The sequence below is a fragment of the Magnolia sinica genome, chromosome 1 (genome assembly GCF_029962835.1).
Source record: "Magnolia sinica isolate HGM2019 chromosome 1, MsV1, whole genome shotgun sequence".
In the NCBI taxonomy this organism is placed as follows: Eukaryota; Viridiplantae; Streptophyta; class Magnoliopsida; order Magnoliales; family Magnoliaceae; genus Magnolia; species Magnolia sinica.
In genome coordinates, this window is record NC_080573.1 from 67,306,200 (window position 1) to 67,450,378 (window position 144,179).

Sequence of the window (144,179 nt, forward strand, 5' to 3'; positions counted from 1 at the left end):
CACGCGTGGCCCATCTCAGTTCTAATAAACTAATATTTGTATTTTCCTTTCATCCAAGTTACTAGATGGTGCTAGCAGCGCTGGACCATCCAACCACTTGTTGGGCATCGATAAGGTGGGCACCATGGGTAGCCAACATGGATATAAAATACATATTTCATTGTGGGGTTTATCAGTGTGGGCCACACACACATATCATCATCAATCGTAAGAAGAAAAAAGAGAGGGAGAGAGAGAGAGAGAGATCGGCGTAGATGAGGGACCCCGCTGTTATGGGCCCCTCTTTAGATCACAACATATACATCAAAGTAGGCCCTAAATCAAAATCAATGGTGGATCACCCACCGATTCTGCTTCTTTTAGGCTCCATGGACTTCTTAGCTCCTTGTCTTTAACTTTGATGGAAGTTGATGGAGGTTGGAAGGCTAGGATGGGAGATGAGAAGGGTAGGATGTGGGGCCACACCTAGCTTCTCCTTCTCCCTTGAAAATGCATTGGACGTTTGGATTACTTGGGATGGATTGAGAAATGAGAGAGAGAGAGAGAGGAATGATGTAGTAAATGGAGGGTATGGTGCTTGTTGACTTGTTGGTAAGAAAGCAATGGGATGAGTAAGGGTGTTGTTGACTTTGGGTGAGAGAGGGATGGGTAGGGTGTGGGTTGTACTTGACTTGATTGATTGATGGATTAATGTGATGGGTTGTAGAGATTCTCTCAGAATCTGCAACGTGCGACGTTTCTTCAAAAAATATGTGGGCCCACAACTCTTAGCCTAGGTATCGCATCGGCACACGAGGTGCGGCATTAAAACCGCGGCGACGGCGTGGTCTAGGGTACAAGTCCCGGGTTGAGTCAACTCAGTTATATGGGATGCAGCTTAGGGTCGCATGCAAGCACCAATTACACATCGCGGGTTGCTGAAATTGGACCGGGAGGACCGTAAGAGTCTGAGGAACAGTACGGTTTAGCATACGGGCCTTACATCTAATCACAAGACTATTCAATATCTAAATAGTATATAAATTTAGTCTATGATGGATGCACTAAGTGACTGTGTGTGAGATGTGATACTTATCAGTTATAAATAATCATGCATCATGTGATCCTTCAAAGTAAACATAATAAGAGAATATGCAAATAACAATCTCAAACACAATCATTTTATAGTGGTTTGGCTATATACCTACTCCACTCCCGGCGGATGCACTTAACCCCTGAGTGTACCAGATTTCACTAACGGAGGTTTCAAATTAGGTTTACCTCAAACCAGTACAACTTACATAAGGCTGACTCTAGGACCTATGCAAGGTACCTAACATGCTTACATAGAGGCACAAGTTTGTGCCCTATATAAGAGAAAATGTCAACATAAAGCACCTAGGTTTTATTCCCTACACAAGAGCAAAGGATCCATATACGGAGCCTACCTTTTAAACCACACAAGTCAAGGATCCACACAAGGAACCTAACTTTTAGACCACACAGGTTAAGGACCTACACAAGGACCTAAGTTTATGTCCTACACAAGAGCAAGGGTCAACACAAAGCACCCACACGTACTCTCCCGTCGGAGGCCTCCTATGAAGGCTTTAAAGGGGTGAGAATCACCTATGACCCAATCCTACAAAAAGAATGATCAACAGGGTCTCTGGACTCCAATGACTTATAAATAAGTAGATGAGCTCCATTAAGCACGTTGGTGAAGATCTCCTCCTTGATGATGAAGATTCTTCTGCTCCCTTGATTCGCAACACTTGATGATGTTTCAATAAAGGCGACAGGTTGGGTCAAGGTTATGTTGGAATCCTACTCTATTAAATGTTTTCCTATTCTAGAGAATGAGTGATTCCAAGCATTCAAGCATTCAAGGTATCCTAGCTCAATGATTTACCATTAAGGTAGTAGCTGGATGATCCTTGAATGAGGAAGTTCATTCCTCAATCCACTCTATTTAATATCAATGATGAGGGTGGATTGAAGGATGAACTTCCATGAGAAAAAAGAGCTTAGGGTAAATAGTATGCAAGACACTCTCAAGGCTCTCTCTATTTTTCTCACTAGCAACCAAGAGCAAGCTTCTTATATATAGGCAAAAAGTCCCAATGGTAATAAATATATCAAGTCTGATTGAGTTCAATCTCATCGATCCTGACTCTATGTCATCAAACATATACTTTCAATTCCATCGAGCCAGGGTTCGATGATGCGAACTCAGCTAAAGCACATACCTGAAACTTTTTTAATGAAGATCAATGGCATTAAACATGCTTCAATGATATCAAATTTTGAATTCCAATATCATCGACAGTGGTTTCGATTTATCGATCTTTTCAATGAATATTTTAAGAAAGCTCGCTGGACATTTTTTAACTCAATTCAATGATATCAAACCTATATTGATTTCATCAAATTTTGAATTACAATCATATTGACCCAGTATCGATTCCTCGATTATTCACATAGATTTTCCTTTTTAAGTTTGCTGGAACGGTGTTGTCCTGATTTGTTCTTATTGAGTATATATCTATATCATCGTGATTTGAATTTCGATAATATCGATGTGGGTTTCAATTCCTCGAACATTTAGATGATTTTCTTTCAAAAACTCGCTGGACACAACTTGTCCCATTTCGATGTCATCAATACTGTGTCGATATTATCGAGATTTGAATTTCGATGATATCGATTGTCCTTTGATTCCTTGAGCAATATCAAGAATATTTACCAAGCCTTTGCTGGATATATCTCTGAGACTTTTCGATATCATCGACTGTACTTCGATATCATTGATATTTGAAATTTGATGTTATCGATGGTACTTTCGATTTATCGAATATTTTGTCCAAAATACTTTGTGGTTGCTAGACATAAGGAGGACTCAATTTAATGTTATTGATACCAGTTCGATATATCGAGAATGAGTGTTCGATTGAATCGACTAAGAATCAATGATATCAAACTTAGTTAAAAACTTAAAGAATTTTCCATTTTGAAACCAGGTTTTTAAACTTTAAATACCTATGCTATTCTAAGTTTTTCTTAAAGCTTTTGTTTACCTGGGTGTTTTGGGATTTGGGATGTGAGGATAAGTTTACCTGTGATGAGCTCTAAACACATATCCAGTTGAGGCAATGTCTTGAACAATCTTCATATGGGGCCCACTTGATTCATTTACTCAACACTCATGCTAATTGACAAACCAAGGCACTTTCAGGATGGATTCGGTATGACCAAAAGAACACAAAAAGCTCCAGCAAAGAACGATGAATTTCAAAGTTAATTTGGTTCGACCGAGGATTAATTCGGTCTAATTGAAATTTAAGTTTGGTCCAATTGAATCCAAGCTCGGTGTGACAAAAATCAGGCAACTATTGAAACAAAATCTTATCATGATTCGAATTCGACTTCAGTCCTACTGATGCGTAATGCATCTGCGTAAATTTGAGGCGGTTTCAAGGTCGATTTGTGGAAATTCCAAGGCAGTGAAAAAGATAGTGTTTCACAAATATATATAAAAGTCCCTATGAGATTCCAAATCATCTTTTAGAGTTCAAGGAGTAGAGCCAAAGGGTGGATCAACCTCCTAAGAGTTTTTCTTCCTCTTCCTTAGTTTATTTTCATGTTTTGTTTAAGAGTTTTTAGTTCAATCATGTCATGGTTAACTAAACCTCTTGACTAGAGCTAAGAGGTGAAACTTATAGCATGTTGGGATGTTTATTTTTCTTTGATTCTTATTTATGTTGAACTTCTTTGATTTCTAGTTTGATTATTAACGAATATTTTTAGTTTTTTATGATTTATTGTGACTCAAATTACAATAGATGTTGCGATAGCTTTAAATATCTTCTTTTTCATTATGAGATTATGAGATCGGTATATCAATTTGTTCATCATTGTTTCCTGGGCATGGTATGATGATGGAATCCTTTCCAATCATCACAATACTCCTTCATGTGAGAACTACTTCAATGAGAAGTTTAGATTGTGCTTTAAATATTTTATCTTCCAATTGGATAGGATATGACTCCAATTCCAGTTGCGTTTATTGAATCAAGCAAGGTAACATCTTAATAACTACAAGTGGATCCTTGGCGTTCTAGTTTTCTTTTAATGTTTTAATAAATCCTTCAAAATTACTCTCTTTTATTTCAGATTTAGTTTTAGAATTTATTCTAGTTCTACTTCTAATTATTTTTAGAATACGTACAAGTTTAGTCCCTGTGGATTCAACCTCGGTCTCACTGAGTTATTACTACATTGCGACCCCGCACTTGGGGTTGTGAACAGCTGTAGCTAAAGACATGTGACTACGGATTATAACCTTAGCAAGGTTGTAGCCATAGCATCATTAGATTCATAGCCATTAGTTTTATGGCTACAGATCTAATCCATAGCCATTGCTTCTATTACGAAAAGTACATACAACTATGGATAATTGAGCAAGCCTAACAAAAAATTGAGTGAGCTTCATATGAAATTGAACAAGCCGAACGTGAAATTGAGCAAGCCTAACATGAAATTAAACATGCCTAACATGAAATTGAGCGAGCTTCACATGAAATTCAACGAGCTTCAAATGAAATTGAGCGAGCTTCATATGAAATTCAATGAGCATCACATTAAATTCAACGATCTTTACGTGAAATTCAATGAGCATCACATGAAATTGAGAGAGCCTAACATGAAATTCAACGATCCTCAAATGAAATTGAGTGAGCTTCACATGAAATTCAATGAGCTTCACAGGAAATTCAACGAGCCTCAAATAAAATTGAACGAGCATCACATGAAATTGAGTGAGCCTAACATGAAATTCAACGAACCTGCAATGAAACTAAATGAGCTTCACATAAAATTCAACGAGCCTCAAATGAAATTGAGCGAGCTTCACATGAAATTCAATGAGCATCACATGAAATTGAGTGAGCTTTAAATGAAATTGAATGAGCTACACATGAAATTCAACGAGCTTTAAATGAAATTGAGCGAGCCTAACATGAAATTGAGCAAGCTTCACATGAAAGAAGTAAGGTCTCTCTACAGTATGCATAAAAATCTCCATATTGACTAGTCTCGTTGAATTTCATGTGACGCTCACTCAATTTCTTTTGAGGATCATTGAATTTCATGTGAAACTCACTCAATTTCATGTTAGGGTCGTTTAATTTCATTTGAAGCTCGCTCAATTTCATGTTAGGCTCAATTAATTTCATTTGAAGCTCACTTACTTTCATGTTAGGCATGCTCAATTATCCATAGTTGTATGTACTTTTCGCTATAGAAGTAATGGCTATGGATTAGATTTGTAGACATAAAACTAATGGCTATGAATCTAATGAAGCAATGACTATGTTATCGATGGCTACGACCTTGCTATGGTTGTAATATGTAGTTATATGTCTTTAGCTACGGTCTTTCGCCCTTTTTCTGGTAGTGGACGGTGCCACCGTGAAAGCAAGGGCATTTTCGTATGCAAATAGTGTGTCTGCATAGAATGGTTTAGTCTTGGAAAGTAAAGTTCGAGAGCATCAAGAAAAGCGGGCAGATAAAAGGTGAGATTTATAGTGGTAAAAATCTTTTTTTTTAAAAAAAATCTTATGAAACATGTCATCTTGGTAAGAATAGCTTCCTCTTTTAAAATTAGTAAAAGTTGGAAATCTGCATGTCCCAGGGGTTAACCACTGGGCTCGAGCCAGAGCAAATGTCAGATTCTTCCCAGCCGATTTAAATTTTGGGCATCAACTATAGGCTAAACCCTCATGTGGTTGAAAATTAAGCCCACACCCAGCCAATACGGGTGGCAATGGCCTGGGCTGAGGTTATCTCTGGCACAGCCCTGGGGCCCTAAGTTTGAAGGTTCCATGCTGGCAAGAGTACCAACATATATCTTTTATATAATTAATTAATACAGATGCTACATTGAGGCTTCTTCTTTCAGCCCAAGTCGTTCTTCTAGAACCTAGACTTTTAAATGCAAGTTGAAAAAAAGGGTAATGTAACAAATACATCATGCTATGTCCATCAACCTAATTTTGAAAAAATCAAGGCCCACACATCTGTACAAGCCGTTTTCCTAAAAGCATTTTAGGAAAGGAGTCTGAACCACTTTTTTTCCCAGACTTTATTTAAAATATCTTTTTAGTTAATGTGCACACACATGCATATGAGCAGTTCTTAGTCTTCTTTCTCTGTCCGCAGGTATAAGGAAATGTGTTATAGTTGTGTTCTTCAATTTTATTTTATTTTTTATTATTAAGTCTCACGAAACATGTCATCGCATTAATGGTAGCTTCCTTCCTCTTTTAAAAGTGGTAGAAGCTGGATCATTATACGACATGAACCCAAAAATGAAGCAGATTTAAATCTCAGGTGGACCACACTATAAGAAACAATAGTGATTCAACACCTCACCATTATAAACTTCTAAGGGTCCACTGTAATGTTTATTTACCATACAACCTGTCGATAAGGTTACACAAAACCGTATGAAGGGGAAAAACAAATATTAGATAACTTTTGTAGCCCATAAGAAGATTTTAATGGTCAATCACTACTGTTTCCTCAATGGTATTGGTATGGTCCACCTGAGATTGGATCTGCTTCATTTTTGGGATCATGCCCTCAAATGATCTGGCTAAATGGATGGATAACATGGATGCAGAATACATACATTAAGGTGGGCCCCATGGTAAGGGCCACAGCGTCTTAGGTAAATCTGCTCCCCCACCCGTACGGCCAACCACTACACTCGGGCATGAGCAAATGTTAGCTCCTTCCCATCCCATTTAAATTTCTCAACTCAAATAGGCTTAAGCCCTCCTTTGGCTGAACGCTAAGCCCACACCTGGCCAATAGGGGTTGTAGTAGGCGGGGCTGAGATGTTGGTTCTGGCAAAGACTCGGAGCCCAAGATTTATTTATTTAATTTTTTTACACACGCACCTGACACACACCACCCATGCACGCTATAGTGGGATTTCACCACCTATGGGTCTTGAACCCAAGACCTTATGTTGAAACTCCTCAGAGTCTACCACTGAGGTAAGGACTCAAACCCAAGCTTGGCTGGCCTATATGAAGTAATTTATAATTTCCTTCTTATAAGCGATCACACTCAACTAAAGTATTAATACCAGTCTCTATACTATACTATATTCATTACACTACACCAAAATCGTCATTTAGGAACGGTTTTAAACCGTTCCTAAATGCTTCAGGAATAGTTTAATACTGTTCCTAAATGAGGCGTCGTAGAAAATCAGGAACAGTTCAGAACCGTTTTGGGTACTTTTTCAATTTTTAGAAATGGAATTTTAGGAACGGTTTTAAACCATTCTGGTGCCAACGGTCACATTTTAGGCACAATTTTAGAAATGGTTTCAAATGCTTATTAATGTTGCCAATGGTCAGATTTTAAGATGGAATCTTAAGAACAATTTTGAACCCCTTTGTTCATTGTATGAGAGAGAGAGTGGGGTATGTAATATACTTGTATTATATGCCAGATAATTACACAAATAGAAGAAAAAGACAATAGAATGATTCACACACATAATAATCTTTTCCTTCTTTTCTAGTACACATTTCAATTTCAATTATAATTTCCAATTTCAATACAACATTTCATTTTTAGGCTTCTATAATCCAACAATTCCTTACTCTTTTCTAGAATGATCACTGCCTTCAGATATGACATCCGCTACAAATCCTCCTCTTCAATGTCTTCTCATCCATCCCCCACAACCCGAAAGTCTCTTCCATATGAGAGGGACAAAAATCTCTTCCTTTGGCGCCACTTCCAAGGCAGTCTGGTACATGTCATGAGCTGTTAATTCTGTGCTGGAAGTATTGGTGGTGGTGGTGTTGCTGTTGTTGTTGTTGGGCTTGAATCATCTACCTGAAGGGCTGGAGAAGGCCTAGAGAATGCTGCTGCCTGCTGTTTTCAGCTTGTGGGTTATGCTGGTAATACATGTTGTCCAAGCTTAGAGACATAGCTTCCCTGTCAATGGATCCATACTGGTGAGCTCCCATTGTTGCACCACCTAGCCAGGAAATCTTCAAGCTTGGGAGAGGAAGCTGGCATCACTCTTCCATCAACAAAGAGATAGACATGACTTTATTTTTAGAATCTATTTAAAAGAAACTAAAAGGAAGAGATAGAAGAAGAGAAGCATACCTTCACCTTGCTGTGATCTTGTAAGAGCTTCCATGATACAAAGGGAGCCATCAGATTTTAGTGGCATTATAGACAACTAGGAGTAAAGGGCCCCACCTTGTGTTTCCATCTAAGAAGGAGCTAGAAAGAAGCTGGTTGGAACTGTAGGAGAAACAGCAGCTGTAGCTTGTGTTTGATGATAATGATGATGATGATGTTGCTGACGATGGTGGTAATGATGATGATGATGCTGATGTGGGTCTGTAGATGTATCCATGTTCATGTGAGGAGAGAGTGAGAAACCCAAACTAGTTATTATTATCATTATCATTATCATTCATGCCCTTCATCTCTCTCTCTCTCTCTCTCTCTCTCTCTCTCTCTCTCCAAAGAGAGTTAGATTCCTACCAAGATCTATTGTTGCAAGGAATCCCAATCATTGGAAAACACAAAGACAAACCACATATCTTAGCAGTCAAGCCAACAATTCAAAAAACTCTTAACCAAAAAACAAGAGGAGAGAAAGAGGGCTCTTACTAACCTTATAACAACTCTATACTATGATGTTCTCTGCCCAAATGTATCAATGGACTTCCTATGCACTGGCTGCTTCTATCCCACCTTCTCACCCCCTCTTCTTTGTGTCCATAGCTACAAAATCAGCCCCACCATGGGAAGATTATCCTACACCTGTTAGGAGAGAGTTGGTTGGGATCATCCACTCTATATCAATATGCTCTTGAGTGGAAGTTACAACATGAATAGAAAAATAGGTACAACATGCATGCTCTTTAAAGGAAATCCACAACCAAAGTAAATAGATGAGCCACGCCTAGATGTCTAAATGGATGCCTCGATCTCACACGATTGTATACCCTTTTCCAAGGTTGGTTGGTGATCTGAGAATAAAAGCATACACTGTCTTGGAAGCTCCTTTTCCAAGGATTTCATTGTATTGTGGCAAGAAAGAAATTCAACTCAATATTTAAAACTCCACCTCAAAAATAAATAAATAAACAAAATGAAAAATAGCAATAACAATGACCATCACAACAAGAAGAGGGAATGAGAAGATTGTATACCCTTCCATATCTACCAATGGGATCAACTTCAACAAAATTAATCGGAATCAAGTTCAGGAGATTTTAGATCCATCATTGTAATCTCTCACTGCACCAATGGCTCAGATGGCATGTTTGTTGCATCCTGTAAGGATGGATTGTGTTACTTTGAGAACAAAATGGAAAGCAATTCCTTGATGATCAATCCTTGTGCAATCTAGCTATAGAAACTGAAGCAATTTCTTTGCCTGTGGTTGTCTCTGCCAGCAAAGCTTGGATTACACTATAAAAGGTTTGGTACCATTCATCATGTCTTTAGAAAATCCATTTTCCTTGGATATCAATGGCAATGTGCTCTGTACAATAAGAACGGTTAAGAACTTCTTAAAAGAAGTCTAGGATTTTCAAGTTACTTTAAGAGCACCCTTGCATATGATTTGTTTCCAAATGAGAATGTGTTGCTACTTCTATTACAAAGTCTAAATCTTTTTGTTTTTTATGTTTTTCTTTGCTTTGTCCAGTTAGAAACAAGAGTGAAAACATACATGGTCAAAATGTCTATAGTCTGAATCTTCATATTCTGTTTGGAGGATTACAATATCCTCAAACCTGTAATCTTGAATTGACAGCTTCAAGTTTCATTAACAAAAACTACGAAATCCAATAATTTTATGCAACTCAAATTCAATGGTAGAGTGAAGAGAACCATAACATAGTCCAGCTACTCATAAAATGCAATTACTCTTACCTCAACCTGACACTGTAGTGATTGAATGTAATTTATTATCTCATCAAGCACCGATGCTTTGCCAATCACCTGAACAAAGCAATGTTTTCAAAGATTACTCTTCAGCAAAACTTAAAGCAAGGCTACTCAAATGGGCTGGTACTACTACCTACGTGACTACGTCAAATCAATTGGCAAAGAAAGCTAAGGAAGAAACAACTCTTCCCCAAGATTTATTCATATACATAAATAACCAATCCATATTCATTATATGCACTGCACCAAAATCCCTCTTTTGATTTTTGGGAATAGTATTTTTTTTTATAGTAATGGGTCACTCTTGGAAATACGATAGAAGAAAGCAAAAAATAAATTAGGTGCAAGGAAACCAACACGTCATGCACATGGTCCACATTCATTAGGCTCCCACATATCAGAACAATCAAATATATAGAGCATAAAATCAAGTGTATCTAACAAAAATAGTTGTTCTTACAATTTAAAAAAATAGACCAAAGGGCAAAAAAGCAAATAATTAAAGAATGTCAGTAAATGGTTAACCTTGGTCTTACAAGTTCTTTGAGAAATCTACCACTTCATTTTGGTGTTGCAGAGCTTCAACCAACAACTTTTTTATGAGATGGTTCAACCGTAACAAATTAAGAAAAAGGGATACATATAAGTTATACCATATTGAAAATTAAAAGAGTAATTCTAGCAGTAAAGAGTCGAGCCCTTGAAAATGGAAATTAAACTTTTCCTAATTGAGATAAAAAGGAGCTAAAGATTATCAAGTTCTGGATACTAGGGAAGTTAAGAAGAAGAAGAAGATAATGCAAGTTCTGGAAAATATATAATGAGATGCCCATCCATTCAGTTGTTGGAGGAGGTTCTGCAGTCATGGATCAACCTTCTGAAGTCATGGAATATCATGTCACAATATGGGGAAAAGAATGTAAACCAAATAGCAGGCGTCGAAAAATAAAAAGATGGCAAAGCAAATATTTCATAATTCCATTAATTTTTTGAAGTGCGATGAGGCATTGTGAGAAACAAGGAACTGCAACAAAATGAAAAAGAGGAAGGTATTGAAAAGATACATTTACAAGTGTAGACTACAAGCTTTGCAAACATGCTACTTGTCACCATCCACATAAGGACTGACAAAGACTGCTATCAGAAATATAAACTTAAATTATCAAGATTTATTTTTCATGAATTACAATGGTAAATAAATAAAAAAAACAAACATTCTTAATTCAAATGCACCAACGACCAAATTCAATGAATGCCCAATGCCTTTAGGGTAAGTGAACCATCTGATCTGCTTCTACATAGTCAGAAGATTGGAGGATGATATCCAAGGCCAAGGATTTTTATGGTTGTGGGAAGTGATTTGATACTCTTGGCTGAGTGTGATGGTTAATGCTTAAGGCACTGTAATTGTAGAGGTGGCATATAGCAACTCACCATAAACAGAACATCCTCCAAAATCTTGACTTATTTAACTATCCTACTATTTAATTAATAAAAATTCCTATGTTCAATTACACCATTGGCAATTGTCATCTTGACGGTTCATTAAATATTCACCAATTAGTCAATTAAAAATTCAAATCATAAAGGAAGCATGCATTAATTAATCAAAATGTCCATGGCGTGTGGTCCACTATAGATAGACCATCGCTGAAAATTCAAATTTATTTAACTATTTTAACCCTCCGTTATTAAGCATTTGTATGTTCAATTTAGACCATGGACGGTTTTCATTCTCACCGTTCATTGGTTAAAATGGATGGTTAAGAAATAAAATACAACAACAATCCACATTGAATGGAGAAAAAGGTGAAAGTTTGAAGTGTTAGGAGGCCAGATCTAATATAAAGCTTTCTACATTCATATTATTGTACAAAATGAATCTAATTGAATTTAAGTCATCTAAGAACATTTTAAGTGCATTTACATAGGGACTTAGGTTCACATCATGTATTTAGAAGCAGTAAAATGCACTTACATGAACATGAATGCATGTAGATATTTTAAAAAAATAATAATAAATTTAATGTTAATTTCAACATACAAAGCTTTGTATTGGATATAGGCTCTATACAAACATATGGATCAGTCCAACTGGACCTAGACTTTTGCAGACTTTGGATATAGGCTCTATATTCTCAGCTGCAATCCATTTATGCCTTTCAAGTAATTTATCTACCTTCAGGGAGCAATCTTTCCTCTAGGAACGCATGCTCTTGAATGTCTACATTAGCAAGTCAAGGAGTAATACCACTATCTTGCAGCTGCCTTGAAACTATGAAGGCAGCTCCAATTCCTACCAAAAATAAAAGAAAAAGCAAAAAAAAAAAAAAACCTTTAAAAATAAAAGCCAGATCTTTGAAAATTAATTCCTACAAAAAGAATGGAGTTTATGGAATCTGGTGAAACCTTGTTTTTTTAGCAACTTTCACGTTAATGACATGAACATCCCTTGTCAGGTTGTAATGTCTTCAAAATCCTAATGAAAATATCTTGAGCTTTTTTTTTTTTTTTTGAAAGAGAACTGATTTTTTTTTCAGGCTGCATTTTTGAAACACTGATTGCCACAAAGACACAAATCTCTTAAATTACTTATAGGTTTTATTGGTCTATTTGCTATAATTTCCAGATTAAAATTAATTGTATTTCAAAAAAAAAATTATAATCTATCTAAAAAATATCTAAATAAGAGATTCATAAGGCTGTTTGTTAAAATTTGGGCATAAAGCAACCTGTTTATAAACTCACCATGATTACCGTTAATGGTAAAGAAAGACCAAAAGTGGAATAATGAAATAAACCTACTAAACTTTAATCAAGAAGTGATTAGAATATCTAAATCGCTAATTTGGGAGTTTTATGACTGTCTTGCCGCCTTGAAACTGTAGGGGACCTAGAGGTAGCTCCAATCCCTGCAAAATCAAACACGCAATTTAAGAAATATAATAAACCACTGTCAGAAATAAAATCAAGTACTGAAACAAATAACCACTGTCAAAACCTACAAAAAAAAATTAAAAATTAAAAATTAAAATAAATAAATAAACATATTAAGTGGATTAATTGAATAAGGAACTCAAAAGAAAATCTTACACATTATAAAGAAAACCGAAATCATGCATTAGTAATTAAAGGGATAGAAAATGGAATAATCCTGACATGAAGAGGAACAAGGAAAAAAAACACAAAGAAAACGGATTAAAACAATCAGTTCATGACTATGTAAAATTAATGCCATTAGCAAATATCACACCATATACTTTTGCTGATTTCGTATGATCCTTAGAGAATTATGAATAAGAATAATTGTAGCAATATAAGCCTTACATTTTCTTGGAAGGCTTTGATCCTTTGGATCTTCTAGCTGTAATTTGTAGATATAAAAGAAAAGGCAAAAAGAAGAGAAAGCTTGTTTCAAGGTACAATGAGGTATTTTTTGCAAGTGACTGCACATATTAATCTTAGAAGAAACTCACAATTTAGTCAGCTTAGAACTTCTTTTCTCCTACCATCCAATTTCTTCTTCATATCAGAAAGAGACTCGAACTGAGGAGCATGCGAAACCTGCAGTTGATTCCTGAGATAAACAAACTCATCTAGTTTTCACTTTGCAAACCTGCAAAAATCAAGCCACATATTCTAATACACCTCTTTGAAACCCAATACTAGTATAACATCATAATGTAGCAAAATTCATATGCTTCATTACCTATAGAACAATGCAAGATATTGAATTTCTCTTTTCTTTCCACGACCAAAAAATCGAGCAATGGCTATAGAGGTTGAAAGCTTTTAGCTACGGATTTAATCCATAGCAATATAGCTATGGATTTAATCCATAGCTATAGCCTAAGTGCTCTGTAGCTAAAGCGTACCTCCCCACCAAAAATATATTAAATATAGATGGTGCTTAAGGGGATCCATGAGGTCCATTGGAATATATGTGTTTAATCTAAGCCGTCCAAAAATTCTGATATAGAATTTTAGTGTATGAGCCCAAAAATTATGTAGATTAAATGTCTAAGTGGACCACACCATAAGAAATAATATAAATTAAATTTCTACTGTTAATATGTTGTGTGGTCTCCTTACAGATTCGATCTAACTCATTTTTTTATCAGCACTTAAAATAATAATTTAAAATTAATGGACGGAGTGGACATATGAAATACATCACAGTGGCCCCACGGTCCTAAAACCATAAAATGTCCATGGAGCCGTCCGTCATGCGGCCCTCCAAAACCCCAAACCCCTCTAAAAACAAAAACCTCCGTCCGCCATTTTCTCCCGCTCGCTGACGAACCCATCTCTTCATCTCTCTCTCCATCTCTCTCCCTCACACTCAGTCTCTCTCTTTCCCTTGCCCTCTCTCGATCTCCCGATCTCCCTCACCCTCTTTCCCTGTCTCAAGGCTGCATTCCCCTCTCTGTTTTCAAAAACCCATTTCGCTACAAGAAGGAGAAGAAGACGGAGCACGTACGGTTAGTTTCTCTCTTTCTCCCTCTTTATCTCTTTCTCAAATCTTTCAATCCTTCAATCTGCATTCCCCTCTCTCTGTTTTTGAAATCTAGGGGCTGTTTGGCTGGTCGGATTGGAAGGGATTAGATGTTATTGGAAGGGATTGGAAGTTAAATCCTGGGATTGGCCGGGCATGCCAAACAGAATCAGTGATTTGATCCCAATCCCTGAGACGTCTTTAGCTTGAGGGATTGGAAGGGATGGGAAGGTTTAATCCCAGTATTGGCCAGGCATGCCAAACAGACTGGATATATCAATCCAGGGATATAGTAATCCCATGTATCTGAAGATAATCGATTGACAACACCATCAATAGCTAGAAATCCAGGCCATCCACCCTAATACCATTCAATCCCTTTCAATCCACCCGGCCAAATGGGCCCTAAAAATGCACTGTGGGCTCCACCATAATATGTGTATGCAGGCCATTCATTTTTTCAGCACATTTTAGGGCCAAATCTCAGGTGGACCACACCATAGGAAACTGTGGTGATTGAACGCCCACCATTAGGGCATGTTTGGCCAAGCAAATTGGATGGAATTGGATGGTATTAGAGTGGATTGCACAGATTTCAAGGTAATGATAGTTGTGTCAATGGATTGGTGCAAGATCTATGGGATTGTTATATCCCGAGATTGCTATTTCCGGTCTGTTTGGGACGCCCGGCCAATCCCGGGATTAAACCTTCCAATCCCTTTTAATCCCTTGAACCAAACACGTCCCAAGCAATTTTGAAGGGATTAGGGTGGATTGGATGGGATTTAAAGGTAATGATGGTGATGTCAGTGGATTGTCTTAAGATCCTGAAAAGAATTCCAAAAATATATATATTTTTGGGTTTGTTAGATTGTGACATCAATTTGAATTTCTATGTTTTTTTTTTCAATGTCTTTTATGTTACTGGCACAGGCATTCATATACATTGAAAAATATGATTGAAGTGCTAGACTAGCATGTGCATTTACACCATTTTTTAAATGTTGGTGACTCATCCACCACACGTGTCATAAAACATGTTAATCCACTGCATTTCATTCATCAGGAATCAAGCAGTGGTATGGAGCTACTGAGATACATCTGACTTTATTGCATACTGTTGCAATGGTTGGTCATAGTGTTTGCAAACATCAACTAACTTTCATTCAGCATATATATATATATATAATCTTGAAGGGAATTCCAAAAAATTTGTTGGTTTGTCAGTTTGTGAGATCAATTTGAATGTCTTTTAATTTAGTGTAATGTCTGTTATGTTACTCGAATAAGCATTCATATACATTCAGAAATGTGATTGAAGGGCTAGACTAAGTCACTAAGATGTGCATTTCCACCATTTCTTAAAAAGTTTACAAACTCCTTAATACATTGTATTTGGTATATAATATATGTTTGGGTCTAATCATCTAATAGCACTTCCTTCATTTCCAACTTTGAGGAGGATGGCGCATTAGGCTAATTTCTAACTTTAATTTTTGGTAAGGTGTAGGTTGAAAATGGACCCCTTGGTTAATCGAGATTCAAGCATCTGGTACGTCTCTTGTAAAGAATGCACATGTGTAGTTCATCAAACAATACATTATGTGATATCATATGCATGATATCTGTGTTGTAATTACAGTTATCTATAATACTAATAATTTGTTCATTATAGTGCATTCACAATAATTATCATTGTGGTTACAGTTATTCATTATGCGACAGGTTTTCAGGTGAGATGATCGAGTTTCAAAACAAAACAATCTGCGATTTTGAGAAGCGATTCCCAAGATGTATATGTGTTTCAGGGGCCATTTGCACCTTGGAAGCATATAATGGAAAGTAAGGAAAACCCTCGAGTTCCCTTCTTTGAATCATGAAAAGGTATGCGTTGAATCTCATGCATTGGCAATATTAGGCATGCTCATGAGTAGGACATGCATAATTCTGTAAAAATGGATGGAGTAGACTCGAATGTGTGTCGGAGCTATCCAGATGTTGAGTGGGGGTCCCTAGAAGTTGGGAACCGCTGTTATGACCATGATAAAGCTGTCCATTTCCTATAGATAACATTGGAGTGCCCTGGCCATTTGGACAGGCTGTGTTTATATATTTGGTTGACATTAATGGAGCAGACCCGGATGTGCGTTGGAGCTATCCGGATGAGCAGGGGTCCCTGGAAGGTGGGAACCGCTGTTATGACTATGATGAAGCTGTCAATTTCCTTTGGACATCATTAGAAGGGCCTGACAAATTGGACCAGGCCATGTTTATATCTGTATTTGTAGGGACCAAACCCTTATCTTATAACCTAAACCTATTCTCAAATCTCAAAACCTATAACTACAACCTAAATCTTAACCTAAACCTATAACCTATAACCTAAACTCAATTCCCTAAACTTTTACCAACAACCTAACCTAAACCTATACTTATAACCTAAACTGATTCTCAAATCCCAAAACCTATAACCTAAAGCTTAACCTAAACTTATAACCTATAAACTATAACCTATAACCTTAACCTATAACCTAAACTCAATTCCCTAAACCTTAACCTATAACCTAACCTAAACTTATACTTATAACCTAAACCTATAACCTACAACATTAACCTTAACATATAACCTAAACCTATATTAATAACCTAAACCTAAACTTCTAACCATAACCTAAACCTATTTTCAAATTTCAAAACCTATACTTATAACCTAAACCTAAACCTTAGCTTGTAATCTTAACATAAACTTACAACCTTAACCTATAACCTTAACCTAAACCTAAAACCTAAACTTTAACCTATAACCTAAAACCTAAACCTAAACCTAAAACCTAAATGTATTCTCAAATCCCTAAACCTAAACCTACACCTAATCCTAATATGAATTCCCTAACCGAAACCTAAACCTAAGCTTGAAAACCCAAACTTAAACCGGATCCCGAACCCGAACCCAAATTCCTAAACCTAAACCTTAATCTATTCTCAATTTTATAAACCTATACCTTATAACCTAAACCTAAACCTAAACCTAAACCTAAACCTTAACCTTAAACTAAACCTATAACCTAAACCTAAACAAAAACCTATGACCTAAAACCTTAACATATAACCTATAACCTAAACTTTAACCTATAACCTAACCTTAACCTAAACCAAAAACCTAAACCTTAACGTATAACCTAAAACCTAAACCTAAACCTAAAACTAAAATGTATTCTTAAATCCCTAAACCTTAACCAATACTCAATTCCCTAAACTATAGCATATAACATAAACCTAAACCTAAACCTTAACCTAAAACTAAACCTAAACCTAAACCTAAACCTAAAACCCAAAATGTATTCTCAAATCCCTAAACCTAAACCTACATCTAATCCTAATCTCAACTCCCTAACCTAAACCTAAACCTAAACTTGAAAACCCAAACCTAAACCCGATCCCGAACCCGAACCCGATTTCCTAAACCTAAACCTTAACCTATTCTCAATTCTTTAAACCTATAGCTTATAACCTAAACCTAAACCAATGACCTAAAACTTTAACTTATAACCTATAAACTTTATAACCTATAACCTAACCTTAGCCTAAACCTAAAACCTAAACCTTAACCTATAACCTATAACCTAAACCTTAACCTAAAACCTAAATGTATTCTCAAATCCCTAAACCTAAACCTACACCTAATCCTAATCTCAAGTCCCCAACCTAAACCTAAACCTAAACTTGAAAACCCAAACCCGAACCCGATTTCCTAAACCTAAACCTTAACCTATTCTCAATTCCCTAAACATATAGCTTATAATTTAAACCTAAACCTTAAGCTAAACCCAAACTTAAACCCTAACCTAAACCAATAACCCTAGCCTAAACCAAAACCTATGACCTAAAACCTTAACCTATAACCTATAAGCTAAACTTATAACCAATAACCTAACCTTAACCTAAACCTAAACTTTTACCTAAACCTAAACCCCAAACATAAACGTATTCTCAATTCCCTAAACCTAAACCTACACCTAATCCTAATCTCAACTCCTAAACCTAAACCTAAACCTAAACTTGAAAACCCAAACCTAAACCCGATCCTGAACCCGAACCCGGTTTCCTAAACCTAAACCTTAACCTATTCTCAATTCCCTAAACCTATAGTTTATAACCTAAACCTAAACCTAAACCTTAACCTAAACCTAAACCTAAACCTATAACCTAAACCTAAACCTAAACCTAAAACCTAAATGTATTCTCAATTCCCTAAATCTAAACCTACATCTAATACAAATCTCAACTGCCTAACCTAAACCTAAACCTAAACTTGAAAACCCAAACCTAAACCTAATCCGGAACCCGAACCCGATTTCCTAAACCTAAACCTTAACCTATTCTCAATTCCCTAAACCTATAGCTTATAACCTAAACCTAAACCTAAACCTAAACTAAAACCTTAGTCTAAAACTAAACCTAAAACCTATACCTCAACCTAAACCTAAACCTAAACCCAAAACCTAAATGTAGTCTCAAATCCCTAAACCTAAACCTACACCTAATCCTAATCTCAACTCCCTAACCTAAACCAAAACTTAAACTGGAAAACCCAAACCTAAACCCGATCCTGAACCCGAACATGATTTCCTAAACCTAAACCTTAACCTATCCTCAATTCCCTAAACCTATAGCTATTAACCTAAACCTAACCTTAACCTAAACCTAAACCAAAACCATAACCTAAACCTAAACCTAAACCTATGACCTAAAACCTTAACCTGTAACCTATAATCTAAACTTATAACCTCTAACCTAACCTTAGCCTAAACCAAAAACCTAAACCTTAACCTATAACCTAAAACTTAAACCTAAACCTAAACCTAAAGCTCAACCTAAACCTAAACCTAAACCTATAACCTAAACCTAAACTAAAACCTAAAACCGAAATGTATTCTGAAATCCCTAAACCTAAACCTACACCTAATCCTAATGTCAACTCCTTAAGCTAAACCTAAACCTAAACTTAAAAAGCCGAACCTAAACCCGATCCCGAACCCGAACCCGATTTCCTAAACCTAAACCGTAACCTATTCTCAATTAGCTGAACCTATTGCTTATAACCTAAACCTAAACCTAAACCTAAACCTAAACCTAAACCTTAACCGAAAACTAAACCTAAACCTATAACCTAAACCTAAACCTAGACACAAAACCTAAATGTATTCTCAAATCCCTAAACCTAAACCTACACCTAATCCTAATGTCAACTCCCTAACCTAAACCTAAACCTAAACTTGAAAACCCAAACCTAAACCCGATCACCAACCCGAACCCGATTTCCTAAACCTAAACCTTAACCTATTCTCAATTCCCTAAACCTATAGCTTATAACCTAAACCTTAACATAAACCTAAACCAAAACCTTAACCTAAACCTAAACCTAAACCTATGACTTAAAACCTTAACCTGTAACCTATAATTTAAACTTACAACCTCTAACCTAACCTTAGCCTAAACCTAAAACCTAAACATTAAACTATAACCTAAAATCTAAACCTAAACGTAAAACCTAAATGTTTTCTCAAATCGCTAAACCTAAACCTACACCTAATCCTAATCTCAACAACCTAACCTAAACCTAAACCTAAACTTGAAAACCCAAACCTAAACCTGATCCCGAACCCGAACCCGATTTCCTAAACCTAAACCTTAACCTATTCGTAATTCCCTAAACTTATTGCTTATAATCTAAACCTAAACCTAAACCTAAACCTTAACCTAAACCTATAACCTTAACCTAAATCAAAACCTATGACCTAAAACCTTAACCTATAACCTATAACCTAACCTTAACCTAAACCAAAAACCAAAACCATAACCTAAAACCTAAACCTAAACCATTAACCTAAACGTATTCTCAAATCCCTAATCCTAAACCTACACCTAATCCAAATCTCAACTCCCTAACCTAAACCTAAACCTAAACCCTATCCAGAACCCGAACCCGATTTCCTAAACCTAAACCTTAACCAATTCTCAATTCCCCTAACCTATAGCTTATAACCTAAACCTAAACCTAAACCTAAACCTAAACCTAAACCTTAAACAAAACCTAAACCTAAACCTAAAACCTAAAACTAAAACTAAACCTAAAACCTAAATGTATTCTCATATCCCAAAACCTAAACCTACACCTAATCTTAATCTCAACACCCTAACCTAAACCTAAACCTAAACTTGAAAACCCAAACCTAAACCCGATCCCGAACCCGTACCCGATTTCCTAAACCTAAACCTTAACCTATTCTCAATTCTCTAAACCTATAGCTTATAACCTAAACCTAACCTTAACCTAAACCTAAACCTAAACCTTAACCTAAACCTAAACCTAAACCTAAACCTATGACCTAAAACTTTAACCTATAACCTATAACCTAAACTTATAACCTATAACCTAACCTTAGCCTAAACCTAAAACCTGAACCTTAACCTATAACCTATAACCTAAACCTAAACCTAAACCTAAACCTAAACCTAAAACGTAAATGTATTCTCAAATCCCTAAACCTAAACCTACACCTAATCCAAATCTTAAGTCCCTAACCTAATCCTAAACCTAAACTTGAAAACCCGATCCTAAACCCGATCCTGAACCCGAACCTGATTTCCTAAACCTAAACCTTAACCTATTCTCAATTCCCTAAACCAATAACTTATAATTTAAACCTAAACCTTAACCTAAACCAAAACCTAAACCCCAACCTAAACTGATAAGCTTAACCAAAACCAAAACTTAAGACCTAAAACCTTTACCTATAACCTATAACCTAAACTCATAACCTATAACCTAACCTTCACCTAAACCTTACCTTATAACCTAAAACCTAAAGTTAAACCTAAAACCTAAACCTAAACCCAAAACCTAAATGTATTCTCAAATCCCTAAACCTAAACCTACACCTAATCTTAATCTCAACTCCCTAAAGTAAACCTAAACCTAAACTTGAAAACCCAAACCTAAACTCGAACCCGATTTCCTAAACCTAAACCTTAACCCATTCTCAATTCCCTAAACCTATAGCATATAACCTAAACCCAAACCTTAACCTAAACATAAACCATACCCTATGACATAAAACCTTAACCTATAACCTATAACCTATAGTTATAACTGATAACCTAACCTTAGCCTAAACCTAAAACCGAAACCTTAACCTATAACCGAAAACCTAAACCAAAACCAAAACCTAAATGTATTATCAAATCCCAAAACCTAAACCTACACCTAATCCTAATCTTAACTTCGTAACCTAAACCTAAACTTGAAAACCCAAACTTAAACCCGATCCCGAACCCGAACCCGATTTTCTAAACCTAAACCTTAACCTATTCTCAATTCCCTAAACCTATAGCTTATAACCTAAACCTAAACCTTAACCTAAACCTAAACCTAGACCTTTACCTAAACCAAAACCTAAACCTATGACCTAAAAACTTAATCTATTATCTATAACCTAAACTTATAACCAATAACCTAACCTTAGTCTAAACCTAAAACCAAAACCTTAACCTAAAACCTAAAACCTAAACCTAAACCTTAAACGAAAATGTATTCTCAAATCCCTAAACCTAAATCTACTCATAATCCTAATCACAACTCCCTAACCAAAACCTAAACCTAAACTTCAAAACCCAAACCTAAACACGATCCCGAACCCGAACCCGATTCCTATACTTAGACCTTAACCTATTCTCAATAACCTAAACCTATAGCTTATAACCTTAACCTAAACCTTAACCAAAACCTAAACCTAAACCTAAATCCAACACCTAAATATATTCTCAAATCCCTAAACCTAAACCTTCACCTAATCCTAATCTTAACTCCCTAACCTAAACCTAAACCTAAACTTGAAAACCCAAACCTAAACCCGATCCTAAACCCGAACCCGATTTCCTAAACCTAAACCTTAACCTATTCTCGATTCCCTTAACCTATAGCTCATAAACTAAACCTAAACCTTAACTTAAACCTAAACCTAAACCTATAACATAAACCTTAACCTAAACATAAAACCTAAATGTATTCTCAAATCCCTAAACCTAAACCTACACCTAATAATAATCTCAACTCCCTAACCAAAACCTAAACCTAAACTTGAAAACCCAAACTTAAACCCGATCCCGAACTCGAACCCGATTTCCTAAACCAAAACCTTAACCTATTCTCAATTTCCTAAACCTATAGGTTATAACCTATACCTAAACCTAAACCTTTACCTAAACCTAAACCTACATCTAATACTAATCTCAACTCCCTAACCTAAACCTAAACCTAAACTTGAAAACCCAAACTTAAACCCGATCCCGAACCCGAACCTGATTTCATAAACCTAAACCTTAACCTATTCTCAATTCCCTAAACCTATAGCTTAAAAACTAAACCTAAACCTAAACCTAAACCTAAACCTGAACCTAAACCTAAACCTAAACCTATAACCTAAACCGAAACCTAAACCCAAAACCTAAATGTATTCTCAAATCCCTAAACCTAAACCTACACCTAATCCTAATCTCAACTCCCTAACCTAAACCTAAACCTAAACTTGAAAACCAAAACCTAAACCTGATCCTAAACCCGAACCCGATTTCCTAAACCTAAACCTTAACCTATTCTCGATTCCCTTAACCTATAGCTCATAAACTAAATCTAAACCTTAACTTAAACCTAAACCTAAACCTAAAACATAAACCTAAACGTAAACATAAAACCTAAATGTATTCTCAAATCTCTAAACCTAAACCTACATCTAATAATAATCTCAACTCCCTAACCAAAACCTAAACCTAAACTTGAAAACCCAAACTTAAACCCGATCCTGAACCCGAACCCGATTTCCTAAACAAAAACCTTAACCTCTTCTCAATTTCCTAGACCTATAGTTTATAACCTATACCTAAACCTAAACCTTTACCTAAACCTAAACCTAAACCTAAAACCTAAATGTATTCTCAAATCTCTAAACCTAAACCTACATCTAATACTAATCTCAACACCCTAACCTAAACCTAAACCTAAACTTGAAAACCCAAACTTAAACCCAATCCCGAACCCGAACCCGATTTCATAAACCTACACCTTAACCTATTCTTAATTCCCTAAACCTATAGCTTAAAAACTAAACCTAAACCTAAACCTAAACCTGAACCTGAACCTAAACCTAAACCTAAACCTATAACCTAAACCGAAACCTAAACCCAAAACCTAAATGTATTCTCAAATCCCTAAACCTAAATCTACACCTAATCCTAATGTCAACTCCCTAAATAAACCTAAACCTAAACTTGAAAACCCAAACCTAAACCCGATCCCGAACCCGAACACGATTTCCAAAACCTAAACCTCAACCTATTCTTAATTCCCTAGACCTACACCTTATAACCTAAACCTAAGCCTAAACCTAAACCTAAACCTTAACCTAAAACTAAACCTAAACCTATAACCTAAACCTAAACCTAAACGCAAAACCTAAATGTATTCTCAAATCCCTAAACCTAAACCATCACCTAATCCTAATCTCAACTCTCTAACCTAAACCAAAACCTAAACTTGAAAACCCGAACCTAAACCTGTTCCCGAACCCGAACCCGATTTCCAAAACCTAAACCTTAACCTATTCTCAATTCCCTCAACCAATAGCATATAACCTAAACCTAAACCTGAACTTTAACCTAAACCTAACCCTAAACCTATTACCTAAACCTAAACCTAAACATAAAACCTAAATGTATTCTCAAATCCCTATACCAAAACCTACATTTAATACTAATCTCAACTCCCTAACCTAAACTTAAACCTAAATTTGAAAACTCAAACTTAAACCCAATCTCGAACCTGAACCCGATTTCCTAAACTAAACCTTAACCTATTCTCAATTCACTAAACCTATAGCTTATAACCTAAACCTAAACCTAAACCCAAAATCAAAATGTATTCTCAAATCCCTAAACCTAAACCTACACCTAAACCTAAACCCAAACTTGAAAACCCAAACCTAAACCCGATCTCGAACCCGAACCCGATTTTTCAAACCTAAACCTTAACCTATTCTCAATTCCCTAAACCTATAGCTTATAACCTAAACCTAAACCTAAACCTAAACCTAAACCTAAACCTAGACCTTAACCTAAACCTGTGACATAAAAACTTAACCTATCACCTATAACCTAAACTTATAACCTATAAGACCTGACCCGAGTTCATATGTGTGCATGTGTGTGTGTGAGTATGCATCTCATGTATTTTGGTCTCGCGGTCCTACCGGTCAAATTTCAACGACCCGCGACCTTCGGATAGTGATTGCAGTCACCCTTGAGTTTGATCATGTAGACCTGACTTGGATTGACCCAAGACCTATGCCATTGCGACCGCATCGTCTCCGCAGTTCCAGCGCCGCGTCTCATGCGTAAATCCGGCGTGTCCATCAAAATTTATGGGCCGTGCATTATTTGGACCGTTGATTGCATTTTTGGTGGGACCCACCTGATTGCACATTTCCCCATGTGCACTATTCCCCATGTAAGTTACCTTTAGCCTAGCAATGATGGCTTCTTTTCTCAAGAAAACCATGACGAGATTAGCTTCTCTAAGCAATGATGAGCTACCCTATCCCATGAGCAATGATTATTTTCTCTTTTCAAAACTCATCTTTTTCTAAGAAAGTAATCATTTCAACTTTAGAAACTCTCTCATCCTCTCTCTCTCTCTTTCTTCATTGCTCTCTTCTCCTCTTTGCAAATACCCTCTAATCTCCTCCATTACTGAACTTTTTTAGCCATCTTTCCTCTTCTTTCCCCCTAGATCTAACCATCAAAGATCCATCATCACCATTGAACATCCTTCCTTGAAGCTTAAGGAGTATGGTGGTTGAAGAATCTTGAAGATCCAACAAGTGAGTGAGCATGTAGGATAGATTGCATGGTTCTTATTTTCATAGATCTTTTGTTGCTTCATATGGAGAGTGTAGGACTCACCACATCAATGGTGAAGGTCCACCACTCCTTGGATAAGTTTTTTTTTAGCCATCACTTGCATGCATGTGATCTTGATGGGGCCATTCTCCATGGACCCCATCTTGATGAGATTTCCTTTCTTCTTCTCTTCTCCACTTTCTGTGGTTTGGACGTGATGATTATGTGGCCCACCTGACGTGCCATGCAACCAGAATTTTTAAATTTTTGGGACATCCAGGCCCAAGTTGTTGGACACCCAGGCCCAACTGTGCTGCCTAGTTTTGCTGCTTGATTTGGAAAGCCTTTGGGCCTGATTTTATCGATTTTCTTAGGGAAGGACTGGGCCTAGGAGTTGTGTGACACATCAGGGTGGAACCCACCTTGTAGAATCTATGATTTATTTCCCATTTATTAATTTTTTTGGGCTGATCTAGACAGCAACATGATGCTGTCCAGATTGCTGGAATTTTTTTTATGCTGTAATGTATGGGTTGTAGGCCTTGTTTGTGGTCTCTTTTTCATGATTTCTTAGACTTCTCTTTGAGGTGTGGACCCCACCTAAAATTATGCTAAACCTCACCTTCAAATGTCCCTATTTGATCACCCAAAAGGGTGGGCCAAGGAGGGTGGACGGTCCAGATTTTTCTGGACTATCTAACCACACTATTTGCTGGAAAATCATAAATATCAGCCTGATTTTGAAATGGTGGGCCACCTTTGTGGACCCCAACTTACTGTATTCTTGTATATGAAGGTTGGCCTTACATTTTTCCAAATTTACATAGACCTGGGCCCACTCAAATGGGGTACTAAAGTCAGGGACAGCAGCATTGCTGCAGCAGGAAAATAAAAATCTGGACCTTGCTGTCCATAAATTGCACGAGTTAAATAAAATATTTTTACTATCCCAAAAATCCTAAATTTTTGTAGGGAGGTGTCCCCCCCATGATAAGACCTATCCACACAATTTAAGAGCCAAGGAATCCTATTTGGGCATCCAAAAGGGTGGGCCAACATACTGGACTGCCAGAAATTTCTGCTGTACAGTCCAGCAGCATAGTCCCATAAAAATAATATTAAAAAAATAATTTCTAAGAAGGTGGGCCATATTTCTTGATCCCAACTTGTTTTAGGCTTGATGAGGGACCTTGGGTCCAAATTTTAGGAATTTTGGAGGCCCAGAACCCACCCATTGGATGGCCCAAATTCAGGACAGTTATATTCCAGCAATATTTCACCCTGGATAGATTGTATTCTTTAAATTAATTTAAATACTTATGAGTATCCTAAAATCATGAAAATTTACAAGGTGGTCCACCCATGGTGGGACTCACCTACAAAGTTTTGGGGCCAATAGAGCCTCATGTACACCGTGGAAAGTGCTGGACTAGTTCACCACGTTCAGGTGTCCCGATTCATCAGATTTTCTTGATGGTCTGTCTTATTTAAATTAATTAAAATACTTATGACCATCCAAAAATCACAAAATTTTGAGAATTCGTGGTCCAGCTATGGGAGGACCATCTTGTAAATTTTCATGGCCATCGGACCCCTGTACTGACCGTGGTGTGGCCTGCAAACATGGGTCAGATTTGGGCCAGATACTCAGGCCCGTAGGACTATCCACCACGGGACGCCCCAACCTTAGGCTGTTGCTGGGCCTGTATTCCAGCGGCATGGCCTACTTATAATGTGTGTTGTGCATTCCCCTCTCATCCGGTGGGACCCACTGTGATATGTGTGGGTCACCATGGGCTAGTAACCCATCTGAATTACATAAATTTCTAGATTCCAGCAGGCCCAGGAAGTGGGTGGGCTGGAATTCCAGTAAGGGGCCCAAATTTGCTCCATAGTTAATTGTTTTGGAGCTGTTGTGGCCCACCAGATTTAAGGGAGTATTGCACACACTCCTTGCCTTATTTCCTTGGGCATTTTTTGGGCATAATTAGTTCCTCTTAAGGCCCACCTTTATGGTGATGTTGGGGGTTAGCCTTAACCAGATTTTTAGTAGTTTATAGGCCCAATGGGCTGGAAACCTATTTCTTGAGCCCAAGATCGTGTAGGACCAGACCTTATTGTTTCACGGGCCCAACGGGCCGTTTACAGGCTGACCGTTGTATTTATTAGCCGTGATGCCCTCATGAAATGCTTAATTATGGGCTGACTTGCGGGGCCCACATAAATGTATAGTGTGGAGGGCCTTGCTAAGTCTTTGGGCTGATGTGGCAAGGCCCACACTATCAGTATAGGCCTTGCCTATGTGTATTCTTGCGTTTATGGGCTGCCCTCAAGCCCACCATAATGTATGAATTGGATGACTTTTGTTTTGGGCCATTTCTTTAGGGCCCATTATGTGATATAGCATATGCATGTTTGTGTTAGCAAATAGGCCTTGTGGACTCAGTTCTTTTGGATGGGCCCATTGATCTTGGGCCTATACTCTCCTATCTATTGTGATGGGCTTAGGAGCAATGATACACAAGAAGTCGGGCCCTTGGCTGCCCACTAAACTGACCCTGTACTTAGGCCAAAAGTGAGGCCCAACTCACTTGTGTTAAATGTGATACTTGCCCATGTAAATGAATTACTAGGCTGCCCATGAAGCCCACCACAATATGTGGAATTATGACCTTTGTGGTTGGGCCCAAACCTTATTTGAGGGCCCACTATATGGCCTATGAGTTGGGCTTGGTGTATGGCCTACTAGTCCACACATTGCTTTGGCCTTAGATCTTTCATTATATGGGTAGTGGTGAGCTACCTCTTGGAAAACAGTTGAGGTTGGATGTCCTCCTGGGTGATCCTAAGGTAAGCTCATAGGTTTCTCTATGGGTGCTTAAAGGCCCACCATAGACCTTAGGCTATTTATTTAAGGCTCAATGTGCATGTATGTGGAACCTACCTTAATGCATGTTTGGTCCAGGCCGTCCAAGCCTTAGATCGCCCGATTGTGGAAGCACTATCTGCCTTGGGTTGTTGCTGGACTCACAATCCAGTAGCAGGCCCACTTGATCTTTTCATGATATATACACACTCTCCATCTGGTGGGGTCCCCCAGTGAGTATAGTTGGCCTTCATGAGATTATTTCCACACACTCAACTAATTTCTGGACCTTAGCAGGCCCAGGAAGTCAAACGGGCCAAAAGTTTATCAAAGGGCCTTCGATGTACAATTTTATGGTTACATCTTTATTTGGCTGTGGGGCTCACCATATTGAGAATTTGTGTACATGATACATGCTTATGCTTTCTTATAATCCTTGGGCTTAATCAGTGCATTCTTTTGGGTCACTTTTAGTGATCTTATGAGGACCCCATCTTAAGATCAGAATTTTGGGACATCCAGTGAGCCCAGATTGGGCAGGGACATCCCAGCTTGGCCCAACCATACATTGGGCCGACTTCCACCATTTTGATGGACTTGTGGACTGAGGTAAGGATAGTATTGGGCCCTCGGTTGCCTACTTAAATTGCTAGTTATTGGGCTGATGTAGTGGGGCCCATTTCATCCAAACTTAAACCTATATTTTTGGGCCGTATATTGTGTACGCGGGCTGCCCACCAAGTCCAACTTAATGCATGGATTTTATGGCCATTGGGAATTGGGCCTTGGGCCTTAATTCCCCTCTTAGAGCCCATGTTGTTAAAAGTGGTATTATATCTTTTTATGGCCTATTATGAAGAATATATGTATGTGGTTACTTTTATTTTTATTTTAAATGTAGGCCTTGGGCCTTTTATCCATGTAGTTCATGGTTGATATGCCTTTTTGGGGAATGGTGGTTAAATGTCCCCATTATGGACCCCTCTAGGTCCGGTTGTATTTAAGAGTGATTGGATACTTATCTTAGACAGTTGCTAGGCTCATTTCTATATTACTTAGACCCGTTGTTGTATGCTTAGTCTCGTGGGCTACCCCAGGTAAATGGGCCCCCATTAGAGGTAGGATTTCTTATGGATATTGTCTAAGTACCTAATCTTGGTTCATTCTTGGATAGGAGGAATGTAATTTACTTTGTATATCACCGCATGATGCGCCTAGACCCATCTTCATGGCCCATGTGTATCATTGTATGCTTGGATGACACTTTGTGTGTGGTTATGATTGTGCCATTGGGCATTGCATGCTGTCTTCCCTAAGGATGTAATATTCCCTCTTGAGCATGTTGGGTGCTTGGAATTGATACATAGTTGATTGTGTGATTCATGCATCTGGCATTGCATAATATATGAGCATTATCACCCTTGCTTTATCAGGGTTGTAACCTCCACAGATACATTGTGGATGCTCATGTTTGGACACTGAAAATGTTACTTGAGCATACCGGGTGCATAGGATGCCCATGGGTGAAATTCTCAAAACTTCCATGTTACCAAGGATCTGCTCCAACGCCATGACCGGGTGGAATATATGAGCGCACGAGGACCTTATACCATTAGGCCGTGACTGCCACTGTCGTGTAGTCAGTTGGATAGGGGTGTGGCCTTACTCGCCTGATGTAAGAGGGCATTGCTAGGTTGAGTTTGACCAGCTCGTGAATGGGTCCGCTACCATCAGGCCTTGCTGGTAATTAGTAGTCCACAGGTGGGTAGTAAGGTCTCTTACGCTCGTTTGACTGTGCGGGGTCTGTAGAGCGGCAGTCATCCAGCAGTGTAATGGACCCCGGTGATTTCCTTATGATTGGAAATATACTTGACATACGGTTTGGTTATGAGCACTGGCATTACTTGCATTGCATTAGAATTGGTTATGTAAGCCCCTTCACGCATTGCCTTGGTATGGTGTCCAGTACTCATTGCATCATATTCATGATAAGCCTTGGTGAGGCTAGTGATATTCTCATTGAGCATGTCTCCATCCTGTATCTTCTATTATTCTTCTGTGCACTATTATCACACACTTACACTACCCTCTGAGCTTCTATAAGCTTATGCACGATTGATGCATGCAAGAGATCCTAGGCAGGTGTCGCAGTGGCAGAGTTTGGATTAGAGCTGAGCTTGAGGACCTAGTATTGCATCCTTCCTTTCTTTCTTCTATTATCTTATGTCCTTTTGGACCTTATGTAACTTGTAAAAGTTCAAATTCATAGTGGATTTTGTGATATGTGCCTTTTTTTTTTCTCAGTTTTACTTATTATGATCTTGGGTATGCTCGTATTGAAAATGGTTATATTGTTATGGAAATCCTCATTGTAGGATCCCAGGATCGGAACCTACTTCAGGAGCCGAGAATGGGGTACTACGGAGGCTGTTGCGGCCAGAACCGGCCATCGGGTTCCTTGTGAATCTGGTTACCGAGTCTGGGGCGTGACAGGAGTTGGTATCAGAGCATAGCAAGTAATTTTGGAATAACTAGGGATAACATCACATATCTGCTGCAATCTTAGGACAAGTAGTGTCCCAAGTGCATTTCCCTCATTTCGTTTGAACCTTCAAGGATTCTAATTCCTAGGTTTCCATTACCTTTTTTCTTTCTGTAAGCCATGTCGTCTAGTCGAGGTGCCCATGATTGTGACGCCCGTGGTCGTGGTGCCCATGGACATGGTTCTCATTCTACTCCGGCGGTCCGAGTGACTTTTGCTCCACCACCTGAGATTCCTGTTTCCCCTCTGGAGCCCATTGTACTTATTCCTGAGGCTCCCGCCATACCTATGCCTCCACCAGAGGCCAATGCTACCCCCACTTATCTGACAATTCCTGTAGGAGCTGAGCATCTCCAGCAGTTGATGCAGGTCATCACTGATGTTCTTCAGACTCGTCAACCCATTCCTAAGATGCCCGGCCAGGCGGAATAGGAGCATGTGAGTCCCCTTTTGCGAGATTCGACTCTGCAGCGATCTCCCTTAGTGATATTTTTACTTCAGGGCGAGGCCAAGTGGACCAGTTCGCAGAGGGATCGTGATCAGAGGAGAGGCCGGAAGAGGCAGGCCCCCTCCGGTAGCTCCCTGTAGCGTCGACAACAGTAGAGACCGTAGATGCAGAGGGGACAAACACCTCCCCAGCCACCTCAAGCTTGATTTTGCGCGACTTCGCAAGACCCTTAGTTATTAGGGGAGTCGTTATAGGTATTTTTCTTGTCTCCGTATTTATGTCTTGTGTTTTGGTGCATCGTACCCCTTTTGTATCAAAGGGCTTTTGTTCGATCAGATTGCTATCAGAGTCTGTCGTAGAGGATTCTCAGTATCGACATTTTTGGAAAGATCGTTGTGTTAGGCCGATGATATTATCGTGTTCCATTTTGGTTGGTGCAATGTTCTTACCCGCTGAATAGTTTTGTATTGCCGATGTTGAGCTTATTGGCTTGTTTTGTTGTCAAGCCAGTATTTTTCCTAGTCGCTAGTTTTGTGGCCGAGTGTAATGCTTGTCAGCGTGTTAATGCCGATCATCTAAGACCCCTAGTCCCTTGCAGCTATTGAGTGTTTCAGAATGGAAGTGGGAGCTCATATTGATGGATTTCATCGCAGGTTTGCCGATGACTTAGCACGGGCACGATACCATCTAGGTTATCATTGATCATCTGACGAAGTCGGCTCATTTCATTCCAGTGCGTGCTTCCTGGTCTATGGATCGTCTTGCAAGGTGTTTATTGAGGAGATAGTGAGACTGCATGGCTCCTTTTGAGGTACGTTATGGTAGACCGTACAGATCTCCTAGTTGTTGGGCCGAGATTAAAGAGCGTTATCCTTATTTGTTCGATGATTGATTGCTTGTATTTCTTGCATTTCCTTCTTTTGATTGATGATTGATATATATGAGGATGCTTATGCATTTTATTGTCTCAATTTTGTTAATTTCGAGGATGAAATTTCTTTGTTGGTGGGGATGATTGTGAGACCTGACCCGAGTTCGCATGTGTGCATGTGTGTGTGTGAGTATGCATCTCATGTATTTTGGTCCCGCGGTCCTACCGGTCAAATTTCGGTGACCCGCAACCTTCGGATAGTGATTGCAGTCACCCTTGAGTCTGGTTACGTAGACCCGACTTGGATTGACCTAAGACCTATGCCATTGCGACCGCATCGTCGCCGCGGTTCCAACGCCGCGTCTCATGCGTAAATCTGGCGTGTCCATCAAAAGTTATGGGTCGTGCATTATTTGGACGATTGATTGCATTTTTGGTGGGACCCAACTGATTGCACATTTTCCCATGTACACTATTCCCCATGTAAGCCACCTTTAGCCTAGCAATGATGGCTTCTTTTCTCAAGAAAACCATGATGAGATTAGCTTCTCTAGGCAATGATGAGCCACCCTATCCCATGAGCAATGATTATTTTCTCTTTTCAAAACTCATCTTTTTCTAAGAAAGTAATCATTTCAACTTTAGAAACTCTCTCATCTCCCTCTCTGTAACGCCCTGAAATTCGGGGGTCGAGCATAACTCAGCTCCCGAGTTCCAAAACATCACTTATGCAACATATTGAATGAAGGATGTATGTTGATGTATTAGTGCATAAAACATGGAATAGATTAAGTCAAAACACAGATATGATTCAGGGATAAGTGAATAAAGCAAGCGGAAGACTTATAGGAAAATATGTGTACAAGTGTAAATCCCTGAAGTACATATACAAGCCAGGTCGAATAGAATTGTTATTTAACAAAATTATAAGTATCAAATTACATCATTTAAGATCCCAAAAATAATCCCAGAAATCCCACGCAACAGACCAAGGCTCGCTAGAACCCATCTGAAAACTGCATATAGGAGAAGGCAGCCTTGTCGTCATCTAGCTCCCGCTCTGCCTCAGACGTTGCATCCACATCTGCAACATCAGGGCCTAAGACAGAGTCTGGTGGGTGTTTAACACCACCCCAGAAAGGTGGGAGTGAGTGATCAACTCAGTGGAACAATAAGGCACTGGTTAACATGTTATCAGTTCAATCAAACAGTAATGATAAAGCAGGACAATTAAATAAATCCTAAGTACTCTTATTAATGCAAGGATGTATGCAATATGATGCGTGCCCTCACGCGTACACCCTCAGCGTTTTCATCTTACGTTACGCATGACATCACCTCAAAGTGCGCCACATCTACAAAGCACATGCAAATGCGGTGCATGCATATGATTACCGAGTTGTTATTAGTCCATTTCACACAGCAGGATTGGGAAGCTAAGATACCTTCCTCATATCACCATCCAAACAGTGATCCATACTAGGGTCGTCAATCCTAGACATCTCATACGATCATATATTTGAGGTCGTAGCAAAGGGCTCGTCACCAATCAATGCACGCCTTTCATGCCCTTCCTACCACAGTTCGGCTCGTCACCTCATTGCGGTATCCAGGTATGCTCGAGGTCACTACAAAGGGCTCGTCACCAATTAATGTAGGCCGACAGCACGAATATAGTGTCCCATACCACCATAATCGGCTCACGAGGTTAGTTGCTCACTGGTCACTACGGGGAGGCTCGTCACCCCAGCGTAGGCCGACAGCTCGACCACGGTGTCCCATACCACCATGTCCGGCTCATGAGTCTTAGCGGATCAAGTACCATACTTAATAGGATGTCACTGGTAAGTTCGGTACCCTAGATTCAAGCAATAGCGTCCATACATGGTAAACATACATCAGACAATCGGGTTACTTGACGAACTCGACTAACACGAGCGCACGTTGAATTGAACGACATAGAGTGCGCAAACACTCCGCGTGGCCAAACCACTGCCGCCAACTCTAATACGGCTCGGGTTCGTCTAATACGTCCTACGTGGCGAAAGCAATCTCAACCACGAACATAGGGTCAATTACCGATTTCCTGGACTAAGGGATAGTCCCAAACACCTTACGCTACTACAGATACTCATATGGAATGTAAAACAGTAATGGAACAACAACTCAAATCATAGTACATACACATATGAAGAATATCAACTTAACATAAATGTAAGCATAGGAGATGCTTGAATTTAAATAACTTGGAATGTAACTGCATAAAGGAAATCATGCGGATCAATAGGAGTATTGAGAATCACTTCTCAACGCCCACAATTAGTGTAATCAGTTACACTTAGATCATCATGCATTTCTACAAACACTTAGCATACATGGGACAACATATATGACGTATGTTGAAATACATGCACTTAGACAATTCCTTTTACCAAGGAATCGTCATACATGCATCTAGCATACATACATGACAAATAATCATGGCAAACATGAGTGCATATTTTATACGTATACGGCACTTTATAAATACACATAGAATACACAAATCTCAATATAGCACATGCATATCAGGAAAGCAACGTAAACACAACATTTGGCATGTGAAATCTCATCCATAACAAGAATAAATCACTAACTGGGATTGAAAGCCTTGAAAACCATAACCTATACACTTAAAGTCCGCACCTTAAGCGAAGAAAGGAACACCGAACTGATTTAGACGAGTTGTCTTCGTCAACGGCGCTAGAATACCCTAAACAAGGATAAAAATGAGATACAACAACACCAAGACTAATCTAAGCTCTAGCACAGGTTAGGGTTAGGTTAACTTACCCCAAAAGAACTCAGAACCGTCAGAAGAACGATTCAAAGCGAAGATTCAAAGATGAAGAAGAACAAGGAAGAATCCAAGATGATTCACCGACTTATCTCTCTCACTTTCTCTCTCTTTTCCACTCTCTTTCCAAGCTAGGGTTAGAGAAAATCGTATGGAAAAGAGAGCTAGGGTTTAAGGACTATAAATAGGCCTTTACTTGATGAAAATAACCCCAGGGTCAAGGTATACTTAGGTTATAACCAAAGTAAGCCTTTCTTGATCCAACGAAGCACTTCTGGTGGGCCTATAACCACGAAAGGTCGGACTTAAGCTTCTTGACCATGGATCTAGGTCAAGCTGAGTTTTCATACCGACCGGCTCTTCAGATCAGCCGTGGCGGACCACACTCAATTCAACGGTCACGGAAACTCGATCAGGTCCACAAGCACTAGGATATGCCTAGGCCAACAATCCTGATCAGAGGGTGAAATTGGGTCAGAATCCAACGGTCAGATAGCTTAAAATCGTCGCGCAAGCGACACGACTCAGATTTCATAAAAAGCTTAATAAATTCCAACCGTTCTCACACTCTTCACTCCGAGCTCAAGCAAATCGACCCAGAACATCACATGGACTTGATTTTTGAGGAGATGACCAAGCCCAACTCGGTGACCACAACAGCCTAAGATCATCGCCATTGGACTTTCGACGCGCGGTCTTGGTCCGATCCAGATCTTCCAAAAATTCCCCAAAACAACTGGATTTAGCGATGGATCCCAGATTTCAGAGTAACATAGCGCTCACTAATCTACACATTTAGAGCCATGCAGATACAATTTAAAGTGATAGATGCGGATTTCACAAGCAATCGAGTAAAGTGCTAATTACCCCAAAACAACTACTTAAGGAAAGATTAGCACAGAAAATCCCAAGGTTGTTACAATCTACCCCCCTTAAAGAAAATTTCATCCTCGAAATTCATACCTTCATATAAGCCTCAAGGATCAGAGGGTAGGTCTTTCTGACCTCAGCTTCAGATTCCCAAGTGGCCTCTTCCACACCATGATGCGTCCATAGCACCTTCACAAGAGGGATAACCTTGCTACACGATACCTGCTCCTTCCTGTCGAGAATACACGTCGGTCGCAGTACATAAGTGGCATCCTCACTCAACTGCACTTGCTCCCAACTGATAATATGCGAAGGATCAAGAACGTACTTCTTCAGCATAGAAACATGAAATACGTTATGCACGCCTGCAAGAGGTGTGGGCAAAGCCAGGCGGTAAGCTACCACTCCCACTCGATCCAGAGCTTGAAATGGACCAATAAATCTCGGCGTCAGCTTCCCCTTCTTACCAAACCGCAGAACTCCCTTCATAGGAGAGACCTTCAGAAACACATGGTCTCCCACTACAAACTCAAGCGGTCAACGCCTCGTATCAGCATAACTCTTCTGCCTACTTTGCGCTGTTAGAAGTCGACGTCGAATGATGTCAACCTTCTCTGAAGTCACCGGCACCAACTCTGGGCCAAGCAAACTACGCTCACCAATTTCTGCCCAACAATGTGGTGCTCTGCACGGGCAACCATATAACGCCTCATAGGGAGCCATGCCGATACTCGCCTGGAAACTATTATTATATGTGAACTCTTCATACTGAAGACAATCATCCCAATTGTCCTTGAAATCCAAAACACAAGCTCGCAACATATCTTCCAGGACTTGATTCACGTGCTCCGTCTGCCCATCTGTTTGCGGATGAAACGCGGTGCTGAACTTCAGTTTCACACCCATTGCTTCCTGGATAAGAGTCCAGAAGATAGATGTAAAACGCGTGTCTCTATCAGACACAATCTCCAGGGGAACTCCATGCAGACGCACTATCTCCTTGATATACAACCTAGCCAACTCGTCTGCAGAGTAAGTGACTCTGATCGGTAAGAAATGCGCCGACTTCGTTAATTGATCGACAATCACCCAAATAGAGTCAAATCCCTTTCTCATCCTCGGCAACCCAGAAATAAAATCCATAGAGATGAAATCCCACTTCCATTCAGATATGGGCATGGGCTGCAACAACCCAGGAGGTCGGCGATGCTCTGCCTTGACCTGTTGGCACGTGAGACAACGAGAAACAAATTCAGCAATCTGGACCTTCATATTGTCCCACCAATAAGACCTCTTCATATCCTGATACATCTTCGTGCTACCTGAATGCATCGCAAGTTTAGAACTATGGGCTAACTCGAGAACCTCACGTCTCAAGTCAGGGATGTCAAGAACACATAACCGGCCACAAAAACGTAGGCCCCCATCAGAACTAATACTCCAGTCGAAGTTCTCATCTGTACCAACCCGCTGCCTCATCTTCACCAAAAGCTCATCATCTGCCTGAGCTGCAATGATCCTCTCGTCGATAACGGGCTGTACACGAGTGTGTGCGATAACCTCATACGGCTCAACCACCGTAAGCTTCTTCTCAAAATCGTGCACGAACTCCAACATATCCCACTCTGCTATCATTAGCGGAGCCGCAAACTCAATAGCCTTCCTGTGACTCAACGCATCTGCCATAAGGTTCGCCTTGCCAGTATGGTAAGAAACATCGAACTTGAAGTCCTTCAATGTTTCCATCCATCTGCGCTGCCTCATATTCAAATCACGCTACGTGAAAATATACTTAAGGCTCTTGTGGTCGCAAAAGAGCTTGAACTCCTCACCATAGAGATAATGTCTCCAAAGCTTTAATGCGAAGATGACAGCTGCTAATTTCAGGTCGTGCGTAGGGTAATTCTCTTCGTGTTTCCTCAACTGACGCGAAGCATAAGCAATCACCCTGTCCTTCTGCATAAGGACACAACCCAGACCAACGCGAGAGGCGTCAGTATATATAATATACTTAACCCCTTGCTCTGGCAATACTAGCACAGGGGCGGACATCAACTTGTCCTTCAGCTCCTGAAAAGCTAACTCCACCTGCTCACTCCAAGCAAACTTCAAATCCTTCCGTGTCAGCTGCAACAACGGTCTGGCAATCTTCGAGAAGTCCTGAATAAAGCGTCGATAATAGCCTGCAAGACCTAAAAAACTCCTCACCTCAGTAACTGAACCAGGCTGCTTCCAGTCCTGCACTGCAGCTACCTTGGCAAGGTCGACGGCTATTCCTTCCTTGGACACCACATGTACCAGGAACTTGATTTCCTCTCTCCACACTTCTTGAACTGTGCGAAGAGCTGATGCTCCCTAAGAGTATCCAAAACCGGTCTTAAGTGCTCCTCGTGCTTTGCCCGGCTCGCCGAATAAACTAATATGTCATCAATAAAGACAATGACGAATCGAAACAGGAATGGCCGAAACACCCTGTTCATCAGATCCATGAACAATGCCGGTGCGTTCGTCAGATCGAACGACATCACAAGGAACTCATAATGACCGAAGCTGGTCCTGAAAGCGGTCTTCTGCACGTCCCCATCCTTGACGCGCAACTAATGATACCCTGACTGCAGATCAACCTTCGAGAAGTACCATGCCCCCTTCAACTGATCAAACAGATCATCAATCCTGGGCAAAGGGTACTTATTCTTCACAGTTACCAGATTCAACCTGCGATAATCAATACACAATCGCAAGGAACCATCCTTCTTCTTTACAAACAAAACAGGTGCTCCCCAAGGAGACACACTGGGCCGAATAAAATCCAATTCCAGCAAACCATCTATCTGCTTCCTCAACTCCTTCATTTCACTCAGAGGCATACGATAGGTGGGTAAAGAAATGGGCACCGCACCAGGCATAAGATCGATAGCAAAATCAATCTCACGCTGAGGAGGTAATCCAGGAATCGACTCAAGCATATCTTCAAACTCCTGAACTACCGGCGTACTAACCAACGCTGATTCGGCCGAACTCTCCAACAGAGAAGAATAAAAATCAATACGAAGAGGGTAACTGACCTGAACTGGGAAAGTAACAATCTCGCCCTCAGGTCCATGGATCGTCACTGATCTAGCTTCACAATCAATCTCAGCTCGCATCCTCGTGAGCCAATCCATACCCATAATAACATCGTAGTGATAAAGCGGTGCGACTAGCAAATCAACACGGATCGATCCACTTCCATGATCAATCACAGCACAACTCCAAAGACAAACAACATGCATTCCATTAATCAAAATCATCGCAATACAAGTAGTGCAGCAATACATGAATCACGACTAGGAAAGCATGAAAACAACAACATCTAACACTTCAACAACCACAGCAACTACAACAACCACAAACAACAACCACAACTACAGCACTCCAACAAGCCAACAACGGCTACACACAGAAAGAAAACACAAACAAAGCAAAAGACGGCCACGACGATGCTACTCGTCGGAATCAGGAGATGGAGGCGGAGCACCCTTATCCTGCAAGCAACACAGGATAGACTTCAGTGTCCAAGACATCTTCTTAAACTTATGTTTAATAAGGCCTCGAAGATCCACCATATCCTGGCATAAAGCAGCTTGCCCTTCTTCAAGCCGTGTAAGACGGGCATCTCTGGCAGTCTGCTCTACGCCCTGCTCTGGCACTACAGGAGGAGAGCTATCACTCGAATCCTGTGCCTCATCTCCTTCCTCGTCTTGCTCTGTTCCTTCCTCAGACTCCGCACCACCTTTAGCATAACTCTCTTCATCACCGCTCTCAGACTCAGCCTCACCCTTTGAGGCAAGCCGACCAGAACCAACCTCCATCAGCTTGAGAGTCCTCAAATTGATATAACGAACAGGAACCGGCTTCTCAGCTCCAAGCCTATAGCTAAACTCATGTGCAATCCTGTAAATGAGGTGGCCAAAGGGAAGCGACTCGGTCCTTTTACTCGAACGAGCGATGAGAATAATCCGGCGCAGGACGTACGTTGGCACACACAACTTCGCTTCCTGCCCCACCTGATATAGGAAATCCACCATCAGGCGCGTACACTCGCTGCGGTTGTTCCACCTTGGATATACATTGAACGTAAAGATGTGGTGAAGCAAACGGAAGTCATCCGTCATGTGAGAAGCCAAAAAACTCCTATTCGGCTGCCATTCGACCAGACGACCACACAAGGATCGGGTGCGACGATCCCTCTTGCGCACACTGTCCACATTCTTCTCGCTAGCATGCACTTCACCAAGTGGCACTCTCAGGAGGCGGGATATCAAAGCAACATCAACGATACCCACACGACCACTACCACAAGGAATCTTGAACTGCAGAGGCTCCAGCGAAGGCTCCAGAATGTTGGCATAAAAGGCTCGAACAGTGCTAGCATTCGCGCGATACTCGCCTTCAAACAAGGGACCCCAACCAGCCCCTTCTAGGCGCTCCAACAAGAAGAACTCACCAAAGAGTCACGGGTCAACATGAGCCTCAAAAAGGACTCTATGCCCTTCATAGACTCCATGCGACAATTTCGCCAACAAGGTCCTACTAACGGGAGCTCGAGGATCGAGGTATCGCTTCGTCTGGAACTCACGTGTGGCGGACGTGCTAGCGGCGGCTCCTCTCGGCCTCCGTGCACAGGTTGGGCGGCTCGGCCCGGCTTCATCCACGGGCGCTCTCTTCTTCCCCATTAAGGAAAGAAGGGAAGAAATGGAAAAGATGGCCGTCACAATCTCAAAGAGGGCCATAAGAAATGAGAGAAAGAGAGAAATAGGAAGATGGTGAAGCTTCCACACAACTATTAGCCAAATAGGGAAAATAAGGGCTCAAATGAGAAGGAAAGAAGGAGAAATCAGCAATGGGAAGAAAGATTTGAAGATGGGGTGATGGGTTTGCATGAAAAATGGAGGAAGATGAAGAATGGGGAGAGATTTGAGAGGATTTGGAGAGGTTTTTGAAGAAAAGGAAAGCTTGGGAGTGGGTTTTGTGAAGGATATAGATAAAAGGAATGGGTTTTAAGGTAAAACCGTAGAGGGGTGGGCCACACTAGGCCTGAGATGCGTCGGCCCGCTGCGGCCCGGCCCGCTGAGCCCGCTGACCGGCGATCCCTCGCCGGTCTCTGGACATATCGGTGATGCCTCGCCGATTTGGCGAGGCCCTCCTGGTCCCCTATGGTCCAAAACATGTGGTCCCCCCTGGGCCCCACTGGAAATGCCCCGATTGGCCCCTTGCGTAGTTTGACGCCTATCGAGTCATTCTGACAGAAATCTGATTCAAATAGCGATTTCTGGAAGGTTTAAAGATGAAAAAAGGGAAGATAGACTGTCTACACTCATTAATAGAGGGTCTAAGAAAGGTTTCGGGTCGCTGTGTGTGATCAGGTAAGAGTATAGACTCGATCTCGGCGAGCGTTTCCAGAAAACCTTCGCCGATAGAAACTACGGAGCACAAACACAAAGCGATGATAGACCCGCACCCTAATACACTAAAGTGGCGACAACGTACGGTGTGTGACCATAACCCAGGTCCGGTTTAATCCAGATCATGCTCTGATACCAACTTGTAACGCCCTAAAATTCGGGGGTCGAGCATAACTCAGCTCCCGAGTTCCAAAACATCACATATGCAACAAATTTAATAATAGATGTATGTTGACTGTATTATTGCATAAAACATGGAATAGATTAAGCCAAAACACAGATATGATTCAGGGATAAGTGAATAAAGCAAGCGGAAGACTTATAGTAAAATGTGTACAAGTGTAAATCCCTGAATTACATATACAAGCCAGATCGTAGAAAAGTGTTATTTAACAAAATTATAAGTATCAAATTACATCATTTAAGATCCCAAAAATAATCCCAGAAATCCCGCGCAACAGACCAAGGCTCGCTAGAACCCATTTGAAAACTGCATATAGGAGAAGGCAGCCTCATCGTCATCTAGCTCTCGCTCTGCCTCAGACGTCGCATCCAAATCTGCAACATCAGGGCCTAAGACAGAGTCTGGTGGGTGTTTAACACCGCCCCAGAAAGGTGGGAGTGAGTGATCAACTCAGTGGAACAATAAGGCACTGGTTAACATGTTATCAGTTCAATCAAACAGTAATGATAAAGCAGGACAATTAAATAAATCCTAAGTACTCTTATTAATGCAAGGATGTATGCAATATGATGCGTGCCTTCACGCGTACACCCTCAGCGTTTTCATCTTATGTTACGCATGACATCACCTCAAAGTGCGTCACATCTACAAAGCACATGCAAATGCGGTGCATGCATATGATTACCGAGTTGTTATTAGTCCATTTCACACAGCAGGATTGGGAAGCTAAGATACCTTCCTCATATCACCATCCAAACAGTGATCCATACTAGGGTCGTCAATCCTAGACATCTCATACGATCATATATTTGAGGTCGTAGCAAAGGGCTCGTCACCAATCAATGCACGCCTTTCATGCCCTTCCTACCACAGTTCTTCTCGTCACCTCATTGCGGTATCCAGGTATGCTCGAGGTCACTACAAAGGGCTCGTCACCAATTAATGTAGGCCGACAGCACGAATATAGTGTCCCATACCACCATAATCGGCTCACGAGGTTAGTTGCTCACTGGTCACTACGGGGAGGCTCGTCACCCCAGCGTAGGCCGACAGCTCGACCACGATGTCCCATACCACCATGTCCGGCTCATGAGTCTTAGCGGATCAAGTACCATACTTAATAGGATGTCACTGGTAAGTTCGGTACCTTAGATTCAAGCAATAGCGTCCATACATGGTAAACATACATTGGACAATCGGGTTACTTGACGAACTTGACTAACACGAGCGCACGTTGAATTGAACGACATAGAGTGCGCAAACACTCCGCGTGGCCAAACCACTGCCGCCAACTCTAATATGGCTCGGGTTCGTCTAATACGTCCTACATGGCGAAAGCAATCTCAACCACGAACATAGGGTCAATTACCGATTTCCTGGACTAAGGCATAGTCCCAAACACCTTACACTACTACAGATACTCATATGGAATGTAAAACAGTAATGTAACAACAACTCAAATCATGGACATACACATATGAAGAATATCAACTTAACATAAATGTAAGCATAGGAGATGCTTGAATTTAAATAACTTGGAATGTAACTGCATAAAGGAAATCATGCGCATCAATAGGAGTATTGAGAATCACTTCTCAACGCCCACAATTAGTGTAATCAGTTACACTTAGATCATTCATGCATTTCTACAAACACTTAGCATACATGGGACAACATATATGACGTATGTTGAAATACATGCACTTAGACAATTCCTTTTACCAAGGAGTCGTTATACATGCATCTAGCATACATACATGACAAATAATCATGGCAAACATGAGTGCATATTTTATACGTATACGGTACTTTATAAATACACATAGAATACACAAATCTCAATATAGCACATGCATATCAGGAAAGCAACGTAAACACAACATTTGGCATGTGAAATCTCATCCATAACAAGAATAAATCACTAACTGGGATTGAAAGCCTTGAAAACCATAACCTATACACTTAAAGTCCGCACCTTAAGCGAAGAAAGGAACACCGAACTGATTTAGACGAGTTGTCTTCGTCAACGGCGCTAGAATACCCTAAAACAAGGATAGAAATGAGATACAACAACACCAAGACTAATCTAAGCTCTAGCACAGGTTAGGGTTAGGTTAACTTACCCCAAAAGAACTCAGAACCGTTAGAAGAATGATTCAAAGCGAAGACCCAAAGATGAAGAAGAACAAGGAAGAATCCAAGATGATTCACCGACTTATCTCTCTCACTTTCTCTCTCTTTTCCACTCTCTTTCCAAGCTAGGGTTAGAGAAAATCGTATGGAAAAGAGAGCTAGGGTTTAAGGACTATAAATAGGCTTTTACTTGATGAAAATAACCCCAGGGTCAAGGTATACTTAGGTTATAACCAAAGTAAGCCTTTCTCGATCCAACAAAGCACTTCTGGTGGGCCTATAACCACGAAAGGTCGGACTTAAGCTTCTTGACCATGGATCTAGGTCAAGCTGAGTTTTCGTACCGACCGGCTCTTCAGATCAGCCGTGGCGGACCACACTCAATTCAACGGTCACGGAAACTCGATCAAGTCCACAAGCACTAGGATATGCCTGGGCCAACTATCCTGATCAGAGGGTGAAATTGGGTCAGAATCCAATGGTCAGATAGCTTAAAATCGTCGCGCAAGCGACACGACTCAGATTTCATAAAAAGCTTAATAAATTCCAACTGTTCTCACACTCTTCACTCCGAGCTTAAGCAAATCGACCCAGAACATCACATGGACTTGATTTTTGAGGAGATGACCAAGCCCAACTCGGTGACCGCAACAGCCTAAGATCATCGCCATCGGACTTTCGACGCGCGGTCTAGGTCCGATCCAGATCTTCCAAAAATTCCCCAGAACAACTGGATTTAGCGATGGATCCCAGATTTCAGAGTAACGTAGCGCTCACTAATCTACACATTTAGAGACATGCAGATACAATTTAAAGTGATTGATGCGGATTTCACAAGCAATCGAGTAAAGCGCTAATTACCCCATAACAACTACTTAAGGAAAGATTAGCACAGAAAATCCCAAGGTCGTTACACTCTCTCTTTCTTCATTTCTCTCTTCTCCTCTTTACAAATACCCTCTAATCTCCTCCATTGTTGAACTTTTCCAGCCCTCTTTCCTCTTCTTTCCCCCTAGATCTAACCATCAAAGATCCATCATCACCATTGAACTTCCTTCCTTGAAGCTTAAGGAGCATGGTGGTTGAAGAATCTTGAAGATCCAACAAGTGGGTGAGCATGTAGGATAGATTGCATGGTTCTTATTTTCATAGATCTTTTGTTGCTTCATATGGAGAGTGTAGGACTCACCACATCAATGGTGAAGGTCCACCACTCCTTGGATAAGTTTTTTTTTAGCCATCACTTGCATGCATGTGATCTTGATGGGGCCATTCTCCATGGACCCCATCTTGATGAGATTTCCTTTCTTCTTCTCTTCTCCACTTTCTGTGGTTTAGACATGATGATTATGTGGCCCACCTGACGTGCCATGCAACCAGAATTTTTAAATTTTTGGGACATCCAGGCCCAAGTTGTTGGACATCCAGGCCCAACTGTGCTGCCTAGTTTGGCTGCTTGATTTAGAAAGCCTTTGGGCCTGATTTTGTGGATTTTCTTGGGGAGGAGCTAGGCCTGGGAGTTGTGTGACACATCAGGGTGGACCCCACCTTGTGGAATCTATGATTTATTTCCCATTTATTAATTTTTTTGGGCTGATCTTGATAGCAACATGTTGCTGTCTAGATTGCTGGAATTCTTTTTTTATGCTGTAATGTATGGGTTGTAGGCCTTGTTTGTGGTCTCTTTTTCCTGATTTCTTAGACTTCTTTTTTAGGTGTGGACCCCACCTAAAATTATGCTAAACCTCATCTTCAAATGTCCCTATTTGATCACCCAAAAGGGTGGGCCAAGGAGGGTAGACGGTCCAGATTTTTTCTGGACTATCCAGCCACACTGTTTGCTGGAAAATCATAATTATCAGCCTGATTTTGAAATGGTGAGCCACCTTTGTGGACCCCACCTTACTATATACTTGTATAGGTAGGTTGGCCTTGCATTTTTCCAAATTTACATAGACCTGGGCCCACTCAAATGGGGTGCTAAAGTCAGGGACAGCAGCATTGCTGCAGCAGGAAAATAAAAATCTGGACCTTGCTGTCCATAAATTGCATGAGTTAAATAAAATATTTTTACTATCCCAAAAATCCTAAATTTTTGTAGGGAGGTGTCCCACCCATGGTAGGATCTATCCACACAATTTCAAGGCCAAGGAATCCTATTTGGGTATCCAAAAGGGTGGGCTAACATACTGGACTGCCAGAAATTTCTGTTGTGCAGTCCAGCAGCATAGTCCTATAAAAATAATATTAAAAAATTAATTTCTAAGAAGGTGAGCCATATTTCTTGGTCCCAACTTGTGTAAGGCTTGATGAGGGACCTTAGGTCCATATTTCAGGAATTTTGGAGGCCCAGAACCCACCCATTGGATGGCCCAAATTTAGGACAATTATATTCCAGCAATACTTCACCCTGGATAGATTGTATTCTTTAAATTAATTTAAATACTTTTGAGTATCCTAAAATCTTAAAAATTTACAAGGAGGTGGTCCACCCATGTTGGGACTCACCTACAAATTTTTGGGGCCAATGGAGCCCCGTGCATACCGTAGAAAGTGCTGGACTGGCCCACCACGTTCAGGTGTCCCGATTCACCAGATTTTCTTGATGGTCTATTTTATTTAAATTAATTAAAATACTTATGACTGTCCAAAAATCAAAAAATTTTGAATATTCATGGTCCACCCATGGGAGGATCATCTTGTAAATTTTCATGGCCATCGGGCCCCTGTACTGACCGTGGTGTGGCCTGCAAGCTTTGGTCAGATTTGGGCCAGATACTCAGGCAGGTAGGACTATCCACCACGGGACGCCCCTACCATGGGCTGTTGCTGGGCCTGTATTCCAGTGGCATGGCCCACTTCTAATGTGTGTTGTGCTTTCCCCTCTCATCTGGTGGGACCCACTGTGATATGTGTGGGTCACCATGGGCTAGTAACCCATCTGAATTACATAAATTTCTGGATTCCAACAGGCCCAGGAAGTGGGTGGGCTGGAATTCCAGTAAGGGGCCCAAATTTACTCCATAGTTAATTGTTTTGGAGCTGTTGTGGCCCACCAGATTTAAGGGAGTATTATACACACTCCTTGCCTTATTTCCTTAGATATTTTTTGGGCATAATTAGTTCCTCTTAAGGCCCACCTTTGTGGTGATGTTGGGGGTTAGTCTTAACCAGATTTTTGGTAGTTTATAGGCCAACGGGCTGGAAACCTATTTCTTGAGCCCAAGATCATGCAAGGCCAAACCTTATTGTTTCACGGGCCCAACGGGCTGTATACATGCTGACCGTGTGTATTTATTAGCCGTGATGCCCTCATGAAATGCTTAATTATGGGTTGACTTGCGGGGCCCACATAAATGTATAGTGTGGAGGGCCTTGCTAAGTCTTTGGGCTGATGTGGCAAGGCCCACACTGTCAGTATAGGCCTTGCCTATGTGTATTCTTGCGTTTATGGGCTGCCCTCAAGCCCACCATAATGTATGAATTGGATGACTTTTGTTTCGGGCCATTTCTTTAGGGCCCATTATGTGATATAGTATATGCATGTTTGTGTTAGCAAGTAGGCCTTGTGGACTCAGTTCTTTTGGATGGGCCCATTGATCTTGGGCCTATACTCTCCTATCTATTGTGATGGGCTTAGGGGCAATGATACACAAGAAGTCGGGCCCTTGGCTGCCCACTAAACTGACCGTGTACTTACGCCAAAAGTGAGGCCCAACTCACTTGTGTTAAATGTGATACTTGCCCATGTAAATGAATTACTAGGCTGCCCATGAAGCCCACCACAATATGTGGAATTATGACCTTTGTGGTTGGGCCCAAACCTTACTTGAAGGCCCACTATATGTCCTATGAGTTGGGCTTGGTGTATGGCCTACTAGTCCACACATTGCTTTGGCCTTAAATCTTTCATTATATGGGTAGTGGTGAGCTACCTCTTGGAAACCAGTTGAGGTTGGATGTCCTCCTGGGTGATCCTAAGGTAAGCTCATAGGTTTCTCTATGGGTGGTTAAAGACCCACCATAGACCTTAGGCTATTTATTTAAGGTTCAATGTGCATGTATGTGGAACCTACCTTAATGCATGTTTGGTCCAAGCCGTCCAAGCCTTGGATCGCCCGATTGTGGAAGTACTCTCTGCCTTGGGTTGTTGCTGGACTCACAATCCAGTAGCAGGCCCACTTGATCTTTTCATGATATATACACACTCTCCATCTGGTGGGGTCCCCCAGTGAATATAGTTGGCCTTCATGAGATTATTTCCACATACTCAACTAATTTCTGGACCTTAGCAGGCCCAGGAAGTCAAACGGGCCAAAAGTTTATCAAAGGGCCTTCGATGTACAATTTTATGGTTACAACTTTATTTGGCTGTGGGGCTCACCATATTGAGAACTTGTGTACGTGATACATGCTTATACTTTCTTATAATCCTTGGGCTTAATCAGTGCATTCTTTTGGGTCACTTTTAGTGATCTTATGAGGACCCCATCTTAAGATCAGAATTTTGGGACATCCAGTGAGCCCAGATTGGGCAGGGACATCCCAGCTTGGCCCAACCATACATTGGGCCGACTTCCACCATTTTGATGGACTTGTGGGCTGAGGTAAGGATAGTATTGGACCCTCGGTTGCCTACTTAAATTGCTAATTATTGGGCTGATGTAGTGGGGCCCATTTGTAAGTGCTATAGTTACTATCCCTGTTTGTTGTCAAATTTGTAGTGCCAAAATCACTATTATCCTCCGTTATATATAACTTGCATAAGTGAAGCTCTCTCATAAACAACCTAAGCTCACAACAAGCAAAGCTCAAGATCTTGAATGAAAGAACTGCTCACAAGACTCAAGCTGAAAAGAAAAAGAAAGTATAAGGCAAGACTGAAGCTGAACTCAAGACTCAAGTTGAAAGTCAAGCTGAACTCAAGACTCAAGCTGAAACTCAAGCCACTTTCAAGATTGAGCTACTTCAAGGTTTAATCTACATCAAGACTTCAAGGCTCATTCTTCATGGTCTCTTGTTTCAATGTCCATACTTCATGATTGAGGTTTGTTTGACCATAGGATGACCTTAGAAGTAGGTCATTTCGGATACATAAGCCGAATATTATTTTACATGTGATTGGTCTGTTCTTCGACTAGTCCTAGGGCTTCTTCGACTAGTCCTAGACTTGCTTCGACCAGTCTAAGAAAATCCTCGACCAGTCGTAAGTTTGTTACAAATTCCGGATAAAATCTGTTAGCCTTCGACTAGTCCTGGAATCTGTTCGACCAGTCGTAGGAACAGTGTCGACTGATCTTCGACCAGTCGTACAATCTACGACTTAAAGTCCAGCGAGTCTTTACAGGACCTACGACCAGTCGAAGGAAACCTACGACCAGTCGTAGGTGACCTACGACCAGTCGTAGAACGGTCAGAGCATATCCCGCCAGATTTTTCAAATATCTGTTACTGCTTCGACTAGTCGAAGAGCACTCTAGACCAGTCGAAGACCCGATCTTCTCACCTATAAATAGTGCACGAATCTCAGAAGAAATCATCAATTTAATTAAAGTATTCACGCCAATCTTCATCAAACTTCTGAGAGATAATTCTGTGCTCCATCTAAGCTAAGTGTGCTTATTTAATATTCTCTTTCCTTAGCTTTATTTAATTGATTTTGTTTCTTATATTCCAATCTGATTTGATAAGAGGAATTATTATTCCCTTTCTTTGGAATCAAAATCAATTAAGGCAAGCCCTATTTGGTTTAATTTAAAATCTATTAGAACTAGAACCATTGTAATCGAGCACTGGACATTGAACTTGGACATTCAATCATCTACTTTGATTTGGTTCTACCGGGCTGCTACAACGAAGGAGATTTTCAGGTATTTTACATATTGTAAATTCCTTTCTATTATTTTAGTTTCTTTCAAGATTTGCCAGAAAAATCTTGTTATTTTGGTTATCTGAGGAAAGCCAGGAAAACTCAGAAGTGGGGTTTTTTAATTGTGTAAGCCCACATACAAAGACACAATTGTAAGGGTTTTGGGTGAACCTGGGAAAGCCTATTTTTAGTGAACGCTAATATCCCTTGTGTGAGGATATTAGGAGTGGAGTAGCTTTTTGTGTGGCTGTTGTATAACAGTTGGTGAACACACAGGCGAACCACTATAAACCTTTGAGTTGTGGTTGATTGATTTATTCTTTTAATCTTTTAATTAATTTTTGTGGGATGTATGTATGGTGGTGAATGTTGTAATTATTTCAAGCTTTGTGAGAATGTTGTGATAGCTTAGAATTTACTTTTTGCTATTACTTTATAAGCTTGTTTTTCAATTTCATTTGAAAGTTGTTCCAGCAAGGTTGCCCTGCCATTTTTATGGTGTATGGCTGTCCCTAGAACAATACATTTTTAATTACAAGTTATTTCATTTCAGTTTATATTTAATTCTGTATTCCTCTTCGATTTGAGACTTGATACAAAGACCTTTCTAGAAATAAGGTTGTCCTACCATAAACTCTGTTTTTGGTGTAAGGTTGTCCTTAGAATAACGTTTGTATCAACCTCTCAAGATCTGAATTTTGAGGTTGTTTTACTTTCCTGCATTGTTATTTAAATTGGTTATCATTGTCTTTATTATTCCGCTGTTATAAGTTTTTTGGCATTGTCCTATTCACCCCCCCTCTAAGACATATAGCTTGGCCTTTTCACCATTTCATTTAAACTTAAACCTATATTTTTAGGCCGTATATTGTGTATGCGGGCTGCCCACCAAGTCCAACTTAATGCATGGATTCTATGGCCATTAGGAATTGGGCCTTGGGCCTTAATTCACCTCTTAGAGCCCATGTTGTTAAAAGTGGTATTATATCTTTTTATGGCCTATTATGAGGAATATATGTATGTGGTTACTTTTATTTTTATCTTAAATGTAGGCCTTGAGCCTTTTATCTATGTAGTTCGTGGTTGATATGCCTTTTTGGGGAATGGTGGTTAAATGTCCCCATTATGGACCCCTCTAGGTCCGGTTGTATTTAAGAGTGATTGGATACTTATCTTAGACAGTTGTTAGGCTCATTTCTATATTACTTAGACCCGTTGTTGTATGCTTAGTCTCGTGGGCTATCCCAGGTAAATGGGCCCCCACTAGAGGTGGGATTCCTTATGGATATTGTTAACTACCTAATCTTGGTTCCTTCTTGGATAGGAGGAATGTAATTTACTTTGTATATCGCCACATGATGCGCCTAGACCCATCTTCATGGCTCATGTGCATCATTGTATGCTTGGATGACACTGTGTGTGTGGTTATGATTGTGTCATTGGGCGTTGCATGTTGTCTTCCCGAGGGACGTAATATTCCCTCTTGAGCATGTTGGGTGCTTGGAATTGATGCATAGTTGATTGTGTGATTCATGCATCTAGCATTGCATAATATATGAACATTATCACCCTTGCTTCATCAGGGTTGTAGCCTCCACGGATACATCGTGGATGGCCATGTTTGGACACCGGAAATGTTACTTGAGCATACCGGGTGCATAGGATGCCCATGGGTGAAATTCCCAAAACTTCCATGGTACCAAGGATCTGCTCCAACGCCGTGACCGGATGGAATATATGAGCGCACGAGGGCCTTATACCATTAGGCCGCAACTCCCACTGTCGTGTAGTCGGTTGGATAGGGGTGTGGCCTTACTTGCCTAATGTAAGAGGGCATTGCTAGGTTGAGTTTGACCAGCTCGTGAATGGGTCCGCTACCGTCAGGCCTTGCTGGTGATTGGTTGTCCACCGGTGGGTAGTGATGTCTCTCACGCTCGTTTGACTGTGCGGGGTCTGCAGAGCGGCAGTCATCCAGCAGTGTAATGGACCCCGGTGATTTCCTTATGATTGGAAATATACTTGACATCCGATTTGGTTATGAGCACTGGCATTACTTGCATTGCATTAGTATTGGTTATGTGAGCCCCTTCACGCATTGCCTTGGTATGGCGTCCAATACTCATTGGATCATATTCATGATAAGCCTTGGTAAGGCTAGTGATATTCTCATTGAGCATGTTTCCTTTCTGTATCTCCTATTATTCTTCTGTGTACTATTATCACACACTTGCACCACCCTTTAAGCTTCTATAAGCATATGCATGATTGATGCGTGCAAGAGATCCTAGGCAGGTGTCGCAGTGGCAGAGTTTGGATTAGAGTTGAGCTTGAGGACCCAGTATTGCATCCTTCCTTTCTTTCTTCTATTATCTTATGTCCTTTTAGACCTTATGTAACTTGTAAAAGTTCAAATTCATAGTGGATTTTGTGATATGTGCCTTTTTTTTATTCTCAGATTTACTTGTTATGATCTTAGGTATGCTCGTATTGGAAATGATTATATTGTTATGGAAATCCTCCTTATAGGATCTCAGGATCGGAACCTGCTTCATGAGCCGAGAATGGGGTACTAAGGAGGCTGTTGCGGCCAGAACCGGCCATCGGGTTCCTTGTGAATCTGATTACCAAGTCTGGGGCGTGACATAACCAAAAACCTAACCTTAGCCTAAACCTAAAACCAAAACCTTAACCTATAATCTAAAACCTAAACCTAAAACTTAAAACTAAATGTATTCTCAAATCCCTAAACCTAAATCTACAACTAATTATAATCACAACTCCCTAATCTAAACCTAAACCTAAACTTAAAAACCCAAACCTAAACCCGATCCCGAACCCGAACTCGAACCCGATTCCTAAACCTAAACCTTAACCTATTCTCAATTACCTAAACCTATAGCTTATAACCTAAACCTAAACCTTAACCTAAACCAAAAACAAAACCTAAACCCAAAACCTAAATGTATTCACAAATCCCTAAAGCTAAACCTACACCTAATCCTAATCTCAACTCCCTAGCCTAAACCTAAACCTAAACTTGAAAACCCAAACCTAAACCCGATCCTGAACCAGAACCCGATTTCCTAAACCTAAGCCTTAACCTATTCTCAATTCCCTAAACCTAAAGCTTATAACCAGAACCAAAACCTAAACCTAAACCTAAACCTAAAACCTAAATGTAATCTCAAATCCCTATACATAAACCTAAATCTAATACTAATCTCAACTTCCTAACCAAAACCTAAACCTAAACTTGAAAACCCAAACTTAAACCCGATCCCGAACCCGAACCTAATTTCCTAAACCTAAACCTTAACCTATTCTCAATTCCCTAAACCTATAGCTTATAACCTAAACCTAAACCTAAACCTAAACCTGAACCTAAACCTAAACCTAAACCTAAACCTATAACCTAAACCTAAAACTAAACTCAAAACCTAAATGTATTCTCAAATCCCTAAACCTAAAGCTACACCTAATCCTAATGTCAACTCCCTAACCTAAACTTAAACCTAAACTTGAAAACCTTAACCTAAACCTGATCCCGAACTCGAACCCGATTTCCTAAACCAAAACCATAACATATTCTCAATTCCCTAATCTGGGTAAGTTAAACAAACCCTAATCTGTGTTAGAGCTTAGAATAGTTTTTGTGTTGTTGTAGCTCATTTCTATTCTTGCCTTAGGTTATCTTGTTGCCGTTGATGAAAACAAATCGTCTGATATCAGTTCGGTGTTCTTTTTTGGATTAAGGTGCGGACTTTAATCGTATAGGTTATGGTTTTCAAGGCTTTCAATGCCAGTGAATGGTTTATTCTTGTTATGGATGAGATTTCACATGCCAAATGTTATGTTTGTTTTGTGTTCCTGATATGCATGTGTTACATTGAGATTTGTGTATTCTATGTGTATGTAGGAAGTACCGTATGCGTATAAAATATGAACATGTGTTTGCCATGATTAATTGTCGTGTAACTTTGCTAATTGTATGTGCGGCAACTCCTTAGTAAAAGGAATTGTCCAAATGTGTGTATTTCAACATACGTCATGTATGTTGAACTATGTATTCTAAGTGTTTGTAGAAATGTCTGAATGATCTAAAGTGTAATATATTATACTATTTGTGGGCGTTGAGAAGCGATTCTCAACTCTCCCACTAGTGTGTATGATTTCCTTCATGCAAGTTATATTCTTTGTTGTTTAATTTCAAGTCTTACTTATGCTTAAATCCATGTTAAGTTGATATTCTTCAAATGCTTACGTACCATATGATTTGAGTTGTTGTTCCATTATTATTCTAAATTGTTGATATCAATGTCTGTTATAGTGGAATGTGTTTGGGACTGTGAATAGTCCAGGAAATCGGTAATCGGCCTTAAGTTCGTGGCTGAGGTTGCTTTCGCCACGTAGGACGTGATTAGACGAACTCGAGTCGTATTAGAGTTGTCGGCAGTGGTTTGGCCATGCGGAGTGTTTATGCACTCTATGTCGTTCAACCCAACGTGCGCTCGTGCTAATCAAGTTCGTCAAGTAACCCGATTGTTCGATGTATGTTCACCATGTATGGACGCTACTGTTTGAATCTAGGGTACCAAACTTACCGATGAAATCCTATTAACCATGGTACCTTGATCCGCTAAGACTCATGAGCCGGACATGGTGGTATGGGACACCATGGTCGAGCTGTCGGCCTACGCTGGGGTGACGAGCCTCCCTGTAGTGACCAATGAGTAACCAAACTTGTGAGCTGATTATGGTGGTATGGGACACTATATTCGTGCTGTACATTGATTGGTGACGAGCCCTTTGTAGTGACCTCAAACATACCTGGATACCGTATTGAGGTGACGAGCCTTAGTGTAGTAACAAAGGTATATAGGCGTGCATTGATTGGTGACGAGCCCTTTGCAATGACTTGAAAACATATGATCGTATGAGATTGTGTAGGACTGACGACCCTAGAATGGATCACTGTTTGGATGGTGATATGAGGAAGGTACCTTAGCTTCCCAATCTTGTTGTATGAAAAGGACTTATAACAACTTGGTAATCATGTTCATGCACCGCATTTGCATGTGCTTTGTAGACGTGGCGCACCTTAAGGCGATGTCATGCTTAACGTAAGATGAAGACGCTGTGGGTGTACGCGTGAGAGCACGCATCATTCTGCATACATCCTTGCATTAACAAGAGTACTTAGGACATGTTTGATTGTTCTACTTTATCATTATTGCTTGATTGAACTGATAACATGTTAACCTTTGCTTTATTGTTCCACTGAGTTGATCACTCACTCCACGTTCTGAGGCGGTGTTAAACACCCACCCGACTCTGTCTTAGTTGTTGATGTTGCAAATGTTGATGCAACCTTTGAGGCAGAGCCGGAGATCGAGGATGATGAGGCTGCTTTCTCTTTTATGCAGTTTTCGGACGGGTTCTAGTGAGCCTTGTTCTGATGCGCAGGATGCTAGGATTTCTTTTGGGAATTAAATGATGTAGTTTGATACTTGTAATTTTGATAACAACACTTGTATTATGACCCGGTATGTATATGTACTCCAGGGATTTACACATGTACACATATATTTCTTTAAGTCTTCCGCTTGCGTTCTTCACTTATCCCTGAATTATATTTGCTATTTGGCTCAATCTATTCTATGTTTTATGCACTAATACAGACAACATACATCCATCATTAAATATGTTGCATAAGTGATGTTTTGAAACTTGGGAGCTGAGTTATGCTCGACCCCCGAATTTCAGGGCGTTACAAGTTGGTATCAGAGCATGAATTGGATTAAATCGGACTTGGGTTATGGTCACACACTACACGCTGTTGCCACTTTAGTGTATTTGGGTGCGAGTTTATCGTAGATTGTGTGTTTGTGTTCCGTTACTTCTATCGGCGAAAGTTTACTGAAAACGATCGTCGAGATCGATTCTGTGCTCTCTCCTGATCATACACAGCGACCCGAAACCTCTCCTAGACCATCTATTAATGAGATTAGATGGTTTATCATCCCATTTCAACCCTTTAATCTTCAAGAAATCTCTGTTTGTATCAGATTTCTGCCTGAATGGCCCGATAGGCGTCGAATCATGCAAAGGGGCCGATCGGGGCATTTCTAATGGGGCCCAGGCGGGGACCCACATCATTTTGGAGTTAAGGGACCAGGAGGACCTCGCCCGAACAGCGAGCCATCACCGGACGGTCCAAAGACTGGCGATGTCCTCGCCGGTTCGGTGAGGCCTCGTCGATCAGCGGGCAAGGCCGGGCGGGCCGGCTGGGGCCGACGAGTGTATGGCCTAGTGTGGCCCACCCTTCCACGGTTTGTTGATTAAAATTCCTTCTATGCCCTACTTCATTCACAATCCTCCCTCCCAAGCTCTCCTTTCCTTCAAGTTCTTCTCCAAACTTCACCTAATCTCTTCCAAATCTTCTTCTTCTTCCATTTTCGTGCACACCCTACTAACCCATCTCAAAACCCTCACCCCATTGTTGTTTCCATCTCCTTTTCTTCTCATTTGGGCTCTCAAATCCTCTTTTGGGATCTTAAGTGTGTGGAAGCTTCACCATCCTTCCTATTTCTCTCTTTCTCTCATTTCTCATGGCCCTCTTTGAGTTTATCATGGCCATCTTTTCCATCTCCATCCTTCTTTCTTTGATGGGGAAGAAGAGAGCGCCCGTGGATGAAGCCGAGACTAGCTGCCCAACCCGTGCACGGAGGCCGAGAGGTGCCGCCGCGAACACGACCGCCGCTCGTAAATTCCAGACCAAGCGGGACCTTGATCCTCGAGCTCCCATTGGTAGAACCCTATTGGCGGAGTTATCGCATGGAGTCTATGAAGGTCGTAGGGTCCTTTTTGAGGCTCATGTTGATCCGCGGCTGTATGGCGAGTTTCTGTTGTTGGAGCGCCTGGAAGAAGCTGGTTGGTGTCCCTTGTTTGAGGGTGAGTATCGCGTGAATGCAAGTACTATTCAAGATTTTTATGCCAATATTCGTGATCCTTCGTTGGAGCCTCTGCAGTTCAGGATTCCTTGTGGTAGCGGTCGGGAGGCCACGGTCAACGTCGCCCTGATATCCTGACTCCTGAATGTGCCACTTGGTGAGGTGCATGCCAATGAGAAGAATTTGAATAGTATGCGCGAGAGGGATCGTCGCACCTAGTTCCTGTGTGGTCATCTGGTCGAATGGCAGCCTAATAGAAGTCTTCTAGCTACCAACATGATGGACGACTTCCGCTTGCTTCACCACATGTGTACGTTTAATGTATATCCGAGGTGGAGTAATCGCAGCGAGTGTACGCGTCTGATGGTAGATTTTCTGTATCAGGTGAGGCAAGGAGCGAAGTTATGTGTGCTGACATACATCTTATGCCAGATTATCCTTATCGCTCGTTCGACTAGGAGGACCGAATCGCTTTCTTTTGGCTGACTCATTTGTAAGCTTGCACATGAGTTTGGCTATAGGCTTGGAGCAGAGAAGCCGGTTCCGTTCGCCATATTAATCTGATGACCCTTAAGCAGATGGAGATTGGTCCTCGTCGACAGGCCTCAGAGAGTGAGGATGAGTCGGAGAGTGATGAGGATGAGAGTTATGCTGAAGGTGGTACTGAGATTGAAGAAGAAACATAGCAGGACGGGGATAGGTCGTCCTGTATGCGAGCACCTATGGTTCCTAGGCCGCGACCTGACTTTCAGGGTGCGCCTTTTCTCGGCACGAGGCCGCGAGCAGATTCTCCTCCTGGGCGTTCAGCGCCGCCCGCTCAGCAGATGAGAGCTGATCTTCGTTGTTCATATTGTAGGAAGACAGGACATTTGGACCATTTTTGCTTTTCACGTATGCGGCCCAGTGGTTTTACTCCACCGCAGAGGATTAGTCGTCCGATGCCTCAGGTTATTTCACCTCCACCTCTTCGTTCAGCGCTAGCTCATCCATCCTTCAGACCTACAGTACCTAGCTTTAGGCCACCTCAGCGGCCCATGGTTCCTCCACCGAATCGTCAACAGCAGGCTCGAGTTCATGCACTCTCAGCTGAAGCGCCTATGTCTGACTTGGTGCCGAGATCCTTCGAGGTTACAAGGCACATTGAAGGTATTTTCATTTCTATGTTGGTGGATACAGGGTCCACTACCTCTCGTATATCATATGCGGCAGTTAGGCATTTGGGTTTGAGCACTGTTTCTATGCAAGGAGTGACGCTTACTACTGCTACGGGGATTTCCTCTGCTATGAACAAGCGTTGTATGGATTGTTTAGTTGATCTAGAAAGTGGATCGATCCGTGTTGATTTCTTTATCGCACCTCTTTATCATTACGATGTTATTATGGGTATGGATTGGCTCACGAGGATGTGAGCAGAGATTGATTGTGAAGCAAGGTCGGTGACAATCCATGGACCTAAGGGTGAGACAGTTACTTTCCCAGTTCAGGTCAGTTACCCTCTTCGTCTTGATTATTATACTTCTCTGTTAGAGAGTATGGCTGAATCGACGTTTGATAGCACGCCGGTGGTTCGGGAGTTTGAAGATGTGTTTGAGTCGATTTCTGGATTACCTCTTCAGCGCGAGATTGATTTTACTATCGATCTCATGCCTGGTGCGGCGCCCATTTCTTTGCCCACCTATCGTATGCCTCTAAGTGAAATGGAGGAGTTGAGGAAGCAGATAGATGGTTTACTGAATTTGGGTTTTATTCGGCCTAGTGTGTCTCCTTGGGGAGCACCTGTCTTGTTTGTGAAGAAGAAAGATGGTTCCTTGCAATTATGTATTGATTATCGCAGGTTGAATCTGGTAACTGTGAAGAATAAGTACCCTTTGCCCAGGATTGATGATCTGTTTGATCAGTTGAAGGGGGCACGGTACTTTTCGAAGGTTGATCTGCAGTCAGGGTATCACCAGTTGCACGTCAAGAATGAGGACGTGTAGAAGACCGCTTTCAGGACTAGCTTCGGTCACTATTAGTTCCTTGTGATGTCGTTTGGTCTTACGAACGAACCAGCAGTGTTCATGGATCTGATGAATAGGGTGTTTCGGCCATTCTTGTTCCGATTCGTCATTATCTTTATCGATGACATCTTGATATATTCGGCGAGTCGGGAAGAGCACGAAGAGCACTTAAGAGCGGTTTTGGATACTCTCAGGAAGAATCAGCTTTTTGCACAGTTCAAGAAGTGTGATTTCTGAAAGAAGGAAGTCAAGTTCCTGGGACATGTGGTGTCCAAGGAAGGGATAGCCGTCGATCTTGCCAAGGTAGCTGCAGTGCAGGACTGCAAGCAGCCTAGTTCAGTTACTGAGGTAAGGAGCTTTCTGGGTCTTGCAGGCTATTATCGACTCTTCATTCAGGACTTCTCGAAGATAGCCAGGCCGTTGTCACAGTTGACACGGAAGGATTTGAAGTTTGCTTGGAATGAGATGGCGGAGGAAGCTTTTCAAGAGCTGAAGGACAAGTTGACGTCCGCCCCTGTGCTAGTATTTCCAGAGCAAGGGGTTAAGTATATTATTTATACTGATGCCTCTCGCGTTGGTCTGGGTTGTGTCCTTATGCAGAAGGACATGGTGATTGCTTATGCTTCGCGTCAGTTGAGGAAACACGAAGAGAATTACCCTACGCACAACCTGGAGTTAGCAGCTGTCATTTTCGCATTAAAGCTCTGGAGACATTACCTCTATGGAGAGGAGTTCGAGCTCTTTTGTGACCACAAGAGCCTTAAGTATATTTTCACGCAACGTGACTTGAATATGAGGCAGCGTCGATGGATGAAAACATTAAAAGACTTTAAGTTCGATGTTTCATACCATCCAGGCAAGGCGAACCTTGTGGCAGATGCGTTGAGTCACAAGAAGGCTATTGAGTTTGTGGCTCTGCTGATAATAGCAGAGTGGGATATGTTAGAGTTTGTGTGGGACTTTGAGCAGAAGCTTACGGTGGAAGAGCCGTATAAGGTTATCGCACACATTCGTGTACAGCTCCTTATCGACGAGAAGATCGTTGCAGCTCAAGCAGATGATGAGCTTTTGGCGAAGATGAGGAAGCAGGTTGGTACAGATGAGAACTCCGACTAGAGTGTTAGTTTTGATGTGGGCTTACGATTTCGTGGCCAGTTATGTGTTCCTGACATCCCTGACTTGAGACGGGAGGTTCTCGAGTTAGCCTAGAGTTCTAAACTTGCGATACATCCAGGTAGCACGAAGATGTATCAGGATATGAGAAGATCTTATTGGTGGGACAATATGAAGGTCCATATTGCTAAATTTGTCTCTCGTTGTCTCACGTGCCAGCAGGTCAAGGCAGAGCATCGCCGACCTCCTGGGCTGCTGCAGCCCATGCCCATAGTAGAATAGAAGTGGGACTTCATCTCTATGGACTTTATTTCTGGGTTGTCAAGAACAAGGAAGGGATATGACTCTATTTGGGTGATCGTCGACCGATTGACGAAGTCGGCTCATTTCTTACCGATCAGAGTCACAAACTCTGCAGACGAGTTGGCTAAGCTGTATATCAAGGAGATTGTACGTCTGCATGGAGTTCCCTTGGAAATTGTGTCTGATAGAGACACGCATTTCACATCTATCTTCTGGACTCGTATCTAGGAAGTGATGGGTGTGAAATTGAAATTCAGCACCGCGTTTCATCCACAGATAGATGGGTAGACGGAACGCGTGAATCAGGTCCTGAAAGACATGTTGCGAGCTTGTATTTTGGATTTTAAGGACAGTTGGGATGATTGTCTCCAGTATGCAGAGTTCGCGTATAATAACAGTTTCCAGGCGAGTATTGGCATGGCTCCCTATGAGGCGTTGTATGGTCGCCCGTGCAGAGCACCGCATTGCTGGGCAGAAGTTGGCGAGCGTAGTTTGATTGGCCCAGAGTTGGTGCAGGCGACTTCAGAGAAAGTTGACATTATTCGACGTCGACTTCTGACAGCCCAGAGTTGGTAGAAGAGTTATGCTGATATGAGGCGGCGACCGCTTGAGTTTGAGGTTGGAGACCATGTATTTCTGAAGGTCTCTCCTATGAAGGGAGTTCCGCGGTTCGGTAAGAAGGGAAAGCTAACAGCGAGATTTATTGGTCCATTTCAAGTTATGGATCGAGTGGGAGCGGTAGCATACCGCCTTGCTTTGCCCACACCTCTTGCGGGCATGCATAATGTATTTCATGTTTCTATGCTGAAGAAGTACGTTCCTGATCCTTTGCATATTATCAGTTGGGAGCAGGTGCAGTTGAGCGAGGATGCCACATATGTACTGTGACCGACGTGTATTCTGGACAGGAAGGAGCAGGTATTGCGTAGCAAGGTCATCCCTCTTGTGAAGGTGCTATGGACGCATCACAGTGAGGAAAAGGCTACTTGGGAATCTGAAGTTGAGGTTAGAAAGAGCTACACTCAGATCCTTGAGGAATATGAGAAGGTATGAATTTCGAGGATGAAATTTTCTTTAAGGGGGGTAGATTGTAATGACCCGAAAAATTTTGTGCCAAGACCCGAGTACTACCTCTGTTTTCCTTAGAAGCTTTTTGGGGTAATTAACGCTAACTCGATTGCTTGTGAAATTTGCATCAATCACTTTAAATTTGATCTGCATGACTCAAAATCTGTAGAATAGTTAGCGCTAGGTTACTCTGAAATCTGGGATTCATCGCTAAAGCCAGTTGCTCTTGGGAATTTTTAGAAGTTCTGGATCGGACCTGGACCACGCGTCGAAAGTCCGATAGCGTTAATCTTAGGCTGTTGCGATCACCATGTTAGACTTGGCCATCACCTCAAAAATTAAGTCCATATGATGTTCTGGGTCGATTTGATTGAGTCCGAAATGAAGAGTGTGAGAACGGTTGGAAATTAATTAAGATTTTATGAAATCTGAGTCATGTCGCTTGCGCGATGATTTTAAGCAATTTGACCGTTGGATTCTGACCCAATTTCACCCTCTGATTAGGAAAGGTAGCCCAGGCATGTCCTTGTGCTTGTGGACCTGATCGAGATTCGGTGACCGTTGTTTTGAGTGTGGTCCGCCACGGCTGATCTGAAGATCCGGTCGGTACGAAAACTCAGCTTCACCTAGATCTATGGTCAGTGAGCTTAAGTCCGACCTTTCGTGGTAATAGGTCCACCGGAAGTGCTTCGTTGGATCGAGAGAGGCTTGTTTTGGTTATAACCTAAGCATACCTTGGCCCTGGGGTTATTTTCATCAATGTTAGACCTATATATAGACCTTAAAAACCTAGCTCTCTTTTCCATACAAATTTCCTAACCCTGGCTAAGAAAGAGAGAGGAAAAGAGAGAGAAAGTGAGAGAAGTTGGTGAATCATCTTAGATTCTTTCCTGTTCTTCTTCATCCTTAAACCATCGCTTTTGAATCGTTATTCTGGCGATTCTGAGTTCATCTTTGGGTAAGTTAACCAAACCTAATCTGTGTTAGAGCTTAGAATAGTTTTTGTGTTGTTGTAGCTCATTTCTATTCTTGCCTTAGGTTATCTTGTCGCCGTTGACGAAGACAAATCGTCTGATATCAGTTCGGTGTTCTTTTTTAGATTAAGGTGCGGACTTTAATCGTATAGGTTATGGTTTTCAAGGCTTTCAATGCCAGTGAATGGTTTATTCTTGTTATGGATGAGATTTCACGTGCCAAATGTTATGTTTGTTTTGCGTTCCTGATATGCATGTGTTACATTGAGATTTGTGTATTCTATGTGTATGTAGGAAGTACCGTATGCATATAAAATATGAACATGTGTTTGCCATGATTAATTGTCGTGTAACTTTGCTAATTGTATGTGCGGCAACTCCTTGGTAAAAGGAATTGTCCAAATGTGTGTATTTTAAAATACGTCATGTATGTTGAACTATGTATTCTAAGTGTTTGTAGAAATGTCTGAATGATCTAAAGTGTAATATATTATACTATTTGTGGGCGTTGAGAAGCGATTCTCAACTCTCCCACTAGTGTGTATGATTTCCTTCCTGCAAGTTACATTCTTTGTTGTTTAATTTCAAGTCTTACTTATGCTTAAATACATGTTAAGTTGATATTCTTCAAATGCTTACGTACCATATGATTTGAGTTGTTGTTCCATTATTATTCTAAATTGTTGATATCAATGTCTGTTATAGTGGAATGTGTTTGGGACTGTGAATAGTCCAGGAAATCGGTAATCGGCCTTAAGTTCGTGGCTGAGGTTGCTTTCGCCACGTAGGACGTGATTAGACGAACCCGAGTTGTATTAGAGTTGTCGGCAGTGGTTTGGCCACGCGGAGTGTTTGCGCACTCTATGTCGTTCAACCCAACGTGCGCTCATGCTAGTCAAGTTCGTCAAGTAACCCGATTGTCCGATGTATGTTCACTATGTATGGAGGCTACTGTTTGAATCTAGGGTACCAAACTTACCGATGAAATCCTATTAACCATGGTACCTTGATCCGCTAAGACTCATGAGCCGGACATGGTGGTATGGGACACCATGGTCGAGTTGTCGGCCTACGCTGGGGTGACGAGCCTCCCTGTAGTGACCAGTGAGCAACCAAACTCGTGAGCTGATTATGGTGGTATGGGACACTATATTCGTGCTGTCGGCCTACATTGATTGGTGACGAGCCCTTTGTAGTGACCTCGAGCATACCTGGATACCGTATTGAGGTGACGAGCCTTAGTGTAGTAACGAAGGTATGATAGGCGTGCATTGATTGGTGATGAGCCCTTTGCAACGACTTGAAAACATATGATCGTATGAGATTGTGATAGGACTGACGACCCTAGAATGGATCACTGTTTGGATGGTGATATGAGGAAGGTACCTTAGCTTCCCAATCCTGCTGTATGAAAAGGACTTATAACAACTTAGTAATCATGTTCATGCACTGCATTTGCATGTGCTTTGTAGACGTGGCGCACCTTGAGGCGATGTCATGCGTAACGTAAGATGAAGACGCTGTGGGTGTACGCGTGAGGGCACGCATCATTCTGCATACATCCTTGCATTAACAAGAGTACTTAGGACATGTTTGATTGTTCTACTTAATCATTACTACTTGATTGAACTGATAACATGTTAACCTTTGCTTTATTGTTTCACTGAGTTGATCACTCACTCCCACGTTCTGAGGCAGTGTTAAACACCCACCCGACTCTGTCTTAGTTGCTGATGTTGCAAATGTTGATGTAACCTTTGAGGCAGAGCCGGAGATCGAGGATGATGAGGCTGCTTTCTCTTTTATGCAGTTTTCAGATAGGTTCTAGTGGGCCTTGTTCTGATGCGCGGGATGCTGATATTTCTTTTGGGAATTAAATGATGTAATTTGATATTTGTAATTTTGATAACAACACTTGTATTACGACCCGGTATATGTACTTCAGGGATTTACACATGTACACATATATTTCTTTAAGTCTTCCGCTTGCGTTCTTCACTTATCCCTGAATTATATTTGCTATTTGGCTTAATCTATTCCATGTTTTATGCACTAATACAGACAATATACATCCATCATTAATATGTTGCATAAGTGATGTTTTGGAACTTGGGAGCTGAGTTATGCTTGAACCCCGAATTTCAGGGCGTTACACCTAAACCTAAACCTAAACTTGAAAACCCAAACCTAAACCCGATCCTGAACCCGAACCCGATTTCCTAAACCTAAACCTTAACCTATTCTAAATTCCCTAAACCTACAACTTATAACCTAAACCTAAACCTAAACCTAAACTTAAACCTAAACTTAAAACTAAACCTAAACCTATAACCTAAACACAAAACCCAAATGTATTCTCAAATCCCTAAACCTAAACCTACACCTAATCCTAATCTCAACTCTCTAACCTAAACCTAAACTTGAAAACCCAAACCTAAAGCCGAACCCGAACCCGAACTCGATTTCCAAAACCTAAACATTAACCTAATCTCAATTCCTTAAACATATAACATATAAGCTAAACCTAAACTTGAACCTTAACCTAAACCTATGACCAAAACCTAAACCTAAACCTAAAACCTAAATGTATTCCCAAATCCCAATACCTAAACCAACATCTAATACTACTCTCAACTCCATAACCTAAACCTAAACCTAAACTTGAAAACCCAAACCTAAACCCTATCCCGAACACGAACCCGATTTCCTAAAACTAAACCTTAACCTAATCTCAATTCCCTAAACAGATAGCTTATAACCTAAACCTAAACCTAAACCTAGACCTTAACCTAAACATAAACCTAAACCTATGACCAAAAACCTTAACCTATAACCTATAACCTAAACTTATAACCTATAACCTAACCTTAGCATAAACCTAAACCTTAACCTATAACCAAAAACCTAAACCTAAATGTATTCTCAAATCCCTAAACCTAAATCTACACCTAATCCTAATCTCAACTCCCTAACCTAAACCTAAACCTAAACTTAAAAACCCAAACGGAAACCCGATCCTGAAGCCGAACCCGATTCCTAAACCTAAACCTTAAACCTTAACCTAAACTTAAAGCTAAACCTTACCCCAAAACCTAAATGTATTCTCAAATCCATAAACCTAAACCTACACCTAATCCTAATCTCAACTCCCTAACCTAAACCTAAACCTAAACTTGAAAACCCAAAACTAAACCCTATCCCGAACCCGAACCCGATTTCCTAAAACTAAACCTTAACCTATTCTCAATTCACCAAACCTATAGCTTATAACCTAAACCTAAAGCTAAACCTAAACCTAAACCTGAACCTAAACCTAAGCCTAAACCTATAACCTAGACCTAAACCTAAACCCAAAACCTAAATGAATTCTCAAATCCCTAAACCTAAACCTTCACCTAATCCTAATGTCAACTACTAAACCTAAACCTAAACCTAAAGTTGAAAACCCAAACATAAACCCGATCCCGAACCCGAACCCGATTTCCTAAACCTAAACCTTAACCAATTCTCAATTCCCTAAACCTATAGCTTATAACCTAAACCTAAACCTAAACCTGAACCTAAAACTAAACCTAAACCTATAACCTAAACCTAAACCTAAACAAAAAACCTAAATGTATTCTCAAATCCCTAAACCTAAACCTACACCTAATCCTAATCTCAACTCTCTAACCTAAACCAAAACCTAAACTTGAAAACCCAAACCTAAACCCGATCCCGAACCCGAACCCGATTTCCTAAACCTAAAATTTAACCTATTCTCAATTCCCTAAACCTATAGCTTATAATTTAAACCTAAACCTTAACTAAAACTAAAACCTAAACCCTAACCTAAACCGATAACCTTAACCTAAACCAAAACATATGACCTAAAACCTAAACCTATAACCTATAACATGAACTTATAACCTATAACCTAGCCTTAACCTAAACCTTAGCCTATAACCTAAAACCTAAAGTTAAACCTAAAACCTAAACCTAAACCCAAAACCTAAATGTATTCTCAAATCCCTAAACCTAAACCTACACCTAATCCTAATCTCAACTCCCTAACCTAAACCTAAACCTAAACATGAAAACCCAAACCTAAACCCGATCCCGATCCCGAACCCGATTTCCTAAACCTAAACCTAAACCCATTCTCATTTCCCTAAACCTATAGCTTATAACCTAAACATAAACCATAACCTATGACCTAAAACCTTAACCTATAACCTATAACCTACACTTATAACCTATAACCAAACCTTAGCCTAAACCTAAAACCGAAACCTTAACCTATAACCTAAAACCTAAACCTAAACCTAAAACCTAAATGTATTCTCAAATCCCTAAACTTAAACCTACACCTAATCCTAATCTCAACTCCTTAACCTAAACCTAAACTTAAACTTGAAAACCCAAACTTAAACCTGATCCTGAACCCGAACCTGATTTCCTAAACCTAAACCTTAACCTATTCTCAATTCCCTAAACCGATAGCTTATAACCTAAACCTAAACCTAAACCAAAACCTAGACCTTAACCTAAACATAAACCTAAACCTATGACCAAAAACCTTAACCTATAACCTATAAACTAAACTTATAACCTATAACCTAACCTTAGCATAAACCTAAACCTTAACCCATAATAAAAAACCTAAACCTAAACCTTAAACCTAAATGTATTCTCAAATCCCTAAACCTAAATCTACACCAAATACTAATATCCACTCCCTAACCTAAACCTAAACCTAAACTTAAAAACCCAAACCGAAACCCGATCCTGAACCCGAACCCGATTCCTAAACCTAAACCTTAAACCTTAACCTAAACTTAAACCAAAACCTTACCCCAAAACCTAAAAGTATTCTCAAATCCCTAAACCTAAACCTACACCTAATCCTCATCTCAACTCCCTAACCTAAACCTAAACCTAAGCTTAAAAACTTAAACCTAAACCCGATCCTGAACCCGAACCCGATTTCCTAACCCTAAACCTTAACCTATTCTCAATTCCCTAAACATATAGCTTATAACCTAAACCTAAACCTAAACCTAAACCTAAACCTTAACTTAAACCTAAATCTAAACCTAAACCTAAAACCTAAAAGTATTCTCAAATCACTAAACCTAAACCTACATCTAATACTAATCTCAACTCCCTAACCTACGACTAAACGTAAACTTGAAAACCCAAACTTAAACCCAATCCCGAACCCGAACCCGATTTTCTAAACATAAACTTTTACCTAAGCTCAATTCCCTAAACCTATAGCTTATAACCTAAACCTAAACCTAAACCTAAACCGGAACCTAAACCTAAACCTAAACCTATAACCGAAACCTAAACCTAAACCCAAATCCTAAATGTATTCTCAAATCCCTAAACCTAATCCTACACCTAATCCTAATGTCAACTCCCGAACCTAAACCGAAACCTAAACTTGAAAACCCAAACCTAAACCCGATCCCAAACCCGAACCCGATTTCCTAAACCTAAACCTTAACCTATTCTCAATTCCCTAAACCTATAGCTTATAACCTAAACCTAAACCTAAAACAAAACCTAAACCTATAACCTAAACCTAAACCTAAACACAAAACCTAAATGTATTCTCAAATCCCTAAACCTAAACCTACACCTAATCCTAATCTCAACTCTCTAACCTAAATCTAAAAATAAACTTGAAAACCCAAACCTAAACCCTATCCTGAACCCGAACCCGATTTCCTAAACCTAAACCTTAACCTATTCTCAATTCCCTAAACCTATAGCTTATAATTTAAACCTAAACCTTAACCAAAACCAAAACCTAAACCCTAACCTAAACCGATAACCCTAACCTAAACCAAAACCTATGACCTAAAACCTAAACATATAACCTATAACATGAACTTATAACCTATAACCTAGCCTTAACCTAAACCTAAAACCTAAACCTTAGCCTATAACCTAAAACCTAAAGTGAAACCTAAAACCGAAACCTAAACCCAAAACCTAAATGTATTCTCAAATCCCTACACCTAAACCTACACCTAATCCTAATCTCAACTCCCTAACCAAAACCTAAACCTAAACATGAAAACCAAACCTAAACCCGATCCCGAACCCGAACCCGATTTCCTAAACCTAAACCTTAACCCATTCTCAATTCCCTAAACCTATAGCTTATAACCTAAACCTAAACCAAAACCTTTGACCTAAAACCTTAACCTATAACCTACAACCTAGACTTATAACCTATAACCTAAAACCGAAACCTTAACCTATAACCTAAAACCTAAACCTAAACCTAAAACCTAAATGTATTCTCAAATCCCTAAACCTAAACCTACACCAAATCCTAATCTCAACTCCTTAACCTAAACCTAAACCTAAACTTGAAAACCCAAACTTAAACCTGATCCCGAACCGGAACCCGATTTCCTAAACCTAAAACTTAACCTATTCTCAATTCCCTAAACCGATATCTTATAACCTAAACCTAAACCTAAACCTAGACCTTAACCTAAACATAAACCTAAACCTATGACCAAAAACCTTAACCTATAACCTATAACCTAAACTTATAACCTATAACCAAACCTTAGCATAAACCTAAACCTTAACCTATAACCAAGAACCGAAACCTAAACCTTAAACCTAAATGTATTCTCAAATCCCTAAACCTAAATCTACACCTAATCCTAATCTCAACTCCCTAACCTAAACCTAAACCTAAACTTAAAAACCCAAACCGAAACCCGATCCTGAACCCGAACCCGTTTCCTAAACCTAAACCTTAAACCTTAACCTAAACTTAAAGCTAAACCTTACCCTAAAACCTAAAAGTATTCGCAAATCCCTAAACCTAAACCTACACCTAATCCTAATCTCAACTCCCTAACCTAAACCTAAACCTAAACTTGAAAACCCAAAACTAAACCCGATCCTGAACCCGAACCCGATTTCCTAACCCTAAACCTTAACCTATTCTCAATTCCCTAAACCCTCTAGCTTATAACCTAAACCTAAACCTAAACCTTAACTTAAACCTAAACCTAAACCTATAACCAAAATCTAAACATAAACCTAAAACCTAAATGTATTCTCAAATCCCTAAACCTAAACCTACATCTAATACTAATCTCAACTCCCTAACCTAGGACTAAACCTAAACTTAAAAACCCAAACTTAAACCCAATCCCGAACCGGAACCAATTTCCTAAACCTAAACCTTTACCTAAGCTCAATTCCCTAAACCTATAGCTCATAACCTAAACCTAAATCTAAACCTAAACCTATAACCGAAACCTAAACCTAAACCCAAATCCTAAATGTATTCTCAAATCCCTAAACCTAATCCTACATCTAATCCTAATGTCAACTCCCTAACCTAAACCTAACCCTAAACTTGAAAACCCAAACCTAAACCCGATCCCGAACCCGAACCCGATTTCCTAAACCTAAACCTTAACTTATTCTCAGTTCCCTAAACCTATAGCTTATACCCTAAACCTAAACCAAAACCTAAACCCAAACCATAACATAAAACTAAACCTAAACCTACAACATAAACCTAAACCTAAACACAAAACCTAAATGTATTCTCAAATCCCTAAATCTAAACCTTCACCTAATCCTAATCTCAACTCTCTAACCTAAACCTAAACCTAAACTTGAAAACCCAAACCTAAACCTGATCCCGAACATGAAACCGATTTCCTAAACCTAAACCTTAACCTATTCTCAATTCCCTAAACCTATAGCTTATAACCTAAACCTAAACCCTAACAAAAACCGAAACCAAAACCTTAACGTAAACCTAAACCTAAACCTAAACCTATGACCTAAAATCTTAACCTGTAACCTATAATCTAAACTTATAACCTCTAATCTAACCTTATCCAAAACCTCAAACCTAAACCTTAACCTATAACCTAAAACTTAAACCTAAACCTAAAACCTAAATGTATTCTCAAATTGCTAAACCTAAACCTACACCTAATCCTAATCTCAACTCCCTGACCTAAACCTAAACCTAAACTGGAAAACCCAAACCTAAATCTGATCCTAAACCCGAACCCGATTTCCTAAACCAAAACCTTAACCTATTCTCAATTCCCTAAACCTATAGCTTATAATCTAAACCTAAACCTTAACTTAAACTTATAACCTTAACCTAAATCAAAACCTATGACCTAAAACCTTAACCTATAACCTATGACCTAAACTTATAACCTATAACCTAACCTTAGCCTAAACCCGAAACCTTAACCTTAACCTATAATCTAAAACCTAGACCTAAACCTATAACCTAAATGTATTCTCAAATCTCAAAACCTAAACCTACACCTAATCCTAATCTCAACTCCCTAACCTAAACGTAAAACAAAACTTGAATACCCAAACCTAAACCTAATCCCGAACACGAACCCGATTTCCTAAACCTAAACCTTAACCTATTCTCAATTCCCTAAACCTATAGCTTATAACCTAAACCTAAACCTTAACCAAAACCTAAACCTAAACCTATAACACAAACCTAAACCTAAACCAAAAACCTAAATGAATTCTCAAATCGCAAAACCTAAACCTACACCTAATCCTAATCTCAACTCCCTAACCTAAACCTAAAGAAAAACTTGAAAACCCAAACTTAAACCCGATCCCGAACCCATACCCGATTTTCTAAACCTAAACCTTAACCTATTCTCAATTCTCTAAACCTATAGCTTATAACCTAAAACTAAACCTAAACCTAAACCTAAACCTAAACCTATGACCAAAAACTTTAACCAATAACCTATAAGCTAAACTTACAAGTTATAACCTAACCTTAGCCTAAGCCTAAAACCTAAATCTTAACCTATAACCTAAAACCTAAACCTAAACCTAAAACCTAAATGTATTCTCAAACCTAAACCTATGACCTAAAACCATTACCTATAACCTATAACCTAACCTTAGCCCAAACCTAAAACCGAAACCTTATCCTATAACCTTAAACCTAAACCTTGACCTAAACCTAAACCTAAACCTATGACCTAAAACCTAAACCTATAGCCTAAAACCTAAACTTATAACCTATAACCTAACCTTAGCCTAAACCTAAAACCGAAACCGTAACCTATAACCTAAAACCTAGACCTAAACCTAAAACCAAAATGTATTCTCAATTCCCAAAACCTAAACCAACACCTAATCTTAATCTAAACTCCTTAACCTAAACCAAAACCTAAACTTGAAAACTCAAACTTAAACCCGATCCCGAACCAGAACCCGATTTTCCAAATCTAAACCTTAACCTATTCTCAAATCCCAAAATCTATAGCTTATAACCTAAACCTAAACCTTAACATGAACCTAAACCTAGACCTTAACCTAAACCTAAACCTAAACCTCTGACCAAAAACCTTAACCTATAACCTATAACCTAAACTTATCCTAAACCTAAAACCTAAACCTTAACCTCTAACCTAAAACCTAAACCTAAACCTTAAACCTAAATGTATTATCAAATCCCTAAACCTAAATCTAAACCTAATCCTAATATCATCTCCCTAACCTAAACCTAAACCAAAACTTAAAAACCCAAACCTGAACTCGATCCCGAACCCGAACCCGATTCCTAATCCTAAACCTTAACCTATTCTCAATTCCCTAAACCTATAGCATATAAAATAAACCTAAACCTTAACCTAAACCTAAAACTAAACCCAAACCCTAAACCTAAATGTATTCTCAAATCCCTAAACCTAAACCTACACCTAAACCTAATCTCAACTCCCTAACCTAAACCTAAACCTAAACTTGAAAATCCAAACCGAAACCCGATCTAGAACCCGAACCCGATTTCCTAAACATAAACCTTAACCAATTCTCAATTCCCTAAGCCTATAGCTTATAACCTAAAACTAAACCTAAACCTAAACCTAAACCTTAACCTAAAGATAAACCTAAAACCTAAATATATTCTCAAATCCCTAAACCTAAACATACATCTAATCCTAATCTCAACTCCCTAACCTAAACCTAAACCTAAACTTGAAAATCCAAACATAAAGCCGATCTCGAACCCGAACCCGATTTCCTAAATCTAAACCTTAACCTATTCTAAATTCCCTAAACCTATAGCTTATAACCTAAACCTAAACCTAAAACTAGACGAAAACCTTAACCTAAAACTAAACCCAAACCTATAACCTAAAGCTAAGCCTAAACCCAAAACCTAAATGTATTCTCAAATCCCTAAACCTAAACCTACACCTAATCCTAATCTCAACTTCCTAACCTAAACCTAAACTTAAACTTGAAAACCCAAACCTAAACCCGATCCCGAACCCGAACACGATTTCCTAAACCTAAACCTTAACCTATTCTCAAATCCCTAAACCAAAACCTACACCTAATCCTAATCTCAACTCCCTAACCTAAACCTAAACCTAAACTTGAAAACCTAAACCTAAACTTGAAAACCCAAACCTAAACCCGATCCCGAACTCGAACCCGATTTCCTAAACGTAAACCTTAACCTATTCTCAATTCTCTAAACCTATAGCTTATAACTTAAACCTAAACCTTAACCTAAACCTAAACCTAAACCTCTGACCTTAAACTTTAACCTATAACCTATAAGCTAAACTTATAACCTATAACCTAACCTTAGCCTAAACCTAAAACCTAAACCTTAACCTATAACCTAAAACCTAAACCTAAACCTAAAACCTAAATGTATTCTTAAATCCCTAAACCTAAACCTACAACTAATCCTAAACTAAACTCCCTAACCTAAACTTAAACCTAAACTTGAAAACCCGAATCTAAACCCAATCCCGAACATGAACCCGATTTCCTAATCATAAACCTTACCCTATTCTCAATTCCCTAAACCTATAGCTTATAAATTAAACCTAAACCAAAACCTAAACCAAAACCTAAACCCTAACCTAAACCGATAACCTTAACCTAAACCAAAGCCTATGACCTAAAACCTTAACCTAAACTTATAACCTATAACTTATAACCTATAACTTGAACTTATAACCAATAACTTGTAACCTAAAACCTTAAACCTAAACTTGAAAACCAATAACCTATAACCTGAACTTATAACCTATAACCTGAACTTATAACCTTTAACCTGAACTTATAACATATAACCTATAACCTATAACCTGAACTTATAACCTATAACCTGAACTTATAACCTAACCTTAACCCATAAACCTAAAACCTCAACCTATAACCTATAACCTATAACCTGAACTTATAACCTATGACCTAAACCTTAACCCATTCTCAATTCCCAAAACATATAGCATCTAACCTAAACCTAAACCTTAACCTAAACCTAAACCTAAACCTATGACCTAAAACCTTAACCTATAACCTATAACCTGAACTTATAACCTATAACCTAACCTTAGCATAAACCTAAAACCGAAACCTTAACCTATTACCTAAAACCTAGACCTAAACCTAAAACCTAAATGTATTCTCAAATCCCTAAACCTAAACATACACCTAATCCTAATCTCAACTCCTTAACCTAAAACTAAACCTAAACTTGAAAACCCAAACTTAAAACCGATCCCGAACCCAAAACCGATTTCCCAAACCAAAACCATAACCTATTCTCAATTCCATAAAACTATAGCTTATAACATAAATCTAAACCATAACCTAAACCTAAACCTAGACCTTAACCTAAAACTAAACCTAAACCTAAGACCTAAAACTTTAACCAATAACCTATAACCTAAACTTATAACCTATAACCTAACCTTAGCCTAATCCTAAAACCTAAACCTTAACCTATAACCTAAAACCTAATCCTAAACCTTAAACCTAAATGTATTCTTTAATCCCTAAACCTAAATCTACACCTAATCCTAATCTCAACTCCCTAACCTAAACCTAAACCTAAACTTAAAAACTCAAACCTAAACCCGATCTCGAACCCGAACCCGATTCCTAAACCTAAACCTTAGCCTATTCTCAATTCCCTAAACCTATAGCTTAAAACCAAAACCTAAACCTTTACCTAAACCTAAACCTAAACCTAAACCCAAAACCTAAATGTATTCTCAAATCCCTAAACATAAACCCACAACTAATCCTAATCTCAACTCCCTAACCTAAACCTAAACCTAAACTTGAAAACCCAAACCTAAACCCGATCTCAAACCCAAAACCGATTTCCCAAACCTAAACCTTAACCTATACTCAATTCCCTAAACCTATATCTTATAATCTAAACCTAAACCTAAACCTAAACCTTAACCTAAACCTATAACCTTAACCTAAATCAAAACCTATGACCTAAAACCTTAACCTATAACCTATAACCTAAACTTATAACCTATAACCTAGCCTTAACCTAAACCAAAAACCTAAACCTTAACCTATAACCTAAAACGTAAACCTAAACCTATAACCTTAATGTATTCTCAAATCCCTAAACCTAAACCTACACCTAATCCTAATCTCAACTCTCTAACCTAAACTTAAACCTAAACTTAAAAACCCAAACCTAAATCCTATCCCGAACCCGAACCAGATTTCCTAAACCTAAACCTTAACCTATTCTCAATTTCCTAAAACTATAGCTTATAAATTAAACATAAACCTTAACCTAAACCAAAACCTAAACCCTAACCTAAACCGATAACCTTAACCTAACACAAAAGCTATGATCTAAAACCTTGACCTATAACCTATAACCTAAACTTATAACCTATAACCTAACCATAACCTAAACCTAAAACCTAAACCTTAGCCTATAACCTAAAACCTAAAGCTAAACCTAAAACCTAAACCAAAACCCAAAACCTAAATGTATTCTCAAATCCTTAAACCTAAACCTACACCTAATCCTAATCTCAACTCCCTAACCTAAACCTAAACCTAAACTTAAAAACCCAAACCTAAACCCGATCCCGAAACCGAACCCGATTTCCTAAACCTAAACCTTAAACCATTCTCAATTCCCTAAAACTATAGCATATAACCAAAACCTAAACCTTAACCTAAACTTAAACCTAAATCTATGACATAAAACCTTAACCTATAACCTATAACCTAAACTTATAACCTATAACCTAACCTTAGCCTAAACCTAAAACCGAAACCTTAACCTATAACCTAAAACATAGACCTAAATCTAAAACCTAAATGTATTGTCTAATCCCTAAACCTAAACCTACACCTAATCCTAATCTCAACTCCTTAACCTAAACCCAAACCTAAACTTGAAAACCCAAACTTAAACCCAATCCCGAACCCGAACCAGATTTCCTAAAGCAAAACCTTAACCTATTTTCAATTACCTAAACCTATAGCTTATAACCTTAACCTAAACCTTAACCTAAACCTAAGCCTAGACCTTAACCTAAACCTATGACCTAAAACCTTAACCTATAACCTATAACCTAAACTTATAACCTATAACCTAACCTTAGCCTAAACCTAAAACCTAAAACCTAAACCTAAACCTTAAACCTAAATGTATTCTCAAATCCCTAAACTTAAATCTGCATCTAAACCTTATCTCAACTCCCTAACCTAAACCTAAACCTAAACTTAAAAACCCAAACCTAAACCCGATCCCGAACCCGAACCCGATTCCCAAACCTAAACCTTAACCTATTCTCAATTCCCTAAACCTATAGCTTATAACCTAAACCTAAACCTTTACCTAAACCTAAACCTAAACCTAAACCCAAAACCTAAATGTATTCTCAAATTCCTAAACCTAAACCTACACCTAATCCTAATCACAACTCCCTAACCTAAACCTAAACCTAAACTTGAAAACCCAAACGTAAACCCGATCCTGAACCTGAACTCGATTTCCTTAACCTAAACCTTAACCTATTCTCAATTCCCTAAACCTATAGCTTATAACCTAAACCTAAACCTAATCCTAAACCTAAACCTTAACCTAAAACTAAACCTAAACCTATAACCTAAACCTAAACCTAAACTCAAAACCTAAATGTATTTTCAAATCCCTAAACCTAAACCTACACCTAATCCCAATCTCAACTCCGTAACCTAAACCTAAACTTAAACTTGTAAACCCAAACCTAAACTCTATCCCAAACCTGAACACGATTTCCTAAACCTAAACCTTAACCTATTCTCAATTCCCTAAGCCTATAGCTTATAACCTAAACCTAAACCTTTACCTAAACAAAAACTAAAACCTTAACCTAAACTTAAACCTAAACCTATGAGATAAAATCTTAACCTGTAACCTATAATCTAAACTAATAACCTCTAACCAAACCTTAGCCTAAACCTAAAACCTAAACCTTAACCTATAACCTATAACCTAAACCTAAACCTAAAACCTAAATGTATTCTCAAATCGCTAAACCTAAACCTACACCTAATCCTAATCTCAACTCCCTAACCTAAAGCTAAACCTAAACTTGAAAACCCAAACCTAAACCCGATCCCGAACTCAAACCCGATTTCCTAAACCTAAACCTTAACCTATTCTCAATTCCTTAAACCCGTAACTTATAATCTAAACCTAAACCTAAACCTAAACATTAACCTAAACCTATAACCTTAACCTAAAGGCTCGTCTGCATGCTCCTGCTGCTACTATGCTACGGCTGCATCCTGGTGAGCTTCTAGAGCTTTGTTGCTTTCGTCATATTTGAAAAGGCTAAGCTATATGTCCTAGAGGGGGGGTGAATAGGACAATGCCAAATAAAAACTTATCGAAGCGGAATAATAAAGAATATGATAGCCAAAGTAAATCACAATGCAGTAAATTAAAATAACCTCAAAATTTAGATCTTGAGAGGTTGATATAAACGTTGTTCTAAGGACAACCTTACACCAAAAACAGAGTTTATGGTAGGACAACTTTATTTCTAGAAAGGTCTTTGTATCAAGTCTCAAATCGAAGAGGAATATAAAAAGAAATACAAACTGAATTGAAATAACTTGTAATTAAAAATGTATTGTTCTAGGGACAGCCATACACCATAAAAATGGCAGGGCAACCTTACTGGAACAACTTTCAAATGAAATTAAAATATCAAGCTGATAAAGGAATAGCAGAAAATAAATTCTAAATTATTGCAACATTCCCACAAAGCTTGAATTAAATGATTACAGCATTCACCACCATACATACAGCCCACAAAAGAATAATTAAAGAATAGAAGTATAAACCATTCAACCACAACACAAGGGTTTATAGTGGTTCGCCTGTGTGTTCACCAACTGTTAAACAATAGCCACACAAAAAGCTACTCCACTCCTAATATCCTCACACAGGGGATATTAGCGTTTACTAACAAATAGATTTTCCCAGGTTCACCCAAAACCCTTACAATTGTGTCTTTGTATGTGGGCTTACACAATTAAAAAACCCCACTTCTGAGTTTTCCTGGCTCTCCTCAGATAACCAATATAACAAGATTTTTCTGGCAAATCTTGAAAGAAACCAAAATAATAGAAAGGAATTTACAATATGTAAAATACCTGAATATCTTCTTCGTTGTAGCAGCCCGGTAGAACCAAATCAAAGTAGATGATTGAATGTCCAAGTTCAATGTCCAGTACTCGATTACAATGGTTCTAGTTCTAATAGATTTTAAATTAAACCAAATAGGGCTTGCCTTAATTGATTTTGATTCCAAAGAAAGGGAATAATAATTCCTCTTTATCAAATCAGATTGGAATAGCAGAAACAAAATCAATTAAAATAAAGCTAAGGCAGGAAAATATTAAATAAGCACACTTAACTTGGATGGAGCACAGAATTATCTCTCAGAAGTTCGACGAGGATTAGCTTGGATACTTTAATTAATTCGATAATTTCTTCTGAGATTCGTGCACTATTTATAGGTGAGAAGATCGGGTCTTTGACTGGTCTAGAGTGCTCTTCGACTAGTCGAAGCCATAATAGATATTTAAAAAATCTGGCGGGATATACTTTGATCGTTCTACGACTGGTCGTAGCCCTCTTACGACTGGTCGTAGGTCCTGTAAACCTTCGCTGGACTTCGAGTCGAAGGTTGTACGACTGGTCGAAGATCAGTCGACACTGTTCCTACGACTGGTCGAACAGATTCCTGGACTAGTCGAAGGCTAACAGATTTTATCCGGAATATGTAACAAACTTACGACTGGTCGAGGAATATCTTAGACTGGTCGAAGCAAGTCTAGGACTAGTCGAAGAAGGCCTAGGACTAGTCGAAGAACAGACCAATCACATGTAAAATAAACATTCAGTTTATGTATCCGAAATGACCTACTTCTAAGGTCAACCTATGGTCAATCAAACCTCAAACATGAAGTATGGACATTGAAACATTCGGAACTTGAGACCTTGAAGTATAAGCCTTGTAATCTTGATGTAGATCAAACCTTGATGTAGCTCAATCTTGAAAGTGTATTAACTGCTTTGAACTCTTCTTGAAGTCTTGCAGCTTGAGTCTTGTCTTGTGAGCTTTCCTTGTTGTGAGCTTAGCTTGGTCATGGAGTCATGAATGTTGATCCTTGAGAGAGCTTCACTTAAGCAGGTTATATATAACATAACAGTGATTTTGGCACCACAAATTTGACAACAAATAGGGATATAAACTATAGCACTTACAATCTCCCCCTTTGTCAAATTAGTGACAAAACACATAACCAAACAAAAGTAAAACATCTGGTTAATACATGCAAATCAATATTCAACATTTAACATTCAACCAGTTTCATTCAACAAGATCAAACATATACTCCCCCTAACTCTCCCTGGGTAACATAACCACTGCTACTCCCCTTATAATCACATTAAGAACAAACCATTCTCCCCCTTTTTGTCACAACATGACAAAGGAGAACTAAAGAAAGGAAGTCATGAGAGGAAACATGAGGAAGAAAGAGAAAAAGCCCCAATTTAAGTGAAACCCGTGTTCCACGACTGGTCGTGGGTATCTACGACCGGTCGTAGTACGACTAGTCGTGTATACTCACGACTGGTCGTACAAACCCCAAAAATTCAATTTTCTTGCAATTTAAACAAAAATTTGGAATTCAATCTAGCAAATATATACACTCTAATACAAGAAGGCATAAATTATCAATTTAAAATACACATGCCAAGATCAAATTTCATCTTTTTGAACCTACTTTTATCGAGAGGTTTTGTGAAAATATCAGCACGTTGATCTTCAGTAGGAATATATTCTAGAGATATAACTTTTTCTTCTACTAATTCCCTTATATAATGAAATCTAATGTCAATGTGCTTAGTACGAGAATGCTGAATAGGATTTTTTGAAATATTTATCGCACTGGAATTATCACAGTGTAATAACATAGAATCCTGTTTAATTCCATAATCACTTAGCATTCGTTGCATCCAAACAAGCTGTGTACATGCATTACCAACTGTGAGCTGTTGAAAGTGATATAGAATTTTATTTCTTACTAAACCAGGAAACTAGACAATTTCCAATGTAAAAACAACCACCACTGGTTGATTTTCTATCATCTAGATTACCAACCCAGTCAGCATCCGAGTACCCAGCTAATTGGACATTGGTTTCATGAGGATACCAGAGACCGAGATTTACAGTACTTGCAACATATCTAATAATTCGCTTGACAGCAATCAAGTGAGATTCTTTTGGATCAGATTGATATCTTGCGTAAATACCAACACTTAGAGAAATATCAGGTCTACTAGCAGTTAAATATAACAAACTACCAATCATACTCCGATAAAGTTTTGAGTCAACATTTTTACCATTAGAGTCTTTTGATAGTTTCAGGGTAGTACTCATAGGAGTATCAAAATTTTTGCCATTGTCAAATCCAAATCTCTTGATTAGATTCAAAGCATACTTAGATTGAGAAATGAATATTCCTTCAGGTTGTTGCTTTACTTGCAATCCAAGGAAATAAGTCAATTCCCCAACCATGCTCATTTCGAACTGTGATTTCATCAAATCTGCAAACTCAGTAGTCAAGTCAGTACAAGTTGATCCATAAATGATATCATCAACATAAATCTGCACCATTAAGATATGATCATTATGTTTCTTAACAAACAGAGTTTTATCAACAGATCCCATTTGAAAATTATGACTTAAAAGAAATTTTGTTAGTTTCTCATACCATGCCCTAGGTGCTTGTTTTAATCCATAAAGTGTCTTTTTAAGCCGATATACATGATCAGTATTTTTGGAATCTTCAAATCCCATTGGTTGTTTAACATAGACTTCTTCATGTAAATCGCCATTTAGAAAAGCACTTTTCACATCCATCTGATAGATCTTTATCTTTTTAAAACATGCAATGGATATAAATAGTCTAATAGATTCAAGACGTGCTACTGGTGCAAAGGTTTCATCGAAACAGTTCCTTCAATTTGAGTATAACCTTGTACCACTAGTCTAGTCTTGTTTCTAATTATATTTCCACATTCGTCAGACTTATTTTTGAATATCCATTTTGTTCCAATGATGTGTTTATCTTTAGGTCTTGGTACGAGATACCAAACATCATTTCTTATGAATTGGTTGAGTTCATCTTGCATTGCAACAATCCAATTTTCATCAGCAAGAGCTTCTTTTACGATTGATGGTTCAATTTGGGATGTAAAACATACATAATTACATATATCCTCAAGTTGTCTATGGGTGCGAACACCGGTGAGAGGGTTTCCAAGAATTTGTGTGGTTGGATGATCTTTAACAGTCCTCAACTCAAAATCAGTTTGATTCAATGAAGTATCAGGTTTATCAATGATTAGTACTTCATCCTTATCTGAATTAGAAGTTGGTGTGTTTAAATGATCATCAATGACAACATTAATGGATTCTTGAATCACACCAGTCCTTTTGTTCAGGACCCTATAAGCTCGACTGTTTAAAGAATATCCTAGAAAAATACCTTCATCACTCTTCGTATCGAACTTTCCCAAATTTTCACGATCACGTAAAATGTAGCACTTGCTGCCAAAAACTCGAAAGTATTTAACAGTAGGCTTTTTATTGAACCACAATTCGTAAGCCATTTTATTATTATCTTTTCTAGTGTAAACTCGGTTAATAATATAGCAAGCTGTGTTGACTGCTTCAGCCCAAAGATTTTTAGAGAGCTTCATGCTATTCAACATAACATTAGCCATTTCTTGAAGCACCCTATTCTTCCTTTCTACAATTCCATTTTATTGTGGAGTTTTGGAAGCGGAGAATTCATGTAATATTCCTTGATCGGTACAGAACTTCTCAAAATTGCTATTCTCAAATTCAGATCCATGATCACTACGAATTTTACTGATTTGAGAAGATTTTTCAGTTTGAATCCTTTTGAGAACTTTTCTTACTTCTTCAAGGGTTTCAGATTTGTCCCTTAAGAAGACTACCCAAGTGAATCTGGTAAAGTCATCAACTATTACCAAGATATACTTTTTCCCACCACGACTTTCCATTCTGATAGGTCCTATTAGATCCATGTGGAGAAGTTCGAGTGGTCTTGATGTGGTATTTGAATTCACCTTTTTGTGTGAGTTCTTTATTTGTTTGCCTATCTGGCACTCACCACATATTTTATCTAATTTCTGAAGTTTGGGTAAACCTCTTACAAGTTCTCGTTTGCTCAATCGATATAAATTTCGATAATGTACATGTCCAAGACGTTTGTGCCATAAGTCAGTCTCGTCTGTATGGACCATGTAACATGTTTGATTAGATGAGCTGGATTCACTAATAATATAGCAATTTTCAGACGTTCTACGTCCAGTTAATATTACAGAACCCTTATTATTTAATATCTCACAGCTTTAATTAGAAAACCGAACATTATGGTTATTATCACATATTTGTGATATACTAAGCAAGTTGTGCTTTAGGCCTTCAACATATAAAACATTTTTAAACACCGGAAGATTAAAAAGTTGAACCGTACCTTGGCCTATTATCTTGCAGTTGCTACCATCACCAAATGTGACTGAGCCATCAGTCATATCTTTCAGATCGGTGAATAAAGCTTTGTCACCTATCATATGCCTGGAGCATCCACTGTCTAGGTACCACTTTGAATGACTTGTTGCTTTGAAAGCAGTGTAAGCAACCAAGCAGGTAACTTTAGGAACCCATTTCATAACTGTTTTGGGTTTAGGAACATAGTTGGTCTTTTTTTGTGTATATTTGTAGGAATGACCTGTAGAGTTAGATTTTAAGAGCTCCTTGAGTAAATCAACTATCTTTTCAGCTAGTGGATTTCGTTTCTGATTAAAGTTGACATGGCTACTTCTAGGTTTTTGAAAAGTTTTTGAATTTTTAGAAAAATCTTGATAAGTACTTTTCCCTTTTGAGTTTGAGGACTCTCCTTTAACAAACATAGGAGGAGTATACTTTTGTTTAGGAGGTAAATTTTTATCATAGCCCAACCCGGATCGATTGCCGCATTTTCTTGATCCGGATAAAAGTTTCTCCAACTTTGAATCACCTTGGGCATATTTCCATGTGTCCTTTAAACTCAGAAGAGAAGATACTTCAGTTTTAAGTTTCTCAATTTCAGATTTTAAATCAACAATTAGTGAGTTTTTGAATTCCAAATCGCATTTTGATTTTTCAAAACAATCTGAAATTTGAGATTTTTCTAAGACAAGTGTTTCAAAACAATTTTTGAGTTTAGAAAACTTTTCTTTTTGAAGTTTAAGTTTGACAGCAATTTTACAACTTTCCTTATATAGGGCATTGTAAGCATCTTGAAGATCATCTTCATTTTCACATTCACTATTCAGATTTTCTTCACTTGTTGAGTCATTATCTGAAAATGTGAATTTGGCTAGAGTCATAAGAGCTTTAACCTCATTGCCCGACTCAGTTTCAGAATCTTCTGATTCAGAAGAACCTTCAGAATCAGATGATTCATCCCATGTAGCCAACATACCCTTCTTCTTGGGTTTGTCCCTTTTAGGACATCTATTTGCTAAGTGCCCATATTCTAGACAGTTGTAACATTGACTATCTTTCAAAGATTTTTGAGATTTGGGTCTAAACTTCTTTTTATCATTTGATTTTTGAAAATCAACCCTTTTCTTGCTTTTGAAAATCTTGTAAAATTTTTAAGCTAAAAGAGCCATATCATCTTCTGAATCAGAATTTTCTTCTGAATTACATTGAGAAGATTTTAGTGCGATAGATTTTCCTTTAGGAGCTTTAAAGTTTAACTCGTAGGTTTGTAGTGAACCAACTAGTTCTTCTACCCTCATATTATCCGTATCACGAAGTTCCTGGATCGCGGTTACTTTAGAATTGAACTGTTCCGGAAGTGAGCGTAATATTTTTGCACACACTTTACTTTCTGGGATTTTATCGCCAAGACCCCACATTGAGTTTACAATGTCATTTAATCTAGTATAAAAGTCCATAAACATTTCATTTTCCTCCATATGAATTTCTTCAAATCTGGTTGTGAGGAGTTGGACTTTAGACTTTTTGACAATTGTAGTACCCTCGTGTGTCATTTCTAATATAGCCCAAGCTTGCTTTGCAGTATCATAGGAAATGATTCTTTTAAACTCATCCGGTGATAGTGCGCAAGTAATTGCATTTAGTACTTTAGCATTTGCACTACTCTCACTTTTCTGAAGTGTGGTCCATTGGTAATATGGTGTGACTTTCATTGATTTTGAACCGTCAACCCCAGTAACTTCCATGATAGGAGGATTCCATTCAGTCACTGTGGCTTGCCACACATTTTCAACCATTGATTTGAGGAAGATCCTCATTCTGGCTTTCCAATAGGCATAGTCGGACCCATCAAAGGGTGGAGGCCTTGTGACTGAAAGGCTATCAAAATTTGACATCTTAAATAGCTTAAATCGTTAGCTCAGGAATTGAATCCAAAAAAGGAGCTATTAGGCTCTGATACCACTTGAAAAGGCCAAGCTATATGTCCTAGAGGGGGGGTGAATAGGACAATGCCAAATAAAAACTTATCGCAGCGGAATAATAAAGAATATGATAGCCAAAGTAAATCACAATGCAGTAAATTAAAATAACCTCAAAATTCAGATCTTGAGAGGTTGATACAAACATTGTTCTAAGGACAACCTTACACTAAAAACAGAGTTTATGGTAAGACAACCTTATTTCTAGAAAGGTCTTTGTATCAAGTCTCAAATCGAAGAGGAATATAAAAAGAAATACAAACTGAATTGAAATAACTTGTAATTAAAAATGTATTGTTCTAGGGACAGCCATACACCATAAAAATGGCAGGGCAACCTTGCTGGAACAACTTTCAAATGAAATTAAAATATCAAGCTGATAAAGGAATAGCAGAAAATAAATTCTAAATTATTACAACATTCCCACAAAGCTTGAATTAAATGATTACAGCATTCACCACCATACATACAACCCACAAAAGAATAATTAAAGAATAGAAGTATAAACCATTCAACCACAACACAAGGGTTTATAGTGGTTCGCCTGTGTGTTCACCAACTGTTAAACAACAGCCACACAAAAAGCTACTCCACTCCTAATATCCTCACACAGGGGATATTAGCGTTTACTAACAAATAGGTTTTCCCAGGTTCACCCAAAACTCTTACAATTGTGTCTTTGTATGTGGGCTTACACAATTAAAAAACCCCACTTCTGAGTTTTCCTAGCTCTCCTCAGATAACCAATATAACAAGATTTTTCTGGCAAATCTTGAAAGAAACCAAAATAATAGAAAGGAATTTACAATATGTAAAATACTTGAATATCTTCTTCGTTGTAGCAGCCCGGTAGAACCAAATCAAAGTAGATGATTGAATGTCCAAGTTCAATGTCCAGTACTCGATTACAATGGTTCTAGTTCTAATAGATTTTCAATTAAACCAAATAGGGCTTGCCTTAATTGATTTTGATTCTAAAGAAAGGGAATAATAATTCCTCTATCAAATCAGATTGGAATAACAGAAATAAAATCAATTAAAATAAAGCTAAGGAAGGAAAATATTAAATAAGCACACTTAGCTTAGATGGAGCACAGAATTATCTCTCAGAAGTTCGATGAGGATTGGCTTGGATACTTTAATTAATTCGATAATTTCTTCTGACATTCGTGCACTATTTATAGGTGAGAAGATCGGGTCTTTGACTGGTCTAGAGTGCTCTTCGACTAGTCGAAGCCATAACAGATATTTAAAAAATCCGACGGGATATACTTTGATCGTTCTACGACTGGTCGTAGCCCTCCTACGACTGGTCGTAGGTCCTGTAAACCTTCGCTGGACTTCGAGTCGAAGGTTGTACGACTGGTCGAAGATCAGTCGACACTGTTCCTACGACTGGTCGAACAGATTCCTGGACTAGTCGAAGGCTAACAGATTTTATCCGAAATATGTAACAAACTTACGACTGGTCGAGGAATATCTTAGACTGGTCGAAGCAAGTCTAGGACTAGTCGAAGAAGGCCTAGGACTAGTCGAAGAACAGACCAATCACATGTAAAATAAACATTCGGTTTATGTATCCGAAATGACCTACTTCTAAGGTCAACCTATGGTCAATCAAACCTCAAACATGAAGTATGGACATTGAAACATTCGGAACTTGAGACCTTGAAGTATAAGCCTTGTAATCTTGATGTAGATCAAACCTTGATGTAGCTCAATCTTGAAAGTGTATTAACTGCTTTGAACTCTTCTTGAAGTCTTGCAGCTTGAGTCTTGTCTTGTGAGCTTTCCTTGTTGTGAGCTTAGCTTGGTCATGGAGTCATGAATGTTGATCCTTGAGAGAGCTTCACTTAAGCAGGTTATATATAACATAACAGTGATTTTGGCACCACAAATTTGACAACAAACAGGGATATAAACTATAGCACTTACAATATTGTATTTCCATTTCATACACACAGTATCCAAATTTTTTTGATCATAGTGGATTTTGTGATGGTGTTCTTGTGGTTATTGTTCCTGGGTTATGCATTTGGTTATGCTCATTATGCATTAAATTGATATTAGAAATCCTCCTTGTATGATCCCAGGATCAGAACCTGGTAAGTGGGTGCCGGGAGCCGAAAATGGGGTTCCATGGAGGCTTTCGGCGCCGGATTCGGCGATTAAGAATTTTGTGAGCCTGGTTTCCGAGTTCGGGGCGTGACATAAACCTAAAACCGAAATGTATTCTCAAATCCCAAAACCTAAACCTACCTAATCCTAATCTCAACTCCTTAACCTAAACCTAAACCTAATCTTGAAAACCGAAACCTAAACCCAATCCCGAACCCGAACCCGATTTCCTAAACCTAAACCTTAACCTATTCTTAATTCCCAAATCCTATAGCTTATAACCTAAACCTAAACCTAAACCTTAAACTAAACCTAAACCGAAACTTATAACCTAAACCTAAACCTAAACCCGAAACCTAAATGTATTCTCAAATCCCTAAACCTAAACCAACACCTAATCCAAATCTCAACTCCCTAACTTAAACCTAAACATTAACTGGAAAACCCAAACCTAAACCCGATCTCGAACCCCAACCCCCTTTCCTAAATGTATACCTTAAACTATTCTCAATTCTCTAAACCTATAGCTTATAGCCTAAACCTAAACCTTAACCTAAACCTAAACCTAAACCTTAACTTAAACCTAAACCTAAACCTATGACCTAAAACCTAAACCTATAACCTAAACTTATAACCTATAACCTAACCTTAGCCTAAACATAAAACCTAAACCTTAACCTATAACCTAAAACCTAAAGATAAACCTAAAACCTAAATGTATTCTTAAATCACTAAACCTAAACCTACACCTAATCCTAATCTCAACTCCCTAACCTAAACGTAAACCTAAACTTGAAAACCCAAACCTAAAGCCGATCCTGAATCCGAACCCGATTTCCTAAACCTAAACCTTAACCTATTCTCAATTCCCTAAACCAATAGCTTATAATCTAAACCAAAACCTTAACCTAAACCTAAACCTAACCCTTAACCTAAACCTATAACGTTAACCTAAACTAAAACCTATGACCAAAAACCTTAACCTAAAACCTATATCCTAACCTTGAGCTAAACCTAAAACTAAAACCTTAACCTATAACCTAAAACCTGAACCTAAACCTAAAACGTAAATCTAAACCCAAAACCTAAAGGTTTTCTCAAATCCCTAAACCTAAACCTACACCCAATCCTAAACTCAACTCCCTAACCTAAACCTAAACCTAAACTTGAAAATCCATACCTAAACCCGATCCCGATTTCCAAAACATAAACCATAACCTATTCTCAATTCCCTAAACCAATAGCTTATAACCAAAACCAAAACCTTAACCCAAACCTAAACCTAAACCTAAACCTAAACGTAAACCTAAACCTATGACCTAAAACCTTAACCTATAACCTATAACCTAAACTTACAACCTATAATATAACCTTCGCCAAAACCTAAAACCTAAACCTTAAACTATAACCTAAAACCTAAACCAAAAGGTAAAACCGAAATGTATTCTCAAAGCCCTAAAGCTAAAACTACACCTAATCCTAATCACGACTCCCTAACCAAAACCAAAACCTAAACTTCAAAACCCAAACTAAAACCCGATCCCGAACCCGAACCCGATTTCCTAAACCTAAACCTTAACCTATTCTCAATTCCCTAAACCTATAGCTTATAACCTAAACCTAAACCTTAACCTAAACCTAAACATAAACATTAACCTAAACCTAAACCTAAACCTATGACCTAAAACCTTAACCTATAACCTATAACTTAACCTTAGCCTAAACCTAAAACCTAAACCTTAACCTATTACCTAAAACCTAAACCTAAACCTAAGACCTAAATGTATTCTCAAATCCCTAAACCTAAACCTACACCTAATCCTAATCTCAACTCCCTAACCTAAACCTAAACCTAAACTTGAAAACCCAAACCTAAACCCGATCCCGAACCCGAACCCGATTTCCTAAACCTAAACCTTAACTTATTCTCTATTCCCTAAACCTATCGCTTATAATCTTAACCTAAACCTTAACCTAAACCGATAACCTTAACCTAAACCAAAACTTATGACCAAAAACCTTAACCTATAACCTACAAAACCTTAACCTAAACCTAAAACCAAAACCTTAGCCTATAACCTAAAGCCTAGACCTCAATCTAAAACCTAAACATAAACCCAAAACCTAAATGTATTCTCAAATCCCTAAACCTAAACCTACACCCAATCCTAAACTCAACTCCCTAACCTAAACCTAAACCTAAACTTGAAAACCCAAACCTAAACCAGATCCCGAATTCGAACCCGATTTCCTAAACCTAAACCATAACCTATTCTCAATTCCCTAATCCTATAGCTTATAACCTAAACCTAAACCTTAACCAAAAGCTAAACCTAAACCTAAACCTAAACCTTAACCTAAACCTATAACCTAAACCTAAACCTAAACCCAAAAGCTAAATGTATTCTCAACCTAAACCTACACCTAATCCTAATCTCTACTCCCTATCCTAAACCTAAACCTAAACTTGAAAACCCAAACCTAAACCCGATCCTGAACCCGAACCCGATTTCTTAAACCTAAACCGTGACCTATTCTAAATTCCCTAAACCTATAGCTTATAACGTAAACATAAACCTTAACCTAAAACTAAACCTAAACCTTAACCTTAACCTAAACCTAAACCTATGACCTAAAACCTTAACCTATAACGTATAACCTATACTTATAACCTATAACCTAACATTTGTCTAAACATAAAACCTAAACCTTAACCTATAACCTAAAACCTAAACCTAAACCTGAAACGTAAATGTATACACAAATCCCTAAACCTATACCTACACCTAATCCTAATCTCAACTCCCTAACCTAAACCTAAACCTAAACTTGAAAACCCAAACTTAAACCCGACCTCGAACCCGAACCAGATTTCCTAAACCTAAACCTTAACCTATTCTCAATTCCCTAAACCTATATCTAATAATCTAAACCTAAACCTTAACCTAAACCAATAACCGTAACTTAAACCAAAACCTATGACCAGAAACCTTAACCTATAACATATAACCTAACCTTAACCTAAACCTAAAACCAAAACCTTAGCCTATAACCTAAAACCTAGACCTCAACCTAAAACCTAAACCTAAACCCAAAACCTAAATGTATTCTCAAATCCCTAAACCTAAACCTACACCTAATCCTAAACTCAACTCCCTAACCTAAACCTAAACCTAAACTTGAAAACCCAAACCTAAACCCGATCCCGAACTCGAACCTGATTTCCTAAACCTAAACCATGACCTATTCTCAATTCCCTAATCCTATAGCTTATAACCAAAACCTAAACCTTAACCAAAAGCTAAATCTAAACCTAAACCTAAACCTTAACCTAAACCTATAACCTAAACGTAAACCTAAACCCAAAACCTAAATGTATTCTTAACCTAAACCTACACCTAATCCTAATCTCTACTCCCTAACTTAAACCTAAACCTAAACTTGAAAACCCAAACCTTAACCCGATCCTGAACCCAAACCCGATTTCCTAAACCTAAACCTTAACCTATTCTAAATTCCCTAAACCTATAGCTTACAACGTAAACTTAAACCTTAATCAAAAACTAAACCTAAACCTAAACCTATGACCTAAAACCTTAACTTAAAACGTATAACCTATACTTATAACCTATAACCTAACCTTTGCCTAAACATAAAACCTAAACCTTAACCTATAACCTAAAACCTAAACCTAAACCTGAAATGTAAATGTATTCACGAATCCCTAAACCTATACCTACACCTAATCCTAATCTCAACTCCCTAACCTAAACCTAAACCTAAACTTGAAAATCCAAACCTAAACCCGATCTCGAACCCAAACCAGATTTCCTAAACCTAAACCTTAACCTATTCTCAATTCCCTAAACCTATATCTTATAATCTAAACCTAAACCTTAACGTAAACCTTAACCTAAAACTTAACCTAAACCTATAACCGTAACCTAAACCAAAACCTATGACCAAAAACCTTAGCCTATAACATATAACCTAACCTTAACGTAAACCTAAAAACAAAACCTTAGCCTATAACCTAAAACCTAGACCTCAACCTAAAACCTAAACCTAAACCTAAAACCTAAATGTATTCTCAAATCCCTAAATCTAAACCTACACCTAATCCTAATCTCAACTCCCTAACATAAACCTAAACCTAAACTTGAAAACCCAAACCTAAACCCGATCCCGAACCCGAACCCGATTTCCTAAACCTGAACCTTAACCTATTCTCTATTCCCTAAACCTATAGCTTATAATCTAAACCTAAACCTTAACCTAAACCTATAACCTTAACTTAAACCAAAACCTATGACCAAAAACCTTAACCTATAACCTATAAAACCTTAACCTAAACCTAAAACCAAAACCTTAGCCTATAACCTAAAACCTATACCTCAACCTAAAACCTAAACCTAAACCCAAAACCTAAATGTATTCTCAAATCCCTAAACCTAAACCTACACCTAATCCTAAACTCAACTCCCTAACCTAAACCTAAACCTAAACTTGAAAACCCAAACCTAAACCCGATCCTGAACCCGAACCCGATTTCCTAAACCTAAACCATAACCTATTCTCAATTCCCTAATCCTATAGCTTATAACCTAAACCTAAACCTTAATTGAAACCTAAACCTAAACCTAAACCTAAACCTTAACCTAAACCTAAACCTAAACCTATAACCTAAACGTAAACCTAAACCCAAAACCTAAATGTATTCTCAACCTAAACCTACACCTAATCCTAATCTCTACTCCCTAACCTAAACCTAAACCTAAACTTGAAAACCCAAACCTAAACCCGATCCTGAACCCGAACCCGATTTCCTTAACCTAAACTTTAACCTATTCTAAATTCCCTAAACCTATAGCTTATAACGTAAACTTAAACCCTAACCTAAACCTAAACCTAAACCTAAACCTAAACCTACGACCTAAAACCTTAACCTATAACCTATAATCTAAACTTATAACTTCTAACCTAACCTTAGCCTAAACTTAAATCCTAAACCTTAACATATAACCTAAAACCTAAACCTAAACCTAAAACCTAAATGTATTCTCAAATCGCTAAACCTAAACCTACACATAATCCTAATCTCATCTCCCTAACCTAAACCAAAACCTAAACTTGAAAACCCAAACCCAAACCTGATCCCGAACCTGAACCCGATTTCCTAAACCTAATGCTTAACCTATTCTCAATTTCCTAAACCTATAGCTTATAACCTAAACCTAATCCTTAACCTTAACATAAACCTAAACCTAAACCCAAAACCTAAATGTATTCTCAAATCCCTAAACCAAAACCTACACCTAATCCATATCTCAACTCCCTAACTAAACCAAAATATAAACTTGAAACCCTAAACCTAAACCCGATCCCAAACCCGAACCTGATTTCCTAAACCTAAAGCTTATCCTATTCTCAATTACCTAAGCATATAGCTTATAAACTAAAGCTAAACCAAAACCTAAATCTAAACCTTAACTTAAACCTAAACCTAAACCTATAACCTAAACCTAAACCTAAACCTAAAACCTAAATGTACTCTCAAATCCTTTTACCTAAACCTACACCTAATCCTAATCTTAACTCCCTAACCTAAACCTAAACCTAAACTTGAAAAAACAATCCTAAACCCAATCCCGAACCCGAACCCGATTTCCTAAACCTAAACCTTAACCTATTCTCAATTCCCTAAACCTATAGCTTATAACCTAAACCTAAACCTAAACCTTAACCTAAACCTAAACCTAAACCTATAACCTAAACCTGAACCTAAACCCAAAACCTAAATGTATTCTCAACCTAAACCTACACCTAATCCTAATCTCAAGACCCTAACCTAAACCTAAACCTAAACTTAAAAACCCAAACCTAAACCAGATCTTGAACCCGAACCCGATTTCCTAAACCAAAACCTTAACCTATTCTCAATTCCCTAAACCTATAGCTTATAACGTAAACTTAAACCGTAACCTAAACCTAAACCTAAAACTTAACCTTAACCTAAACTTAAACCTTAACCTAAACCTAAACCTAAACCTATGACATAAAACCATAACCTATAACCTATAATCTAAACATATAACCTCTAACCTAACCTTAGCCTAAACCTTAACCTATAACCTAAAACTTAAAGCTAAACCTAAAACCTAAATGTTTTCTCAAATCGCTAAACGTAAACCTACACATAATCCTAATCTCAGCTCCCTAACCTAAACCTAAACCTAAACTTGAAAAACCAAACCTAAACCTGATCTCGAACTTGAACCCGATTTCCTAAACCTAAACCTTAAGCTATTCTCAATTCCCTAAACCTATAGCTTATAATATAAACCTAAACCTAAACCTAAACCTTAACCTAAACCTATAACCTTAACCTAAATCAAAACCTATGACCTAAAACCTTAACCAATAACCTATAACCTAAACTCATAACCCATAACCTAACCTGCACCTAAACCTAAACCTATACCTTAACCTAAACCTATAACCTTAACCTAAATCAAAACATATGACCTAAAACCATAACTGATAACCTATAACCTAAACTTATAACCCATAACCTAACTTAAACCTAAACCTAAAACCTAAATGTATTCTCAAATCCCTAAACCTAAACTTACACCTAATCCTAATCTTAACTCCCTCACCTAAACCTAAACTTGAAAGCCTAAACCTAAACCCGATCCCGAACTCGAACCTGATTTCCTAAACCTAAACCTTAACCTATTCTCAATTCCCTAAACCTCTAGCTTATATCCTAAACCTAAACCTAAACCTAACCTAAACCTAAACCTAAACCTAAACCTATAACCTAAAACCTAAACCTAAACCTAAAACCTAAATGTATTCTCAAATCCCTAAACCTAAACCAACACTTAATCCTAATCTCAACTCCCTAACCTAAACCTAAACCTAAACTTAAAAACCCAAACCTAAACCCGATCCCAAACCCGAACCCGATTTCCTAAACCTAAACCTTAACATGTTCTCAATTCCCTAAACCTATAGCTTTTAACCTAAACCTAAACCTTAACCTAAACCTAAACCTAAACCTAAACCTGTAACCTAAATCTAAACCTAAACCCAAAACCTAAATGTATTCTCAAATCCCTAAACCTAAACCTACACCTAATCCTAATCTCAACTCCCTAACCTAAACCTATACCTAAACCTAAACTTGAAAACCCAAACCTAAACCTGATCCCGAACCCGAACCCAATTTCCTAAACCTAAACCTTAACGTATTCTCAATTCCCTAAACCTATTGCTTATAACCTAAACCAAAACCTAAACCTAAACTTAAACCTAAACCTTTACCTGAACCTAAACCTAAACCTATGGCCTAAAACCTTAACCTATAACCTACAATCTAAACTTATAACCTCTAACCTAACCTTAGCTTAAACCTAAAACCTAAACCTTAACTTATAACCTAAAACCTATACCTAAACGTAAATCCTAATTGTATTCTCAAATTGATAAACTTAAACCTACACCTAATCCTAATCTCAACTCCCTAACCTAAACCTAAACCTAAACTTGAAAACCCAAACCTAAAACCGATCCCGAACCCAAACTCGATTTCCTAAACCTAATCTTTAACCTATTCTCAATTCCCTAAACCTATAGATTATAATCTAAACCTAAACCTAATCCTAAACCTTAACTTAAACCTATAACCTTAACCTAAATCAAAACCTATGACCTAAAACCTTAACCTATAACATATAACCTAACCTTACCTAAACCTTAGCCTATTACCTAAAACCTAAACCTAAACCTAAAACCTAAATGTATTCTCAAATCCCTAAACCTAAACCTACACCTAATCCTAATCTCAACTCTCTAACCTAAACCTAAACCTAAACTTGAAAACCCAATCCCGAACCCGAACCCAATTTCCTAAACCTAAACCTAAACCTTAACCTATTCTCAATTCGTTAAACCTATATCTTATAATCTAAACCTTAACCTAGACCTATAACCTTAACCTAAACCAAAACCTATGTCCTAAAACCTTAACCTATAACCTATAACCTAACCTTCACCTAAACTTAAAACCTAAAACCTAAACCTAAAACCTAAATGTATTCTCAAATCCCTAAACCTAAACCTACACCTAATCCTAATCTCAACTCCCTAACCTAAACCTACAAACCATATGGTGAGACCATTCCTTTTGTGTCAATTTCATTCCTCTTTGAGTTTTTATTAATCCATTTTGAAAAAAAAAAAAAACGGTTATACATGATGCACTTCTTTCACTTTATTTTTCTTTCCCCCAATGGTCATTCTGATTTTTGAATGCCATAACTATTTGTACGATGATGGAATATACGAAGTTGTTGCAGGAAGTGACTTTGTCATTACTAGAGTTACATTTTGAAACAACTCTTCAAAGTACTACATAAATGACCGTGAAAGTAATTTTACGGAGGTCACTAAGAAATTGAAGGGAAAAGGAGTGGACTTGGACAACAATCGATTTTTAATTCTTCAGGTGGTTGATGGCTGAAAAAGGCCTATTTACTTGTGAAAATAATATCATACCGTCAAAATAAATCTTCTCTTTCTATTCTTTCTTATTGAAATTTCAGGGTGAAGTTGAGCATATTTCTCTAATGAAGTCAAAGATTTGTATTTTCAGCATTATTGTAATTGTAATTGTAATTGATTGTAATTGTAATTGATTGAATGAAGGATTGTAATTGATTGAATGAAGGATTGTAATTGATTGTAATGGAATGAATGAATGATTATGCAGGTGGTAATTGAATGAACAAATGATTATATATTTTTTTAATGTACGTAATAGCTATAGATATTGACCATAGCCGGTTATCTGACAGTTGTACCCATTATTAAATTTGGCCTATTGCTACAGATTTTTAACTACAAATAATATCCATAACTGTTTGTAGTTTTCGCTACAGATATAATTGCTATGGATTATATCTGTAGCTATTTGGATCAATAACTACGGATTCAATCCGTAGCCATAGGTTCAAGACCTATTGTTACGGAAACTACGACTACGGTCGTGCTACGGACTAAAACCATAGCCATAGGTCTATGTGTAATGACCCGAAAAATTTCGTGCCAAGACCCGAGTACTACCTCTATTTTTTCCTTAGAAGCTATTTGTGGGTAATTAGCGCTAAACTCCATTGCTTGTGAAATTAGCATCAATCACTTTAAATTTGTTCTGCATGACTCAAAACCTATAGCATCATTAGCGCTTTGTTACTCTGAAATCTGGGATTCATCGTTAAATCCAGTTGCTCTTGAGAATTTTTGGAAGCTTTGGATCGGACCTGGACTGCACGTTGAAAGTCCGATAACAATGATCTTAGGCTGTTTTAGTCACCATGTTGGACTTGGCCATCACCTCAAAAATTAAGTCCAGATGATGTTCTGGGTCGATTTGATTGAGTCCGGAGTGAAGAGTGTGAGAACGGTGAGAAATTAAATATGCTTTTATGAAATCTGAGTCGTGTCGCTTGCACGACGATATTAAGCAATCTGACTGTTGGATTCTAACCCAATTTCACCCTCGGATCAGGGAAGGTGGCCCAGGCATGTCCTTGTGCTTGTGGACCTGATCGAGTTTCGGTGACCGTTAAATTGAGTGTGGTCCGCCACGGTTGATTTGTAAAGCCGATCGGTACGAAAACTCAGCCTGACCTAGATCCATGGTCAGTGAGCTTAAGTCCGATCGCACGTGGAAAAAGGTCCACCGGAAGTGTTCCGTTGAATCGAGAGAGGCCTGTTTTGGTTATAACCTAAGTATACCTTGGCCCTGGGGCTATTTTCATCAATGTTAGGCCTATATATAGACCTTAAAACTCTAACTCTCTTTTCCATACGAATTTCCTAACCCTAGCTAAGAAAGAGAGAGGAAAAGAGAGAGAAAGTGAGAGAGAAGTTGGTGAATCATCTTGGATTCTTTCCTGTTCTTCTTCATCCTTTAACCATCACTTTTGAATCATTATTCTGGTGATTCTAAGTTCATCTTTGGGTAAGTTAACCTAACCCTAATCTGTTTTAGAGCTTAGAATAGTTTACGTGTTGTTGTAGCTCATTTCTATTCTTGCCTTAGGTTATCTTGTCGCCGTTGACGAAGACATATCGTCTGAATCAGTTCGGTGCTCTATTTCTGGTTTAAGGTGCGGACTTTAATCGTATAGGTTATGGTTTTCAAGACTTTCAATGCCATTTAAAGGTTTATTCTTGTTATGGATGAGATTTCACATGCCAAATGCTATGTTTATTTTGCGTTCCTGATATGCATGTGTTATATTGAGTTTTGTGTATTCTATGTATATGTAGGAAGTACCGTATACGTATAAAATATGAATATGTACTTGCCATGATTATTTGTCGTATACTTGTGCTAATTGTATGTGTGACAACTCTTTGGCGAAAGGAATTGTCCAAATGCGTGTACTTCAACATGCGTCATGTATGTTGAACTATGTAGTCTAAGTATTTATAGAAATGTCTGAATGGTTTAAAGTGTAATATATTATCCTATTTGCGGGCACTGAGAAGCGATTCTCAACACTCCTATTGATGTGTATGATTTACTACATGCAAGTCACATTATTTGTTGTTTAACTTCCAGTATTACTTATGTGTAAATCCATGTTAAGTTGATATTCTGCAAATGCTCATATACTACATGATTTGAGTTGTTGTTCCATTACTATTCTAAATCCTATATGAATATCTGTTATAATGGAATATGTTTGGGACTATGAATTAGTCCAGGAAATCGGTAATCGACCTTGAGTTCGTGGCTGAGGTTGCTTTCGCCACGTAGGACGTGATTAGACGAACCCGAGTCGTATTAGAGTTGTTGGCAGTGGTTTGGCCACACGGAGTGTTTGCGTACTCTATGTCATTCAACCCAATGTGCGCTCATACTAGTCGAGTTCGTTAAGTAACCAGATTATCTGATGTATGTTCACCATGTATGGATGTTATTGCTTGAATCTAGGGTACCAAACTTACCAGTGTAAATCTTGTTAACCATTGTACATGGATCCACTATGACTCATGAGACGGACATGGTGGTATGGGACACCGTGGTCGAGCTGTCGGCCTACGTTGGGGTGACGAGCCTCCCCGTAGTGACCAGTGAGCAACCAAACTCGTGAGCCAATTATGGTAGTATGGGACACTATATTCGTGCTGTCGACCTACATTGATTGGTGACAGCCCTTTGTAGTGACCTCGAGCATACCTGGATACCGCATTGGGGTGACGAGCCTTATTGTAGTAACAAAGGCATAATAGGCGTGCATTGATTGGTGACGAGCCCTTTGCAGCGACCTAAAACCATATGATTGTATGAGATGGTCTAGGACTGACGACCCTAGAATGATCACTGTTTGGATAGTGATATGAGGAAGGTACCTTAGCTTCCCAATCTTGCTGTATGAAAAGGACTAATAACAACTTGGTAATCATGTTCATGCACCGCATTGCATATGCCTGGAAGAGGTGGAGCACTTGAGGTGGTGTCATGCGTAACGTAAGATGAAGACGCTGAGGGTGTACACGCGAGGGCATGCATCATTCTACATACATCCTTGTACTAACAAAAGTACTTAGGACATGTTTGATTGTTCTGCTTTATCATTACTGCTTGATTAAATTGATAACATGTTAACCTTTGCTTTATTGTTCCACTGAGTTGATCACTCACTCCCACGTTCTGGGACGGTGTTTAAACACCCACCAGACTCTGTCTTAGATGCAGATATTGATGCGACCCCTGAGGCAGACCAGGAGTTCGAGGATGATGAGGTTGCATTTTCTTTCATGCAGTTTTCAGGCGGGTTCTAGTGAGCCTTGTTCTGATGCGTGGGATTCTAGGATTTTTTTTTGAGAATAGATGATGTCATTTGATACTTGTAATTTTGATAGTAACACTTGTAAGTATGACCTGGTATGTATATGTATTTCAAGAATTTGCACATGTACACATATATTTCTTTAAGTCTTCCGCTTGCGTTCTTCACTTATCCCTTAATTATGTTTGCAGTTTGGCTTAATCTATTCCATGTTTTTTGCACTCATACAGACAACATACATCCATCATTCAATATGTTGCATAAGTGATGTTTTGAAACTCGAGAGCTGAGTTATGCTCGACCCCCGAATTTCAGGGCGTTACACTATGGCTATGGTTTTAGTCCGTAGTCTTTGCCCATTTTTTTAGTAGTGTTCCTTTTCTTTTTTACCATGAAACACTAGAATAATACCTGAAGAAAGGCCTCTCCAATGAAGTGGTCTAGTTAATAAATTCTATTGAACCTCCAATGTCACAAGTTATATCAGAAATTCCAACTAATGAGCTACCTTTCCTCTTTAGTTCTAGCAATTGCTTGGTAGTAAGGAACCGAGGAAACCTTTTCTCCTAATACATGCAATTAACTGCCACAACCAAAACCAAGTATTATATATGTATAAACAAAAGTTCCAGGCAATTTGGATTGGGAACGAATAATAAAAGTCATGAGAGGTAACAGGCTGTTCCAGGCAATTTCCAGGATGAATTGGAAAGCTAATTTTCATCTTAACCATGCAATAAGCATCCATACACTAATTAACTAATTGAATTAGTGAAACTTTTGGCTTATCGTTCACCCAAATTGGACTCATCATGTGAACGTTTTCTTTTATTTTCTTTTCATCCAGTTATTTGTGTACCACATGTGCAATTTCTTAAGATCAATGTTTCTCTTTTCAAAAGGGATATTTAATGCTAAGGGGAACCACGACATCTGGAGATCAAAGCCATTTACCAAAGCTTGACATGAAATTCATTTAGGTCGAATCAGCTAGTTACATGTGAAAATGAAAATGAGATTTTGACATATACCACCCTCTCTTTTAGCCCAAAAAACATATAAGACCCTCCTAACACTATTTGTTTCCTAAATATGGTTAAAAAATTACCCTACTGTTAATTTTTTAAATATGTTTACAAATTAATAATATTACCCATGCAAAACCCTAACTATAATCTCTCCTCTCCCCCCAAACCTAAGTGCAGCCCTTCACTCACACAAAACCTTAACCCCGAACCTAAATCAGCTTGTAAGTCAACTATGATGACTATGATAGGTTGCAAAGGATGGCTTTTGACCAGAAAAAATAAAAATGGAAAGGATTGTTAAGGCTAGGTAATACCTCAACTAATCTACTTGGTTTTCCATATTTCTATCAAATGCAAAGTAAATACCTCAACTAATCTGTAGGCACTAGTATCTTTTGCCAAAACAAGATATCAACAACATCTTCAATTTCATGGAGTAAGCAGACATCACAATACCTTCTTCCACAGATTCAAATGCACGACTGCATCTTTCATATGATAGGAAATACAGGGAGAGGGATGTTGCAGGGAGAGGGAGAGTGAGAGGGAGATTGAGGGAGAGGGAGATAGAGAGAGAGGGTCAAGATCGGAAGAGGGAGAGCAAGATCAAGGGAGAGGGAGATCGAGAGAGAGGGTTGAGATTGGGAGAAGGAGATCGAGGGAGATTGAGAGAGGGAGAGGGAGAGGGAGAGGGAGATAGAGAGGGAGATGCAAATGGCGATGGATGTTAAATGAAGGATTTTAGGGTAGTCTGCAGTAATTTACAGTAATGTGGTTCTCGAGCCATGTGGGGTCCACTCAGAGGTTACTAATAGAATCCATTCCATCCATCTATTTCAAAATAAAACAATAAAGCATAATAATAATAAATAAGAACATCAAACACTCAATTAGGACACACCAACAAAATAATGGAAATAACAACGTATAGCAACAACTAGTGTAGTGACTAAGTTTAATGAAAAAGGATTCGTCTCATTTGCTATGAGAGGTGCAACTGGACCACTTCGAGCTTCAAATCACATCTCAAACTTAACGTAGCTACGGCTAGCATGCACTAGGACTGCATCGCAACGACGGTTGAAGGCAGATTACGACATGATCCGTTCTACGGGAGGTGTAGCTGACCTCGCCCTTGTCCAGTAACCATTTTGAGTAGGGTAAGAGTAGCATGAGATAATCAGATCATCAAACTTCGTGTAGGGGCTTCAAGGGCGAGGTTAGCTACCATTTCAAATTAGGAATGACTTGGAGCCATTTCTGAACCAAACTCCCGACCGTACCAGATTGACGATTTTGGTGTAGTGTTACCTTATATACACTAGAGCCTATGGTCTATGCTAGGCTGGGTTATTTGTCATTGGCTCGTGATTAGGGCTTATATTTGTAAAGTGGGCCCTGGTCTAACACGAACATAGGGTTTAGATTTTTAACCCAGGTCTGTCAATTGGGAGGGCTGAGCATCATGGCCCATTGTGGTCCCTACCATCCAATGTCATATGTAAAGGGCTTGCCTTAGATGGACAATTGAAAATTTTAAGCTACAACCTACACGTTTATTTTGGGTAAAAAAGTAAGAATTTAGCCCAGCCAACAGTCTTTAAAAATTAATAAGCTTAGTAATGGAGCAGGCCTGGGCTTGGATTTTAAGTTGGTCGAAACAGTTCTATCAAATTCTTTCTTTGCTGCGTCCAGCCCTAGTCCACTGTCGGTCTTAAAAATTAAACCCAAAATGCGATGGATTGGCTCAGCCATCCGACAGCCTTACAACTTGGATTGGAAACCCGACCTTTTCATTATGATTTTTAGCCCATCAAAGAACCTTAAGCTACTTTATCTTGATACTTATTGTGTACTAGAAACAAAACACGTGTTGGGTCATCTTATGTGTTAAAGTGCCATGCTAGCATGAGAGTCAACAATTTTCTATAATTAATAATACAAATGTTGCATTGACGATTCTTCTCTCAACCTAAGTCGTTCTTCTGGAACCTAGACTTTTAAATGCAAGTAGTCAGAAGGGAAATGAAATGAATGCATCATGCTACCCTTGACGTCCATCAACCTGACTTCCCAATAGCCAGAGTCATATGCCAAGTAAGGCTTTTTTCGATTTTGAACAAGTGGGTCCAAGGGTTTCATGGTCTAGACCATTGCTACTACTCGGCCTCTCCATAATTTTGTTTTTGGATCTCATACCGGTTTTTGCTTCTAGTAGTCTCTTTGAATTTTGTGGGCCATTAACTAAGAGGTCAGTAATTGTCACATCAACCAAATATTTATCTTAATCATGGTCCATCTGCCTCGGAACACAGCAGGATATTGTTTGAACCACTCAAACATGGCCCCACTTTTCTTCCTTGAAATCCCACGTATAGTACTATTAATACACCAAGGACAATACAAATTTAGACATCAAATTCCAACTTGACACCATCAAGGGAAATATACACTACGCCAAAATTGTGAAAAAAGGACGGTCCAAAACCATCTCAAATGACCAAAAAGGACGGTCATGGACCGTTGCAAGGGCCGTCAAATTTTGATGTGTCGTATTACTTAAAGGACGGTCGAAAACTGTCATTTTTATTGACGAAAAAAAGATGGCCATGGACCGTCCTAAAAAAGGATGGTCGTGAACCGTCCTTAAAAAGGACGGTCTCGGACCGTCTCTTATAAGCCTTTAAAGGACGGCCATCGACCGTCCTTTAAAAGGATGGTTATGGACCGTCCTTAAAAAAGACTGTCATAGACTGTCTCTAATAAGCCTTCAAAGGACAGCCATAGACCGTCTTTAAAAAGGACGGTCATGGGCCATCCTTAAAAAGGACTGTCATAGACCGTCTCTTATGGGCCTTCAAAGGACGGCCATGGACCGTCCTTTAAAAGGACTATCACAGACCGTCCTTTATAAGAGGGTCAATATACACCTGTTACAATATATTTCATCGTATTCTTCCTGATATACACCTGTTATATAATATATTTCATCATATTCACATTCACATCCATCTAAACAACCCAAACTACGTAAATCCAACATAAACTACAATTATCCAAACATAAACTACATCCATCCAAACACAAGCAATCTTATCCACATTACATTCATCCACACATAAATACATATAGGTTTAACATCATAAATAAAAAAAGAAAAAAAATTAGCAACAATTTTCTTTTTGTGTCTTTCACCTGAAAAAAATATATTAAACCAACAAAACATTATAATTCAGAATCATGAAGAATTGCATAAACTTCTTCCAAAAAAGTGGGCACTTTTTAAAAATAAAACTGATCATTAAAATAGGTTTAGGTTTAGGTTTTAGGTTTTAGGTTTAGGTTTAGGTTTAGGATTAGGTTTTAAGTTATAGGTTATAAGTTTAGGTTATAGGTTATAGGTTATAGGTTATAGGTTAAGGTTTAGGTTATAGGTTTTGGTTTAGGTTTAGGTTAAGGTTTAGGCTTAGGTTATAGGTTTAAGTTAAGGTTTAGGTTTTACTTATAGGTCATAGTATATAGGTTATAGCTATAGAGAATTGAGAATAGGTTAAGGTTAAGGTTTTGGTTTAGAAAATCAGGTCCGAGTTCAAGATCAGGTTTAGGTTTGGGTTATCAAGTTTAGGTTTAAGTTTAGGTTAGTGAGTTGAGATTAGGATTAGGTGTAGGTTTAGGTTCAAGGATTTGAGAATACATTACGATTTTAGGTTTAGGTTTAGGTTTTAGGCTTATGTTTATGTTATAGGTTTAGGTTATATGTGCAGGTAATAGGTTTAGGTTTATGTTAGGTTATAGGTTAAGGTTTAGGTTTAGGAAATCGGGTTCAGGTTCGGGATCGGGTTTAGGTTTGGGTTTTCAAGTTTAGGTTTAGGTTTAGGTTAGGGAGTTGAGATTAGGATTAGGTGTAGGTTTAAGTTTAGGGATTTGAGAATACATTTCGATTTTAGGTTTATGTTTAGGTTTTAGGCTTATGTTTAGGTTATAGGTTTAGGTTTAGGTTAGGTTATGGGTTAAGGTTTAGGTTTAGGAAATTGGGTTCGGGTTCGGAATCGGGTTTAGGTTTGGGTTTTCAAGTTTAGGTTTAGGTTTAGGTTAGGGAGTTAAGATTAGGATTAGGCGTAGGTTTAGGTTTACGGATTTAAGAATACATTTAGTTTTAGGTTTAAGTTTAGGTTTAGGTTATAGGTTATAGGTTTAGGTTTAGGTTTAGGTTAAGCTGTAGGTTTAGGTCATAAGCTATAGGTTTAGGGAATTGAGAATATGTTAATGTTTAGGTTTAGGAAATTAGGTACGGGTTCGGGATCTGGTTTAGGTTTGGGTTTTCAAGTTTAGGTTTAGGTTTAGGTTAAGGAGTTGAGATTAGGATTAGGTGTAGGTTTAGGTTTAGGGATTTGAGAATACATTTAGGTTTTAGGTTTAGGTTTAGGTTTGGGTTATAGGTTATTGGTTTAGGTTAAAGTTTAAGTTTAGGTTTAGGTTATAAGCTATAGGTTTAGGGAATTGAGAATAGGTTAAGGTTTAGGTTTAGGAAATCGGGTTCAGGTTCGGGATCGGGTTTAAGTTTGGATTTTCAAGTTTAGGTTTAGGCTTAGGTTAGGGAGTTAAGATTAGGATTAGGTGTAGGTTTAGGTTTAGGGATTTGAGAATATATTAGGTTTTAGGTTTAGGTTTAGGTTTAGGTTTAGGTTTAGGTTATAAGCTATAGATTCAGGGAATTGAGAATAGGTTAAGGTTTAGGTTTAGGAAATCTGGTTCGAGTTCGAGATCGGGTTTAGGTTTGGGTTTTCAATTTTAGGTTTAGGTTAGGGAGTTGAGATTAAGATTAGGTGTAGGTTTAGGTTTAGGGATTTGAGAATACATTTAGGTTTTAGGTTTAGGTTTAGGTTATTGGTTACAGGTTTAGGTTTAGGTTTAGGTTAAGGTTATAGGTTATAGGTTTAGGTTTAGGTTTAGGTTATAAGCTATAGGTTTAGGGAATTGAGAATAGGTTAAGGTTTAGGATAAGGAAATCGGGTTCGGGTTCGGGATCGGGTTTTGGTTGGGGTTTTCAAGTTTAAGTTTAGGTTTAGGTTAAGGAGTTGAGATTAGGATTAGGTGTTGGTTTAGGTTTAGGGATTGGAGAATACATTTAGGTTTACATTTAAGAAATCGGGTTCGGGTTCGAGATCGGGTTTAGGTTTGGGTTTTCAAGTTTAGGTTTAGGTTTAGGTTAGGGAGTTGAGATTAGGATTATGTGTAGGTTTAGGTTTAGGGATTTGAGAATACAATTAAGTTTTAGGTTTATGTTTAAGTTATATGTTATAGGTTTAGGTTTAGGTTTAGGTTAAGGTATAGGTTTAGGTTTCGGTTTAGGTTATAAGCAATAGGTTTAGGGAATTGAGAATAGGTTAAGGTTTAGGTTTAGGAAATCGCGTTCGGGTTCGGGATCGGGTTTAGGTTTAGGTTAGGGAGTTGAGATTAGGATTAGGTGTAGGTTTAGGTTTAGGGATTTGAGAATACATTTAGGTTTTAGGTTTAGGTTACAGGTTTAGGTTCATGTTTAAGTTTAGGTTAAGGTTTAGGTTTAAGTTATAAGCTATAGGTTTAGGGAATTGAGAATAGGTTAAGGTTTAGGTTTAGGAAATCGGGTTGGGGTTCGGGATCTGGTTTAGGTTTTAGTTTTCAAGTTTAGGTTTAGGCTTAGGTTAGGGAGTTAAGATTAGGATTAGGTGGAGGTTTAGGTTTAGGGATTTCAGAATACATTTAGGTTTTAGGTTTAGGTTTAGGTTATAGGTTGCAAGTTTATGTTTAGGTTTAGGTTAAGGTTTGGGTTTAGGCTTAGGTTTAGGTTATAAGATATAGGTTCGGGAATTGAGAAAAGGTTAAGGTTTAAGTTTAGGAAATCGGGTCCGGGTTCGGGATTGGGTTTAGGTTTTGGTTTTCAAGTTTAAGTTTAGGTTTAGGTTAGGGAGTTGAGATTAGGATTAGGTGTAGGTTTAGGTTTAAAGATTTGAGAATACATTTAGGTTTTAGGTTTAGGTTTAGGTTTTAGGTTACAGGTTTAGGTTTAGGTTTAGGTTAAAGTTATAGGTTATAGGTTTAGGTTTAGGTTTAGGTTTAGGTTAAGGTTTAGGTTATAAGGTATAGGTTTAGGGTATTGAGAATAGGTTAATGTTTAGGTTTAGAAAATTGGGTTCGGGTTCGGGATCGGGATCGGGTTTAGGTTTGGGTTTTCAAGTTTAGGTTTAGCTTTAGGTTAGGAAGTTGAGATTAAGATTAGGTGTAGGTTTACTTTTAAGGATTTGAGAATACACTTAGGTTTTAGGTTTAGGTTTAGGTTATAGATTTAGGTATAGGTTAGGTTATAGGTTAATGTTTAGATTTAGGAAATCGGGTTCGGGTTTAGGATCGGGTTATTAAGTCTTGGTTTAGGTTTAGGTTAGGGAGTTGAGAATAGGATTAGGTGTAGGTTTAGGTTTAGGGATTTGAGAATACATTTAGGTTTTTGGTTTAGGTTTAGGTTATAGGTTACAGGTTTAGGTTTAGGTTTAGGTCAAGGTTATAGGTTATAGGTTTAGGTTTAGGTTTAGGTTTAGGTTTAGGTTTCGGTTCAGGTTATAAGCTATAGGTTTAGGGAATTGAGAACAAGTTAAGGTTTAGGTTTAGGAAATCGGGTTTGGGTTCGGGATCGGGTTTAAGTTTTTGTTTTCAAGTTTAGGTTTAGGTTTAGGTTAGGGAGTTGAGATTAGGATTTGGTGTAGGTTTAGGTTTAGGGATTTCAGAATACATTTAGGTTTTAGGTTTAGGTTTAGGTTATAGGTTACAGGTTTAGGTTTAGGTTTAGGTCAAGGTTATAGGTTATAGGTTTCAGTTTAGGTGATGGTTTAGGTGTAGGTTTAGGTTATAAGACATAGGTTTAGGGAATTGAGAATAGGTTAATGTTTAGGTTTAGGAAATCGGGTTCGGGTTCGGGATCGAGTTTAGGTTTTAGTTTTCAAGTTTAGGTTTAGGTTTAGGTTAGGGAGTTGAGATTAGGATTGGGTGTAGGTTTAGGTTTAGGGATTTGAGAATACATTTAGGTTTTAAGTTTAGGTTTAGGTCAAGGTTATAGGTTATAGGTTTAGGTTAAGGTTTAGGTTTAGGTATAGGTTATAAGATATAGGTTTAGAGATTTGAGAATAGGTTAATGTTTAGGTTTAGGAAATCGGGTTCGGGTTCGGGATCGAGTTTAGGTTTGGGTTTTCAAATTTTGGTTTAAGTTTAGGTTAAAGAGTTGAGAATAGGATTAGGTGTAGGTTTAGGTTTAAGGATTTGAGAATTCCCTTAGGTTTTAGGTTTAGGTTTAGGTCATAGATTTAGGTTTAGGTTAGGTTATAGGTTAAGGTTTAGAGAATTGAGAATAGGTTAAGGTTTAGGTTAAGGAAATTGGGTTCAGGTTCAGGATCGGGTTTAGTTTTAGGTTATCATGTTTAGGTTTAGGTTTAGGTTAGGGAGTTGAGATTAGGATTAGGTGTAGGTTTAGGTTTAGGGTTTTGAGAATACATTTAGGTTTTAGGTTTATGTTTAGGTTATAGGTTATAGGTTTAGGTATAGGTTTAAGTTTAGGTATAAGTTTAGGTTTCGGTTTAGGTTATAAGATATAGGTTTAGAGAATTGAGAACAGGTTAAGGTTTAGGTTTAGGAAATCGGGTTCGGGTTGGGGATCGGGTTTAGGTTTGGGTTTTCAAGTTTAGGTTTAGGTTTAGGTTAGGAAGTTGAGATTAGGATTATGTGTAGGTTTAGGTTTAGGGATTTGAGAATACATTTAGGTTTTAGGTTTAGGTTTAGGTTATAGGTTGCAGGTTTAGGTTTAGCTTTAGGTTAAGGTTATAGGTTATAGGTTTAGGTTTAGGTTTAGGTGATGGTTTAGGTTTAGGTTTAGGTTATAAGATATAGGTTTAGGGAATTGAGAATAGGTTAATGTTTAGGTTTAGGAAATTGGGTTCGGGTTCGGGATCGGGTTTAGGTTTGGGTTTTCAAATTTAGGTTTAAGTTTAGCTTAAGGAGTTGAGATTAGGATTAGGTGTAGGTTTAAGTTTAAGGATTTGAAAATACACTTAGGTTTTAGGTTTAGGTTTAGGTTATAGATTTAGGTTTAAGTTAGGTTATAGGTTAAGGTTTAGGGAATTGAGAATAGGTTAAGGTTTAGGTTTAGGAAATCGGGTTCAGGTTCAGGATCGGGTTTAGGTTTGGGTTATCAAGTTTAGGTTTAGGTTTAGGTTAGGGAGTTGAGATTAGGATTAGGCGTAGGTTTAAGTTTAGGCATTTGAGAATACATTTAGGTTTTAGGTTTATGTTTAGGTTATAGGTTATAGGTTTAGGTTTAGGTTTAGGTTTAGGTTTAGGTTTCGGTTCAGGTTATAAGCTATAGGTTTAGGGAATTGAGAACATGTTAAGGTTTAGGTTTAGGAAATCGGGTTTGGGTTCAGGATCGGGTTTAGGTTTTGGTTTTCAAGTTTAGGTTTAGGTTTATGTTAGGGAGTTGAGATTAGGATTTGGTGTAGGTTTAGGTTTAGGGATTTGAGAATACATTTAGGTTTTAGGTTTAGGTTTAGGTTATAGGTTACAGGTTTAGGTTTAGGTTTAGGTCAAGGTTATGGGTTATAGGTTTAGGTTTAGGTGATGGTTTAGGTGTAGGTTTAGGGAATTGAGAATAGGTTAATGTTTAGGTTTAGGAAATCGGGTTCGGGTTCGGGATCGGGTTTAAGTTTGGGTTTTCAAGTTTAGGTTTAGGTTTAGGTTAGGTAGTTGAGATTAGGATTAGGTGTAGATTTAGGTTTAGGGATTTGAGAATACATTTAGGTTTTAGGTTTAGGTTTAGGTCAAGGTTATAAGTTATAGGTTTAGGTTAAGGTTTAGGTTTAGGTATAGGTTATAAGATATATGTTTAGGGAATTGAGAATAGGTTATTGTTTAGGTTTAGGTAATCGGGTTCGGGTTCGGGATCGAGTTTAGGTTTGGGTTTTCAAATTTTGGTTTAAGTTTAGGTTAAAGAGTTGAGAATAGGATTATGTGTAGGTTTAGGTTTAAGGACTTGAGAATACCCTTTGGTTTTAGGTTTAGGTTTAGGTTATAGATTTAGGTTTAGGTTTGGTTATAGGTTAAGGTTTAGAGAATTGAGAATAGGCTAAGGTTTAGGTTTAGGAAATCGTGTTCGGGTTCAGGATCGGGTTTAGGTTTGGGTTATCATGTTTAGGTTTAGGTTTAGGTTAGGGAGTTGAGATTAGGATTAGGTGTAGGTTTAGGTTTAGGGTTTTGAAAATACATTTAGGTTTTAGGTTTATGTTTAGGTTATAGGTTATAGGTTTAGGTATAGGTTTAGGTTTTGGTATAGGTTTAGGTTTCGGTTTGGGTTATAAGATATAGGTTTAGGGAATTGAGAACATGTTAAGGTTTAGGTTTAGGAAATCGGGTTCGGGTTGGGGATCGGGTTTAGGTTTGGGTTTTCAAGTTTAGGTTTAAGTTTAGGTTATGGAGTTGAGATTATGATTATGTGTAGGTTTAGGTTTAGGGATTTGAGAATGCATTTAGGTTTTAGGTTTAGGTTTAGGTTATAGGTTACAGGTTTAGGTTTAGGTTTAGGTCAAGGTTATAGGTTATAGGTTTAGTTTTAGGTTTAGGTTATAAGAATTAGGTTTAGGGAATTGAGAATAGGTTAATGTTTAGGTCTAGGAAATCGGGTTCGGGTTCGAGATCGGGTTTAGGTTTGGGTTTTCGAATTTAGGTTTAAGTTTAGGTTAAGTAGTTGAGATTAGGATTAGGTGTAGGTTTAGGTTTAAGGATTTGAGAATACACTTAGGTTTTAGGTTTAGTTTTAGGTTATAGATTTTGGTTTAGGTTAGGTTATAGGTTAAGATTTAGGGAATTGAGAATAGGTTAAGGTTTAGGTTTAGGAAATCGGGTTCAGGTTCAGGATCGGGTTTAGGTTTGGGTTATCAAGTTTAGATTTAGTCTTAAGTTAGGGAGTTGAGATTAGGATTAGGTGTAGGTTTAAGTTTAGGGATTTGAGAATACATTTAGGTTTTAGGTTTATGTTTAGGTTTTAGGTTATAGGTTATAGGTTTAGGTTTAGGTTTAGGTATCGGCTTAGGTTTCGGTTTAGGTTAAAAGCTATAGGTTTAGGGAATTGAGAATAGGTTAAGGTTTAGGTTTAGGAAATCGTGTTCGGGTTCGACATCGGGTTAAGGTTTGGGTTTTCAAGTTTAGGTTTAGGTTTAGGTTAGGGAGTTGTGAGTAGGATTAGGTTTAGGTTTAGGTTTAGGGATTTGAGAATACATTTAGGTTTAGGTTTATGTTTAGGTTATAGGTTACAGGTTTAAGTTTAGGTTTAGGTTAAGGTCATAGGTTATTGGTTTAGGTTTCGGTTTAGGTTTAAGTTATAAGATATAGGTTTAGGGAATTGAGAATAGGTTAATGTTTAGGTTTAGGAAATCGGGATCGGGTTCGGGATCGGGTTTAGGTTTTGGTTAAGGAGTTGAGATTAGGATTAGGTGTAGGTTTAGGTTTAAGGATTTGAGAATACACTTAGGTTATAGGTTTAGGTTCTGGTTATAGATTTAGGTTTAGGTTAGGTTATAGGTTAAGGTTTATGTAATTGAGAATAGGTTGAGGTTTAGGTTTAGGAAATCGAGTTCAGGTTCAGGATCAGGTTTAGGTTTGGGTTTTCAAGTTTAGGTTTAGGTTTAGGTTAGGGAGTTGAGATTAGGATTAGGGGTAGGTTTAGGTTTAGGGATTTGAGAATACATTTAAGTTTTAGGTTTATGTTTAGGTTATAGGTTATAGGTTTAGGTTTAGGTATAGGTTTAGGTTTCGGTTTAGGTTATAAGCTATAGGTTTAGGGAATTGAGAATAGGTTAAGGTTTAGGATCAGGAAATTGGGTTTGTGTTCGAGATTGGGTTTAGGTTTGGGTTTTCAAGTTTTGGTTTAGGTTTAGGTTAGGGAGTTGAGATTAGGATTAGGTGTAGGTTTAGGTTTAGGGATTTGAGAATACATTTAGGTTTTAGGTTTAGGTTTAGGTTATAGGTTACAGGTTTAAGTTTAGGTTTAGGTTAAGGTTAGAGGTTATAGGTTTAGGTTTAGGTTTAGGTTATTAGATATTGGTTTAGGGAATTGAGAATAGGTTAATGTTTAGGTTTAGAAAATCAGGATCGCGTTCAGGATTGGGTTTACGTTTAAGTTAAGGAGTTGAGATTAGGATTAGGTGTAGGTTTAGGTTTAAGGATTTGAGAATACACTTAGGTTATAGGTTTAGGTTTAGGTTATATATTTAGGTTTAGGTTAGGTTATAGGTTAAGGTTTAGGGAATTGAGAATTGGTTGAGGTTTAGGTTTAGGAAATCAGGTTCGGGTTCAGGATCAGGTTTAGGTTTGGGTTTTCAAGTTTAGGTTTAGGTTTAGCTTAGGTAGTTGAGATAGGATTAGGTGTAGGTTTAGATTTAGGGATTTAAGAATACATTTAGGTTTTAGGTTTATGTTTAGGTTATAGGTTATAGGTTTAGGTTTAGGTATAGGTATAGGTTTCTGTTTAGGTTATAAGCTATAGGTTTGGGGAATTGAGAATAGGTTAAGGTTTAGGTTTAGGAAATCGGGTTCGGGTTCGGGATCGGGTTTAGGTTTGGGTTTTCAAGTTTAGGGTTAGGTTTTGGTTAGGGAGTTGAGATTAGGATTAGGTATAGGTTTAGGTTTAGGGATTTGAGAATACATTTAGGTTTTAGGTTTAGGTTTAGGTTATAGGTTACAGGTTTAAGTTTAGGTTTAGGTTAAGGTTATAGGTTATAGGTTTAGGTTTAGATTTTGGTTATGGTTTAGGTTCAGGTTTAGGTTATACGATATAGGTTTAGGGAATTGAGAATAGGTTAATGTTTAGGTTTAGGAAATCGGGGTCAGGTTCGGGATCGGATTTAGGTTTAGGTTAAGGAGTTGAGATTAGGATTAGGTGTAGGTTTAGCTTTAAGGATTTGAGATTACACTTAGGTTATAGGTTTAGGTTTAGGTTATAGATTTAGGTTTAGGTTAGGTTATAGGTCAAGGTTTAGGGAATTGAAAATAGGTTGAGGTTTAGGTTTAGGAAATCGGGTCGGGTTCAGGATCTAGTTTAGGTTTGGGTTTACAAGTTTAGGTTTAGGTTTAGGTTAGGGAGTTGAGATTAGGATTAGGTGTAGGTTTAGGTTTAGGGATTTGAGAATACATTTAGGTTTTAGGTTTATGTTTAGGTAATAGGTTATAGGTTTAGGTTAAGGTATAGGTTTGGGTTTCGGTTTAGGTTATAAGCTATAGGTTTAGCGAATTGAGAGTAGGTTAAGGTTTAGGTTTAGGAAATCGGGTTCGGGATTTGAGAATAGGTTTAGGTTATAGGTTTTGGTTAAAGTTATATGTTAAGGTTAAGGTTATAGGTTTAGGTTTAGGTTAAGGTTTAGGTTAGGTTATAGGTTTTTGGTTAAGGTTTTGGTTATAGTTATAATTTTTGGGATTTGAGAATAGGTTTAGGTTATAAGTATAGGTTTAGGTTAGGTTATAGGTTAAGGTTTAGGTTTAGGAAATCGGGTTCGGGTTCAGGATCGGGTTTAGGTTTGGGTTTTCAAGTTTAGGTTTAAGTTTAGGTTAGGGAGTTAAGATTAGGATTACGTGTAGGTTTAGGTTTAGGGATTTGAGAATACATTTGGTTTTAGGTTTAGGTTTAGGTTATAGGTTTAGGTTTAGGTTTAGGTTTGGTTTTGGTTTTGATTTAGGTTTAGGTTAAGGTTTAGGGAAAGGTAATAGGTTTTGATTTAGGTTTTAGGTTTAGGTTTAGGTTTTGATTTATGTTTTAGGTTATAGGTTTTGGGATTTTAGAATGGGTTCGGGTTTAGGTTATAGGTTATAGGTTTAGGTTAAGGTTTATGTTTAGGTTATAGGTTTTGGTATTTGAGAATGGGTTCAGGTTTAGGTTATAGGTTTTAGTTTTGGTTTAGGTTATAGGTTTTGGGATTTGAGAATGAGTTCGGGTTTAGGTTATAAGTTTTGGTTTAGGTTTAGGTTTAGGTTATAGGTTTTTGGATTTGAGATTGGGTTATGGCTTAGGTTTAGGAAATCGGGTTCAGGTTATAGGTTTAGGTTTAGGTCAAGGTCTAGGTTTAGGGAATTGAGTTTGGGTTATAGGTTTAGGGAAAGGTTAGGTTTAGGTTATAGGTTTTGGGATTTGAGAATAGTTTTAGGTTATAAGTATATGTTTGGGTTAGGTTATAAGTTAAGGTTTAGGGATTTGAGTTTAGGTTATAGGATTAGGTTTAGGTTTAGGTTTAGGGATTTGAGTTTAGGTTATAGGTTTAGGTTTAGGTTTTAGGTTTAGGTTTAGGTTTGGGTTTGGGTTTTGGGATTTGGTTTTGATTATATGTTTTGATTTAGGTTATAGATTATAGGTTTAGGTTTTAGGTTTTGGTTTTAGGTTTAGGTTTGGTTTAGGTTATAGGTTTTGATTTAGGTTATAGGTTAACGGTTTAGGTTATAGGTTTTTGGATTTGAGAATGGGTTCGGGTTTAGGCTATAGGTTTTGGCTTTGGTTTAGGTTATAGGTTTTGGTTTTGGTTATAGGTTATAGGTTTAGGTTTAGGTTTAGGTTTAGATTATGGGTTATAGGATTTGAGAATGCGTTTGGGTTTAGGATATAGGTTTTGGTTTTGGTTATATGTTTTGATTTAGGTTTAGGTTATAGGTTTAGGTTTTAGGTTAAGGTTATAGGTTTAGGTTAAGGTTTAAGTTTAGGTTTAGGTTAAGGTTATAGGTATACATTAAGATTTAGGTTTAGGTTTAGGTTTAGGTTAAAAGATATAGGTTTAGGGAATTGAGAATAGGTTAAGGTTAAGGTTTAGGTTCGAGTTCGGGATTAGGTTTATGTTTTGGTTTTCAAGTTTAGGTATAGGTTTATGTTTGGGTTTTCAAGTTTAAGTGTAGGTTTAGGTTTAGGGATTTGAGAATACATCTAGGTTTTAGGTTTAGGTTTACGTTTTAGGTTAAGGTTTAGGTTTAGGTTAAGGTTGAGGTTTAGGTTATAGGTTAAGGTTTTAGGTCATAGGTTTTGGTTTAGGTTAAGGGTATGGTCCCTACAAATACAAATATAAACACGGCCATCCGGCGCAAATGGCCAGGCCCTTCCAATGCTGTCCATAAAAAATGGACAGCTTCATCATGGTCATAATAGCGGTTCCCTCTTTCCAAGGAACCCCGCTCTTCCGAATAGCTCCGACGCACATCCGGGTCTGCTCCATTAATTTCGATCAAATACATAAACACGGCATGTCCAAATGGCCAGGCCCCTCCAATGCTGTCCATAGGAAATGAACAGCTTCATCATGGTCATAATAGCGGTTCCCACCTTCCAAGGACCCCCGCTCAACATCCGGATTGCTCCGACGCACATCCGGGTCTGTTCATTTAAATAAAATGGATTATCAAGATCATTTAAATAAAATCAGGTCCAATCAACAATCTGACCTGGAGGATTCTGTTAGTATTGTCGACGGCACCTCGAACCTTGTTTAAATCTAAGTTGCAATCTGTGGCCACTGATGCTATTTGTCTTTTTGTGAAGTTGGCAATGATTTCTGCATCAAACCTGGTGAAAGCAGCCCTAATGATAAAGAACATTTCTTTCCAGGAATTCATTATCTCTCTCTCTCTTTTAATTTTTTAACTTTCCATTACAATAATAACTACCTGAAATCATGACGTTTTCTCAAGATAGAAGTCCAATCCATCCCAACTTGGGCACCTGTTAGGACAAGTAATTCAAACAACATCCTACAACACATTTAAACGCCTAATCAGTCTCACTCCAGTCTTATATATTGAATGCCTAATGTACAGTTTCTTGAATTGGTGCAAACCATACCTGAATTGTTGTATACATCATTTGATTTCCAACCTCCCTAGGGAGTAGATTGATCAGATTGAACGGCCTGCTTCATTGCTTACTTCTTTTTCATCAGCATCTGCACCTAGACATTCATTGCTTACTTCTTTTTCATTAGAAATGGTGCTTACCAAATGGAGGAAATCATACACATCTGTTACGACATCTAGATTTGATGCCACCTAGAAAAGAGAAGAAAGAAGGTGATTCATATTTATGCTTATGAAACAAAGTCTAATAGTTTACATAGCTAGGTTATTAAACTAATAAATTCTAAGAAAAATAGTAAGTGCCAAGACCTATGGCATAAAAAAATAATTGTTCCATGGATTAACAATCAAACAACAATGGTAAAGGGAAGAAAACTAACTTCTTTGTTGCTCCACATAATCTAGTTGGGGCATCGTATTAGTTCATGTAAGATCCGCGGACACCACATGCATATAAATTAGTTCATGTAAGACCTGAGGATACCACATGCATATAAATACAATCATTAAAATCTGAAAAACATTAAAATCAATCAATGTGCATCAGATAACTAGAAAAAGCCCCTAATTACCTTAGTTCCAATCAAAACACCTGAAAAAAAGTACCCGGCATCCTCAACTCCCATTGATTTTCATCAAATAAACACAAACTTTAAAAACTAATTAACAGAAAAGTATCTACATGACCACTCCATTTTTCAGATAATCCAAGTATGAAGAACATCTGGGTCAATACATATGCATCAAATTGCTTGAGAACATCCCAAGTTCCCTTTATTTTGGTCCCAAAAAAAAATAATCCCGGAAACAAGTACCCATCATCCTAAATTCCCATCAATTAATATAACATGATCACATAAACTTCAAAAATTGCCAAATGCAAAAGTACCCACATGAGCTTCGCTTACATGTAACATAAATGATGTGTACAACACTCCATTAATTATGCCAAGTCCAAATAACTTGAAAGTGCCCCAAATTCCATTGGTTTCAGTCTAAGAACACCCAAAAGCAACTACTAATCATCAAAAACTCCCATTGATTCACATCAAGTAATCCCACAAATTTTAAGAATTGACAAATGGAAAAGCACCCACACAAGATTCCATCATCTAAACCACAAAAAATTATAATAAATCTGCATAACACTTCATTTTTCAACCAATATGCATCAAACTGCTTAAGAACATCCCAAATTTCATTGGTTTTTCATCCCAAAACAATTGAAAACAGCCCACACATCATCCTAAAGTCACATTGATTTTCACCAAATCAAAGAAAGTTCAAAAGGAGAGATACCCATATGAGATTACCTTCTTAACAATAGAAAAATTATTACAGTAGAATCCAAATGGATTCACATCAAATGATTACACAGACTTGAAGAAATGATAAATGCAAAAGCACTCAAATGAGATTCTGTTACATATAATAGAAAAAACCCACATAATACTCCTTTTTTAATCCAAATTTGATGAACATCGAAATCGAAAAATATGCATAAAATTGCTTCAAAACATCCCAAATTTCACTGATTTTTCAAAAAGAAAAAAAAAAAACTACACATCTACTAAAATCAAATTGATTTTCACCAAAAAAAAAAAAAAATGGGCATGTAGAATTTTGTCAATCTTGTCTAAACCCCTTGCAGGACCCTCAAAAGAGATGGAATATCAGTAGGCAAGTTGCTGCTACTACCAAAAAAGAAAATAAAAAAGGGAAGCAAGGAAGCAGATGGAGAATGCCACAGTTGAAGGGCACGTTTGGATGAACCTCCAAATCGGTATTGGATCAGCATCATTAGTGAAACCCATCCACTTTATGCTTGAGGTGACACAGAAAATGGAAACCGCATTAAGCAGGTTATCATCTCCAACGACTCCTAAATTAGTCCTACAAAGAAATGATGAACAAGTCAATCCAGGAAACTGAGATGTGTAGAATCAAGATTTAGAAATGCATATGTTTAGGACTAATATCAAGAAAAATAAACAAATAAATAAACAAAATAAAGAAAAATATAGAACATCAAAAAATCATGCTGGTCCACCCATATTTATGTGAGACCCGACCTAAGTTCGCATGTGTGCATGTGTGTGTGTGAGTATGCATTCCGTCCATCTTGATCCCGCGGTCCTACCGGTCGAATCCCGGCGACCCGTGACCCTTGGATAGTGTTTGCGGTCATCCGTGAGCCCAGTCATGAAGACCCGACTCGGATCGAGTTGAGACCTATACCATTGTGACCGCATCGTCGTTGCGATTCCAACGACGCGTCTTGTGCATTCATCTGACTTATAGATCAAAAGTTGTGAGCATTTCATCATGTGGCCCACTTTTTGTACAAAAGCATATGGACCACTCTCAGGCACAAGTTCCCATGCACACCACCCACACACACTACAATTCCCATGGAATAAACACTACCCATCCTAAACACTACCCACACCTAACCTACCCTAGCAAGCATTGTTTGTATCACCATAGGTCATGATTTCTTTCTCTAACCAAGGAGGGAGAGTAATGATGACTCCCCTACAACCTTCCATTCCTCTCTCTCCTCCTTCATTCTCTCATTTTCCTCTTTCATGGAAGAATTTCCAGCCCTCCCACTCCCAATTTCCAGCAACTTTCCCTTCCTTTCTTCCTCCATCTAGCCATCACAAACTCATCTTGACCATTGAACCTTTAAGCTTGGAGCTTGGAGTACCTAGTGTTGGTGGTAGCTTGAAGATTCAAGGTGGGTGATTATAATTGTTGATCTTATTTTCTACCCTTTGATCTTTTTTGTCTTTCTAGATGGATCATATGGGACCCACCAATCCATGGTGGGGATCCCATTTGATCCCATGGATGTGGCCCTTTGGCCCATCCTACATGCATGTCATGATCCATGATGGGGCCATTCTCCATGGACCCCATCATGATGTATTTTATAATCCACTCCATCTTAAGGTCATTTAGACCCTAAGGATCATGTTGGGATGGCATCCCAACCATCCATAACAATTATATATCATGCATGTAGTGATTTTATGTTGCATGTAAAATCAATGTAGTTGTATGGGTATGATTCACTCTTGGGAGGGCCCACTAGTGGCGGGGCCCTACCCCCATGGCCGGATTACTCTCTTTCCTTCTTCTCTTTTCTCTGATGTATGGATGATAGTGTGTGTGTGGCCCATTTATAGTGGGCCTTGGATGTCCCAAAATAAATAAAAATAAAAATCCAGCAAGGTGGGATGCTCTTATCACCTAACTCCATGATCATCGGACACCTTAATCAAATGCATGCAAGTGTCCTAGTTCTAGTATGTGATTTGGACTTATGTGGGGCCCACTGAGGAAGGCCACACACCCTTTTTATGGCTGGGATTATTGAGATATAGGCTGATGTGTCCAGCCATGTATTGCTGTCCAAAAACTTGGACTGTTGCATGGATTGTCATGTTCAATCTTTGGCATGGATTTTTGGATCATGATTGTCATTATTTTCTTTATAAGTATGGAGTGTAATGAGAAGGTGTGGACCCCACCATGAGGTGTGATGGGTCATACCTCAGATGGTCCATGATATGGTACCCAAAAAGGAGGCCCATAGGGGTGGGCGGTCCACCTTGTTGGGCTGTCTAACCCACATGTATGGAGGGAAAACATACACTTCAGCTTGGTTTCTCTAAAGGATGGGCCACTTTTATGGACCCCACCTTACTTTATTTTATGAAGAAAATACTAAACCTCCATTTTTCCCCTCTTGGATGAAGGTTGGGCCCACCTTATTGGGTAAACAATGCATGGACAGCAACATCCCTTCCTGGACAGATTGAAATTCTTAATTTAATTAAAATATTTATGAGTATCCAAAAATCATAAAATTTTACAGAGAGGTGGTTCACTTATGGTAGGACCCACCTACAAAATTTTGGGGCCAATGGACACCTGTACACACCATGGTGGTGGCTGGACTGGCCCATTACAATACGGTGTCCAGATCAGTCCGATTTTTAGGACAGATTGATTTCTTTAAATAAATTAAAATATTTATATATGTCTAAAAATTCTGAAATTTTGTGGAGATATGTTCCACCCATTCTAGGACCCAATTACAAAATTTCAGGGCCAATGGACCTCTGTGTACACCATGGAAAGGGCCGGACTGGCCCACCACGTTGGGACGTCCAGGTCAGTCCGATTTTCTGGACAGTCTATTTTATTTAAATAAATTAAAATATTTCTAAGTGTCCAAAAATCTTGAAATTTTGTGGGGGTGTAGGTCACCTATGGAAGTATCACTCTGTAAAATTTCAGATCCAAAATACATTTGAGTTGCCCGTGGTATGGCTGGAAGTGGTCTGCTAGGCAGGGACGCCCAGGCTGGGGCATCTAGCCTGCTTCGTGGGCCCACCTCGATGTGTTGAATGTCCCACCACCCATCCATGTAGGGTCCTTAGGGGATTGATCATACTTGCCCCCTTTTTATTCAATTAGAACACATTAGGTGGACTTTTGGGCCATATACCCCAGGCCCATAGGACTGCCTACACATGGGACATCCCTGCCTTAGGCTACTGCTGGGCTTGCATTCTAACAGTCTGGCCCATTTCATTTATGTATTGTATATCCTCTCTCATCTGGTGGGGCCCACAGTGATGTGTGTGAGCCATCCAAAATTAATTATACTAAGAAATACTTCTAATGCTGAACTCCAACCAACCCAGAAATTTGGGTGGGCTGGAATTTGGCATTGAGCCCAATAACTGTTGCCTATAGATGTTCTTTGGGGCAATATGGCCCACTAGATTTGAGGAGGATTTATGTCAGTATCTTATCATCTTAATTTTTTTTTTTTTTTGGGCTTAATTAGTGTATGATTAAAGGCCCATCCCAAATAGGATTCTTCTTGGGCTAGTCTCTTAGTTAAGTAAGGGCCTTATAGCCTTGGTTGGGCTGGAACTTTTGATAGGCCCATTGAACCCTTGGGTCCTATATTTACCATGTCATTGTGATGGGCCTTATGGGCCAAATACTCAAGTAGTTGGGCCCTTGTTTGCCCACTATAATAAATCCATACTTGGGCCGAGATGTGAGGCCCAACTTACATGTGTTAAAAATTTAAGAATTTCCCATATGTTGGGATAATGGGCTGCCCATTAGGCCTACTACAATGAATGAACCTATGACCCTTATGGTTGGGCCCTAACCTTGATTAAGGGCCCACCAGGTTGCCTTTGTTTTTGGGCTTAGTGTATGGCCCACTAGGCCATGGGTTGATTGTGCCTTGGACCTTTCTTTACATATATAGTAGGCTACCTTTTGGGACCCAGTTGAGGTTGGATGTCCTCCTTGGTGGCCCTAAGGTAGGCCCATAGAGGCCCTTATAGGTGGTTAAAGGCCCACCTTGGGCCCAGCTAGGACTGTTCCTCCTTAGGATTTTGACTCTCTTAGTTTGTGGGTCATCCCAAAGTACTGGGCTCCCACTAGAGGACTTCTCTTCTTCTTAGAATACCTGTCGATGTGCCTAGATCTTGACCCTCCTTGGGACAAACGATTTCATATTCCTCAGGTAGCACACTTACATCGTTGCGACCCATATGCATCATCTGTATGAATTGATTGCATTGTATAGTGGTCATTCAGGGATGGAGTTTCTCCCCTTTTGCACATTGAGTGCCTGAAACTTGTGCATGATCTGTGTGTGCGACTCATGCATTGGCATCGCATTTCATGAGGATACCGCCCATGCTTCATCAGGGCCTTGCCTCAACAGGGACATTTGTGGATGGCCGCATGTGTGGACACCGGAAATATTACTTGAGCATACTGGGTGCGTAGGATGCCCATGGGTGAGATTCCCAAAACTTCCATGGTACCAAGGATCTGCTCCAACGCCGTGACCGGGTGGAATACATGAGCGCACGAGGGCCTTATACCGTTAGGCCGCGACTCCCACTGTCGTGTAGTCGGTTGGATAGGGGTGTGGCCTTACCTGCCTGGTGTGAGGAGGCATTGCTAGGCTGAGTCTGACCAGCTCGTAAATGGGTCCGCTACCTTCAAGCCTTGTTGGTGATTAGTTGTCCACAGGCGGGTAGTGAGGTCTCTTACGCTCGTTTGACTGTGCGGGATCTGCAGAGCGGCAGTCATTCAGCAGTGTAATGGACCCCGGTGATTTCCTTATGATTGAAAATGTACTTGACTTATGGTTTGGATATGAGCATTGACATCACTTACATCGCATTAGCATTGGCTGTACAAGCCCCCCTTTCATACATTGCCTTGGTATGACACTCATTACTTATTGCATCGCATTCATGGTAAGCCTTGGTAAGACTAGTGATATGTTCATTGATTATGCTTCTCTCCTTATACCTCCTACTATTCTTCTGTGCACCATTGTCACACACTTACACCACCCTCTAAGCTTCTATAAGCTTATGCACGATTGATACGTGCAGGAGACTCTAGGTAGGTGCCGTAGCAGCAGAGCATGGAGTAGAGTTGAGCAGTGAGGACTCCAGTGTTGCTGATTTCTCTCTCTTTTCCTTTTATTCTCATGTATGTCCTTTTGGACCTTTTGGATGATTGTAAAAGTTCAAATTTTTAGTGGATTTTGTGATGTGTGCCTTTGTTATTCTCAGATGTACTTGCTGTGATCTTGAGTATGCTCGCATTGGAAGTGATTATATTGTTATGAAAATCCTCCTTGTAGGATCCCAGGATCGGAACCTACCTCAGGAGCCGAGAATGGGGTACTACGGAGGCTGTTTATATAGAACCTCAAAAAATCAGGCTGGTCCACCCATATATATCAGCATGATATCCCAGAAACCTTTTAAAAAAATACAAATCATTATAAAAACTATATAAAGAAGAAAGAAAAAGCTACTTGGAATCAATAATAAAGCAACATAGGAAGGGAAAAATTAGCTTTGTTTCATGCATAAAACCTTTGTGATTGTCCAATTTTAGGCTTGGATATCATCTCCTATAGTCAAATAGAACAAATGAAAATAAGGTTAAATAGATGTATCTAAAGAATCTCTTAGTTCCAACACAATTCAAAGTAAATAGGAAAAGGAGTAGAAACTTTTGAGAGGTAGGATCTTTGGTAGGGCAAATTTTGGAAGCATGGTCCATCCACGATGAAAACCCATCTCAACAGTCTAGATCACCAAGCAATGGGCCTTTCTAACTCATCGGCTATTTGAAAATCAAAGTGTAAATGTGTAGAAAATAGAAATGATCTTGTTCATCAGCAATATACTAAGATTTGGTATGAAGCTTCATATACCATCCAATCAACATCCTCATTGACTCCAATTGTCTAATCAATGGGTTACCTCTATGATGGGTTAAAACACAAAAATCACGCACAAAGTTAATTGTGAAATTTCACTTTATTAATCTATAGGAATGGGCAAAAGTAATCGACATTTTTTAGAATTCATGATGAGGAAGCAACCCACAAAATTGGTAGTTATTTTTATTCAAGTCCAACTTGGAAGCAACATAACCACAATTTGGAGCCCAAACAGTTGCTGAGGAAATCACAACTTGTCTAATTTCCACTCTATTAGACTAATAGCTGCAATTCAGTTCAATAATGCATCTAAACACACCTTATATGTTCCTAACCACAACGAATTAGACAAGTATCACAATCTCTCTAAAGGAAGATAAATATTTTACCTGATCAATACATATCTGAAACTTTCTAGATGACATTTTCTTTTGGTTCTGCATAAGAACACATCACAAAACACATTAGATAAGTTTAAATATTTGCAGCTTTCAGTGTCTAACAAGCTCTGCCTGTCTAGCATCTATATTATGAACTAATACCAGAGAATCCACACGTTAATATTACATCAAAGATTATGACTATTTCAATGCATAAATACTGCTGATGTCCAAATCTCTGATCTTTACATTCCATCTTAAAGCCAGTGGCCACATCAACAGAGTTCTAAGAATTTTTAATTTCAGAAAAAATATGCTACTTGAAAGATGTTTGTGTACATGTGTTTCATTCACTAAACTCTGCTAGAGTATCAAACCCCTTTCGTGGAACAGGCCTGCAAAAGAGAAACTTTGATACTCTCATAAGCATGCATGGCCATCTCACACATGTCCTCCAAAAGGCTTTCCGAGTGAGATAAAGCCCTAAAATGATCTGTAAAAATAGATGAATGGCATGGATAAAATATATACATCATGGTGGGGCCATAGATCATGGTGATGCTGCAGAGGAAATCGGATTGCATACTGAGTTACTCAGTACGCTCTTATTGTACTAAGTAAACTCAGTAGGGCCCACCTTAATCCCTAAATCCCCAAATCCCCAAATCCCTAAATCCCCAAATCATTTCAATCGATATTGAGATTGAGAGAGATTGAGAGAGAGTGAGAGAGAGAGAGAGATACCTCGTGTGGATGCGTGAGAGAGAAAGAGCACCGAGAGAGACAAAGAAACAGAGAGAGGGCGCGATGAAGAGAGGACCAAGAGAGAGAGAGAGAGAGAGAGAGAGAGAGAGAGAGAGAGAGAGAGAGAGGATGTGTGAGAGTGAGAGAGGGTGGCGAGGGAGGGCAGGGGTGAGAGAGAGAGAGAGAGAGGGAAGGGAGCGTGCCGAGTGAGAGAAGGGCGCGCGCGGCTCTGTTTTGAGCGGGCGCCCAAATTTGGGTTGGCTGCTGGTCGGTGCTCTGTGGGCCCTACCATGATGTAAGTGTTTCATCCATTTTTAAAGATCATTTTAAAGTTTTATGCCAAAAATTAGAGGAATATAAATCTCAGGTGGTCCACACCACATGAGAACAATAATGATTGGATATCCACCATTAAAATCCTCCTAAGGCCCACTATACTGTTTATTTGACATCCAATCTATTGATTTGGTCATACAGGACCAGATGAAGGGAAAAAACAAAAATCAGCTTGATCCAAAACTTTTATGGCTGCCAAAATGTTTTTAATGGTCGACGCTCATTCAACACTGTTTCCTATAATGTGGTCCACTTGAGATTTGGATATATCTCATTTTTGGTCTCATATTGTAAAATTATCTATAAAAATATATGGACGGCATGGATGAAACACATACATCATGGTGGGGGCCACAAAGCACCCAGCACCCGCCATTGGCTAGTGTCTGGGGAGTAGTCAATCCGTTCCCAAGCATACTAAGTAAATCCTTTGGGGCCCACCATGATTTTTTCATTTTATCCACTCCATCCATCCATTTTAACATATAATTTTATTACATAAGCTCAAAAATGAAGCCTATAAAAATTTGAAGTGGACCACATCATAGGAAATAATATAAACTAAACGTCTACCATTGAAAATTTTTGGGAGGCCACTGAAGTTTTGGATCAAGTTGATATTTTAGTTTTTCCCTTTATCCATGTATTTGGAAAAATACATCATGGTTGGGCCCACACAGCACCAACCACAAGCCATTGGATGGTGTAGGGGAGGAGCCAATTCGTTCCCCTTATTTGTGGTGTGGTCCATTTAATCTTTGGATATGATTCATTTTTTGGATAATTCTATAAAATGATCTCGAAAAATAGATGAATGGTGTGGGTTGATCGAAAATTTTCGGTAAATCCATAATTCAAGTGGACCATGCCACACAAAACGGTGTGGAATAATGATTTCCACCGTTGATACCTTCCTTGGGCCCACAGTAATGTTTATTTGTCATCCAACATGTTCATAATATCAAAAAAATTATGAATGAAGAGAAAACACAAACATCAACCTAAATGTGGGCCACACCACATAATATAATGGAGGGGTTTCCTTAGAACATTCATAATCATATATTGGGCCTGCCTAAATGTGATTTCCATATCCAACCCACTCATTATGTGTGTCCCACTTAGATGAGGGGTTAGACCAATTTTCAACTGCATCCATGTCTGTATTAACTTATAAACAGGTTGGATCTCAAATAAACATCACGGCGGGCCCTAAGAAGGTTTTAATAGTGGGTGTCACTATCCCACTCTTTTCTATGGTGGGTCCACTTGAACTTTGGATTTGTCCCGTCAGTCAGATGTACCATTCCATGGTGGCCATGACCTTAAAAATAAAGTCAATCCATGACTTGGGTGGGCCACACCACATACTATAGTTGAGAGGGTTACCCTCCCATTAAAACATTCATAATCATTTATTGGGCCCACCTAGATGTGGTTCATAGATCCAGCCCATTCATTATATATGTGTGTCCCACTTGGATGAGGAGTCAGCCCAAGCTTCACACACATCCAAAACTCATGTGGGCCCCACCAATTGAATGCTTTTATATGTTTTAGGGATGTCTTCACATAGTTTTAGATGCTATGGCTCACCTGAGTTTTGTATATGACTGATTTTTGGACTTAAATGGGACACATCAAATGCATGGTGTTGATGTTCTACATACATCATGGTGGGGCGCACACAGATTAACCTCATGGGAAGTTCCCAAGAGGTGACCTTATAGTACCATTTCACTATTTAGATAACTCCTTCATGGGTGTTACTCTAACCATGTATGGCCCACCTTTATATATTTTATGTATATCGACATCGTCCATATATTTTTCCATCATATATTTAAGATGTGATTTCGAATCATAAGAACTCAATAATCTCAGGTGGGTCATGAAATCGCTCTTATGATGATTTTTTCACCTTTGGATTTTGCTGTTTTAATGAGACTGTATGTTGAATTCTAGGGGTTGTAGGGTTTGATTTTGTTTTCTTGTTAAAGATTGTTCGATTCTACTAGTGGTGTTTGGAAACTAACCTCTGATATTAATTTGATTCCATTTGGAAAAATTCTGTTTGTGTCAATGTCTTGTGTTTCTGCAAGTTCTAGGGTTTCTAGTGAGACTTATGTGTTGTGTTTTACCGTTTTGGAGTCCTTGGAGCTAATATGTGGGGGCCGACTGTGGATGGGTGGAGAGCTGGGAATGCCTTTCATGGAACAATCTCTGCCACCTGATTGGTAGACTTGGTACGATTGGATGGATGTCGGTCGTCTTTTTTTTTCTTTTTTTGAGATTCCATTTGGCTTAATTAACTATATTCCAGTTCCTTTTTAATTAACAAGCAGTTTAAACTATATCTAAGCTGTGCAAGTTTACATCTCATTGCTTTGGAGACGAGTTAATAGTCGAAAAATGATAACATGAGAATGGCCTATACTAATGTATGCATTTGGTACCAATTGTTAATGTTGGCAACACCTGGCATACCTGTACCCTCTCTAAAGGTCACACTGATCGGATGATCTCAACTGTCTGAAATTGCCGTTGGATTAATTTGGACCATTTTCTTTTTTACTATCCCGAGGAACATTAACTTGTACTATTCTTTTTAAACATCTATATGCTTCAATCTTCTTTGGTCTGCACTTGGGTTGAAGGGCACATCTATTCTGTTGGGTAGAACACTTATTTTAATATCACAATGATTGGATAATCTCAACCATCTGATATTACCGTTGAATTTAGACCATTTTCTTTTTTACCAAGGTATTGAGGAACTTTGATTTGCACTCCTCTTTCTTAAACGTGTATATTTTTTTTAACCTCGAGTTAACTCTCTTCTTCTTCTTTTTCTTTTTCTTTTTTCTTTTCACGTTTACATGTTTTTAATCCCACCTTGTGTATTGTAGGCCACATCCATTCAATTTGGTATAGATCCCTTTTTCTTTTTCGATTTTTCTTATCAAAATACAAAATCTAGTTTTCTTTTTTAAAAAATATATTTTTTTTACATTTTTTCAAATTTTTCACAATTTTGTTTAATTTCTTTTTTTTTTTTCAAAAGATCATTTTTTTAATCTCACTTTTGTTATATAACTTTTTAATTTTTGTTGTCAAAATACAAAATCTAGTTTTCTTTTTAAAAATATATAAATATATATTTTTACAATTCATCTATTTTTTCACAATTTCATTTAATTTTTAAAATTTTCTTTTCCAAAATATCATTTTTTTTATCGAAATCTTGTTATATAACTTTTTAATTTTTCTTTTCAAAATACAAAATCTAGTTTTCTTTTTTAATATATATATATATATATATATATATATATATATATATATATATATATATATATATATATATATATATATATAAATGTTTTACAATTTGTCAATTTTTTCACAATTTTGTTTAATTTTTTAAATTTTCTTTTTCAAAATATCATTTTTTAAATATCACTTTTGTTATATAACTTTTTAATTTTTCTTGTCAAAATACAAAATCTAGTTTTCTTTTTTAAAATATATATATTTTTTTTACAATTTGTAAATTTTTTCACAATTTTGTTTAATTTTTTAAATTTTCTTTTTCAAAATATCATTTTTGTTATATAACTTTTTAATTTTTCTTTTCAAAATACAAAATCTAGTTTTCTTTTTTAAAATATATATTTTTTTACAATTTGTCAATTTTTTCACAATTTTGTTTAATTTTTTAAATTTTCTTTTTCAAAATATCATTTTTTAAATATCACTTTTGTTATACAACTTTTTAATTTTTCTTTTCAAAATACAAAATCTAGTTTTATTTTTTAAAATATATATTTTTTTGCAATTTGATAATTTTTTTTACAATTTTGTTTAATTTTTAAAATTTTCTTTTTCAAAATATCATTTCTTAAATATCACTTTTTTTATACAACTTTTTAATTTTTCTTTTCGAAATACAAAATCTAGTTTTCTTTTTTTTAAAATATTTTTTTTTTTTTTGCAATTTAACAATTTTTTTACAATTTTGTTTAATTTTTAAAATTTTCTTTTTCAAAATATCATTTTCTTATCGATTTTTTTTTTTCTTTTCAAAATTATCAACATTATTAAAAGTTATTAATTTTTATTTCAAAATCTAGATTTTTATAAAATTACATATTTTTTCAAAATCTAAATTTTTTTCTTAAACATTGTTAGTTATTTTTCTAAGTTTTTTAACCTTTTTTTTTTTCGAAATTCATAATTTCTTTTATTCTTAATGTTTGACTCGAGCATTAGAGATGGTTTAGGACCATCTCTAATGCAAACGGTCCTTGACAGTCTCACATGACCATAATATGACGGTTAAGGACTGTCTCTAATAGAGACCGTCATTGACAGTCTCAAATAGAGACTGCTAAGGACCGTCCCTAATACAGGCCATTTTTTACTGCCTTCCATAAGTAGTAAAAGACGGCCAATGACCGTCTATAATTGAGACGGTCAATGACAGTCTCAGATTACCAATACAAGATGGTTAATGACCGTCTTTAATAGAGACGGTCCTTGATAGTCTCAAACAGAGACAGCTAAGAACCGTCCCTAATACAGACTCTCTTTGATAGTCCCAAATTACAGGAAAAGATGGCCAACGACCGTCTTTAATTGAGACGGTCCTTGACAGTCTCAAATTACCAGTAAGAGACGGTCAATGACCGTCTCAAATTCTGCCATATAAGACGGTCAGGGACCATCTCTTATTCCCGACGGTTAATGGCCATCTTTTATTTGCAATTAATGACGGTTTTTGATCATCTTAAATGATTTGTCAACGTTCAAATATTTAAGACAATAATAAGGACGGTCAAGGGCTGTCTAAAAATTTAGAGACGGTTTACAGCCGTCTCTAAAGCGTCTTTAAACCAAGCAATTTTAGAGACGGTCCAGAACCGTCTCTAAATCCGTCATTTTTTCCCCATTTTTCACGTAGTGATAAGAAGATTAATTTTCAACAGATCATGATTTGTCCCGTTCTAAAATTGATTTGATTGATCCTTCAAGTCTACAGTCAGCTATGACTCGAGAAAGGAATTTTTTGGGCGTCAACAATCATAATAAAGTTGTTGAAAGTTTTGAAGCTTAGATCAATACCAAAACTATGGCCCTATGAAATATGAAGTTGTTGGAATTTGTAAACTATAGGAATTGAAAGCATCACCTTACGCATTAAGTACAGATATCAAATAAGCTAAATCTAAAGGCATACCTGCAGATTTGAAATCTGTTGAAGAATGGACTGCCAGAATCTTCTGCACATTACACTTTTAGAGAAGTACAAGGATGGGAAAACAGCTTCAAATGTATGTAGGTTTGGGTACCAAATCCATTTAAATAGTTGTACGAGAAAAACATTTGTAACCCATCAAAACTCCTCAAAGTTTCCGCACGTTTTAGATTTTTCAGTCCACTAGAACACTGTACGTGTGACACAGTCTTAGCCCATCACCTCTACATGAATTTGAGATTGATCACAACTGTAGTGAGGCCCACTAGTATGCTCGATCTCAATATCCAACCCTTAAGTAGATCTAGACCATTGATCAATTAGGCCAACCTTATAAATTTCTTACATTCTCCTACTTGGGCCACATCGATCAATGTCCAAAGTTTATATTGAAAATGTTTTGAAAAACATGTTTTATGATTTTGAAAAAAAAAACATGCAAATGGTTAACTAATGTATTTATTGGATAATAAGACAATGCTTCTACAATCTGTTCCATCAAGACTGGAGACATTGGATCATGGCAGCAATCACAATGTTTAATCTTTGCAAAGTGAGACTGAACATGATCACGAATACCACAAGGCTTAATGACATATATCAAGGATAGGGAAGAGTGGTATGATGATTACACATGCAATGTGATCATGTGTGCTTATCCTCGAGAGATCTTGGAGTTTTCAAATGTCTTCAACGAGACTAAAACTTTAGTTTAGCCTACTCAAAATAAACTGTGCATACTTGAAAAGAAGCATAAATAAACTCTATATTAGAATCATCCAAACTTTATATATGAGATCTCTATACATGTCTATGCGAAATGGATCATACTTGACTCCCACTAACTGAATATATTCATGGGATTAACAACTCCCATGGATGTCATATGCTCCTAAAATAGCATGAAGGGAGTTCTTTAATGAGTGGATCCATAATCATCTACTTAGTGCTGAAGAATTCCACATACACAAGATGATTTTGTGCTATTTTCTTTACAACAAGATACTTGACGTCGTTATGTTTTGACCTTGATAAATGATTGTTGATGCTTGAGAAGGAAACCACAACTGAGTTGTTATAAACGATTATAAATGGTTTCGAGATATGCTTCAATATCCACAAACCTGAGAAAAAAATAATATAACTATAATGCCTGATTTGATACTTCATGACAAGAAATAAACCCAACTTTTATAGTGGATGAGGTCGCCGTTGACTATTTCACTCTCCTGCACGATATAGCTTCACCAACCATCATGAAATGTAGCTAGACGTGGACTTCTTAGTATCCACGTAGCTAGCATAATTTCTGGCTGAGTATCCAACCAACTTCAAATGGTTAGACCTTTTATATGTGAGTTTGAAGTTGTAACACCCCAAAAATCGGCACTTGAGTACAGAGACCCCGATCCCGAGTTTTCGGGTGTTAACTAAATAAAATGCACGTGTGACCTTGTTCATATTTACACTCATTTTGTTTTCACACAAGCAATCAGAGCAATGCAATTCAAATTAGAAGACCCAAAGCGAGGTAGAGATAAAAAAGATAAATAAATATGAGGCTAACAGTAATAAGACAATTAAAATATGATGTCCGCCCAAATGAGGATTATACAAGACACAATATACATACCAAAAATGATTAAAGTGCAAGTTTTTGGTTTGGTCCAATCCTCCAAAACACAATGTCGGTGGTGCAAGCCACTCTAAGCCTATCCGTCTAAAATTTCAATAGTAATTGCGTTAATAATATTGTTTGGTTGGTGTTTTAAAACACCGTCCTAGAGTGAGAGTATGTGATCAACTCAGTGCTTCCATTAACATTAAGTTACAAAAGTTATCAAATCCACATGCACAATTAATGAAAAGAAAAGTAAGCATGCAGTTCCTAGACATTCTTGTTAATGCACATGCATGGTATTATGATATAATGCATGCCCTCACCATCCAACACTCCCTCAAGCAACCCCAACTAACGTTCATAATGTCCAACACTTGATCATAAGGCGACCTCGACTGCCGAGTCACAAACTTAATTAATGAAATGCGTGAATATTCATGTTAGCTGAGTATTTAATTAAGTTCGTTCATCCAACAAGATTAGGGAAGCTAAAACACCTCCACTTAATCAATGGCCTTATCCAGATCACTTGACCTAGGGCAGCCATAGTGGCTCTAGGCCTGCAATCATTGATCCAATTTTAGGTATCATCCATTTATCTCACAAATCAATAATTCTAAAGGCAAGGCATGATACCCAAAGGTACGTGGATCAATTCGGTATGGGTCGTCACCCAAACACCGAGTATGATCACTCAATTTCGAGGTGCGGTCTTGCTACATAACCAAATCACCACAAGGAATGGCTCGTCATCCAAGTCCATTAATGTCGAGGTCGTTCGAATGGTACTCTGACATGGAACCATCAGTCGTGTAATTTAACAAGTGCTTCGAAAAAGGACATGTCACCTCCTGTGCTTGTTGGTCATTATGGGAAGGCTCGTCACACCAGCGTATGTTGACAACATGGACACAGTGTCTCATTCCACCATGCCCGGCTCCTAAGACTTGGTTGCTCACTAGTCACTATGAGGAGGCTCATCACCCCAGCGTAGGTCGACAACTTGGACACGGTGTCTCATTCCACCATGCCCGACTCATGAGTCTTAGTGAGATTGTATCACTAATGGTTATCAGTAAGCCTCTCAAAGGTATGAGGTGCTTCAGAATCAGGCAGGCGTGACCATAAATGGTTGGCCAACTAGTGGACTAGTTTGATTGACTTAAGCAAATTACGGCGCAACCGGCACTAGGTGCAAGCATCCCATATAGTCCAATTACTATCGGTTGTCCGTCTTCGGCCTGAATTGGTCGAATTGGACTAGGGTTGCCCTTGTGAATTTTTCCCGGTTTGCTATACAACCCAATTACCAATAGACTAATATTTTACAGCATGCCATAATCAATTCTATTCAGGAATAGGCAACCAACTAAACAGTATTTCAAGATATTTTACCTAATATGGGCAAATAAATTAGCATGCAGATGCATTATTCAATCATCGTACAATTTATCAAAATTAGATAATTAGGCGTATGTATCAGGGAAAAATATGGAACATGTGGGCATGGAATTTCAGTGTATCTAGTCTATTCTAGCATCCAATCAATAATCGGCAACCATAAACGAATATTTCACTTCATGGAGGATAATAAGCTTAAGGATTAGTCACTAGTTAGAATGCAATTCACAATTTTCACTACACAATCATTATTTATAACATTGGTTCGATATTGGCAACCTAGAGGTAATGGTCCGCACCTAGGAGTAGTTCGTCAATTTTTAGTATCGCTCTGGGGTTAGGGTCTTTTGATTAGCTTGTTGGTCCATTCTCTCTTGTTGTCAGGCTGTTTCCTTTCAGGAGCCCACTTCCAAAGGAGAAAAATATCTATATGATAGTTCTATGCATAAGCATCAAAAAGTAAAATTCAGTTCTCATTAATCATGCATGCACAAGTATTTGTGAAGGCCCAAACATGGGTGCTTGGGAGAGATGTGTAGAAAAACTGTGCAGAAATGACCCTTTATCCTTTTTGGGTGTGTCCCACGATCAGGTGGGGCCACCTTTTGACATGCCATTAGGTTCCTTTTTTAGCCCTATATGTAGCCTTCAAAATAAAAATTGTTCGGTTCACTAGATTTGTGCATATGAATTTTGGCATAAGGCCAAATATAGGCATTTCAATTTTTCTCCACAGGATTTTCTGCACAACTACACCCGGTCTTATTTGAGATCCACTCCCCAATTATATTGGGTCCACTACTTTCGAAGGGAAAAGGGAATTTGGTAGAGTTATATATGTACTTCAAAAGCCACAAGGTAACCCTACTTAATCATGCATCTATAATTTTTGGTGAAGGCTCAAACTTGGGTGCTAGGAAGAAGTGTGCAGGAAACACAGTGCAGAATTAGTTTTGGCCCGATTTTGAGTATATCTCATGATCACAAGGGATCACCTTCTTGTGTTCTGTGAGGTGACCTTTATAGTACTATATATGTACTTCAAAAAGTATAAGCTGGGACCAACTGGTTGTGCACACATAATATTTGGTATAGGGCCAAACATAGGTATTTTAATTTTTTGCACAGAATTTTTTAAATAACTATGCCTTGCCTCATTTTGAGATCCACTCCCTGAACATGTGGGGTCTTATTTGGCACAAGTAAAATATAATTTCTCTATTCATTAGTATAATTTAAAGGTTCCAAGTGGTGGTCTACTCATATCTTATGCGTGGGGTCCACTATAGAGGCCCAAAGTTGGCACAAAACACAAAAATAACTAGACAGTTTTCAGCAATGGAATCTGTCACAACTTAGGGCCCAATTTCTAAACACTCAGGGATCATTCCAGACAAAAAGGTGTGACATCCCATCTCACTGATATAAGAATTAAACATCCCCCATAGTGGTACCCTTAAGTACAGAGCGTGGGGCCCACTACAAGGTGTCAAAGAGGCCTACATACAATACAGTTAAGTACTTAGAAAACTTTCAACAAACAGAGTGCAAAGGAAATGAAATAGATCCAATGGCAAGTGGGGCCCACATGCTAGTAAACCATAAATAAGAGACACAAAATAATGTACATGGGTGCCCAGATTGGATGAACTAATAAAATGTATAAATCACAAGTGGTCCCACACCCAAGTGGATCAATAAGAGGATGAATGTTATGTACAGCATAAATCTAACATGTACATCAAGTAGCACATGAAATGTATTGATCAAATCTCTATGATTAGATTCTCTATTGGAAAATTTCATCCAATGGATGGTTTAGAAATAAGTTATTTATACTTTATATAGGTTTCCAACCATACAGAGCCTTAGATTTATATGGATCGTACAAAACAATTCAAGGTTTATCCTTACGGAAGTATCTATCGGTCCAAATTTTTTTAAATTTTATCATAAAAGAATCTGACCATAAGGACCATACATATGATTAATAAATATCTCAAGTAAGTTAAGAATGAATATCATATATATCTGACCATTGAAATCATGGACATGGCCCACATAAGAATGGTCATAACAAGCCCCCAAATATATTTTCGTATAAGGCCAAGATATCAGTCATTCAAACTTCGATCAAGGCTTATTATATGCCGTTGGAAAGCTTCTCTAATTTCTACAAATCCAACAGAACATATATTTTTTTATTATATTCAATAAAGGAAGTAAAAATGGTTTTGTTTTTGGCAATTCGGAATCCTACGTGTGCTGTTGGATAGCAGCCAGCAAAGTTGACGCCACTGATGATTAGACCGTCGGATCGCTATGAAATTTGGCCCAAAATTAGCTCATATTGTGTTTCATATTATTCCTAATTTTTAACTCCGGTCGTAACATGGTTAATTTTATATAATTTTTAGAAGTTGCTGCCTAGATACAAAAAACAGGATTATAAGTGAAGGGCGTTGATATAATGTTTATCACGGTGGACCATACTGACATTGGCCACTGTTTAGTGTGAAATATTGCATATTTCTCCCTATTTATACCTTAGTTTTAATAAACATGATAGTACTTAATCGATTTAAGTATGTATGTTTTATATGCAAGGTGATTTGTCACGTCCAAATCCAGGGATGGACAGCTTCTGTGATGTCCCAAGTCTGGCACTTGACTTCCATATACCAAGTCCCGAGTTCGACACACCATAAGGAAGATTTTTGACTAAAATTTTATAGACACACACACATACATAATACTACCTGAGTATGAAGATCCATGATCAAAATACCAAGTAACACTCTCCATTATAAATTCTAATGGTTACAAGTACAATGCTTTTCAAAAGGTACATAACATCAACATTGCCAAATTGAAAGATAAGTCTTCCAAGCTACTCCAGCCCTGAAAAAATGAAAAATAGGAAGCTTAGGCAAAAGCCTAGTGAGTACACACGTGTGTGCAGTGTATCCTACATGCAAGTAAGATAAATATGCCACAAAGAAATCATGTATGGTGAAAGGCGTGTAGTATGTAAGGTATGATGCCAATGCCAATGTAATACATATGCATCACAGCAATACTCTGAGTCAATGTTACCAGTATCACCAAGTCATATTTTTATTTCTCCTATACCACAACCATAACCGTATTACACGCATCCGTAATCACATCATTATCATCATCATCATATTGTCATGTCATATCATAATTGTATATCTCGGGAAAATACCATGGTCGACAGCCATGCACCAGACACCAGTAATCGACCTTGCATACCTGCCCTGTGGTAGACTTCCACCAACTGTATATCATGGGAAACACCGTGGTCGACACCTAAGCACCAGACACCAGTAATCGACCTCGCATACCCGCCCTATGGTGGACTTCCACCCGGCATTCCAGTAGCAGATCTCATTCGCGCTTCCTTGTTTACACCTTATCCCTTAAGCAAGTTGGACCCACCTCTTCTCAACATGACCTCGTTAGTGGGAGTCAAATCCATGACTCATGTATCCACTCGGCTCGACGGTGAGGTATCCCTAGTTAGCATCGGGGTTTAGGGACTTTCAACCCAATGGGGAACATCATTTCCTACTATTTCCACACCTCCAGTGTCCTGTTCATTTTCAAGGATAACCCAAGTCATCATCATAGATGTACATTTCGTCGTCAAGATCCAACTCATGTTATACTGCACAACTGTGGTATTTCGATCATCATGTATGTCATGATTATGTACGAATTCAAGCAATTATAATAAGGCATACATTCAAGTGCATGTGGTATGCATATAATGCCATAAGTTTAGGGTCTTCTTAACATTTAAGCCAAAAAATGCCATATAATCATCATGTACCGCTATCAACTATATCAATCCATGGTCATGTGACTAAACTGAATAGGACATATCTTACACATTAAAAAATGTATTGAAGTACAGTTGCACATACCATCATTCCATGGTGCATGAGTATGATCAATATCAACATGGTTAAGTAGATGACTTTAGTATGCTAAGGAGTGAAACAACATTAATCAAGATATTAAATCACATGCTTCTATTAACCATAATCACTAACATCACCATTATCATCCACAACTATCATAATCATGAGCATTAATTGTATTCAGAGTTACACCATATCCTTTACAAGATAGATATTTCATTAGTGGTTTTGGCTCGACGTGATTTTCTTCTGTTAGGACCACATGGTTATACCCTAACTGGGCCTTATGATTAATGAGTGGTGGTGACACAATGATACAATGTACATGCTCCAAGTTGTTATGAGATGAAAGGCATGGATATAACATATAGTAAATGAGCCACAAGATGGATGGCGCTGGTGAAACTCATATAATGTAGCGGGCTTCACCTTCAAGTGGGTTGTTGGTAGGTTGGATTTGTAAATAATTATCATAGTAGTTCTACAATGGTTTGGAAGGCACAGGTAAACCTCATAAGATACAATGATCTATAAGTTGAACGACTTGGTATATAATATACACATAAGGGTTAGTTACGGTTGGATGACGTGGGTTTGTCTCATATAATGTAGTGGGTCCTACTTCAAAGTGGTACTGCAAGCAGATGGGTCCACACACAAACATTATAGTGGGTCACAACAAGTAAATAGTATAGGTAACTCACACTAATTAAGGTAGTAGAAGGAAGAACAGTTCAGATGCATAAGGCAAAAGTCAGCGGGCTCCATGATTGAACTGTTAGGTTGGCAAAACAATTGAACAGTGCGGATAAAATATGTACATTGAGTGGGTTTACAAGTGTTCAAAAGTTATACGTTTGATTAACTTTATTTCATATCGTCTGACTTATTTAGGAATTGGATCTAGGTCATTTTGGAATCATGTTCTAGAATTAGCTAGCTTAATGGATAAATGGTGAAATATGCAATGCCCACATTAAGGTAGGGTCCATAATCAATCTGACACACGTCCTAAGTTCACATATCGAAGAGGTTACACCATCAGTATAGTCCACGAGTTTGAGTAATCACATAATTCTCATATGCCCACATGGTCTTATGGCCACTCCATTATTAGAAGTCCATATAGTTAAGTGGCCACACAAATGTCACTCTACTTTCCATAATAAAGGATTTAAGGTCACATGATTACTTTTTTTTACTACACCATAACTCATACATTTATGGGCAACCACTTTATTAAGCTCTCACATAGTCAGGTTGTCGATGTCATAATTTCACTTGGTTGAGTGGACATATAATTAGTATCCTGGTCTAGTGACCACATCTCAAAGCATCCAAGGCATAATCACAAGCATATCCACCATTCCCAGTTACACGAACTCTTAAACTGTAACCGCACAATACTTCATATGGAGAATGACTCAGATTTGGTGTCACATGATCAAGAGGCCAAGAACTAGCTTCCATCACATCAGATATAGTTTAATGGTCCCCACATCTGCCTAACTATGAGCATAATGTAAGGGTTGTATTTATGTCACATGACACTGAATTGAGGGCCACTCCATTATCAAGTTGTATAATCCAACCCATATCATAATTCTTATAACTAAGAAAATCTGCACATACAACCCGATTGTTCATGGTTTATGTGACTATGGCTATGCCCATAAGCACGTGGTAATGTCATTGGGTGGTCACCAATGCCACCTGATTTCATGTAGTTAGTTGGCCTTATGTGAATTTCGCAATCATACGGTTAAACGACCACATATACTTCACAATTGCATTTGATTAGGTGGCCATACATACGTCACATGCCCACATGATTAAGGGGCCAAACACATATATCGCACCCTCACACATCCAGAGTCTACATAATTGTTATAATTGAAGATGTTTATGGGTTTAAACACATGTCATATGATCCTACTACTTAGGGCCGCACTCTAACCAAAGTGCCAAGTGGTGAAGGGCTATGCACTCATTATATAATTAGGTAATTTAAGGCAACAACATAATACAACCTATATCACATGCCAAGTGGTGAAGGGATATACACACAATACAATTTCACATGATTCAAGATAGCATACATTCAACACATGGAGATCACAAAGTCTTGCCGAAGAGGGCCAATGGTTGGCCCAAACAAGCCTACCACTGATGGGCCCACATGACATTCACTCAAAATGGGCCTTAACATTCTTGGGCCCACACATCAATGGAATTTACAATGGGTTCTATGCGATGGAGCGCACAGGGCTTTCCCATGAGGTTAAGTTGTGTGTAACCCACTTAAGGCTTAGGTTTGCTTTGATTTTAGTCCAAATCCTAGAATGATATGAGCAATAGATGGTCCACATGGATTAAATAGATACACCATGGTGGTCTTGGGTTGGATTTAATGGTTAAGCATTCACTCTCATAGCCTTGTATTGTATGGTCCATTTCAGGTTAGATTGACTGATCTTTGGGACAATTGTGGGTTGAATATCTAATACATCGTCAGGATGGTCCATAAAAATTTTTTTAGTGATGAGAGTTCAATTTGCATTATTCCAGAACGTACGACTATCTAATCATTAGATGGGCCTGAGTCTTGATAACATACCATCAAAAGGATTGATAAAATAGATAAACGGTGAGGATCTTAAATATATATCATGTCATAGCCATGGTGGATTAAGTGTCATAACACCTACATCAAAGTGGGCTATACCACACACAAGTTGAGAGGGTTACCCTCTATTAAATATTCATAATCATTTGTTGGGCCCACAGAGATGTGGTTCATAAATCCAACCCATCCATTATGTGTGTCCCACTTGGTTGAGGGGTTAGACCAAATTTCAAATACTTCCAAATTTCAGGTGAACCCATCAAGTGATTTTATATACTTGAGCTTTGAGTTGTACGAACGGTTCAAGGAGATAAAAGTTACATGGGTCCCAAAGTAATGTATTTATTATACCTACACCGTTCATCTAGTTTTAGAGATCATTTTAGAATATTATCAAAAAATGAATCATATCTAAAGATTATCTGGACCTCACCTCAAATAGCAGTGAAGATAATGATTCCACCGTTAAACCATTCACAGGACCCACCATAACGTTTAGTTTCCATCAAATCTATTTAGAAGGTCACAAAGACCTAGATTAAGAGGAAAAAAAATTCATATTGGTCCAAAACTTCTATGACCCAAAAAGGGCTTCAATGGCAAACGTTCAATCCCCAACTACTTTTTGTAGTGTGGACCACTTGATAGTTAGATCTGTCTTAGTTTTCTTCTCAAGCCTTAAGATGTCTCGCCAAATGGATGGACAGTTTGGATATAAAGCATACCTCATGATCAAACCCACAAAACTTATTGATTTATTGGGTCTTCACATGATTTTAGATGGTGTGGGCCACCTGAATTCCATGTATGGCTGATTTCTGGGGGTGACCCATTTTTAAAGAGGACCCATCAAATGCACGGTGTTGATGGTCATCAGACATCATGGTGGGGCCTATGGTGGGGCCCACTGTCTTCCACCGCCTAACAATAAACGCTGCTTGCTACAGCGTCATCTGGACGCTGACAGCAACAGCTTCTAATGCTGTTTGCATTTTTTTGGTTTTCTTAAGGTTTTTCATAGGTGGGGCCCACATCAGGGCGATCCAATCCGTTTGCTGGGTTTTGTGGCTCTGACGTGTCTAATGAGCCCAATATTCAATATATTTCAGTGTATAGAAACATCACAGCGGGCCCTAACACTTTATCACTATAAAAAAAAATCTTTTTGATGGTGTGGCCTACCAGAGTTTTGGATTGGCTTCATTTTTTGGCTCAGTGCCTAAAATGAGCTGGGAAATTGGATGGATGGCATGGATCAAACATATATGTCAAGGAGGGGGGGCATTGTGGGCCCACAACCCCTTCCCTCTAGCAAGTTGGGACACTGCTTGCTCAGCGGTCCTCTAGACGCTAACAACAATGTCCTCTCTTCCTTCTCTCTCTCTCTCTTTTAAATTAGATATGTGCACGTGTGTGCATGGGTGTGCGTGTGTGGCCACTTGGACGGTTTGGATGGCATACAAAATTCTGGTGGGGCCCACTATTAATGGGTCTCACATGAAGCCTATAACAATTTAAGTTTTATATATGTTCTCTTATAAATCCATACCATTAATCACATCATTATCATAATATCATCACCGCTATTAACCATCTTTTTACGTGTATTCTCCTATACATCCACACCATTAATCACATCATTATCATCAACATCATCTCCACCATACATAAACACAACAAAAACAAATTAAGAATGAGTAGGGTGGGTGTACTCACCTTGATGGACTAGATGGATGGTTGAGATGGATGGAAGGGATGGGATTGATTGCCCTCCAAGATCACTCCTCTCTCTCTCTCTCTCTCTCTCTCTCTCTCTCTCCTTGTGTAGAAAAATGGTGAAATGCTAAGGGATGAAGGACTATTTGTAGAGAAATTGTTAAAATGTGGTTAAATTCAATTAATGTGATCTTGGTTAGCCTAGACTAGGATTATGACAATTAATTCATGATTTATAATTAATGGTGGATTAAAGGGACATGGGATGGCATGGTGTGATGATGTCATGCTAGGGTATAGTATGGAGAAGAGTTAATCTTGCATGCACATGAAAGAGGGGAGGTATGGGTGTGTGACATCATACATATGGGTAGAGATTCTCTCACCCATGTGTGGCATATTCATATGTGCATGGCGTGTGTTGTGTACATGTGTAGAATGGAGTACATGGGACCATGCGCACATGATACACTAATAATTCTTTACGGCGTATCTCACTAACGAAGTGTCGTACAGACGCACGGGTTGTACTTTCATGATCGCGGCGACGGGGCGGTCAATATGAAATAGATTTCCAGGTCTTGGGATTCCAGTCAATTGGGTGGGTACTATGAATGACCAATTCAGGTCTAACTAAGGGCGTCGATCATTATGCACATGGGCATAGAAAATGGTACGGAATAGATGGGGTCTTACATGATTTCGAGAGCTTAAGGTGAAATTGATACCAAAAGGAAGATTTATACTTAAAAGATTATTAAATGAAGACTTGGAGATTTAAAAGTCATTAATGAAGAACTCACATGTCAAAGATCCAAGAAAACTAGGTGAGAAATGAAGAAAATCAAAGATTTGAAGTGAAGAAAAGGAATCCTAAAATTGTCCTGAAAACAAATATATTTCTAAAATTGTCTTGAAAAAGCATATTCTGAAACTCGAAGTCTATTTTAACTGTGCAGAGTGAAGTATATTTTGGGAAACTGTCCAAAGTAAAGTTTAATTTTGTAAATTGCGGAGAGTACGTAAATTTGAGGCGGTTTCTAGATTTTTCAAACTAGGTACGAAAGTTGGAGTTCCACAACTATAAATAGGACCCCCTAGGATACTCCAAAGCATCTTTTAAGATTTAGAAAAGTCTCAAGGAGCATACTACGAGGGTGGAGGAGCTGCTAAAGAGTTTTTCTTCTTCCCTAGTTTATTTTTCATCCTTTGTTTAAGAGATTTGGTTTCAATTATGTCTGTGGTTTGCTAAACCTCTTAGCTAGGGTTAAATTGTGAAGCTTGTAACGTGTTGGGATGTTTATTTTCCTTTGATTCTTGTTCTTATTGAACTTCATTGATTTATAGCTTAATATTAAAGGAACATTTTTAATTTTTTATAATTTATTGTGACTTAAATTACAATAGATGTTGTGATAGATTTGGATATATTCTTTTTTTGTTTTGAGATAGTGAGATTGGTAAATCCCATTATTTACCATCATTTCCTGGGCATGGTAGGGTGATGGAATCCCTTCCAATCTTTACAATTCTTCTCCATTGAGAATTAGGTCAATGAAAAGTTAAAATTTGATTTAAATTTGACTCCATTTCCAATTATATTTGTTGAATCAAGTAAGGTAACATCTTAATAGCTATAAGTGGATCCTTGGTACCCTAGTTCCCACCTTTAATTAATAGTTTAAACATTATTCACAATTACTCTCTTTTATTCCAGAATTCAAATTTAGATCTTCTTCCAGTTCTAGTTCTTTTCAGAATACTTACAGGTTTAGTCCCTGTGGATTTAACCTCGTTCTCATGAGTTATTACTACATTATGACCGTACACTTGGGGTTTTGAACAAATTTTTGGCGTCATTGGCAGGGACTACGGCTACATTTTTCTTGAATTAATTGGTATTAGAATTAGGTTAAGATTAAGATGTAACACCCCGAACTTTTCAATGCCCAAGTATTGAAAGTCCTCGGGTGTTACCATAAATTTAGTCTACCATATATATGAGTATGATACCAATTTAACTATTCTCACCTTGCATCTATCCTCAAACCTGAATCTGACCACTGGGAATGACCTTCATCCATAAATCAAGTCATCCGACCATTGATCATGTGGTCGGATACATGTACCTTCCCTCGACTAAATCGGTGAATAACTATTTAACCATAATGATTTAGATGCAAGTTATTTTGTAAGAATTGTTTAGAAATATACATAGAACCAAGTAGAACTGTTAGATTTCACAAAACTCTTAGATTAACAATAATTACAAAAATGCCATCAACCTATACCTTGAATTCAAATTCACATGGTTCTCATGATCCGTTTCATGTGAAATTTTATACCGGGTCTAATTATCATAAATCAACTGTACATATAAAATTTCAGCCCTTAGATCCCATTAATTTAGCTACTTGATCTCTACATCCGTCCGTACACTTATCAGATCAAGATTCTGATCCGTTCACCTTGTTCACACCATATGAATATACTTAACCCACTATTAGAATTATAATCTGAGAAACCTACACATGTGAATAAGACACCCTAATCTGACGATACACATGCTTTACCCCTTATCCTCCTGAAACTCGCTTTACATATTATCCGTTTACGAAACTGACCATATACCCACCTACATACATAGTAAGAGTGTTAACCATTAAGTTCTCTTATTTTTTAGTTAGTCATCTGACCCCCGGTCATATTTGGATCTGCCAAACGGGCCACAAGAACATCACGGTAAACCGATCATCATGAAGATCTTAGGTTCTAAGTCCAAACTGCCCGGTAACTTGTCGATTAGAGGTGTACAAATATTATTTTGGAATTTTGAAGTATATTAGCCATTAAAAGAATATTTTATTTATCCTTGGGAGATCGGGACCCAAACTGGATCACATGAAAAAGCACAAAAAATGATGCATGTTCGTCAAATTTCAAGACATTCGGACGGCACATTTCGACATAACGGGCGTCGGATGCCGGTTAAAAAATGGATGGCGAGTTTGTAAATACTGAATGCCATTACATGCCACCATTGATGCTTGAATCGGATAGTATGGCCCACCCGATCAACAGATCTGCCCCATTTTTGGACCTTAATCCTAGCAGGATATGGGGAACACAATGAACAGAGCGGATCGTACAACTATTAGTAGTAAAGTGAACTTTCCACAAAATATTAATTCACTTAAATTTCTACGTGCATGGGGTTTGACGTTAAATACCATTTAATATATTAACAGATCGTGTGGCCCACCTGGAAAGCGGATCTGACTCAAACTTGGGGCTGTGGGCTACAACGACATGCAAATAGTGGTGAATGGCATGGATTCTCCGAAAGATCATCACAAGTGGACCCCACCTAATCAAACAGAATTGGCATTCTTTCCGCACAAGCTAGCTATTGTTACAGTGACTAAACCGAGCGGAATGACGGGTTTCACCCCACTTCCCTACCCTGCGTGTGGGTCACCTGATCAATGGATTCCCACCATATGCCCATGGCCTAAAACAACCTTATAAAACTAATGAGCAGATTAGATCCCTGGGAATGCCATCAAAGTGGACCCCACTCAATGCTACAGTAAGTCTCAACTCTCCAAGATAGAAATCCTTCCGAAATATGTATTCAAATTAAAAAAGAACTACGTCCGTTTCTTCCTCCTAAAATAATCACGTTCCAACTAGGATTAGCATCAATAAATCAATCACGTTCCAACTAGGATTAGCATCAATAGATCTCACCACTCCATATGGGATGATCCCCACCCTCAGTGGACCCTGCTAACTGAAGGACCGATTTGAAAAAGGAACTCTCTTGCATGCTACACTAATGCCCATGAAAATCGTCATTGTAATGATATGTAGTTTAGATTTAGGGTGTGCCCCATTAGCATGGGCCACTTGAGTTTTGATCTTGCACCACCAATAGTCAGATGGCCTAAATAGGACCCATAAAACATGACAGACGGTATGGATCTCACTAATCCTCACTGAAGGCCCCACACATTGGTGGTGCATGTACACATAATGTGTATACTCCTGAGGATCACGAAAACCAAGGCTAGCCAAGATTTCAGCCAAGATTTCACGTGAAGGATATGCACGGGTCTTCATGTTTACAAAAGACTTCCCATCCCACCAGTATAAGCCACGACAGAAAGAAAAGAAGAAACGCGGGAGGAAGAGAAAGCTGAAAGATTCAGGTAAAACCCCAGATCTGAACTCCAATTCCCACCATTATTAGAATTTTGCCGTTCTCCCGTTTAGTTGGATTTATATTCTCCTGTTTTGATCACCTCATGTAGTTTTTTGTTTTAAAATTTCAATTCCAGTTCTAGTGCGGATCTCTTGAAACCGGTTGCATTTCGGCCACATTAAAAGGTCTGGCTTTCACTTCCTGATTTTAATATATAAATATCTATCTTTTCATCCATTGCTATAAAACCCCTCTCTTATTGGTATTATTACCAAATAAATCCTAATCGTGCACGCCAGTTGGCCGAAGTTTTCCATCCCACCTGCCGACTTGGATGGGGTACTACTTCTCTAGTAATCTGAGGGGCCCACATGATCTCTGATTTGATCACTATACATATATTCCATGTGGAGTGTGGTTAACATTACCTGGATCTTACATGTATCAATGTTCGACCCGGCTAGGTAATCTAGACCTTAGGTTGAGATCTTAACCCTAAATAGTTTGTAAGCTTGAACATAATTGTATAAATTTATAACTCATGATAGGGTTTGATTCTAAGGAAACACACACTCCCTAGCAATACTGGTAGGCGATTCAAAGTATAAGGTGATGATTTTTTCCCCTTAAGCTTTCCATTTCCAAATTGGTTTAAGTTATAGTCTTTATCAAATGTTAAAATTTTTAATTCATAGTATGTGATCTCTTATATGATTTATATATGATTTATGATTGATAAATGGGAAATATGTTGCATGTGATAGTTGCTACATGATAGCTCTCATTTTAAATTATAGTTCACATCATGACCTGTTTTGATTATTATGCTTAACATATGCCTGTCATGCTATATCAGTATATTCTCATATGAATTGTTGTAAGTCATTATGAACCTATATTCACTACACTTATTAGTGGGTAAACCCTCTAGTGTATGTGAACCCAGACTTAGGATG

General features: G+C 38.4%; 2 long non-coding RNA genes across 2 annotated transcripts; both read right to left on the minus strand.

Annotated features, from left to right (window-relative positions):
- Positions 1–12,488: 12,488 nt before the first annotated feature.
- On the minus strand, positions 12,489–98,444 carry LOC131250758 (uncharacterized). Its single transcript, XR_009173439.1, has 3 exons — positions 98,186–98,444; positions 13,306–13,594; positions 12,489–12,890 (listed from the first exon to the last, which is right to left on the minus strand). It is a non-coding gene; the product is annotated as an uncharacterized LOC131250758 (long non-coding RNA).
- LOC131250764 (uncharacterized) lies at positions 65,884–68,843 on the minus strand. The gene is made up of 3 exons (XR_009173440.1): positions 68,776–68,843; positions 68,182–68,244; positions 65,884–66,027 (listed from the first exon to the last, which is right to left on the minus strand). It is a non-coding gene; the product is annotated as an uncharacterized LOC131250764 (long non-coding RNA).
- Positions 98,445–144,179: the final 45,735 nt, after the last annotated feature.